Source organism: Anomalospiza imberbis, chromosome 16 (genome assembly GCF_031753505.1).
Source record: "Anomalospiza imberbis isolate Cuckoo-Finch-1a 21T00152 chromosome 16, ASM3175350v1, whole genome shotgun sequence".
Taxonomy (NCBI): Eukaryota; Metazoa; Chordata; class Aves; order Passeriformes; family Viduidae; genus Anomalospiza; species Anomalospiza imberbis.
This window is the reverse complement of record NC_089696.1, coordinates 5,724,789-5,868,967: the sequence shown is the minus strand read 5'-3', so window position 1 is coordinate 5,868,967 and position 144,179 is coordinate 5,724,789. Positions and strand designations below refer to the sequence as shown.

At 43.8% G+C, this 144,179-nt stretch overlaps 1 protein-coding gene and 4 long non-coding RNA genes across 10 annotated transcripts; 1 reads left to right on the top strand and 4 right to left on the bottom strand.

Moving 5' to 3' along the window:
* Positions 1-45,320: 45,320 nt before the first annotated feature.
* Positions 45,321-87,938, bottom strand: LOC137483546 (uncharacterized). 2 transcript variants are annotated; one of them, XR_011004510.1, is made up of 2 exons: positions 87,674-87,938; positions 45,321-48,698 (listed from the first exon to the last, which is right to left on the bottom strand). It is a non-coding gene; the product is annotated as an uncharacterized lncRNA (long non-coding RNA). The 2 variants fall into 2 exon arrangements; XR_011004511.1 differs by lacking the exon at positions 87,674-87,938 and adding an exon at positions 49,341-55,893.
* Positions 59,225-78,296, bottom strand: LOC137483547 (uncharacterized). Its single transcript, XR_011004512.1, has 3 exons — positions 73,613-78,296; positions 72,762-72,813; positions 59,225-61,111 (listed from the first exon to the last, which is right to left on the bottom strand). It is a non-coding gene; the product is annotated as an uncharacterized lncRNA (long non-coding RNA).
* A 10,327-nt stretch (positions 87,939-98,265) lies between the features above and the next one.
* LOC137483544 (uncharacterized) lies at positions 98,266-113,012 on the bottom strand. 4 transcript variants are annotated; one of them, XR_011004506.1, is made up of 4 exons: positions 112,020-112,160; positions 109,866-110,732; positions 109,105-109,473; positions 98,266-107,446 (listed from the first exon to the last, which is right to left on the bottom strand). It is a non-coding gene; the product is annotated as an uncharacterized lncRNA (long non-coding RNA). The 4 variants fall into 4 exon arrangements; XR_011004507.1 differs by lacking the exons at positions 109,866-110,732; positions 112,020-112,160 and adding an exon at positions 112,881-113,012; XR_011004508.1 differs by lacking the exons at positions 109,866-110,732; positions 112,020-112,160 and adding an exon at positions 112,389-112,472.
* On the top strand, positions 107,329-122,148 carry LOC137483545 (uncharacterized). The gene is made up of 3 exons (XR_011004509.1): positions 107,329-107,442; positions 109,343-109,475; positions 112,209-122,148. It is a non-coding gene; the product is annotated as an uncharacterized lncRNA (long non-coding RNA).
* A 317-nt stretch (positions 122,149-122,465) lies between these two features.
* On the bottom strand, positions 122,466-136,185 carry HAPSTR1 (HUWE1 associated protein modifying stress responses). 2 transcript variants are annotated; one of them, XM_068206725.1, is made up of 4 exons: positions 135,705-136,182; positions 134,881-134,961; positions 130,621-130,896; positions 122,466-122,857 (listed from the first exon to the last, which is right to left on the bottom strand). In XM_068206725.1, the coding sequence occupies exons 1-4, from the start codon at positions 135,922-135,924 to the stop codon at positions 122,613-122,615; spliced, it is 822 nt and encodes a 273-aa protein (XP_068062826.1). In that variant the 5' UTR covers positions 135,925-136,182; the 3' UTR covers positions 122,466-122,612. The 2 variants fall into 2 exon arrangements, with proteins under 2 accessions (XP_068062826.1, XP_068062827.1); XM_068206726.1 differs by lacking the exon at positions 134,881-134,961 and having other exon boundaries at positions 135,705-136,185.
* Between the last annotated feature and the right edge of the window lie 7,994 nt (positions 136,186-144,179).

Here is a 144,179-nt window from a genome sequence, read left to right as displayed (position 1 = left end):
GGTATAATCCCTGGGCATGCTCAGGGAAATGTCACTTCTAATGTCACCTCTTCAGCACCGGAGCCACAATGCCTTTCACTGCCCAATAAGTGCCCCAGGTGAATGCAGAGAAGAAAGGGAGCCACAATTCTGTCTTCTCCTTACTCTAAGTGATTTGTTACCTGTGAGTGCAGAACAGAGCAGGCACAGCAGGAATTAAGTGAAGGAAACATGCCCTGAGTCCCCAGAAACACTGTTTTGTTACACTCTATTTTATATTTGTGCAAGCAGCTCTTGGGATTCGGGGTAGATTATTTTACTACAATAAGGGGAAAAGAGGCAAGACATACCCACTCAAAAATAAGCAGGAATCTCATGCAAATGCCCTTGCCTGAGCTACTGCTTCAGTTTCCCTTGCTAAGGTTGAAATGTTCCTTAGGCCAGACACAGTGGGGCACCTCTCCTGGTACCCAGGGCACACATCTGTCAGCAGTGGAGGATCAGCAGTGGCAGACAAGGTCTGGGCTGGCCAAGTAAGAGCTGCCAACTGGTGGCTGCTTTGCAAAGGTTTGCTTTCACTGTTAACAGTTCTGGAAGTTGGGGACAAAAATAATTTTCATAGATTGAAAACTTACTTCTAACCCCTCTTTTTTTTTTCAGTACATACTCTATGAAAAGTTCTCATAAAATTTTTGTCAGTCCCAAAATTAGACATTTAAGCTTCAGAGAAAGTAAGACTTTCTTATTCCAGAGGACATCAGCATTTCAGATAAAGGATATCACAGTGCTCTGTGATGCTCTGGCATCCCTGTGCCAGAGCCTCACTGCCCTCTCATTAAAGATTTTTTTTCTTAATATTTAATCTAAACCTCCTCTCTTTCAGTTGGAAATGTACACAGACTTACTATCTTGGAAAATAATGTGATTGGGTAGTTTCACAAAGGTTTGACAAGGATGGGATTGAGAAAGGAAATGCTGAACTTGGCATAAAAGATCATCAATATCACACCCTTTTAACCTATAATTTTCCTTAAACAGGACTGACCTCCCAAGTCTGTAGAGTATTATCTGACTCAAATACATGTATGCTTGTTTTTCAATCTTCAAACATGACTAAATATTCAACATATACTTGGAAAACATAATTATATAGCTAATGTAAGTCCCATTTATGGTAAAGCCACTGGCATTGAAGCAATAGAGAGAAGCAAATGACATGCAAAATAATGCTGTGGGCAAAGCAAACTTGAACAACTGAAAAGGGATAAAGAAAGAGGTAATTATCTAAATTGAACATAACAGCCATTAGTCAAACATTCACAGCTTGATCTAAGCCCCACTGAAGTTAACAAACAGTTCCCCTTTGACTTCAGCAAGTTTTGAATTAAGATTTTAAACATTAGGGAGAAGAGTGTTTGATGAGATTTGTGTGGGTTTCCTTTTTTTTTAGCATTTCACTCTGCAACTCTGCAATAGAAAGGCCATGAAGTAACAGCTCCTCTTCATTAAGCAGACAATAAAGTAGGTGGCTTCAGAAAGGCAACTGATATTTAGCAGTTATTTCAGACATATCTGACTGTACGTGAGTACCACCTCACTGGCATTGGGTTCCAAGTCCTTGGAAAACTGTCACAGAATAAGTTTTCACTTAAAACCCAAAGTGTGCTCATTTAAGTGATAATTTAGAAGCTTTTCTAGACACATACCAGGAGGGTATACTCTCTGCTTTGGAATGTACAGAAACAGGCTCATTTGCTGGCATTACAATTCCTTTCATACTGGGATGAGTGAATAAAAGTTTGCCATTCTTGACTCTCCTTTGGATGGAATGGGTGCCTGCCGGATGGGTCCGTGTCTCACAAACGGGACGGGTCCCTGACTGGCTGCAGACTTAGGATTCATTATCTGTCTGTATCATACAAGCAAAAAGCAAGAGACACACAGAAACAACTACATCCACGCAAACACAGATCAGAGACAAGATGGCAGCCCATGCAAAGCCTTCTTCTACATATTCTTTGAACCAATAGCATAAAAGAAAAGGTGTAAAGTCATTGTACTCAAAGCAATAAGAAAAGGACCCACGTGGGTTTAACATTAGCAAAAGGACTTCTATGAACCTCAAACAATACACAATAATTCATTCTTTAAGATTGAAACTTTTTCTATCTTTGCAAAGCATAGATCTAGGACTTTTCACATCTTGAGCTATCAATAAATTCTTGTTCTTTCTTGTTCCTTATGATAAATATAAATGTATTCACTTGGTTCTTAACTTCCTAGCTTCCCATGAGAAGATTCTGAAATTTCCCAGCCTTTCTGAGCTTTATGTCTACTTTCTGGGGCCTTTTTGCACTTTCTAAAGTCTTTTACCTTTTTATATTCCTACAGGTGCCCCACAAATGTTCTGAAGATGAAAAGAGGCAGAGCACGGCTCCAGGTGTGTCTCTGCAGGGCTTGTGTGCATTTGCTAAGTCTTGAGAAGAAACAGAAAATATTCAGGGCAGGCCCCTGGAGACTGAATCACCTGGAGTATCCACCAGGTACTCCCAGACTAAGAGCCAGATGGCTGCACTGTATTTTACAGTGAAAATCCATATGTTTTATTTTAGCAACACTTATAGCAGGGACAATTGATCTATAGGGGGAAAAAAAACACTTTAAAAGATTTCTAATTACATGCAGCCCTGTCATGTTGCTAAATGAGGTCCACTGCTGTTTTATGAATAATTTGCAGAATTCATTGTCAGTAAATTATATTAGGAATTGGGAATAGGCTCTGAACAGCACTGCAGCAGGTTTTTCCTTCCCTACTGCCTTCTTGTAATACATTCAGAGTATTTGCTATAACTACAGAACATAATTGCAATTATACTCAAAGACAAGAAACTATAACATACAAACAGCAGAGTTTCATTTCCCCCCAGACTGTGATTTATACTTAAACAATAAAAGTAGCTGAGTAACCAAGAATGGAGACTCTTTCCAATCAATGAACCAAACAAACAGAAGGTGGTAAATGGGAATGTTAAAGTTTCTTTTAAACACTCTTAGGCTGATGCCAGGAAGCTCCCAAGGGCTTATTTTTTCTCCTGAATCCAGTATTTGTAACATATCCTGGGAGAAAAGTCACCCAAAATCCAGCACAACCACAGAAGAGAATTTCTGTAATACCCATGTAAGGAGGAAAACCCAAGAACAGAAGAGCAATAAACAGAGTGAAGGGGAAGGTAGTCTTTGATTAGGGAGATAATACAGTCTAGAGCAAAGACAGCTCTGGAAAACAAAATCTGTCATGGGTTCCTTCCAACTCAGCATATTCTGTGAATTTTTTTATGGAAAGAAAAAGTTCTCAGATACTGAGTTCACTGAAGTTCTGCCCTGCTGCATAAGTCAGAGGATTGCATGCACAATCTTTTTTCTAGAGCCATATCTGCAGAAGCCATTCAAAGCTTCCAGAGACTACAATGAGATAAGTTGAAAGGCTGGATGAAACAGCCACCAAAACTGAAGAAAGCTCTTGCATTTATAGAAAAGTTAGAGAAGAGCTGGAATCTGCTCATGGCATTACCTATTCTTGGCTGCTGCTAACCTTGCAGCTCCAGGTACACCTGGAAAAAGAGAGGCTTTGAACAGACCTGTTCAACATCAACAATTCTAACACAGCTGGAGCCGAGCTCCCTGCTCTGCCCATAACACTGAGCTGAGCCAGCAGCTCTGGGCAGCTGCCCTTGCCCAGAGAGAGGAACTGTGCCTGCAGGCTGTGCACTTCTGTTCTACAAGACCTGTTTGTCATTGAGAAAGGGAGGACCCTGAGGTGACAGAAGGCAACAGCTGCTCTTCACTGATGCAAACATCTTTGCAGCAGCCTGGGAACGGGGTGCAGGACTTGTGTCAATTGGTTCCCCCTTTAAGACACAGATCCAAGAAACACTGCACCTCTTCTTTTTGGTTTGGGTTGGGTTTTTTGGGTTTTGGTTGTGGGTTTTTTGTTTTGTTTTGTTTTGTTGTTTTTTGGGTTTTTTTTTTTTATCTTTTGCAATCTTTTCAGGGATAAGAAGCAGATTTCTACTGACATGACAATGTCTGCTTGACTTCAGAGCCAGTTTGAAAATTTTAGTGGTGTGCCTGTTTAGTGGCTCATCCCATTTCTGCTGAAGAGCCCATTACAGTGCCTGTTCTGTGGTAAATTACCTGGGAATGCTCTGATCACCTGTTGCTGCCTTCCTTCATTGTCAGTACCCTGCTGCTCTAGTCCATCAGCACAGCTCCACTGCACTCTCAAGGCTGTTATTCTCAGAGAGCTGTTTCTCTTCTGTGCAGACTATTCAGATTAAACCAGGCAATTCTTTATGCATAAAATTCTCTGTGAGGATGCATAACAAAAATCATGGCTTTTATATGATTAATAGAGCTGTCAGGACCTGTTTGAGATTTAACTTCCTTATTGTGAAAGTTTAACTTACTAGTTTCAGCATAAAAACCTACATAAATCACAATGTTATGGCAGTTGAAAGCAGGGTGGAAGTCATCTGCATTCATAGAAGCTGAGGCAAAGCATAGCCACAAAGAGTCTTTATTATACTGAAGCATCATGAAAATCACAGTATTTGATATATATAAACCACTGTTTGAATTTTTTAATGCAATCTAAGCAATTTGAATCATTAATTTAGTTATAAAAAATGTGGAGACAATGTGCCTAAATTCTCTGAGTACCACTGAAGTCTCTGCCTTCATGTATATTGATCTGCTTGTAAATTGAGCAAATAATCTGAAATTTTATCAGAGTTCACAATGACTATTTAATATTTAAGCTACAAGCATTATTTCAAGGCAGTATAAATTTATAGGATACTTTGCAAAATATTCTAAACATCTAAAGGGACTTACCAACCTGGTACCAAGCACAATGCCCCACATTATCCAATTAAAAATGGCAAAGAAAATCAAGGCCATTTCCCAGAAACCCTCACTCAGTGCAGACAGTTCAGGCAAGACTTACAGAGATCACTGGATAGAAGGTAAAGGCAGTATCTGAGTGAGATTTGGAAAGGAATTCCCAGTGTAGCCAGAAATCTGAGCGTCACTGGGCCCTACTCAAGGAACAGGAGGCAGCCTGGATTGGTTATTAACTGATGAAGGGAAGCTCAGAGCTAGCCTACTTCTTATGCTTGCTTTCAGTTAGTTATAAAACTAGTTTGAATTTTTCCTGTGAATGTTCTTCTAGGTGCTGGAAACAGCAGTGGTGGTAGTAGGACAGGGATAAAGCCCTTCTCTGACTTGCCACAGCTCTCAGACTGTTTTTCCCTCCTCCTTAAGGCCCTGTTCTTTGGTTTTATCTTGAGATAAGTCAGACAAACTCCCCATCTGGATAGCAGCAATTGTGCCATGAAAGGCAGGGTGGGCTGAGCTAATGGGCTGCCTGGTGCTCAGCCCACACAGCCGGTGTCCAGCAGCCTCTCTGCCCAGGAGAGCTGCACAGGGTGCACACCAAGTGCTCCCAAGCCCCTTCCTGCAGGAGGTGCCTGCCAGTACCATCCTCAGCCTCACCTGCTCTCTCCCTTGTGGGCACCTGCTTTCCCACTAGCAGAGGGTGACAGGTTAGCTAACAAATCCCTGTGCTCCTCTCCTGATCCCTGTCCTGATCCAGCATTTATGTACACTATACCCTAAAACACAGGCACTGGCTCAATGAAAAAAGCCTGCTGTGTGGATGTAAAAAACTACCTGAACTGCCTGTGCTGCCTGCTTCCTCTTCCTAATTGCTGCAGTGTCTGGCCGTGCTAGTTGTGCCGAATACCAATAAGAATTCACCTGATTTAAACCCCAGCCAGTAATTTTTGGATCATTAAAAAACCTATTCAATCTTCTATGTCTTAAGCAGGTTGTTTTGCCCAGAAGTATTCTGTGAGTCATCAGGCTATACAACTCTACCTACATTTCCAGATGCATTCAAAAATACAAAAGCGTGGTAAATCAGCAGTTCTGCCAAGAGTAATTTTTTAAATATTTTCTAATCAGTTCTTCTGGTTTTCTTAATTTTTTAAATTTATTTCTCTATGCAACATTTAGAGTAATTTTCCTGGCATATTTTGGGGGCAGGTCTCCACTACTGGGCTGGAACTAGAAGCTTTCCTCTCTTTCACATAAACCAGATAAATATATAAATTAAACATTTAGCTTTAGCATGCAGTTGTTAGAAGTGTCTGCATAAGCAAGATTCAGATAATTGAAACTGCATAATAACATTCAGCTTAATGAAATGTTGCTGTTATAACTACAGAAAAACACTGCAGAGTACCCATATGACAACATTGAATAATCTCATATTATAGCATTAAAAAACATCCACTTGATTAGAGGCCAGGTTTCCAATTTCCTTGGAAACAAATTCTGTGCTCAAGAGGCTGCTTCTGCTGCTAGTTAATGAAACTGCTGCATGAACAACTGCCCACAGAACAACAAGATGGCACTAAGATTTATATATTTTTGCCCGGCTCATAAGAAGGCAGTGATACCCAGCATAACCCACACTCTGTTCATACACACTGTGTCCTCCAGGGAGGTGGCAGCCCTCACACTGAGCTGTGCCAGCACACCCGACCAGCAGGGTTTGTGCTGTGATTGTTTTGTGCTACAGCTCAACCACAGGCTCAGACTTACTCAAGGCTCCCTCTAAACTACACACTTTGTCCTTGTGGAGCAAGAGGCAATTCTGCCCGAAGTTCACCACCTGAACAGAGGATGAGAGGAGAAGCAGAGGCAGAGATGAAGTAAGTTGCTCTCAGAGCAGCACCCTGGGTTCAGGCCCCCTGTGCTCTGGCCTTTCTGCAGCATCCTGCTGTCCCTGCCACGAACACCGAAACACCGAACACCGGGCACTGTGTCTGCAGGAAGTCACGTTAAAATGGAAATGCCACGCTTCTCCAGCTCGTTTAAATAACAAACGACTTATAAATGTCTTCTTTCTTATCTTCTTCCCTTCATAAATCAAGAAGTTGTCTAAGTTCAGAGTTGTTACTGTTACAAAGCCAATCTCAAAGAACTGTGAAACCACACAGCTACGAACGAAGCAGAAATTATATGCAACCTTTGTCTAGTCATTAATTTACTCCAGCCTTCTGGTCAAACCTCCTGCTAGGATAACAACAGACAATTTGGAGAAGGAATTGACTCCCACACAGCCTGGATGTAGGTAAGATCTCATCAGAGCATTCACAGAGCCCAAAAAAAGTGCAGAAAAAAAATTGAAACAAAGTACTCAAGATGGCTTGTTCCTGCATATTGGCCTTATTAACATGTAGGCACATATTGTCTCAGGCAGGTAGTTTGTACAGAGGTTCATTATCTTTCACAGTGCTCATAACTCCTTCCACTTTAATCTTGGACTCTAAAACTAGCTCTTCAGTGTTGATTCTAAAGCAGACAGAAAAGAGTGTAGTGGGTATTTTTAAAATATTTTCAAAACAGCCACTAGCTTGACTTTCAAAGAGCTGTGTTATCTCCGGAATAAATTCAAGTCTTTTTTGCATGAAAACAACTCTGTGGAAATCAGTGGAATTGCATCCTCTTAAGACATGGGGCGGTGCTGTCCTCAAACCTCAGCTTTGAAATGCAATTGCATCAGGAAAAGAGGACAGCAAAAAAAGTGGTAAGAACCCAATAGCATTTCAGAAAACCTGGGGTAGCCCAGGGTCTGCTTCCTGACAAGTCCTACATTGTAATAGCCAGTCTCATTAAACAGCTGCATGTAGGCAGGCAAAGCCCACGGCGCTGACCAGTGGTGGCAATCTCTCCCACCCAAGCAGTGGCCATCTGTTGCACAACATTTGAGCAGATCTATTGCTATAGCACGTACATCTTAGAACTCAGGGAAATAAATCTTGACACCAGAATGGAGCAGTGTTCTAACGAGATTTGAAATAGGGAAAGGAGAAAAATTATGTAAGATCAGTTTGGCTGAGTTGGTTTTTCCCTTTTGAAAAAGTACTGGAGTCTACACATGAGGTAGGTCTTTTTCAGAAAGGACTTTCAAAACCAAGTCAGACTAGCTTATGGGGGAAATGTGCTTCTGAGCAAAACAAAATACATAAATAGATTGGCTAGATTTGAGAGAGAAAGGCAATAAATCAAGCCCCCATAAATAGCACTCAGAGTCACGTACCATGCAAAGTCACCTAAAGCAGCGCAGAAAGAAAAAACCTTTGGAAAGCATAACACTCAGAAACTAGACAATTCCAAGAGGGCAAAGAGTGCATAATTTATAAGACAGGTGAAACTGCAGTGGTAGCAACAAAGAAGTGAAAAATAGAAAACTAAAGTTTTTCACTTCAAAGTTTTCCCATAAAGTACAGTAATTCTGCTGTCACCAGAGGGTTGGAGGACACAAGCACAGCCCCCTGTTCTCCTGACAGCAGCTTCTGAGGGACCTCACTGATGTAAGCACAACAGTCATGTCCCGTCTAGGAAATGTCTCTCCACCAAAGGTACTTCAGTCACCATTAATCATGACATTAGCAATGTCATATTGCTCTAATCTGATCTATCTCAAGATGTTGTACAGAATTTTGCAAAAACGTGGGCAAAAATCCTGCTGGTTTTGAAAACAGCTGTATGCATCTCCCATTTTAGCTTCAGCTTGTTCCCATTTCCTCACAGCAATACACGTGACAAGTAGAAGGCACAAAAAAAATCCAGTCATTTCCCCTTGGTTTCATTCTTTTCCCTGGACACACATTCCCCTCTCCACACAAATATTGCCTTCCAGTCTAGAGTGCAGTTATTTGAAGCTCCTTGCTCTGGTTGATCTGTAGCTCTCGGCATTTCTTTGTCTGAATGTTTGGCATGGCTTTGAATCAGCAGTGGGACTGGGATGAGAGGCAATCAGCTCAGTCTGACTCCCACAGCCAGGGGGACAACGGGAGCAAACGGAATCAGAAAGTTCATGGCTGGAGAAAAAGACAGGAACATCGCTCGCCAGCTACTGTCCTGGGTGAAACAAACTCTGCTTGGGAAAAATTACTGCTCATTCCCAAATGAATAGGCAAAGGCAGAGCTCCCAGCCCTCAGCCCACCACTGTCCCACTGCTCTGCTGTGGCCTATTTCCAGGACTGGGACAGAAAAAGCAAAATAATTTTTCCATGCAAATAAGCCATGGCACAAATCTATAAAAATCATTATCTTAACATGTACTGGATTTCATGGTTTTTATTGTATACACAGTGCAAGAGAGGCAGAACATTCTTTGGGAGTCCAGAGGAGAAGTTCTGTCCCTCTCCACCTCCATTTAATAAAATTTGGTGTTAGCTTGACACTGAAAATGCCAACTGAATTGTGCACAGCAATTGCACAGTTAACTGTTAGTTTGCTTTAAAGGACACCTCTTCAGCTTATCATCTTGGGGGAAAAAAGAGGTTTTATTCTCATGGGGAAAATGGTGCTGGCTGCTACATAGCAATCACTGCCAGTGGGAAAAATAGTAGGAAGCTAAAGGCTGTATTATCAACAGTGTAGAGGGGGCAGAAAAGTACAGCCATGGCCATGCTTGAACTGCTGTTAGTGTCTCTTTCTGGGAGAAGATGGAGCTCGAGATTCAGCCATGACTTTGTATGATTACCTCAGCTTTTATTAGCTTTTATAACTCAATGCAATTCAGACAGCTTACCATAAGAAGCCCCAAGCTAAGCTTTGTTGCATTTGCAAAAAGAAAATGAAGTCTTTACTGCCAATGCTGCCTTTGGTGCTCCAAGTTTCCCTCTCAGAGTAGGGATTTCCTCCCTGCCCTTCTCCCATGTATGCTTCAGCTCCTTGCAGCATTTTAAGCAGAGAACAAGATTACAGCCTACAAGACTGCAGGAAGAGAGGTTTAGCTCGGTGTCACTGAAAATTCCCATCACAATTACTGCCAGCATGAGAGAGAATAACAAACACCACTCAGCTTTTATGTCCTGTCTCCAGTGACTGTGAGCTTAAGGGGTCTGAATGTGTCATGTACCCTCCACGTGAACACCTTTATCTGACCTCTCAGCATTTTCTATATCAGGACCCTTTCCTTTCTTTCCCCCTCCTATTTCAGACTGTGACAGCTGTATTTTAGGAGACACTATGAAAAGGACAGCTAGTTTTAGTAGCTTTGATTATAAGAGTAATTTCTTCTCCTGGGCAGCGTGGCTCCTCCTGTGAACCTGGCTGAGTCACTCACAGTTTCCAACAGTGATGCATTTGTTCACTTTCCTCCAGAAGAGGGGACACTGAGGAACAAAAAGGACCAGAAGTAATATCTACAGCTAGTGCCCCTCCCTGGATCTTCACCCACTCTGTCCTGCATGCTGAGCCAGCCTCTGCAACAGGAGCCACTGCTGCCAGCCCAGACAGGAGCCAGGGCCCCAGAAGATGCCACTGCAGAGGAGCTGGCTCTGAGCTGACTGTGGAAACAGCCTGCCAGGCTGGCCCTGCTGCCATCAGCCTCCGTCTGAGGACAAGTGGCAGCAGTCTATATAGCAGTCAAGGAAAATTAAGAGGCAAACAACTGCCTGCAAACCTTGTTTCCTGATGTGTCACCCTCAGGCAGCTTGTATTTCTGGGAAGGGCTGCTTGAAACCCAACCAAGGAGGAAGCTGTTGTCACTGGCTTTGGTGTTTTGGCTTAGCTTTGAATTAGAAGTCAAGGAAGTAGGAGCAGAATATTTAAAAAAAGAGCTACTAAATGAGACACTTGTCAAGCTAAGTTAAATTCTAACCTACCCACTTTGACAGCATCTCCTTAATCACAAACAGAACAAGGAGATGATCAGTGCCACTGAATTAACTTCTAATTTTTTCTGAAATATTTAACATACCATTGCATAATTCTGGCTGATAAAATATGACTATGAGCAAGCCTTTTGGAACACTGTGTTTCTATGTTGAGAAGCCCTAGACAAAGTATTTTGCCATGAAATATTTGTGGAAATGCTGCAGGGCTGTGAGGCAGCATTTTTGCTGCTCTGAGAGAGAAAACAAAGAGCAGAGACCAGCACCTTAGTTAAATGCATAAAGCTTAAAAATTCAGAATAATAATAATTTTTTCTGTGTAGGAATCACTACATCACGAGGTGTCTGTGCCTGTGGAGCTCATCCCTGTGAGGGAGGGCTTGGCCTTCTGAGCATGGCCACAGCGCAGAGCACGAGGTGCTGTCAGGCCCCAGTGGTCCTCTGGCTAACACACACCACTTTATCATCAGGGGCCTTGCTGGGAGATGGAAGAAACAACATTATGTCATGTAGGAGGTGTGTGGAACACAGTTGTAAAGCTTTGTATAATCTCTATGTTGTTTACTTTTGTTTCCGGGAACTTGAAATATTATTGAATTGATGAGACCTTAATACCTTTTGTATCTTAATTGCATCCTCACTGAGGAAAAGTACCAAGAAGCAGTAGAAGAGTATGTGAACTGTTCAGGTTTGACAGAGTTTAAGGATTAGTTTGGGGGTACATGTCAGCCCACATATCTTAATTTGATTGCCAAGCTCATGGTAAGAATTTTGATAACTTTTCATAGATTTTATTGCAGGTGTTTTGCTAACTGTTGAAGCTGTCTGACAGCTAGATACTTGGGACAGATCCTGTAAAAACAATACATGGAGCACACCCACAGAGCTGCAGTCTCCCACACTCATTCCAGAACAGCATTTCCTTTTCCCAGATGAGACTCTCCTATCTCTTTTGGTGGAGACCCTGTGCACAGGTAACAGGAGAACCAAACACAGACTACTGCAATTGAGGTACTTTGAAGACTGGATGGATAACCAGGTACAGGGCTGGGATTTGATAAAGGAAGGCTTTGACAGCAAAGAACAACACGAACAGACAAGACAAAAGGGTAGGAAAAGAGAAACGCATAACATCTTTAACAGCAGAGAAAGGAAGTCTGCTGTGTAGCCTCAAGGTTTAAAAACTGCCTGAGAAATCAGTCTCTTTGCTTCAATCCATTAACAGTGTATTTCAAAGGACTGGAATAGCTTCTGACCATCAAAAGCTTTGCCAACCAGCAGTGAAAATCCCATTCTGCCCATTCTACACCATGAAAGAAAATGTGGAGAGAAGGAAAGCTCCCTGCCATCAGCTGTGTGTTGTCAAATCTGAAATACATTTCATCTGTGACTATAAATTTCTCCAACACTTACTTGACAAAATGCCTACCTTGATAATTGACCTTAATTCCTTACACAAAGCTCTTGAACCTTCATTATGCTCACAGATTCATTTGCACAGCTTTAAGTAACTACACAGGGCATGGGGGGAATGTGCTGCAATGAGAGCAGGGAGAACCTGCTTGGGAGCCACCCAGCAGCACTGAAGAGGGGCAGAAGATGATCTGATACAAGGAGGCATTTTAATTCATTCTTTTCTGAAGTATATTCAATAGAACTGTCTATTAATATAAAGACCCTAATGTAATCCTACAAACATTGTGTGTTCTTGATGGCTTTTAAGTATTGTAATAAAAGTGCTAATGACCCTGTGGAGAAGAATAGCAAAAAGAGAGTGTCTAAGAGAAATACCTGGAGAGCAAGTAATGCCACTTTTACAGTGCAATTTGAGATGTCTATAGAGAGTGATTTGGTTCTTTCAGTGTTTCAGGCTGATGATGTCCCTCAGAATGGCATAACTCTGCATTAGCAGGCTGAGGAAAGTCTGTATTCTAGTGGCCAAACCAAGTTCATATATCAAAGACATCCCAGACTAATTTCATATACATAAAAGCAAATATATAAACCTGCAATTACCCTCATCTCTCTGTCACAATGAAAGAGCAAAAATTCCTAAGCAAAGTATCTGTATTTAGGAGCTGCTGCTGATTTCTGCAGCACAAGGTGAGGAACAGAGCAAGCCTCCCCACCTCAGGGCATTCAGAAAGCATCAGGAAATGTCTGTGTCACTACTGAAGCTGCAATCAGGAGCTGAGTTGAGTGAACAGTCCCATGAATCAGAAGCAGAGTCATTCAGAGACAGCACAGACCTGCAGCCTGTGCTCCTCCTGAGGGGCAGTGCCAAGAGACAGAGCCTGCCTGACACTGTCAGGGAAGGAGGGAACTGTCACACCTGGAGGACAGTGGTAACTTCACTGCTTCCAGTTGCTGAGCTCTCTCTGCCTCTCAGGCTGCTTCTGTCCAAAGAAAACTTTGACAGTTTTGTCATATCCCACATTGGTCCCAAAGCCACATTTCTTCTGAACACTTCAAATTAAACAGAACAAGACCTCATGCAACAGATACAGAGGAGCTAAGTAAGATAAGAATAAAACTGGCATGTACATGAAGGTAAAAAGGAGAAAGGGACTGGAAGAGAGGGACTGATGTGCTCCTTTGACTTTTAGGGGCTGCAAGGCACATTAAAAGCAAAACAAACAGGAGTTATTTTCTCTGTTATTGATCTTTTAGTCACAGGGACTCCAAGTATTCTCAGGAAAGAATCTATTGGTATGACTCACAGAAGAAAGGAATCTAAATCAAGAGAGCAAAACCTGAAAATACAGAGCCAAAACAAAGTGTACTTCTGAAGGACAATATCTACTTTCTAATTTTTGCAGCTTGCACCTCTCAAAGGCCTGGCTTGGTTTTCCTTGCTTTCTTTTCTCTTTCCACCACCACTTCCAAAATTGTTTATAAGCTCAGCTCCAGCTCACAGTATAAAAGGGAATACAAATCAAAGAACACTGATCAGCCTTTTTACAGGCAGTTTGTGGAACAGAAATGTCTGAAGCATCCTGGAAGGTTTGTTGGTTTGTTGCAAGTGGGCTTCATTTCCATCAGACACCATCCCAGCTGTGGATACCCACACACCTGAAGGGTACAAACACCATTGTTCTCTAATCAGGCCCATTTGTGATAAGCTATAAAAATTTCATCCAGCAATACTTACATCAAGCCCTAAATCCTATTTAAGCAAAAGTTTATTCTTTACATAAAGGTTGCTGCATCAATACTGACACCATGGAACTCTGCCTGAAGTACTTCTGATTCCCTTTATAAGTTCTACATTTCACATCATGGAGGCAACCATGACAACAAACCCACTGAAAAAGCAAACTATTTTCTGTCACTAAAGAGAGCTATCATTACATCTTACTCTAAGAGCTGATGTAGGACTAATAGCAAGGCATTGTGGAAAACTTACATCAAAGCTGTCCTTCACAATTCTCTTTTTTTCCTACCTTGAGAAAAAATTAAGCTTTAAATTCATAGTAGGTGCTTTTTCAAAGGACATAAAATGAATACACAATTCCAATGATTACCTCGTCTACTTTATACTTTTACAGTTCTTATTAGATTTCATCAATTAAAAACTAGCACTATATTTCTTATGGATTCCTATGGGATTGCAATAAAAATAAATTTGATAATAGACTCATTTAATTTTTTTCCACAGTCAGTGTCATTGATGGGATTATGGCTCTGTCTTTTAAGGGAGTTTCATAACTGTCATTTTAGGCTCTTTCTTCACATCACAAACTGGCCTGTGGTAATGGCACTTTCAAGGTGATACTTCAGGGTTTCCCAATTTCTTAGATGATCTCTTCTTCAGTTACAAGCTAATGGTTTATTTCAGGAATATGACAAACCAGATAATCACAGATTTACAAGAGAAGGCAAGAACATTTTTGGAAGAAAAACAGAGCCTTAGGTATTGGAAAGAGATCAGCAGAGAAAATATCAAATCATTACAGGAAAAAAACAGGGATATGATCACAGCCTTCCAAGACAAGAACAAGGTTGCCTGAGGAGAATGTCACTTTGTGGGGGAAAAAAACCCAAACAATTCCTCTTGGAGAAATGTCAAGACCCTACTAATGGATGAAGTGGAGGTCTAGGAGAGAATCTAGACTGGTGGAAAATTGGGCTGGACCTTTGGAGGGGGGAACTGGACCTTTGGAAAGAAGCACAGGAATTCCCTGGACAGTAAAATCATTCACAAAAGAAAATAGCTGAAACCAAAGATGAGGCACTGACATGCTTACAGTGAATTCCACCTTGTAAAGCTTTGACTGTCCTTGAAATCCTCAGTCCTTTTCTGGGAACACTCTCTGTTTCCTCTGATGTGACTGCACCAACTGCCTGGTCCTACCTCACCAACAGGTGGATAATATTGCTAAATGTTTGTCTCTATCAAGTCTATTAAACATCAAATTTCTACTTCTCTTAATGAAATGCCACCAAATTGTTTTAATGTTAGTAATTGTCTTTCACTAAAATCAGTGAAAGTGGTGAATATATGTAGTCTGTTTTCTTTTACACTGAAATAGAAAGGTAACTCCAAAAACTTTTGGATTTCTGATTGTTGCTTCTCATGAGATGGTCTGGGGCACTCTCTGTACATGAGACATGCACATGTACATAGAAGAGCACAGGGATGAACCCCAGCAAATACTGGGAGACTGAAAAGGAAGAGGACAGTGCTTAGAAATAATCATGATTTCACTACTCAGAGTCCCATAATGCTATTCATTCTCTAGAAGCTATCCAAATACTCACTTATATATTCATTCTGTTCCAAGGAAGTTACAGAAATTAGGTTTATGAATCCACATGCTCCCTACATTTTTACAGTTCCTAGGTCTGACAAAATATTTTAGAATAAATGAAAAGTGGAGATAAACTGCACTGGAAAAAGGATGTAAGTCAGTCTGGTGAACACAAAAATGACAGAAACCATTTTCATGGTGTAGGTAAGCTGACTGCAGAGGCTGCTTTGACCTCTGCAGAGTCTGGATGTTCACAGATTCATTCAATTGCATGGTGTATTCCCCTGAAATCATATATATTCTTTCAAGAAAGGAATGCAGCTGATTTTCCCTTCCTCATACTCCACCTGAGCTCTGATAATGGAGCATTAATACTGAACTTTGCAGAGGAATCATCCCAGATGCACAACAGACCATTTTCTCCCCTGTACTCACTGCGTCTCTCTTTGAGATAATTCCACAAACTGTTGTTCTCAGTGAGGCAGTAAACCCCTGTTTTTTTAGTGTTTGTTCACTGGTATTAGCCTGAGGTGATGCAGAAGTCAAGTCTAATGACATAACCCAAAACATGGTCTGAAACCTCTGTGCTGAGCAGCTGCCAAAGCAGCAACATTGGGATCAGCAGGTCTGTGATGGGCACAAAAATATTCCGCATTAATATGCTGTAGAATATTTTAAAACCAACATAAGAATCATTAAATACTTTAGGCTAAGCCCTTTGGAGGGCATCTGGCCCAACCCCATGCTTAAAGCAGGGCCGACTTCAAAATTAGATTTACACTGGAATTAGAGCCACGATACCACAGGAAGGATTTCAAAGGACTAAAAAGATTCTCCAGATTATCATACACAGTTCATGAGGTTTTGATTATGCTGAAACTCCTACCATGTACGTGCACTGCAAAATATGAGCACACTGGTTTATTTCCTTCAGCCTTTCTCCCTTTGCTTCAGGAAAATAAAAGCGACTTACATTGACTTCAAGACCTTAATGGATTTCTTCAATCTTCTGGGAGAAAGAGAAACTAATTCCTGAATGTTCACCTAGGAAAAATGATGTTTTATCTACTGTTGGTGAGTTGTGAAGGAGAAAAAAATGGAATTAATGAAAGAAGATTGTCCCCAGATATACAGGAGACTATGGACAATGCTGTGGAGACTTAGGTTCTGTGGGAGTGAGATTAAGACATAAAAGATACAAAGAAAAAGATATAAAAATTATATACCCAGATTAGGTCAATAGTGCATAACCATAGAAAATGTTAAGACTTAAGCAGTTTTTAAGAAAGTGAGAACATAAAATACAGGAAAATAATGCATTGAAATGAAAAAAAAAAAAGGTCAGTCTGGTTCACTTCAAAGCCAAAAAGAAAAAGCAGTGAAAAAAAATTCTCATTTAGCCCTGTGGACAATCCAAACATCAAAGGAAAACAGTAAGAAAACCACCAAAATAGCTGAGAACAACCAACATGAGAAATTTTATAATCAGGCCTACATGATCATATATAGTAAGAGCTTTTATTCCTGCTCAACTCAGCTCAAGGAATGTAATTTGGAAAACTTCTTCAGCAAATCAGTACCTGGTGTTGAAACAAAGCCTCCCTTTAGCAAAGAATTCAGCCTTGAACTTTCAGTCATGAAGAACCACACGTTTTGGCTAATACTGAATTATTTTGAGAGTATACCTCTTGTTTTCTGAAGGGGAAATCCTGATAAATATTCATGACATCAACTCAAACAATTACAAATTCCTGAAATCATTCTAAAATACAGCATCTCATAATCAAAATTTCAGCAGAGGTGGGCCCATATAGGAAATTGAATTGCTGTTCACTCAACAATGTGAATTTTCAAAATTAGTCCAAAAGTGACTTAGGGAGAGATTCATTATTGAAGATGTGCCTGTTTCACATATTTCTTGATCATGAGGACATCATTAACATGATTGAAGAAAATCTTTCCCTCCCTCAACTATATTTAGCAGCAAATGTCTCATACTAGTCCCAACACCTACACAGACTGCACTAAGTGAGGACGTGGCTCCAGCCTCCAGCTCATGACTGCAGCTTCAGCAGAGTAGCAACCAAAACCAATGCAAATGATTCTGTTTTCAGATTCTAAGTTATTTACTACATGGACAAGAAGAACGAAGCCCAAAGGAATGGAATAGTGGTGGGTGTTTCATTAATGCTGATCAGGAACAAGGAGAGCAGATGTGATGTCTGACAGGAAGAGATGGCTTGGTGGAGAGGGCTCTGAGCCAGACAAGAAAGAGGAGCCAGAAACAAGGCCAGATGTAAACAAGGCTGCAGGAATTGCCCCATAGAGCAACAATATACCAAAAAAAAAGGAACATTTAGTAAATGATACTCAGGATGTGACTTCTGATTTGACAGGCATTCAGGAAACAAAACTATTTCAATTTTCAGACGTTGTGAGTCAAGCTGAGGACTGTGAACTCATCTGTGTAGGAGAGGAAGCTGAGAGAGGAGCTGGGGGATGAGTGGGATCACTTTGCTTCAGGAACTGCCTTCTGGATATTCCAGGCTGACACATTTTGTTTTGACATGTTCTGTCATTTTTTGTCACTTGTATCATGTTACATTGTCTCCTGGACTGTAATTAAGTTTGACAGAGGAAAACAGACCAGCTGAGACTTAACATGATGTGGCAGTTAATAGATATGCATATTTGTCAATTGTTTTGCTAAATAAACCTCCCTGACAATAGACTCTGGAAAGGACAAAGGGAAAAAAAGATGAGGAGTTCTCTCCTGTGCAGAGAAATAGGATAAGTAACTTAAGTTGCTGGAACTCTCTTGAGTCTCCATGTTTCCATACACAAAGAGAGGCAGAGGCTGCTCTTTGGATTCAGGGCACAAGCTCTTCCTAACTGTACTCCATAGACTTAATTCATTGCTCCCATGGAAGAGAAAAAGGCAAGTAAAGCTGAAGAGCCTTGTTGCCTTCACCCTTCCCAAGCCCATGTCCCTGTCATGCTGCACCAGAGAATCCATCAGCTGTGTGCAAGCACTTCCCAGGAGGGAAATCTCTTCTGGCAATGACTCACTGTGCATTAAGCACTGCCCAGCCAGCTTCATCTGATCCCACTGAGAGGATCCCCTGCCTCAGGAAACGCTCCAGGAGCAGGCAGGACACAGAGGCAGATCTTCTGGATGTTCTGCTGTGGCTGGAAGATGCTGAATGTTCTGAGGTCTAACATCAGTGGGAGTTCTCTAGAGATGGTGGCTGGCCCTGCACACTGGGAAAGCCAGAATCTCAAGTGACAGTATCAGAATTTAATTTCTGCTTTGTAATTAAATTGGTACCGTTTAAGTTGCAAAACAGTTTAAAATGAGCAGCAGTGCATTTTGCTATAGACATTTGTGCTTCAGTACAAATTGCTTCCATTATAAACACTGCACACCAGATTCTCCTCAGTGTAACTCCAGGGGGTACATAGAGTTGCCCTAGAGATAAATTATATTTCACTACCTTTGCATGGTCAAAGAACTCCCATTTACTACCGTGAGCACTGTAAAAATGGTCTAATCTTCATCATTGCTGTTTTGCAGCAAAAAGGAACAGAGTGAATGTGGTATAGGTGAGATGTGGCTACATCAGCAATGCAAAACCCTTGTCCAGGTATCATTCCACCCTGGTAATACAAGGTATGGACTTCAGAGCATCTCCTGATGGACTTCAGACTCTTCTCCTCCTGGACCAAATCTGTCCATGACTGGGAATCTGACACAGAGTAGAGCTTATTTTAAAAGCTGTTTATCTGACACCTAATAGAGCTGTTTGAAATTTGTTATGGGGATGCAATAAAGAAGAATTGTGCTTTATCCCACACTGAGCTGTACTTAGAGATTATGTCTATGTAATTCACCATAAAGTTAGGCCATAAACTGTTTCCCTTGGTTATTTTCTGTTTTTTCACATTGTGTCTACAGGGAGCAGCTCAGCCCAGACCTGTTCTGTTCTGTACATGAACAAATCTTCTGGCTTCATTATTCTCCTTTCCCTGATCTCTGTTGCTGGCATTTCCATATTACTTGACACAGTGTTCTTGGTTTCTAAACACTTCCTTCTCTCCCCCTCTTCACAGATTTTCTGCCTGTGTATTTATTCCTTCACATCTTTTCTTCCTGCACTGGAGCCCCACCTCCCCCTGTGCAGGTTCACCCTGTCCCTCTGACACCCAGCACCTCCTGGACACTTCTGCCTCTCAGGTGGGAGCAGGCTTTACACTCCTCATCTCCCAGGGGCTTGGGCAGGAGGTTTTTTCTTGCAGCTGCTGCCAAATCTCACAAAGAGGCATCTCCATGCAGCTGCTCTGGGACAAGAACAGCTGAACTTTGTCAAGATGTGTGTTCTGAATTAGCAAACTTGGAATTTTGAAACACAACACCACAGTGAAAGCAGCTCCTCTTGTGACACAGCTCTGATATTTCCTTATCCATGATATTTTTCCCCTTGTAATTCCTTACCTACCGTTTGGTTGTGGCGCTATGTGGAAGAAAACTCTTTAATGAAGAGCTGTAACTACAAGTAAAAACTGAAGAAGTCTTACAGATAAAAAGATTTTGTTCTTTCCATGCACGTATTTTAAAGGTGGTAGACTTTTGTTCTGCTCGATTTCTATGAGATGAATATGATGTAGTTGCCAAAGATAAGAAATTGTATTCTGGGAAATGAGATGCTGGAAGGTCAGAGGAAGAGTTCTTGAGCTTTGGCACTTAAAAAATCCATAAAAAAAATAAAAGAGAAGGCAAAGGAAACTTCAAAGGAATAAACTGAGGGGCTGCAAGTGGATGTAGACCAAACCAGAAGTGAGCAGTGAGCTTTATTTTGTCATTCATTTTGTCATTGAGTCATTCCCAATTTGAGATTTGGACAGATGCTTGCTTTCCTGAGGTGCTGCTCATTTCAGAGCTTAACCCAGGAAGGAATTGGCCCTTCCTCCTTCCTAGGCTTTGTGAGCTTTCCCCCATTCCCCAGGGGTTTCTTCCAGCACATGGGGAACACAACCCTCATCACTAGAGAGAGCTGAATAATTCAACAACATTGTTGATTAGTAGTCATTTTCCTGAATTTTTCAAATTGCCAAAGTATCACTTAATGAATTCATAGAGGAGCCAAGGCTTTGGAAGTAATCAGCCTCTTCAAATGAGTTCTCAAAATGATGTTTCTGTCATCATAGCTGTGGAGAGCAGAAAGTACCAAAGTTTGGTTTCAACTTTTCACCTGCATAAAATTTATTCTATATCTGCTCCAGACAGCCCTTGGCCATTCTCATCCCACTTTGAACCAAACAAAAATTTTTCACTCAAGTTTTTTCCCCTTAATTTTGATTTTGGTCAAAACCTGGGGGCAGTACATTTTGAAATGCCTTTTTTCCCTCCATGCTGAAGAACAAACAAAAAAAAAAAAAAAAAAAAAAAAAAAAAGAGGAACACGTTTTGAGGAGAACAGATAGAATAGCTCAGAAAGAGAGGACTAAAATAATTTCCTTGCCTGTGGAAATCTATTCTATTAGAAAACTAAAATCTTAGTCTTATAATAAATGCAGAGTAAGGCATCCCCTCACACTGCAGTGTCCAGCACTTCCAGTCTAAGATCAGACTTGCATCTAGTCTATTAACAAATGAGACTCTTGCATCTCTTAAGTAATAATGAAGCAATTTGGCTCCAGCCCTGACAGATGTCTGGACCCAATTCCACTTAAGTGGAAAGAAGAATGGCTGAAAATCTAGCAGGTTGACCTGAAATACCCAAGAGCTGCCTGAAGGATACACCATGCCTACTAAATCCCTGGGGAAGGCCAGGGGAATCCACCACCACCCTGGAGATGGGCACAGACTTCATGAGAAGAAACTCTGCTGAAACTCCAAGGTCACTGGGCTGGGCTCTGCACAGAACCTCAGCCTGAGTGATCTCTTTAAAACCACTCAGGTGGAGAGATGCACAGAACTCCTCAGCCAGGACCACTCTGGACACTTCACTGGGACCATCTCGCTTTGAATCAGCTCAGACTTTGGCTTGTGCTTTTCCTGCAAAGAGGAAGAGAACCAGATCTTCCAATAAACCTCCCTTTACCAAATTCAGTCCCTGTTTATTTAGATGATCAGTAAGATCAAGTTGCCACTGTTTCCTTCATTGCTTGAATTCAATCCTTGCTGTCTGTGATCTGAAATTCATGGTTCCCCCAGCACTGCCTTGGAGAAACATGGTAGAAATTCCAATAAGGACAACAGGGTTAATATAACACAGGCAACAAAACTCACAGTTGCAGCTTCATGTACATCACAGCCCACAGGTTCTGACCAGAACCAAGCCAGTTAATCAAATACAATGTTATTTTTTATTACAAGTCATATTATCCCTTTGCCATTGACAAAGGACTGTTCTCTGAAAGGATGTTGAAAACAATTTAACTTCTAACTTCTGTTGAAACTGTCTTCTACCGTGAATTTAGAATTGTCCATCTTTTATACTATTCTATTAAAAAGCAAAAATAAAACAAGTTTGTTTTTTTTTCAAAGATTAAATAAATGTCATGTCACTTCTCTTTATTTAATTTGATCAAAATATTTTGAAGCTAAATTTCAGTCAAACTCAGCTTAAACCCTGTCATGTTTATATCATCTTATAACAAGTTTGAGAGCAATGATATGCATATAGTAAAATAAAAATATTTGAGAATTTGCAGTGTAAACATAGAAGCAATAGACCTGAGTGAACCCCTTAGTTGGGAAGAAATCTGGACTTTCTCTCTTTTGCCCAAGAGTTAAGAGAAGTGGAGTGGTATCTTGTTTTCTGCACTCCCAGCAAAGGATGTTTTCACCTCACCTTTACTCGATCATTGCCACATTAAATGAGCCATGAAGGAAGCTGAGCTCAGCTTACACCCAGGCAAGTCTTAGCAACAACTGCATGTATTGACCTAACTGTACAGATTAATTTCTCTTTGGATCTTCAGGCTCTCCTTTCTCTGTCTCTTTGGGACAATTCAGGGCTGGCAGAGACTTCCACCAGTGCCTTGCAACACTGCTGCCTGGAAACAAAGTGAGATCTCCAAATGGACTGGGAATTTGGCAGGAATCAAGAACCTGAGACCAGAATTTCAAAAGAGTTCATTTTAAAGCAAACCCACCATAGACACTAAATTTATTTAAAATTCTGACATTGTTTAATTATGTTTGGCTTTCCATTTTCTTTTGCCAGGACAACCCTGAGAAATGAATACAGGCAAGTCGCTGCTTTTACTGAGGTAAAACAAAATTTGTGCAATCCATCTGTGCAACTGTTGTGCTACAAACACAACAGTTTTGTCTCCCAAGAACAATCATTCCATAAAGATACAAATAAAAATTCTCAATTGCTTTTCTGAAATAAGCACATTTTATTTACTGATGGATGCTTCATCCCTTTGCATCCCTTTCCAGCTGCAAAACTTCTCCAAGACATTGGGACAAGTGTAGCCCTGCCATCCTTCTTTGTGATTCCAAGAGGCTAAATGAGTCCATTATGACCACCATGTGCTCACCAAACTATTCATACTTGTTTAGTAAGGTACACAGTGACTTACTGCATCTCCAGAGAAAATTACCACTTCTTACCTCATGCATCAGATTACAGCTAAATTATTGTTCTCATAGTACAAGGCTCATGTTTTATTCAAATTCTAACCAGTGCATTAACTCTGCCACTCAGCCAAGATTACAGCTAAAAATAGAGAGCACATGTCCTACTTCAGAATATGTTTAACGTTACTACCACCAGCATCTCAGATTTCACATGTGCTCAGATTCCATGGCTTTGACCTTCAAGAGAATTTGAAGAGTGAAAGTCAGTAATTGCCCTAAGAGTAAAAGAAAGCCTGTAGCCCTTGGCCACGTGGTCCCAGCTGGCATGTGCAGTTCTGCACGATATAATGTGCACTTCTTCAGTGGAAGACATAGTTAGGTTTATTTGGATTGTTTAACTTCTTAGGAATAATGGAGCACATAGGCAGGAATAAGCATATTCCACAAGCAGCCAGGTCAAAAATAGAGCATGTATATTCAAAATTTCTACGAATTCACAGTAAAAAATTGCACTTGAGCTGTATCCATCCTCACCCTTGATCTGCCAGAAAATTAATGCTTCAGGTACTGCAAATGTGCACAGAAAGAACTAAGGGAATATGAACCTTTCTCTCTCTTGGATACAGTCAGTGGTGCTTCAATCACCAAAACTTGGCCATGTACTGGCCTTCCCCCTCACTTGTTTCCTTCTGTTCTCTTCACTCAAATCAGCACTGAAGCCTTTGGAGCAGGAGAATTCCAGCCCTGTTCTCAGCTGGTCCTTATCTGATTTACACCATTCCTGATGGAAGAGCTCCCCTGTGCTACGGATGCCTGCCCATCCAGTACAAAGCCAGTTCCACTCATATTCCAGCCTAAATTCTGAGCATTCAAATAGGGCTTAGACCAGGGTATGAGCAGAGACAGGCAAAGAATATTTTGTTATTTGCATATTTTATTATTCTCTTTATTATTTATATTCTTCTCAACCACTTCTAAAAGGAGGAAAAAATTTCTTAAGTCTGTTTTTAATATCATCATCCTTCAAATCACAACTCAGTTCTTGGCCCACATACAATTCCATTTTAACACTGAGTGCACATCAGAAATACAGTCATTTATGATTTAAAATATAGCTCTTTTTATTCTCTATTGAAATACTTTTTTCTTAGGCTTTCTGTGGTGTAAAGACTTGGACATAAATGGCCCACAAAGTGTCCTAAATTGGCTTTACATAAATAAGAATTAAGCCTGAAGCATTTGAAATAAATTCTCATCTAGAAATGGTTCTACATTCATTAATCAACCTCTTCAGCTCCCAGTTTAGACACATTAGAGGTGCTCTTCTGAAGATGAAATTGGCCTGTAATCTGTTTATAATCCTTTTTAAGTTTCTTTTGTGCTCATTTTATGTTTTCATTCTACTTCCTTGGTATTCTGAAAATTAAGGGGCTAGAATTAATGAGGCCTGTCCCACAGTGCTTCAAAATATTCCAAAGCCAACACCTCCTGCCAAGGTTAAAGATGAAAAGTGAAAACAACTTCATTGTATTTTCACCTTCAGAGCCTCTTCCTGCCTGCCTGGGCTGCTGTAGTTCCCCACTGTATAACAAGGCACTTGCTGTATTTTTATTACAAAACTCAAGCTTTGTCATCGGTAATTCTATACTTTTTTATTCACAGTTTAGGTAATAGATAAATAAAAGAGAATAAGTACATATAATATTAATGTTGCCCTCTCTAGCAGTTGTTTAAATGAAAAACAGTTAATTGAGCACCTTTTAATATTATATAAGGCACCTGGACTGGAAGGCTGTGTTCCCACTGGTTCTGAAATGTGCCTGCATTTTCCTTCTGCAACACGGAGCACACACATGCCTCTTGGGAGGAAGGGTTTATTCTGGTCATTCCAGCTCATACAGTATGTATTCTGCACACTTGATGATGAATAAATTAAGAAGGTCACTTCCTGAGCCAGGACTTATGGCCAAGAGCAAATCCTTGCTTGTGACAGATAAAGAAGGGGGTTATTATAATTTATTGCAAATGACAAATGCAGAGCTTCCAACAGGAAAACCTCTTCAAATTTTCATGATGCCACAGAGGGGCAGCCTTTTTCCTCCTCTTTGGCAGTTCCTTTCCTAGAATCTTATTCCATTTCTGGCGGAGGTTTTCTCCAGCTTCCAGAAATGCGTAGTAGTAAAGCAAAAGCCTGATATAAATTAGGGTTTATTGAATAATAAAAGTGATTTCCTAACTTCTAATATTGTCAAAGAGCTAAAGAAAGAATTAAAAGCTACAGCTGACATTTATTTCTGTGTATAAAGCCTCACACACCAGTTCCTAAAGATGTGAACTGCAAACTATGCAGGAATATGTTCTGCTCAAAGGATGTTAAAAAAAGGTTAAGATGCACACAGTGCTCAGCTCATCCAAGATGTGTTTGAGTGGATGGTGTTTACTGTTTTGTTCTGATTTGGTCTGAGCAAAAAAACTGGCAAAAAAAATCTTTCAAAAATCAAGGTTACCTCTAGATGGACAAAGGGTTTTTTTTAAAGTGATTACCCTGAGGGAAGTAGGACTCATTATCAAAATTGCAACAATTCTTCTAAAAAGAACAGGATGTTTTTAATATCCATGCTCAATACTGGTACTGCAGCTATGAAACTCCACATTTCATTTACTCTGAAACCAGGGCAACTTAGTGGGGTTCTGGGGCTTCTTAATGCAAATCAACCACTTCTCACTGAATTCAGTGCAGCTATCCTGACTAAAGCTTCTCAAGTAACGCCACCAAAGCAATAAAAGTGCTAACCATGACTTATGGTATCTGGAACCTCCATAGTCCAGAAATCTGCCCTAGAAAATCCATTCTTTGATTGAGTTGTCGATCTATAAATAAAAAAGCAGATTTTTTTTCATAAATATCTCTTACATTAAATGTTCCACCACCTTAAAAGGCTAAAGTGTCACAAAGAAATTAGCAAGACGCAGCTGTTCATGCACCAGTAATAAAGAGGGGAGCTCTCAGCAGCAGTTTCCACTTTTCAGGACAGACAAGCAAACAAACTGATAAATACATTATAGATGAATGGTATAATTCATCATGTAGGAAGCAGGGCCTTCAAAGCAGGACCGTGCACAGGTGAGGGTAGGGTGTTTAGCAGACCTGCAAATGGCACTAATGATTGCCAAGGGGCAGGGAGGGCTCCCTTGTAGGTGAACAACAGCCTGAAGACCCATTTTCATCTGCTGCCCATTTTATTGGCATCCCTGCTCTGAAATTTCATGGCATGTGTTATCTGCTCTGAAAGGTGCCCAGGAATGAACTTCAGACCTCTAAGAATGAATGTGGTGTAGGAAATAGAGCTCAGTATAAACAAGTAACTGTCCTTCTATCCTGAGCCACATGAAACTCGGCTTTGGAACCAACCAGACCTCATGGCTACAAAAATAAATGAATAAAGCATTATATTCACTACTGCAGAACTGCTCACAGGAGTAAAGTTCACTGTCTTTAAAGTGTCATAGCATTTGTACTCCCAGTAGAAGTGCATTTGTCTTCAACATACATGTATATTGATAACTTTGAGGTATCTAGTAGGATTATACTATGGGATTAATTTCAGAGTTTCTCACCTAATTTTCTACTAAATATCTTTATGGGCAATTGAGCAAAACTGCTGCATTTCCAGCACTGTCTGATCTGTGTCAAATGCCTACCTAAGGGAAAGGACAGCACCCCAGAACTGCCTACTTCTTCCTCAGTTACAAAGAGAATCCTGCTTAGAGGAAATCAGCTGAGACAAATCCTTTTCCAGCTGACTGAGAGCACAGGATTCAGCAGAAGTCAATGGACTATGCTCTCACTCATTAATCTTTTTTTTAATAGGCAGCAGGAAAAAAGTATCATTGCTATAGCAAGCAAATATATAGATATTTTATTATGAAGGTTAAGAATTATGCATGCTTTAAATATTTATCAAAATTAATTAAACTAAATATTTACATGAGAAAGTAGAGATTAGTCCCCAGCAGTACTATTAAATCTTCCATTTACAGGAAGAGATAGCTGTGCACCTGTGAGCCTGGCTGCCTGTTCCCAGCAGGACAAGAGTCACATTTATTTGTGAGCATTGTTCTCTGAGCAAGCAGGATGCCTCCAAGATGAAAGCTGCTCTACAGGTACAAGGTGACATTATTGCAACATTCATCTTCTGCTGAAATTTGAGCCCTAATTATCCTTTAAATTACACAGCATCTAGAGGCACAACCACAGCTAGCATGAGTTATTTGCAGGGTTGGGTTGTGACTATATATTACAAGGCATCATCCAAGCTGCAGACCAACGGGATGAGAATGAAGAAATCCTCTATCAGCTTGCCATACACTAATTTGTTAACCTGAGAGATAGATCTGTGCCCCATTGTCCCGGGAAGTGGACAGGACATAAATCCTCAGGCACTACTAAGCACATTTCAGAGCAGATCTTTATGTGATTATGAACTAAATGTGAAATTCTCCACTTGGGGAGGAGTCACACTCCCTTGCGCTACAGCCATGCTGCAAATCAGCTCTAACAGACTCCAGCTGCTGGGAAAGCCTCCCCAGAGCAGGTCTGTGGCCAGAGCTGGGCTGGGAGCTGCCCAGTCCTCCCCTGCTTCGCACAGCACAGCTCTGAGCTCTCCTTGCCCATCCTCAACCCCCGAGGGGACTCAGGTTCTGGGGAAGGGTTCACAGCTGAAAAGAGATGCTGGGACCAGCAGCATCTCTGTGAAGTGTGCAGACCAGCAGCAGCTGTCTTGTCAGGAGATACGACCTAGGGCCAGACTTTGAGCGCCATCGAGGGGTCTGGCACCCAGGAGCAGACAGTCTGCAGGCGGTAGGATGTGTTTGCTCTGCTCTGAGTCACGGGCTGAAGTCAGTGTCATGGCCAAGCTTCAGACAAAAGGAGCTTTGTCTCACCCCATGGCAACCTCCTCTCTCTGATAAGTAGACATCATCAAGGCCAGGAATGAGCTCTGACTTTGAAGATTGTATTTTTCTACTTGCAACAACAGCAGGTTCATTTTGTGGTGAGAGTGTAACTCCTTATTCACAGCCACACAGTGTCTACTATAACTGCCTTTGTCACATAAAAAAGTGTAAATGCTAACACTGCTGCAGCCCTGATTTTCATAATTCAGTACAAGATTTACAAGTCCAAGACCAGCAGCCATGAAAAAATATCCTGCACAAAATCTGTCCCTCTTCAATTCTATCTCTATGACCTAACATAAATATTGCTGATTTTATCACACCATTAAATTAGTAGCACAAAAATTTTATAGCTGGTTCCAGTGACATTTAAAAAGATTTTTTAGTAGTATGGTAAATAACTGAAAGCTGTGCTTATTATATGGCTTTTTACAGTCTTTATCATTGCAGTGATTTACCATTTAAAGCTTTATAGCAACAATATATGGAGCAGTGTAAGTCCCATGGTGCTCACAATATTCACTCCCCAGCTGAGCCACTGGTTCAGCTGGATTGCAGAGTTTAAACTGGAAGGAAAGGATTTGTAAAGAACAGGAACCCCAGGTACAGAGGGGTCCATTTTATATCCTGCGATTAAATAAAAATTGCTGTGCTGTGTTTTTCCACAGTTTATGCACTTCTATAATCTGTGCTCCCTATTCCTCAAACTTCAGCACTGCTTCTCCACAGACTTGAAGACACTTCTGCAAACTTTGGCTTATTTGAGGTTCAAATTCACTTTGTGTTGCACATATCCCTTCCAGAACATATTAGTGCACTCAACCTGCAAAGCACTTGTAACCTCAGCATCTCTGTGCTGCGTCCCACCAACTGCTGGGCACAATTTGCTGACACTCAGCCAGCTTTCCTGGCTCTGCCTTCCACAGCACAGAAAAAAATTCCAAAAATTAACTCCTTATTTTGGCAAACATCTACAGTCCCACTTCTGAACAATCACTTTGCAAAAGCTGGAACTGGAGGAGAGAGGCAGCTTCCTTTCCCATCCCTGGAGGCTGTCCCAGTGCCTCTGACTGCCCTGCAGCCAGGAGAGGCAGCCCCTCACCTGCTGTGCTCTCACACTGGCAGCAGACAGAAAAGGAAGCCATAACACAGCAAATATCCACAGCCACTCTCCACTTTTAACAGTTTTACCCACCAAGTTTGTAATGGGCTCTCTGCAGCCTTCCATACCCCCAAACAGCAGAAGGAAAATGTTGAGTGCTGTCCTGATGGCTGCTCTTGTGGCTCCAGCAGTGGGTGCACACAGCAATGGGTCCCAGCCTGCAGCACCCACCAGCACACTAGGACCTGTCATTGCCACTGTCCTTCCCTGCAACACCCCTGCATGGCTTTTTCTCTCTCCACAACACCATTTGTGGAGAAACTTTCTATTCTTAATGCTCATACAGCCGTGCTGTGCCAGGCTGCCAACCCTGCCCCTGGATCCTCAACAGCAGAAGTGGAACAGGGAACACAAGGGAACCCAAACATCCAGCATCCTCCCAGCTGGAGCCAACAGTGACTCCCCACAGGTATTTCAGGGTTACTTTAAAACCCTTCACCCATTTTGTGTGAGCCTCTGCTGAGGGACTGTGGCAATCTGGGTCCTTGTGCCAGGTTCCACACATGCTGGTTTTTGGCTTCTTTTTTCTACCTCTGTTGAGGTTGGGATTGAAGGCACTTCCGACAATAGTTCACCTTCAGGCTTAGATGTTTATTTTTTCTTATCTATGTTACAGTCTCACAGCAGTGAGTTCTGCAGCATTTCACTAACAAGGCACAAAATGCCTATCTTTTGTTACAAGGTCTTTTAAGGCTAAATTATCCAATTAAGAAATGACACCTAAATTATTTTTACTTTTAACTCAAAAACTAATCCCTCGAAGTCCACAATACGGACTTTTCTGTCCAATTACAAAACGTCACCCAAACCCATGAAGAAGAAGAAAGGAGAGGTGAAGAAGAAGGACCAGCCTCGACCCTAAAACCTCCATCTTGCTCTTTCACCATGTGATATCACACACTTATAATCAACTACACACCTGTAATCCCAGTGCTACCAATCAGTTTTGGAAGCCTTTTCCATGGCCTCAGGTCAAATGCAGTGCTCTCCTGGGAGTCAGTCTGTCAGCACAGAAAGTCTAAAATTCTCAGCATCCAGAACTCCGACACACACACAGCCTCCAGAGCCCCACTGAGAGGTCACTCAGTGCCAAGGGCACACACAGACTCAGGGCTGGGTTTGATCCACCCCCCTGCATGGGGCACAGGGTCAAACCCAGCCTCTCACTGCAGCACTGACGCACGGGCTGCTTCATTTCCTCACTGCGTCGAGAATTCCTGAGTTCCCAATTTAAAAAACCTGTCATCATCCTGACCCTCTACATCTCCTAAATTGAGTAAATTGAGATTTACTATTATGCATTGTTCACAGGGAAAAATATTTCAAATATATAAAATATTAAATACTTTTTTTCCTTAAAGTCAAAATCCAGGGCCAACAAAAGTTCATGGCGACTTTTAAGTCTTTCTTGAAAGCAGTAAACAACTCAAAGTGTTTTATGTTTACTTTCTGAAGAGGAAAAATTCTTTCCCTCAGCATCTCTAAGAGGAATTAAAACTATTTACTAAAGAGCACCGAGATCACCATCACAGAGCCCAGCACAGTGTAAACAGGATCATTTATAAAGCACTAACATGATCGTACTGAGATCCATGCTAGAAAAATCAGGGGGAGGTGTGCAGGGTCAGCTCGTGGCTGTTGTGCTGCCAGCCTGGCCACAAGATCACACGAGGTGGCCACTGAGCTCCTGAGCACAGCAGCCCTGGGGTCATCACTGCTGAACCCTCTGGGCTCTGCTGGGAACGGGCCCTGGGTCCTCCATTGAGAACCAATCCCCTCCTAGCATGGCAATAAAAGACAGATGTTTTATTTTTTTCTGCTGAAACCATCCAGGTTTATTATTTAAAGATGACTGACTTCTCATAACCCCTCGTGTGCACAAAGATCAAAGCACTGTCCCCGCAGCTGCTTCATGCAGACGGGCAGCACGTACTTCTTGGGCAGCTCCAATAAATGACCTGTGACTGCCTTTGTGTGCCTTAACGTGAGGAGATTAAACATGCAACAGCTTTTCTGAGGAAGCAAAACATGACGGACCAGGCTGTGTTCAAAGCAGGCATTAATTTGTGTATAAAACCAAGATTAAATTTGCTCAAAAGTGCATTAGGACTAATCTTCACACCTTGGCTAATACAGAGAGCTGGGCAAGTTTTTTGCACAGGAAATAGCTGCAGAAGGAAAGATAATAAGGCTACCAGATACAAATTCACCCATCTCTATGTTGCCATATGATTTCATTTGATTTGAAATTTAGGCAGGCAGAAGCTAGCTAGGACAGCTGGCAGTGCAAATAACCTTTTCTTTCCCCCTTTTTAAAGGGAATAATTTTTTCATCTCCCTGAAGAGACTGGATTCTGTCTGCTGGAAAATGCATATATTCATTTTGTATGAAGCACTATATAACTGGGTTACCTTTGGAGTGGCCTAGTGATGTTCACTTCTTATTTCTTTGTACTCAAATTGCCTTGTCTTCACAAAACTGGGGCCACTCTTCCTTTCAAAAGGCACTGGCTGTATTTGTGATATAAAACAAATAAAAGCAGTCTGGATTTATTAAGACATGCCCTTTCTTCTCCCTGCCTGATAAGCTGAGCTGATCCAATGAGGTGCTGAATTTCCAGTTATAACATGTATCTCTGGGAATTAGGACCACAAATATTTTGTAGGTGTATCTCCCTGACAAAGTCTACACTCCAAAGAATATAGGATGCCCTAACTGGCAATAAAAAGCTAAGGTAAAGGAAATTTTAAGATATTGAGATTTACAAGATTACATTTTTGTAACATTGAGAGCTGCAGTGCATTGAGCCCAGGAATGTCCTGCTGCTGCCAGCGTTGCAGTGTGATAGGAGAGAGGACAGTAGGAGGTAATGCCATTTTCAAAGCAAAATAAACAAAGCAATCAAACACTCCATTCTTACGACAAAACTATCTGCTAGCACAGGCGAATCCCCACATTGCACAGGACGCCCAAGCAGTTCAGATAAAGGGTGGGTTTATCATTATCATTTCCCCAAGCAGCAGCTTCATGGGCACTGAAAGGAGTTTCACATGAGAGCAAATATCCCCGTGTTCCTTGGGGGTGAGGTAAATCACATCACTGGGAACACAGTCTCTTAATTTTCATCTTGTATTGGAGCCTGTTTTTTCAGCATTTTAAGCCACTGAAAGACACAGATGGGCACTCATAAAGGGCAGATAAAGACAAAACATCCACTCCATCTGTGTGAAGAGAAGTGCACAGGAAGATTCCTTTGAACTCCTTTGCAACATGCAGTCATGCAAGGCTGCCTCTTGGTCTGGCACAAATTGGGAGGTTTGGAGCTCCTGGGCTTAATATGAAGACAAGTGGCAAAAATAACAAAGAAAAAAACCCTGTCTTTTGGTTTCTATATATCTACCTCTCATGAACTCAAGTTTCTGTCAAGTTGTTTTGACTAATAAAACTTGCAGTGAGTGGATTTCCCAGCAGTGGCACCACTGACTGCTGCTCACTGTTACAGCCTCTCTGCTGCTGCTCTAGCTACAGTCTGTGCAGTCCTCTGGCCAAGAGGAAAATACCACCACAGAGCAGAAATGTGTCTCCCAAGAGACTCAGCTCTACAAAACTTCCCTGCTCCTATTCTTCCTTCACATTTCAGTGGGTAAGAGTCCCAAAGTACTGAGCATTTTTGCCTGTGATTACTCCCATCAGTCCTTTTCTTAACTGCCTTTGGGTGGAAAAGGTGCACAGAATTCTGCTGTACTTGATTATTAGTGCATGGATAATCTGTTCTAGCTCTGCCAAATATCTTGCAAATTTTGTCTTTCTTTTTCAATCTAAATTTGATTTCTCATGGGATTAAGGGCGTCTCACCTTATGTTTTTATTTATACCTTGCTTTCTAAAGCTTTCCTTGGGATAGGACTTGCAGAGAATGGCTAAAACAAAAAGTGGGGATGTGTGGAAAGCATTCTCAAGTGCTGTTAAAAATTAGATTTATCTGAAGAAGTTTGCTACTACATTCTATTACATTACAATGCCAGATAGAAAATAGCCATATTCCATATGGTTCACTGTTGTGTGTTTGTTTGCAGGTTTACTTTGGATTTGAGAAGCAACTGGAGCACAAACCCAGCTGAATATCTACACCTACAGACACTGACGTGTGATGTGTGCAGGAATTACAGCTGCTGCTGTAGCTCCACAAGTTAGCAAGGAAACATCCACTGAAATGCTGGCTGGTAACTGCAGCAGGTCAGGGAACAGAAAAGGTTAGATCATAAACTAACAGAACTCCCTGAAAAATAAAAATTGCATTCGTCTTCTCCTGACCTTAAGATGTGAGATGCTTGAGAATGTGAAACTCCAATCTCTTGGAGTAGATAAAATGTTCTGATGAGCAGTATGTGCTCAGCCTCCTGCCAGATGGGATTACTTTTTCCTCCCCTGTTTAAACTCTATGTGCAACCTCTGCAGCCTCACTGTTTGCAGAGGGATTTTAAAAACTACTTTATTGTAAAAAAGCTGTATCTGTTTCAGATGAGTTCTTGAAATTCAAATATAACTACACCACCAGATCTTCAGCTGATGTAAAGTAACTCCCTGAAAATTCACTCTCTGTTTTTTAGCAAATGAGAATGTCACTTGATCAAGGAAATTATTCCTTCTGAAAAACCAGAACTTTGGAATAATTTCTCTTCTTTTTGTCCCATTCTGTTATGCATAAGTCATCATACCTTCATCTGGGAGTGTCACAGTACATAATTAAATCTTAAAATTGTGTGGCAAATGCAGTGGCTGTGAAAGTTTGGACCAATGAACACCACCAGATTTCAATACTACTCGATCCCCATTTCCTTGTAAACCCTGCACAGAAACCTGGAACAGTGACAGTGTCTCTGTGGATTTTAGCAATGACACTGTTCTGGGGATCAGCCACCACACTGTGGGCCTGAGAAGTGACCCCCTTCAGTCCTGGAAGAGGACAGTGCCCTTCCATCAGCAATTTAAAGCTTGTGTCTTCTGCAGCATATTGAGATCTTTACATCAAGCAGCTTCTTAGCAGTGAAATCCTTTCACCAGCAATGTCTCAACTGGAAAGGTCAATAAACACGGGGAGTTACAGCTTCAGTGGGCCCAAAGCAGTAATGTAGGAGATTCCTGATGTGCTTGATATATTGCATCCCACTGGTAGTGGAGCTATTCAACTGGAGAGTCATAAAATAACATCAAATAAAGCACTGGAGCAGAAATTATTCAGTCATTAACACCACAGATTCTCAGCCATTAAATCTCCCCCACCAAACACACAGCAGAGCCAGCACAGCCAGACCTCTCCATGTGTGTGGAGCCCTGACAGCCCCATGGGTTCTGTCTGGGGGCCTTGGTACATGTGCCAATGGTATTTCCATAAATCACAGGGATTTGCCACAATTTGTCACCTAGGATGTGATATTGCATTGTTATTTTGCTGCCAGCACCCCTGGCTGCTTTGTTTTAGGAAACCTCTATGCCCTAGGTGTAGGTTCCAGGAAAGGCACTTACAGTATTTTTATACTAAAAAATAAATTCAGATTCACCTTAGCATCTTGATAAGAGCTCCTCTGGAACCAGAGCTATAACACACCTGAGCTTGTGCAAAGCACAGAACCCTTCTCCAGTGCAATCACTTCACCCAGCATCCCTCAACCACTGCTGCTGGCTGATCCAGAACGTGGAAGAGAGCAATGAAGGAATTCATTGCCAGGGAGAAATGTCAGTTTACCAAGATGAGAACCAGGGCTCTGAAGAAAAAAAACCACAACAATTTATCATCTCCTTGCAGTCACTTCACTCTTTTGTTCTAATGCAGAGGTTTCCAAAATACTAAATAAATCAGAATGAGAAATCATTGCTGTGAAGATGATGCAAGGACAATGACGAATGGAGCCCGAGCCTGAGGGGGAGAGACTTAAGGAAAGCTATGAAGCACTGAAGCAATGAGGAAAATTGGAGGAGTAGAGAGCCCATGTAGGAGCCACAGGAATAAAGGAGGTTTTATAGCAGGAGAGACAGACCTCTGAGCCTCTCGCAATCCTTCATTTCATACAGCTTTGTTTATTACAGCATCTTTCTTTCCTAAAGCTGGAGCTTCAGACTTTGATCCATATTTCAGAGCTGATTTTTTTTTTCTGACCTTGAAACACAGGAAAAAAAAAAAAAAAGAAAGTATTTTTCAAAACAACTGCAGGGAAGCTGTAATGTAGCCCTTGCTTACCTCCTCCAGGGCTGGAGGCATTTCAGGCTCCAAAGGCAGCACAAACATGAGATGTTCCAGGCCCTGTCACTCTGCTTGGTGTGAGACACTGCTCTTTGCTGGACCTTGAGCAAAGTATCGGCACAGTATCAAAAAACCTACACAGGGTTAGCACAGGAATTCAAAACTGCCTGTGCAGGCACCAAAAATTACAAGGGAAGTTATCATATTTAGGCAACCTGACTTATTTCTCCCCTCAAACTAATCACAAGGCTTGTGCTGATTGTTGAAGATGGGGCTATTAAAAGAAAGGGTCTGAACTGAGGGTTGCAAGCACATGAGAGACTTCCCAACCACTTCCTTCCAAATGCTGAATCAAACCCGTGGGCAAAAGGACACGAGGAAGCCTGGAACATCCATCCCCACGGCAAACCCACTCTGCAGGGACCACATCAACAGAATCTTCAATGCTTTAAAAACATGGATGGGTTAAATGGGCAACTGCTGGGAAGCAGCACCAGGCTGGTGCCACCAGTGTGAGTATCTCACACCACAGTTTCACATCCATCCCACCAAACTTCAGGGACATAAAGAGCACAATCAGTGAAGGGAGATAATCAGTGAGCAGAGACATCTCTAGAGGGCAATTCAGCCCATGCTAGAAGCAATCACCCTGTTATTTGTAGGGGAGCACAGGTGTGCTCCAAGTTCCAGTGCCTCAGTGAAGTGTCTGAAGCTCAATGGAACAAATCTCATCTAAGAGGCTTTCAAAGACCCTTAATTTCAGCCAGTATGGGTTAGGATTTAACTTCATCCTATTTTGGTAATAAAGTCAAATGCAGCCTTAAGCATTTAAGAGGAAAAAAAAGTCACAACTGAGGATTTTTTTCTGAGATTGCTATCTCTCAGTTTATCAGAGTGAAAACTTGTGATAATCCCTGTTAGATCCTTTAGTGCTGTTTTCAGAATTCTCCCTTCTCCCTCTTAATACAAATCTAAGATCTGGAGACCAACTTTAAAAAACAATAGTCTGCCAAAAGATAAATTAAATGGTAGTTTTAATTTTTGGCAGGAGAACCAGTACTTTTTCTTCCCCCCCCAAGTATAATGTCAATGAAAGAGATGAAATCACATTCCCTCTCATAAACAATCAAACATGATTTCTTTTGCTTTTATGCCTTTTGTCAGCAGTGCCAACTTTTTTGAGTTACTGTTAAACGCAGTCATTGTAAACAGAACTAAAACCTGTCTACTCTTATTATCTCAGTGCACCATAAATTGCCTTGATAGTGAAATAACAGCAACAAGACTGCAGAGTTCTTGCTAACAATGCCTGCTATGACTGAAGTGGGGAGGTCATGTACACAAAGCCAAAAGCAGGCTTTGGCCACAGCAAAGTGTTAAGGGATATATCAGTGAAAGCTGCCATTTATGCAGCATCAGACACAGAGCTGCAGTTAATTATCTGTATTACTGCAGCACCCAAAAACCTTAGACCCAAACCCAAATTCCACCCTCCAAAGTGACAAATAAGGAGAGAACATAAAAAGAGCTCAGTGAGACAAGGACTAAAGCCTGCTGTGGAATAGACAGGGCCCACAACCCCAGCAGAGAGGAGATGCTGGTGTGCAGGTCCATGGGGCAGGGAACCCCCAGCTCACTGCCTGCCCACCCACTGCCAAATGCCACAGGAACACTTTTGTAAGGGGAGAAGAGTCTGGGAGGAGAGTTTGGATATAGAGAGCTCCTGCTGAGTGCAGGAAAACCTCCAAGATACATCTCTCAGCATTTAGCAGCTGCACTTTTAAGGGTTTTAGCAGGGCCCAGGTGAGAGCTGGTAACTCAAGAGTAATAAAAAGGATCATGGGGAGGAGGAGAAGGGAGCAGCAGCCAGGAGCAGTGCTGCAAATGGGAATAGCTCACTTACTCCTGACCTGACTGGGAAGGGAGAAGCAGTGAAGGAATACAAAGAGTCATTGACATGGTCAGGGGCACAGACTGGAGGAAATCACCTTTCCAGAGGCTTCCCAACATCTATGAGGAAGGCAGACCACAGTCACCAAGGAGAGAAAAACAATTCCTCCACTAACTGAAATAGAACAGTATTTCAGGCCCTGTTTGTATATATGAATACGGGGGGGTGGGGGGAAGTATTTTGCATCAGGAATCAGCAGGATTTAGACATTGGCTAAATAAAAGCATCCAATGAAAGCCTTGGTCAGGGACAAGGCTTCAACCCCACAGACAGCATTTTGTCCATGCTGGTCTAGTAAAGCAGCAAGGTGGGAATACAGATTAACCTGCAGCTCCATGAAGCTGGACCTGGCAGCCCCGGAGCTTTGAAAAGGTGTCAGAAATACTTAGATATTCTCTTGAATGTGGGTCAGGTAGTGGGAAACACAGCAGAGAGATGGAGCTGGATTTATGCCTGCAGATGGTGTTGCAAGACACAGGGTCTGGGTCACAGAGAGGGGAGGGAAAGAGAGGTGAGGAAAGGGCCTGGAGAAACCTCTCATCACAGTGGGAGGAGGCTGAGAGGGGTCTGGCTGACCCAGCACTCCAGACAGCAGGAGAGAGCTCTGTGGCTTCCCCTGGCCTGGATGCATTCAGTCCTATGGACAGCATAGCCTTTGGGACCTATTTTGGGTGTAGGTAGGTTTTACAGACACACAGACATACTCTCTGTGAGTATAGGTATCTCACTGCTTCTTGCGAGTGCAAACAGCTTTCCTGACAGCACTCCAGACTGCTGTACTCCCTCATACAGCTTTTAATAACCAGGCAGAAACCAGAGTACAAAGTAGTCATAACCAGTGTTTCTCTCTCCAAAATCCCTGCGTTGCAAAGAAAGGAATCTGTCAGAAGCTGAACTCCTATGCATCATTCATTTCCAGTTGTACCAATACATGCTTCTGCAGGTCGGGAATTGCTTCTTGCCCTGCAGAGCAGTGAAAAGCAGGCCAATAATGCCACCCACAGGCGCCCGGGTTCATTGCTGCCATGGATTTCCAGACGGGTTCTGTGATCCTGCAGTTAACTGGAATGTTGGTTCTACCCCCATAGTGACACAGGTGCCTGTAAATTCACCTGCACTAACAACTGCACTGCCTGTGCTGGGTCAGGGAACTCACAGGTTACTGGGCAGATGGCTTGTTTTCATTGCAAAGAATTTGTGCAGGGAGAAACAAAACCTACACAGGTTACAAAATAGAAATTAAAAATCCCTCCCATCTCAGTACTCAGAGATATGGAGATCTGGTGAGAGCATTTCAAGCAATCAAATCCACTTTTTTAATTAAAAACATACAACAGGTATGTTCCCACGATGTGCAGTTCATTTTATTTTGCCATTCCTATCTCAGAGATCCTTCGATTGTCATGATAAGGACTGTGATGATTTAAGAATTCTCCTTTACAGAATAAGACAATTAAGAGCTCAGTCCTAGGTATGGCTGAAACAGGGAGAGTTCTGCTCACAGGTACTGTACTCATTCTCCTATTTCTGTTTTATTAAGAACCTTAATGTTGGAAACAACATTTTCAGTAAGTGTTACCTGAACATTAATGTAGGAGATTATGTTTAAGGTAAAAGGGATTAAAGGGTATTTATTAGTTTATTCTCCCTTTCTTACAGAGGTAAATTACAGTGTCACAGAGAGGCTTGGGATCAGACCACTCTGCAGGGGAGGAGGGAACATTTTCTTACACATGCAGTGAAGGTGGGCCATCAGGGGAGATAAAACCTGGCACTCTGCACAGACCTATTGCATCTCCCAGCTGGAATCATTTACATCCCCAGCCAGATTGACAACAGTCAGCTCTGAGTTCTGTGGGACGTGTGATGGCTCTGAATGACATAAACCCTTCTCATATTGTGTTGTGTCTCAGCCCCTCGCAAGATGTCAACTCATCTTGAATTCTCCAGGGTTTCCTATCAGTACTGGCTGAGGCTGAAGACATTGGTGTACATATAGAAAATCTTGGAGGAGTCAAAAATGCAAAGATAATGAGTAAATACAGGATTTCATATTGCAAGTGTCTTGCTGAAAAAGGGACTAGTACTAGCAGTGTATTCACTGCATGAAATATGATTTGGGCAAGTGAGATTATCTTGGGTGTCTGCATCTACTGAATAATTTAAGAAAATCAGTTAGGGAAAATTTTCTCTATTGAAAAATAAATTTGAGAACTGACTTGTGTGAAATATGTTTAATATGAGAACCCAGGGATAAGCTCCTGCCTTTGATCTTGTGTTAGGCATCTTATGTTACATTTTTCTTAGATACAGTTGTAGATATGGCAGCTACATTCCAAGCCAGCATTATCTCAGTATTAATATCATCCTAGTTTACATATAGCAGTAAGTCTTTGTGTATTAATTGCATAATCATTATTTGAACTTATTTATTGCACAGAACACAATCAGCTGAGGGCAGATTCAAAGTAAATTAGAGACAAGGAATGAAAAACATGAAACTGCTCTAACCTTAGCTCTTACTAAACACACACTTTATTGATAAAGTTCATCAATACTTTTATTTAAAGACCTGGTGCTCTGGAGGAACCACTGCCATGCTATCACTGCTGGAACCAGAGGTAAGAAATTATTTCTGAAACTTAAGTGCTCTCCAAAGGCCCCCCAAGTTATCCAGTCTCAAAGTCAAAGGCATCATCTACTGTTCTGAAATATTTGAAGGAAAAAAACACCACCTAAGGTATTTAAGTAAATTGATATTTTTCTCATTAAAATCAATATTTAAATATTTACAGCCTTATCTTAATTACATAAAAGATGACACACCTACCTCTCACCACCCCAGCCCCACAGGACAAAGCCCATTTAATGTGATGTGGGGAGGTGACAGCAGGTCCTGTCTCTGGAGCAGGGCTGGGCTGCCAGCAGCAGCCCCAGATAGGTCCCACAGGGCACCCACAGGCAGGAATTAAGCAGAACAGGGAGCTGAATCTGGCTTTCCCACTAAAAATATTTATGGAAGAGCAATAAATGCTAACGATTTTGAGCAGCTACAACAGAGCAGAGCCCTAATTTTGATCTGTGCCCATTGCAGAGGCTCTGCTGTAACAGCAGCTCCAGGTGTTTGGAGCAATTGCACAATGCTTGTGACACAGAGGCACTCAAGGAGTCCAGGTCAACCAAATTGAGCTGTCCTCCAAAATAAACATGTTTGTCTACATTTCTTTTTATGCAGTCATTAAACAAAAAAACAATACAAACAAAAAAAACCCAAGAAACAGCCCTCAAGCCTGATTCAGTTTAAAGATTCAGTGACAACACAAAACCATTCAGCTTTCCATCAGAAGTGCAGCATTTGTTGTCATACTGGTGCCACAAAGGATTTCACCAAGCAGGCAATAACACATCTCATGATAAATAAGACCAAAACACCCTCCAGGCAAATTTATGGAAATCATCACTCACAGGCAAGTGTGATAAAAAAGCATCAAGCTAACTTCAGAAACAGTGAGAGAACTGCTCCTCAGTGAAGTCCCTCCCGAGGCTGTCTGGGTGATCTCGAGGACACATTACCTGCCAGCAGGGCTGGACTGTGCTGCTGTGAGCCCCTGCACGTGTGCTGGCTCTGCTTGGCTGCTCTGTCACGGAGCAAGTGTCAGCTCCCACCGGCTGCTCCACCTTTGCCTCCATCCATCACAACAGCACCATTTGCTGACTGGCCACAGAAAATGCCTTTCCTGGGGAAAACACCCAGGAACGTGTGCTGGTGCTGATCCTTTGGTGGTCTGGGTGCTGGTGGAGCCTGTCAAGGTGAGTTTGTGACTGGGGAGACGGGAAAAGCTGGTGCATCTGTAAATACAGCCAGACTCCTGAATCTGGACAGCAATTCTGCAGGGGGTGATGTTCTCCCCACGGGAGACAACAGCACAGGAACAATAGCTCCCTCCCCTGAAAGCCCTTCTGGATGTGGCCCTTGACAGAGGTAAGGGGCTGCTATAAAAGGCCCGGTTATTGAACATCCCAGAGCTCACTGGAAGCAGTGTTACACAGAGCTCTCTCACCTACTCACAGATTTCCTGTCTTCTGGACAGTCTGCACCCAAACACCAAGCCAACGTGGCTTGGGACTTCATTACTCTTTCATTAGAGAGGGGCAACACCAGACAGAAGTTTGAAGCAGTTAAATGGAGTGGTTATGGGTTAAATCTTCAAAGATTTTCAGAAAATCAATTGCAACTATGCCTGGAACTGGGCATTCTGAAATTATGCTTTCACAAATATATCCTATACCCATATTTACAGCTAAAATCCTCATAAATCTAGAAGAAACACTACACTGCAGTGTAGGAACACCAGCCCCTCAGTGTGCCACATTTCACTGCAGGCTCTGAGACAAATCATGGCAAGTAGCAAGGGCTGTGCCACAGGAGAAAGCTCACAACACGGGACCAGAGCTTCCCAACAATGCTGGCAGAGGAGAGCTACTCAGAAAAGCAATAATTGATTCCTTCTAGAAATCTGCTTATTGATACCATTTCCTTTGGATTCGGTGGAAACAGCACAAGAAAAAGAGATACATATTGAAATGCATATTAAAGTACACCAAAGGTTTGCTCAGGAGAGGTGGTGAGGCCCTCCCCTGGGGTGCTGATGGCACCCACTCGTGCCCAGACTGTGATTCAGAGGAAGAGCAGGGCAGGGCCTCACTGGAGGAAGGCCAGCCAGCTACACCAGGGCAAGCCACAGGAGACAGGGCTGCCAGGCTTCCAGCCAGCCCGGGGCCTCCACTTGCTCCCTCTCCATTACATGCCAATTGCCCACACTCTCCAAAGGTTGACAAGCAGAGTTTTAAAAAAAGCCTCCTTGGTCTTCCATGTATTACAGCTAAACCCACTTCAGTTAAGCTACAGTTTTCCATGTTTTCCTCCCTGCAGCCTTGCTTTGACACAGCTCCTCCCTCCACAGGTTTTGGGCTGGCTCTTCAGGTGGGAGCCAAGCTGAGCCAGGCCACAGGGTGAAGACAGGCAGGCCAAAGTGACCCCTACTTTTGGCCACTTATTGTTCAGTCAGATGAACTCAGCTCACACGCACAGGAGCACTCCGTGACCTGCCCCAGCCTTCAAAGCAGAACCTTGCCAAAATCACCTTCCAGCAGAGAGCCAGCAGGACCCCACAAATGCACAACACAAAGATTTACAGCGAGGCTGTTTAAAAGCACACAGAGATCCCATCCCACACCAGCTCCCCAGGGAATCAGGCACTTTGCACCAGCCAGGAAAACCTGCAGAACTGCATTGCTGATACACTTTGCTGCATTGAAGGAGAACTGCAAATGTTGTTATTTGCTCCACTGGAATATCAAAGAGGAAACACAGCCAGAGCTCCAGTAAGAAACAGATCCATACCTTGGCCGTCATCCAGCAGGTGCGCAGCTTGGATTCATTCACAGGGAGGCAACAACGGAAAAGTTCAAGCACAAATTCTTTTTCCAGTTATTCATAAACCATTTAAGTGATATTCAGGAAAAAAAAATTCTTCTGCAAACACAGTTCCCTCTGGCATGGTTGGCACCACATAACCCATAAAGGGTGAATCTTGAGTCTGCCTCCTCTGCCAAGCCCACACAGCAGCTCCCAGAAGCACGAAGAGAGTAATTGGCAGCAAACAATGAGAACATGAAGGCAACAGGTCAGAAACAAACGCTCTAGAGCAGATCTAGGGGCTGGTTTTCTTCCCCCAGCCCTGCCAGCCAGCCTAGGGGAGTGCTCACACCTGAGCACATGGTAATGAGCCAAGCTGCCATCCACCATCCTTCCTTAAATACACTACAGACCCTTAAGCAATAACAGCTTCTAGCACCTGTTAGGAGGAACTCAGACTTCTGAGTCCACTCCAACAGCTGCTGCCCTGATTGCCTTCGTTAAAAGCCCCACATGAGCCCAGTCCTGCTCATGCAGCCCCTCCCTGTCCTTCAGGGGCTGGCCCCCACCTCACCTGGGACACATCACCACAGCCAGGGGCTGCTTGAGAAATTCATGGCTCTAGAGGGTAATTTTGACCTCCTTGATCATAAAGTGATGGCACCTGAGCTGATGATCAAACCTGAAGTGCTCTTAGTGAAGGAAATACTTGTGTATTGCTGGTCTAGTTTAGGGGTTGGGAATAATGATGTAGGGTAACAAGAAAAGAAAAAAATCTACAGGCAACTACAAATGGTGGTGGGCTCAATGAAAACCTAAAAATCTGGGGGATAGATTTGTCCCTAGTATGAGTAAGAAGGGAGCAAATAGCCTGTCCTATCCAGCATCCTTGATGTCTGTATACTAATGCAAGAGTTAATAACCACAGTTCTGATTACAGCAGGCAAACGGAGGGTGCTGATTCAAATGGGAAAGGTGAATGCTCACATGTGTGTTTGAGCCCTGTTAACAGAAAGGCTGAAGAAACATCAGGATCATCAGTGATTTCTTTGGAGCAGGAAGATGAACCAGATGGCCTCTCCCCTGCCCTGTCTGTGAACTGGGTGGGTTTGTGTGGGGCCTGGACTTGTCAGTGCTCAGCCATCTGAGAAAAAAATAGTACAAAAAGCTTTGGGGCATTTTGGGTCTTTATGGCATTTGCACACAGAGAGGTTTGTTTCAGCATTTCTTTCTATTTGGGAACATTTGCACTCCAGACTTGCAGATGTTCAGTGCCACATTTGTCCCTTCTGTCTTGTCTTGCTAATCATAGAATAGTGTCAAATCTTGTAAAATTTCCCTTCCCTTTTATGAGTTTGAACTTGCCATTTTAATAACAAATATCTGTCCACCCTTGTATAAAACCACAATTAGAGATTTCTGAGATGCTTAGATAAAGCAGTCATTATTTTTATCATGACCCCTCCTTTCCCAAACAAGCATGGCTAATCTTTTCAAAGCAAGCATGCCTAATCTTTCCAGTTTCTCTTCAAGGCACTGCATTATCATGACCCAATTATTCCTGAAAAAGATAGCTGGGAAATTTCTATCAGGATGATTTGCTCACAGAAAATGCAGTTACCACAAATGCAGGGATGCCTTCATATCAGTTAGAATGGGTTTCTATGGAGAAAATTCAGATCAAATATTTCCTGGTCTATCAGCTTGATGAGATCTTGTTTGTTGCCCCATTCTTTCCTAATTGGATAAGCACAGAGCTGCATTAACCCGAGGTGTGCTGGTGATGGCTGGGAATTGCAGGTCATGTATTTAATTTCAACAGGGCAGAACACTGTTTTACTTTTCATTCTCTGACTTTCACTTTGAATTCCCCAGATAAACAAAAGTAAATTTCATTTAATTTCTTCAAGATGACTGAAGAGAAAAAGAATAAAAGTGGTCTGTGCCACTCATTTCTGCACTTCTGCACCATTCTGAATGCTCTCAGCAGAGGCTGGGATCCCCTCTCACTGGTCTGTCCCAGGAAAACAAGGTCTTACCCATTGACAGGACAGGATTTACAAGAGCTCAGCAGGGCTTTGAGAGATTCTGGCTGCTTGGAGGTGTCTGAAAGATTTTCAAATTGCAGTGAGTATATTTGGGATTATTTCTGTTTCTCAGTGTTCTGATTTTAAACTAGGCATATTACAAAGAATTTAATAAAAGCCACAAACAAACAGACACTTCGGAAGTCGTGTCACCCCTATCAGATTGCTGTGACATCAATGAAACTGCCTTCTGGAGAGACTAGGAAGTTTGACATAAACCTGTCCAACTTCAAAACAACATCAGGGTGTGTTAAAGGTAATTTTTTCAATTTTAAAGGCAGCAGAACAGCCTTCTCCCAGAGACCCAGCTCCACGACTCAGCCCCAGGGACTGCAGTGGTCACTGTCCCTGACAAAGGAATGTACATTTTATCCTGAGCACTGAATGACCATTGACTTTGCTGAAATGTTATTTCTTTTTATAACAGCTTAAAGGGAGGAAAAAAGGAGAAGGAACCCAATGCTGCCACTTTGGAAAGCTTTTATTGTAATCAACCTTACAACGCTTTTTGTTGTACAATACAAAGCACATTTAATCTCTCCTGGCTGGCACATTCCCTCCAGGGTTTTGCTGCTGACAATAGGAGCTTTCACTTTGACCATGGCAAAAATTGTGTCAAACCCACTGCAAGGCACTGCTGTTACTCTGGACACAATTGGGAAATTCTAAAGAATCAATGACTTCATGACATGAGGGAAAAAATAGGGGGTACAGTTGGAGAGACTTCATATATTTCCTATAAGTTTATTTCCCATGAATACCACCATCCCTAAAATGTGTTTAACTTTGGTGTTGCAAATGCATGCATAGTTTGTTTTAACTGTTTCATTACTTTAAAGAAAAAAAAAAATCAAATTATGAGATAAGATTTCCATAGCACTTGTTCTTCCTAAATTTCCCAAATATCTCTGAATGTGTGGTCTCAAGTCACTCCACATAGAAAGGGAAGAGGCAACAGAGGTCATGGAGTGGAGCCACTGAGCTAGTGCTGAACTCTTTGTAGAACTGAAGTGTCAGCATTTCATTCTCTTTCTCATGTTGGTTTAAAGGAAAGTGAAACAGTTTGCACATAGTAAGTTTTTGCCTGGATATTTTCTAAAGCTCAGGCCAAATTCAATCTCTCAGTTTTGGAAAAGGTTGTTAGAAAGTTGGAATTCAAGAAATTCCTCTGTACTCCCAAATTTGTGCCAAGCTTTTAGATTGCTGGATGGAAGCTCCCCAATAGAATTTGTTTTTTTTTCACAGAGAGCCAAACAAGTGATTTCCATCTGGATGACTTGTTTGCAGCTGGGAGAAGCTAACAACAAATGTAGGTGTGCATTGAAGCCAGCTCAGAGTGAAGACACAGGTAGTGAGCAATGTGCATGTCCAGCCCCAGGAGCCACAAACACCTTTTCTGTCTAGGGGAGCCCCTTGAAACACCACAAACTCACTCAGCTGGTTACATAATCTCCTCTACTCACAGCATCTGTGTTTTCCACACTAAAGGACATTTCAGATCAGCATCCAGATTGAATCTGCAAAACCAGCCAAAGCCAAACGAAGCTAAGCTTGTATTTTCACTCTCTGTCAGAGTGGCATAAAAAAGAATATTAGAGATAGAAGAGTAAATTTGTTGAGATGTGTGTGAAGCTCCTGGTGAGGCTCATGGAGAGGGTCCCATCAGGTGCTAGGGCTGTCACCTTCCCAACACTGTCCTGCAGGTCAGAGAGAGACTGTGCCACTTGTCTGCCTTGTGTGGGGCAGTCCTGCACTGGAACAGCAAACAGCCAGAGCGAACACAGCGTTAGGCAGCCCAGGGACTGAGAGGCTCTGGCACAAACTGGTCAGGAAACATTTCTGCATGTGGCACACACGGCCTGTCAAAACCAAGCATGCAACTTCTAGCAGTGTACAAATAAAAGAAAGGTCACAAAATAGATTAAAAAAAAATCCCTTCTGCTGGCCAGTATCTCGTTCAGTGTTTTGATGAACCCTGATTGGGATCCTTATGGAATAAAGAAGACAGAATAAGTAGATGTAGGAGAAACTGTGTTGGATAAGCTCTCATTGCTCTGAGAGGTGCTAGATAGTAAATAATCCATCTTGGAGAAGCTTTGAGAGACTGGAGAGTTTTCCCATCTGCTAGAGATATTTCTTAGTCTTGACTTGGATATAAATGTAGAAGGCAGGTCACACTTAAGCTGCTGGTCTGTAACCTTCTAGATGATAGGTAATTACTCATAAATGTGTCCTACAGATGCTCCAGGGATCTATCTGCACATGCCTGCCTGAGAGCTGATGGTTCTGGTTGAGTTCAGAAGAGACCAGAGCTGTGTGAGGAGTGGTAGATTTAGGAGATGCTCAGTTATTCAGTTTTGCAGGCTCTGAATGGAAAATAATAAAGCAATGATAAGGCAGCTAATAATATTACATTAAATAAAATATATTAGGAAAATTACATTTATTTTTGGAAACCAAAGAATTGTACAGCTGTGGAAAAGCAGGTAGCTTGCCAAGTGGGCACAGCCAGCCCAGCCTCCAGCTCCAAGACTTATGGCCACCATGGGGCTGAGACATGCTTAGCCATCCTATAAAGAATTCCACCACCCCTTAAGGACATATCCCTGGGCTTCAGAACATCTTTGAGTGGAAAGTGCATTTTTGTGGCCATCCATCCTCAGTCTGCTTTGGTACAAAGCATTGTTTGCCCAGCCCCTGGCACTGGTGACCAGCCTGGTTGCTGCGGAAACTCTGCTGGTCCCTGCTGAGGGCTGCAGCCACCTCAGCAGATGGGCACAGCCCGCAGGGACCAGGGTGGGTGAGATGCAGGAGGTGTGTGGAGGTGGGAGCACAGAGCATACAATCATCTATTTTGACTGACTGGAGACAACCAGGGACATGAACGAGCTCCCAAATCACCCAGGATAAGTTAGGACACTACAGCTTTCCCTGAAATTAGTAGAGAGGCTTGCAATTAATTCAACACAAAGAGACTTGTGCACTGACCATCATTTCTCTGCTGCTGGAGAGAGCTGCTTGGCAGCTTTCTGGAGAAGGAAAACTCTGTAGCTGAGACAAAGCAAATAGGTGGGCAGGCAGTTGTGATAAAACCACAGGGAACAGGGAAAATGAGAACCATCTCATGCAGGACTTAGAAATTGAATAAACAGGTTATTTTTACAAGATGGAAATGAATATATAACTCCAGGGATGAGGAAAAATACAGCAAGTACCAGCATTTGCAGTTCAGCATATTCCATTGCTATTAAAAATAAAGGGGGGGAAAAAGGCAATGAAAGGAGAAGTATTTTGAGAAGCAGACAGGACTGTGGTATCTGTAGTTATGTACTCTGCCTTCTGCATGCCCCACAGTAATGAGAGTTGTGACCCTGTAATGTGCTGCAGAATTGCTGGTCATTTTCTACTGCCATTAAGATGCAGAATGGGAGCTGCTCTTGCTCTCACGTGGACACAGGGGATTTTTCTTCCTTTGCAGTTTCAGCCAATCCACATTAACAGCCCATTGGACTGGCATTTTCTGTGCTCCTCAGGATGGAAAACCAGAATTGATTCCTCTGAGAAGGAAGGCAGCAGGTATTCATTATCATAAGGTGAATTTGTAAAGTTCTGGTTGGTTCAGCTCTTCCCCTTCATTTTTTCAGCTCACTCCAAGTCATTGAATCTCTTGCATCTTATCCCATTGGATGGAACAGCAAATGATTCAGCATTATTAACTATGTCCACGATGATTCTTAATATTGAAAACTAGCAGCAAAAAGTGGACAACCACCTGGGAAAGCATTTCTCCACTTGAGCTTGATGACCTGCAACAGAAAGTTTTGCAGTGAACAACAGCTCTGTCATTTGGAATAGTTCTAATACTGCTGCTGTACTTTTCCACCACAGTGAAATCAGTGGTACTAACCTCGAGGCACCCAAAGAGCTCAGGTCAGAGGACCAGACCTCCTGCACTAGTAAAGCACAGTAACTACACCCATTTTAACACCCCCAGGGCACTGATCTGTTCCCAGAGTCAGGCTTGTAGGAATAACTTCCCCAAAATGTGTACGTTTCTGCTGCTGGATAATGAGTGGCCAGAGTGCTGGAGATGGCATTTGGTGCTGGCACAGGGCTCTAAATTAGAAACTTAGAGAACCAGTTGGCTTTTCTCATCCCCATTTCTTTTGTTTTTCAGCACACGGGAGAAGTTCAGACCCAACTTCTTGGGTCTGAGGAGACCCAAGGCTTTCTGCACAGAGCAGTTCTGAGGTCAGAAGTAGAGCAGCAAGCACGGGGCTAGCTGGAGCTGCTCTGAGCCTCTGGAATTCTTCTCTCCTGATAAGCAGAGGCTGCATGGCTGTACCCTATTCCAGCCATACTCAAGTGTTGGCAACTGAAAATGACTATCCCAAAAATAAGATAAGGTGTCGTTAAGTCTCATATGCACGTTCTTTTCAGATTCCTACCATCAATTATTCCACTTGTCTGTAATGGCTTCAGACTCTTTTATCTTCCTCTCAGTGGATTTCTCTGCTGCTTTGCATTTAAATTCACCTTGTCTTCCTAAATGCACAGAGAAACTGTAAGCAATAAATGAGCCAGGCAAAAACAAACATGCTGTTGTTTTCTTGGCTTTCTCTGCCATCCTGAGCAAAGGATGTTTCTATATCCCTTTCAGAAAGCCATCCAATGATGAGTAACTATTTGAAAACAAATGGGTAGGATTGTACCAGCCACCTACTTCTCAGCCTTAGAAAGAGTAGGAAAATCCACCCATCCATAAATATTTTTTAGGATGACAGTTCTGAAAATAAAGTAGGCTGGAACATTCCCTATCAGGCCAGGCTGCAGCATTCAGCTTATATCAATTACTGTCTATTTGACATGCTTCATGCGCTCTTCATTAAGAGGATGAAAGGTTTTATAGGATAATAGCCCAGTTCCAGTGAGCAAATGTATTTGTGAGACCAAAGGCTGAGTCCTTTGTCCTTGCAGAAGGAGCCTTGAGACTGCAGCAATTGGCAATGGTCTAGGATGGATAAATCACAGGAGCAAAACTTCTGTCCCACAGAACACTGTCCCATCCATGAATCACTGAGGACAAAGGATCCTCACTGCAGGAAAGCTGGGGAAGCAGAGATCATCTTGGTGAGGCTGCTGCTACAGGAGGGAAAGAGAAGAGCCATTGGCCTCAGTCAGATATTGAAGATGCTGTAATTGGAGTTACTGTCATGTTAAATGGTCCCTCATGGTTTCCTCATCTCAATCAAGGTTTGATTGAAAACCTGTGACCTGAATTTGTGGTCATTACCTTACCAGAACTTATTGGTTTTCTCACTCTTCAGGCAGTAGGCAGATGGTAATTGTTTCCTAAAACATTTCTCAGCTGAACAGCAGTGACAAATACTCTTCTCACCTCAGAAAATCCCAAAGCACATTACAAACCGCCTGGACAAAGAGGACAGATGTGTTTTCCCTGGATCTGGCAGGAGCCATGCTATAGCCATTCTCATCAGGGAAGAAGTGTGCTTGGCTAATGGAAAATAATCATACCTGGCTTTCCACCCCAGCTGTCCCACACTGTTAATCTCATTGTGCCTGCACTCAAATTATCAGTAGGCATCCTCTTCTCCTTCTGCATCAACTAATTACATGGAAAATCTCCTGTCCCAACACAACCAGAGCAGACTGTGAGTAAGAGTGGAGGAGGGTGTGCGCTAAGGGATTGCTAACAAGAGGCAAACACTCTTTAATGTTCTCCAAATTCTCCATTCCTCCACTGGGGCTAGCTGAGTTAGGATCCAATGTGTGCTCCCTCTTGCAGCCTGACTTTGCTGGGTGCAAAGAGAACAATTTTCCCCTTGGCTGTGGTTTCTGGCTGTGTGGAACAGGACTGCATGTCAGGTTCTTGCTGCTAGGCTCTATTTCAGTTCATACAACCCATGCACCATAAAAAGAACAAAAACATCCACACAGATAAAATATTATCACACAGTGGCATCAACATATCTCATTGTACAGTCCTAATCTATGTTCTGTATAAAAATGTGATATTCAAAACCCCACCATGTGAGATATAACCTGAGAGGAATCACAGTATGGACTTAAGAAGGGTCTGTACTCATGGCAGACAAAATCAAATTAGTAGTACAGAAATTATTTGTTTTAAGCTCAGACCATGGACTGAATTTAGAGCTCTAAATCAGTGTTTACCTTGTTGAATGATGGCTTCTTGCAGGAGAGCATTTACTACAAAAACAAACCTTTTTATCCAAATCAGTGAATGTCAGAGTTTGAATTATGGCTGTAAGAGAAAGTCTTTTGTTTCTGTCACCTCCTTAGTCAATGCTAATTTGACCAAGGTGTGAATGAGTTAGTGTTGCTCCCAAAAATTCTGTGAAGTGCAAAGAGCTACCTTCTGCCCAGCACACAGAGCCTTTGGAGCTCCTTTTAGACATCCTCAGAGAGTCTAGATGAAAAATCTGCCTTCAGATGATGGAAGACAGGTTAGTAACTTGCAGGATATTTATTTCAAGAACAAAGTCATAGCTACAACAAAAGAACTGAAGAAAGGAGAGATGCACAGTGGACACATGCTGAAAGTTTCTACTAATCTGCTCCAAGGTGAGACTGAAGGGCAACAACCATGCCCAGCACAGCAGAGGAACAGCGTATCGGGAGATAGGAGCAGCCTGTGGAGTTCAGCTGCAGCAGATTTGGGAGACACAAGGTCACTCTGTACAGGGGTGGTGTGAATTGCAGAGCCACCTCAGGTGGGGTGAATATTAGCTCACTGCAGCATTTGCTCCATAAAGCATTATTTACTAAAATACATATTTTTTCAGTTTTCTGGTCTGCCTTTCTTTTGTGCAGACCTCACAGTCTCACTGGAAGCTTCTACTTGAAAAGTCTCCTTTAGCATCTCTCAGAACTGGGAGAAATGCTAAACTGGCATGGCAAAAAATAAAACCAATCATTTGGGAGCAATTTATATCCTGCTGTTATAGACTCGCAAACACTCATTTCCATACCACCTACAGTTATGTGTGCATCTCTTTGTTCTGATATTGAGAAAACCCCATTTGTATTCTTTCAATACAAGCAATCCTTGGCTTGAATTTTTAGTTGGTCAAATAATGCTAAAGAAGGAAATATTGGAATTTCTGCCTGTGCCATGGGACTATTCAGGCAGGCAAACTCTATTACAGCCATGGTCTTATCAAAGGAAAGCTAAATCTCCTCATTAAATCTTGGTTGTTGTTATTTTCAAGAAGAGAGCCTCTCTACTGCAGGCAAAATGATGGAGAATGTGAAAACCAGTGGTGGCAGCCTGCAGAGGGAGGCTGTGTGTGGAGCCATCCCAGGGGGAAGGGGACAGCCACCACTGCAGCGTGGCACTGCTCAGCATCCAGATGTGGGACAGCCACATCTGCTGGGCCCCAGCTCCCACCAGCATTGCCTCTGGATTCTTGTGATGAGACACCAAACCCCGTATTTGGCACGTGTACACAATCTGGCATCCCTCTGTCTCACCTGCACAGAAACCAATCAAGCAAAAAGCCACACACGTGCTTTTGCCTCCTGCCTGCGACTGACCTCTGGACATCAGAAATTCAGTCAGGAAGGCTTCCTTTGACAAGGACACATGCCAAAGGTCACCTTTCCAGAAGGATGTCCAAATTCTGAACCAATAAGTTAAAAGTAAAGCAATTAAGAGCACACTCCAGTGGAAGTGGCATTGAACCTGATTTTGTGTATTCATTTTTAATTATTCTTTGCATCCTTGGGCAAAATGCTTTAGTCTGAATGCAGCAGAATATCCAGCCACCTAAGTCCTACAAGATTTGAGGTGCAATGCTAAAACAGAGCCCCCACAGCATCTCCACTAGATTTTACCAGTCTGTCATCTGTTAAAATGGATATAAAATTAGCCTTGCTTTCCCACTGTCTTACCTGTTTGGGGAGAAGGGGAAAAGCAGAAAATATGGAGAGAGGATGAGGTACAAAAGCTTGTGACATAAGGATAATTCTGCTTGTTTAAAAAAGAAAAGCAGAATATTATCTTGTGAGGGATGCAGTTTGAAAGCAGTCTAAGAGGTTTTCAGCAATTATGGCTAATGTATCTAGAAATAATCTAAATGGTTAGTAAAATGTTTATATTTATGTGATATGACTCTAGATATTAAAATTGCTTTTTTGACACTTCAAATGCAGGAATCTGTCTAGTCCTTTCACTAGCACTCTAAAGAAATGTTAATAAGACTTTTTCCTGCTATATTTTAAATGGCAAAGGTGGTGTAAACAAACCTGCAGATGGCTTTCTTTGCTCTGCTGGGGTATCCAGCTATCCTTCAACCCATCAGACAGACTTTTGTTTACATATTCTGCATAAACTTGTTCAGCAACATTTAACTCATGCCAGGATCCAAAACTCTGTGCATCCAGTGGACAAAGAGCACATTCCCTGACACCTACTCCCCCTGCTCTAAGCCAGCTGGGGGACATTAATCCAATTATAAGTGAATGTAGGATTTAGGAGTCTAGGAAGTCATACTGAGATATTTTTTTTTTTTTTTTAACTTTGTTGGCAATACCAGAGGCTAGGTTTTTATGCCAATCCAGTTCGAATGAACCTAACTTAAACTCCCTTCACTGGAGGCACTAACCTCTGCCTTGGGACCTGTGATCGCTGCTTGGCCAGGCTGGGAGGGGCAAACCTGCTGCTCCACAAACCTTGGGGCAACAGGCCTGCCTTTAGCTTTTGATACTCTGCTAAGCAAGGGAAACCTGGAATCAGTCAGGCCTTACTGAAAGCTCTTGTCAAAGTAAGCTTTCCATTTATTCTGAACGATTTTAAATACCCCACCCCCACAAAACAGCTGAAGTCCCCATTGTACCTAAAGACACTCAATTGCCAGAATATTTAATTACGTGTATTACAGAAGACACAACCTTCACTATGCATTTAATTCTGAAAATAACCTACTAAAAAAACATCTAAGTCTTTGCAAAGTAAGTTGGATTGCTTTCCTTTTGCTGTTGTTCCTGTTTGGTTGTTTTTTTCTGGGAGCAGACTGGATTTACTACAAAAGAGGAAGACACTTTAAAAGTACAATCTATAAAAAACTAGTGTTCCAAGGAGCAAGGACTTGCACCTAAGAAATCTTTGTTGATTGCTGCTAATATCTATGATAATTAAGCTAAAAATACCCACACACCAATAGAATTTGCAGAGATAAGTCTATTGTCTTAAGCAAATAATGAAGCCAGGAACAGTTAAATTGATCTCATGACTCTCATTTCAATAATAAAGCAGCAACAACTGTTAATCTATAGCACTCAGTTTAAATTACAAACCCAGAGCTGAATGGGCAATTTCATTAGAGAGAACACAGCTAAGAGAGAAACAGCTGGCAGGCAAAAAGAGCCATTCCCATTGAAATCCAACCTTCCTGAGAGTTTCTTGTTGCTCTGTACCCAGACTCATCATCAGGGAACAGTTCTCACAAATACCAGGTGCATCTCTTGGAAGCTTTTGGTGCCCAAGCAATTCCCTTTTATTTCACCCCCAAGGGTACCAGGACCCAGGGGGCTGAAGCAGCTGCTCCAGGCTCCACGGGTGGGCACTGCTCCAGGATGGACACAGGGACCAGCAGGAAGGGCAGGGAGAGGGAGGGGAGCAGGTCACCCCTCCATGTGCCTGGAGCCACCCCACAGCGCTGTCAGAGAGGCTCCAGGACACAAAACCTGTGTCCCCAGGGACAGGAGCAGCTCAGTGAACAGATGAGGACTGGCTTTTTCCTCCTTTTATTCTTGTGCCCGAAATTAACACATGGTCTGCAAGCCAATCAAACTCACCCACGGATACTAGCACTGCCTAGGAGAGACAGTCATCTTTTTAGAGTAGATCCTTTCAAACACTTAGACAGATCCTTGGATATTGCAGGGGCTGTGGAACTGAAACCAATGAACAACCGCAGTAGGTGAGGGGAGGAAAGGCTTCCACCATCTCTCCTGGCAGCTGTACAGAGCTTATGGGAGGAAACGTCCTGTTCTCACTGAAGGGAGCAGGCAGGACTATAAATATCCACGTGGAACATATTAACTGAAGGATGGAGTGCCATACTAACAACCATTTTTTCATGGTAGGACCAAATTTCATAGGTATTAGCAGCTTCCTGAAATAAAGTCAGAGAATCAGAGGATAACTGAGGTGAGAAGGGACCTATGAAAGCTTCCAGTTCAGCCTCCTGTTTAAAGCTGGGACTGCTTCTATGCTAAGGGAGGTTGTTGAGGGCCTTTCCAGTTCTCTTCTGATAAATCTCAAGGATGGAGAGTCCCCAGCCTCCTCAAGGAATATGGTTCCTGTGCTGCATAACCCTTATTCTGAGGACTTTTCCCATACACAAACAGAAGGAATTTCCCTTGCTGCAATGCATGATCACTGCCTTGTCTTTGTGCAGCATGCTGTGGCAGAGGCTGAATCCATCATCCATCCTTCTCTTTCCGTTATGGAGACAGTGATTAGATACCCCCTTATCTATCTCCTCCAGGATAAATAAACCCAGCCTTCAGAGCCTCTCCTGAAATACCGTGTGCTGCACTCTCCTGAGCACACATTGACTTTCTGCTGGACTTGCTCCCCCGTGCTGACCTCTCTGTGGCCCAGGGACACACCAAACCCACAGTGCTCACCTGGGAGCTGCAGCCTCAGGTGCTGAGTGGAGGGAAGTGTCTGGCCTGTGGCCACACCTGAACAACACAGGCAGGTGTCACCACCTTAAATACACCTGCAGTGCCCCAGGTCCTCTCTGCAGAGCTCCCCGAGCTGTCAGTCCCCAGCCCATGGAGCAGATGTGTCCCCAGGGCAAGACTGGCTGTGTTTTACCTCACTGAATGTCATGAGGTTCTTCTTATCCTGCTCCTCAAGATTTCCAAGGTTTTTGCCTATCATTGAAAATGGACCTAGAAGGTTTGGTGACATATTCTGTGTGCCTTGATGAAAAAGAGGAACGGCTGTCTCCTAAGGTTTCTGTGCATTTAGCCTGTCTCCCTCATGCTGTGGTGGTTTACACCAACATCACACCCTTAAACCCCAAATTCCAACTGACATCACCAAGAGTGTTTAGAGACTACAATGACCTTGAGAACCCTCCTGCACAGCAGCAGGATCAGGATGTCAGCATCAGTGCTGGAATGGGGTTGTTTTAACAGGACTTTGCTGAAAAGGAAGGAAGATTTAGTTGCTGCTCAAGCGGAGGTGGGGGCTGGTGTTGAAATCTGTAACCAGTAACCCTGTTTAGGATTCTGTTAGCAAAATTTATGACACACATTGAAGCCTCATTTTCCACCTAGTAAGAATATTTCTTTCAGCTATTTATTTTGCATTTCATGAGACCTTCTGCAGATGTAGTGAGCTATATCATTTTATTTTGCTCATATAGCATCCTGAGATCTAGATGTTTCAAAACCTGGGTGTATTGTAATGACTGTATAGAATATCTCAATGAAATTCTACATCTGCATCCTTGATAATTCATTTGATTTCAAGTGGAAATATTCATTGCAGCTTTTGCAAATGCTAATGTAAGCCATGGAGTGGATGTTCACAAAATTCAACCTCCTATGCCCAGACTCTTCATAGAGTTCATCCTATACATGGGAATCTCCTTTTCCACAGGAGTTGTGTAAAACATTGCCTCTCCCTAATGAAATTTCTATTTTTCCCCTCTCTTGCTGCAGTTACAAATGCATTGTACAAGTACACCATGGTTGTCCTTCTTTAATTTTGTTATAACACCCAGGGAATAATTAGTTCTGTATCATCTAATAACAAACAAATATATTCATTCAAAAATGAAATATTTACTTGCCAAAGAGCCATCACAAGTTGTCGTGAGTGCTTGTCTTCATTATGTGTAGGAAATTAAATGGACTTTGTACCATAATTCTGCTGGTATAATAAAGGATTATGCACAACAAGGGAGAAGTGACCCCATTTGGTTGGAAAGCAACACCCCCTTCTCATTATACTTTACTTCATATTGCAACAAGCTCAGGTCTTATCAAATATAACAAGTTCAGACTGCTTTACTGTGCTGAGACACCCTGTCTGCTGAGGAGGTACAGGGCTAACCTAGTTTAGATTTGGAGAAAACCTTGGGTAGGACCAAACACCCAGTGTTAGGTGAAACACGTGCAGCCAGAAGAATTCTCATTCTGCCATCTGCCAACATATCATTGATGAAGTGGGAAAGCTCCAAAAAAAAAAGAAAAAAAAAAAAAACAAAAACAAAAAAAAAAAAAACCAAACCCCCCCCATTTTTTTTTAGAAGTCCCAGAATCGACTTATCAAAAGCTAAAGGTAGACAGGTTGCCCAAATGTCTGCACTCAACTGCTGGTGGAGATAGATCAGAAATATCAAAGATCCTGCTTTGGGTCTTGTTTTAACAGATCATAATTGTGCACAACCCATTGTCTACAGCTGAAAACATCATTGGGACTGTTTTTGTAACAGAGATGCATTAGGTAAACACATTTCCTTAGCAGTTACTGGACCCAAAACCTAGAAGTCCCCTAATTTGTCTTTCTTGGACACATCAGTTGTAAGTAAAACCCTCTGCCCTGTAGCTGGGGCACACAGTTTACACTCCTACACAGCACATTTGTTGTCCTCTGTGTTTGTTTGCTGAGGAATCTGATTTTTCCCCATTTTCTTTGGAACATCATAATGCTTGAAGTTTTGAATTTTGACCCTTGCCTTTGGGCTATTAAAAACTTGTTGCAGTCCTTTTAGATTAGATATCCCAACTTCTAACTGGCTTTAGGAGGTTAAAGCACATAGAGAAGACCTTTAGCTTTTTACATCAACTAATCTATTGCTAAATCAGCAGCAGTCTCCCTCTCTCTGCAGATATGCTAACCTCCTGTCACTACATGAAAGGGTTTAACAGTTTCTAGGGCACAGAATACACTCAAGCACAGAATTTTGAACTGCTTTTCACCATGGATTTCATGTACGATTCGAGGCTTGCAAGGCATTACCCAAATGAGACACGACAGGTCTGCTTTTCCAACAAAAGTAGCAATAACCACAAACACGTGACCTGGTGACAGTGCTCAAGTCCCAGCAAACCCCTGCATGGTCAGATAAATCAGGTAAACCCCAGTGCCATACAAGTGCCAGGGCTTCCTGCTTTCTGCCCACACCTGGGGCTCTGCATGGGCACACCTCAACTCAAGGGCACAGGCACAGCTCCCTGTGGGCACAAGCCCCTACCCAAGAGCTCTGTGTCCCTCCACTTCCCTGCACAGCTCTGCAGCCTCTCAAACCTCTTCCACACCTTCCAGTGAAGATGTTATGCCAAGCTGTATAGTAAAGTCAGGCGGGACCTCGACTCAGGGAAGAAATGCTGATGTCTGCCTCCAGATCAGAAGGCTGAAGGATAGCTTTATTAAAACTATACTATATTACATTAATATACTATTTAAAGAGCTACTGTACTATTCTACATACTTACTTCTTACTTACTTACCTAACTCAAACTCGTGACTCTGCTGAGTCTGAGCCACAGCTGGATCCCATTGGTCACTGACCCCAAACAGCCTTCACCAGGATCCAACCCAGCCATCACTGCAGGTGAACAATCTCCACACCACATTCCACATGGGGAGAACAAAGGAGCAGAGATAAAGATTGTTTTCTCTTCCTCTCTCTGTGCTTCTCCTGAGAGACAGAATTATGTCTCTCTGTCCAGAGAATGTGAATGTCAAAAAGCTGGAGAGCAGGGGCAGGCCCAGCAAGTGTCCCATGCTGCCTGCAGCCACCCAGCTGTGACTGGTGACTGGGCACAGCCTGGGCCAGGTCACTGCCCAGGGCATTGCCAGCACGTGAAAAAACTGCCTAAGCCACTTTTAACCATGTTTAGGATAGAGGTTTATGCCAAGGCTTTAGACAAAAAAAAATGTGTTGTGTGTTTCTAGGCATGTTCACAATCCTGAAACACAGGGAATCTCACCTTGGTAGTACACGGCCAGTTAAAGAGTTATGACTGCATGGTGGCTCTGTGCTGGACACACAGGGAACTTTTCCAGGAGCAGGAAACAGCCACACTGGCAGATTTTGCTCCTTGGGAAGACACCTGGGAAAACTTTTCCAGCACTGGATCAACTGCCTCAGTCTTCCAGAGTTGCCTCTTCTTCTCCTCACCTCTCCCTGCTGAGCTCTGGATTCAGTAATGCTTAAAAGCGAACACATGTAAAGGTTCTTTGATCTCAGCTGTTACACAGATAACTAGAAGCTAGGCCCTCCTCAAATGCAGTGATTTTCTGGAAAAACAGGCAAAATTTTGAAAGTGAGACTTGAGACAAAGAGCTGGAAAGCAGTTATTTCACTAAAGAACTGCCTGTGCTCAGACAACTCATAAAAACAAACCTGACAGAGTTTGTGCTTTTGTCACTTTGGCCCTGGACAGATACAAACCTGCAAACACAGGCAGTGTGGAACAGTCATCCCCTCTCTTCCACAATGAATAAGAAAAAACTGGGTTTTGCTGATGTGCTGAATACTGAGCAGTAGATACTCTCAAAGAGCTTTCCTGGCCAGGACCCTTCAGCAGGGAGTTTAAATCTGCCTCTTGGTCCTGCAGAGGAAATCTGTCATGAAGGAACAGAGCTGCTCACTCACCTTCTCATATGCAATCTCCAGCAGCACTCTGACTGTCCAGAACATTTCTATTATCCACCTGTCAGTGCTAAAATGGAGAAAAGGAAAAATATGGTGTGTTCTGTAGACTACATTTTACTGAAAGGGTAAGGAATGCTTTCAATAGTGTGTTGAAAACCATGGTACATTTTCTATATCAGAATTTTTTTTAATCTCAGGGCTTTTAATTTATTGAATATTTTAATTAAATATTTGATTATGTTCAATATACAGTATCTTTTGATTTGCTAGTAGCCAAATGCTGCTACAACCAACACACTGATGATGACTAGTCTATCTACCACAGCAGTATCACCCTCCTCTTAGATGCACTACAACCACACTTAAATTCCTTCTCAGCAGATGGACACATTTTTACACATCCTCATCACCTCCATGCACTGTCTCAAGACTGCAGACTACACTCCAGGGTGGGCTGTGCTCCAAAGGGATGTATCAACACCCCCTTGGACAACAGCACCCACTGGGCTGGTCCATGCAGCCCTACACATGCACATGTGAATTATCTGAGGTCCTGAACTGGTCTGAAAAGAAGTTCAAATTAATTAGAATTATCATTAGCAGGCAGCTGCTTGCAATGCCTTGTAGTGAGCTAGAGCCTGGGCTGCCACCCAGCAGGGATGACAGCCTCCTTTCAAACAGCCCTACCCCAAAAATACCTTCACATCTCAGCATCTGGCCCTTGAAGCCCATAATAACTGTGGATTTTCCACATCTGCAGAGGGATTTAAGCAGCTTGCAGGGGAGCAGACTCTCCTGAAACATTGCATCTCAATGCTGACATCCCCTGGGGGGAGAATAAGTAGGAGTTGGGACTTAACCTTTTGGGATGACAGTATGTGGCATATGCTTGAGATAATCAGTGGAATTGCTGAGTGAAAAGCTGTATTATCTTGAAATAAATATGGTTCACCCAGAAAGGTATTAAAATCAGCTTCGTGCAATATGAACAATTGTTCATCCTGGAGCATGCAGCCCTGAGCAGTTACTACAACAAAAAAGGATTAAGTGCCTCTAATTATTATTACTGTTATCCAAACATTTTGCTATCAGTGAACCTGTAATAAATAACCACGACATCTCATGGGTACAGCTATCAAATTTACTGTCAGTAGCTGAGCTGTTCTGATTAAGAGACAGAGTTTTTCCAGTAAATACACAGATCTCTCTCTAAGGACTGAAGAATAAATGAGAACTGAAAATCTAAGGGGAGGAAAGAAAGGGCTACCACATGAGCCTCATCCTTTGCTCAGAATGTCATGTTGCTGTAAATATAAAAGACAGTGGTAACAGAGTCCCTACCCCACTCACAGGGACTCCTCTCTTGTGTTTCACAGGGACTCCTCTCTTGTGTTACCCATCAGTTATTCCACAGGCTGGAAGCAGCAGAGTGCTGTAGTGTTCATGGCACATCCCTACACTAGCACAGGAGAGAGACACTGTGTCCTGTCCTGGAGACCTTCAGCAACAGAAGCAATCCTCCTGCTCTTTTCCAGGCTGCTTTAAAGCACCTGTAAAATAAGCTGAGTTAAAGCTGCCCTGATGCTTAAACTTACAGCTGAGCTTTCCAAAATAGATTTTATGACCCTTCAGAGACAGACAATTAACACAGTTACTTTATGTTTACTCAGCTTCCTCCATTTTTATTTTGATTCACCAGCAATTTCTGATGAAGTTTCCAGCCTAAGTCTGCAAACATTTAATCTTTGGTAGTGAGCAGGACTAGAGCCAATCAAGGAAGAGCCACCCCAAGTTTTGTACATTCTAGACATTCAAGATGCAAGTAGGTGAAATAGATCAGTTTTTTCGTCTGATAGTTTTTGTTTTCATGTTTTTTAGACAATAAATGCTTTTCCAAGTTCCTCTGAGGATTTCGGCATTGCTTTACCCTCTGTTTTTTTCCTGAGAAATGTGATGAAACAGAAAAAGTACTCCCATTCTCTTCTGACATCTCCTGCTGGGACATAAACATCCTGCTCCACCTCAGAGCCTGCCTTGAGTCACCTTCCCTTGGACCCCACCATAAGTGCTCTTCTCTACCAATGTTAAATGTTCCATTGCCATATTCCAGTGCTTCTCTCACTGCTGCCCTCACTCCTGTTCAAAGTCTCCCTTCTTGCTGGTGAGCTGGCATCTCTTTCCCATCCATTACCTCCATGGGGCTTCTGCACTGGCCAGTGAAGCCTCATGGCAAGCTGGACTGATTTCATCTGGACACCATGCAGTCTTTGGAAACTTACATAACTAGAACACAGAGTAGCCCTGTCATCCATATCTGGAGCTCTACAAAATTCCCTCAGGTCTGGGAAGGTACAAACTTCAGTGGGAGCTTTCTCTCTGCCTGGGGCACTCACAAAATCCAGCTGGACCCTCCAGCATCAAGTGAGACCTGGCTTTATGGCATCTTCTCCTCACCTCAGGGTGAGGGGATTCCACTGTCCTTCCATCGCTGTGAATCTGACAGGAACCCCATCTGTAAGCCACCATCCCTCTATCAAACTGGTGAAACTGTCTGACAATGCCAGAAGCTTTTAGGAGGGATGGACAGACACACAGAGTCTGGAGAAGCAAAATCCAAATCTGTACTTTGAACCTGAACTCATGGAAGTGCACTCTGCCTGGGGTACAGAGAGAGGTCTCAGGGGTTTCACCTCTTCTCTAGGACTCAGCAGTCCTGAGATGTTTGCAAAGGTGTTGCTTACTGTTTGCTCCTCCAAATAAACTTTTGCTTCCTTGCTATACTGTCGTAACCTCCCCTCAGCAGATAAAGTGGCTCCTGCTAATCTCTCCACAGGGCCATTGTTTGTTGCTGCATCAATCAGAGGAGCAGCAGGAGGGGTTTAAACAGCACACACAGATCAGAGATGGGAGGAGAGAAGGAGATAGCAGAGGGAGAGGTAAAGGAGAGCACAGAGAAAAAAGGAAGGGGAAAAAGAAGATGAAAACGCTTGTTTCTCCTCAAGATCCACAGTTTCCCAGGAAGGATAGAAACATTATCCCAGCTGCCCCTGCTAAACACAGCACAGGACAGACACAGGGACACCTGACTCCTTTCCTGCTCCAGGCAGCTGAGCAATAGTAGCTGCTTCCTGAAGAGCCATAGGAACTTATGGGGTTGTTCCCCCTAATAGCTGAAAAGGACTCTCACAGATCAGAAAGTGTTTCAAGTCCCATCTCACTGACTTTCCAGGAAGATCTCTGAACATCCACCAGCAGTAGCCAGAAACTCATTCCTTGGAGCCAGAGCAGAACAAAGAGAACACAGAAAGGCAGGAGAAAGTCAAGGGGAAGGAAGGCTTGGCAGAAAGTAAAGTAGATTCTTTTCTTGCTGGAGTTCTCTATCCTGTAATGTACCTACAGCAGAACTGTGCAAATTTGCAATAATGGCTGGGAGACCCATTGTGAGCTACTGAACCTTATGAATTACAAAGTAATTGGAAAAACACAAAGAAAACAATGTTTTGCTCCATAAAGCATTCCTAGTTCCTTTACTGGGATGGCTACAGGTCTTGTAATTTAAAAGCACTTTGCAGTATGCTGCCATACTTAACAGGGGATGCTTAGCAAACAAACAAATGCTGAAGTCCTAATAAAGAGAGATTTCACTGTGAGCAAGCAGATCAAAACAATTGCAACAGTAAAAATTAGGTCTAGGAAGAAATATCCAGAACCAAATGAGCTGTACTGGATTTTACAAGAGTGCAGGCTGATCAATTTACATTTGGGGCTGTTGTGCAAACCCTCACTCAGTCTTCTCTGTTTTAGGGAAGCCCCCTTGTCCATGTGCAGGTGGCACAAGGCAGAGCTCAAATCCCTGTGGTGTGAGCAAGCACCCTCCTCTGCAGCCTCTCCTCTCCTCCTGCAATCCTTGGAGCACTCTGGGACCAACTGTGCTTCTGGGAGCTGGCTGCTGCTGGGGATGCATCATACCAAGTCATGCAGAGAGGACAAAATCCTCTGCCATAATACTGGCAGACCTCAAAATGAGTCTGGGAATGGGCAGCAACAGGTAGAGTTCACCCCACGAGCTCTAGCTGGAGCACTGAGGGGCTGCACGGGTCAGGCTGCACCTTCAGGTCCATCCTGAGCCCCTCAGAACGTGGCAAAATGAGGAAAATGTTGCTCTCTGCTTTGTCATTTCTCTCTGCTTCCAGCTGTAATACTGATACTCACCCCTCATGTGCACAGTAATAAATTAGGAACATGTACAAGATGATAAAGATGGTTGTTTTCCTCCCTTTTCTTTTTTTGCTTTCTCTGGATTTGCTACAGATGTGCTAGGTAGTGACGAATGAGTTTAATCCTTGCTCTTTTTATTTGTTGATTATTTTCTGTTATTTGATTGTATCTACAAAAGGGAATTTTCTAATATGTAATGTCTGTGTTAATGGGATTTGGGGCATGTATAAACCATCTGACCCTGATACCCATTGTTGAATAAGTATTTCTGAGATGGATAACTGCCCACAGCCCCCTTCAAAATCCACTATGGTGCTTTTTGACCCTCTTATTTTTTTGAAGCCTCTATGAGGAACCTCCCTTCTCCCGCTAAAAAACCTGTGAATGTTTTCAGAATTTGAAGAAACCAAATCCTTCTAATGGTTTTGCTAATGTTTGGCTTAGGGTTGTAGTTCAGCTTCCTGAATTTTAAATCTTGATGTTATTTGCATTTGTATTACATTAATCAGAACAACAGGCTGGCCTTACCCCCACAGATGTCTGATTCCCACAAGGGTGGGGTTTGCTTTGAAATTGTTAAAAATTCCCATAAGTCTCTATCATTGAATATGTGCCTAATTTTCCTACTAAATGTCCCTTTTTTAATAAAGTCATAAACATAAGAGGTTCAATATTTGCAGTGTTAGGATACACCTCCCCCAGCCTTTTTCAGTCAGCATCATCAGTACTTGGCCACAAGCCTGGTCCACATAAATCATGTGAAGCAGTGCTGTCATACAAATATAGCAGGCTGCCCTTTAAAATAACACTGCAGTGATCCCATTTTGCATTTCCAGAGATGTGTTTATCCTAAAGGGATCCCACTCCAGCACAAGATGCACCGACTGCTGCTGGGAATCTGGGATCTCCAGTGCCAGGCTAACAGGCACACAACCTGCACAGCTCAGAGAGAAGCAAGATTTGGGGCATGGAAACCAGCACAACCCAGATACCTGTGAGTCTCTGATTCAGTCTGACCAGAATCAAATCCTCAAAGTTTCCCTGGGTAGCTCCAAGTAAACTCAGCTCTGTCGAGCACAGAGGGATGAAGGAAACTAGGTGAAAGCCAGAGTTGGGCACAAGAGGAAAACAAAGGCAGTTCATCAAGTTGAGGTAGGAAAGGAAGAGGGAAGGTAAGTCTTTGAGATAAGTCTTAAGAATGGGTGCAAGGAGAGAAGAGAAATCAGCTTGGCAGGTAGACACAGTCGTACAAGTTACACTGTCCCCTGAGAAACATGTGTGCACCCAAAGGTTTGCCTATTCTTTCTAAATGTGACAATTAGAGATATTCCCTCTTCCCACACATCTTACTCCAAATAGAAATTAACTGAAATTGAGTGACAGGGGATTTAGTTCTCTTACAACATCAGGTTTTCTATCTGACTCATGAAATGGCAATACATCTTGGATAAAAGCTTGGGAAGGACCAGTTTCTGCCAGATGGAGAAAGTTCCGGCTCAGGAGTCTGTGATGTTTCTGTAAAAGCCCTTTTAGCAAATAATTAATGTTTAAGTAAATTTTGAGTGAGGATGACCTTGGAAATTAGAAGAGATTTCTTCTCAGTTTTAGCTAAGTTTTGCTGCCTTCTCAAAAAGTCCCCTGAACATGCAGACTCCTCATTTACCCAGAGAAGACACTGCCCTTCAGGCAGAGGCACAATGAATGCTGTGAGGGTAAGAAAACATTGCCAGGCACCACAGGGAGAGTTGACTCAAGACGCCCACACTCCAGAAAGCAAATGCAGGGTTCCCATGTTTATATGGATGGTGCACCTGAGGGAAAGCACAGGAAAACACTGTGATGGGGACAGGCTGGGCTGGCTCGCGGCCGTGGGGCAGCGCCGCTACAATACACACCTCCTCAGGAAGCCCCTGCAGCGTGGGCTTGTACAGAGCTCTAACAGAATTAGCCTTCCTTAAAACACAAATATCAAACAAACAAACAAACAAACAAACCACGAGTGGCAGCACTTTCTCCTTCACCACTGACATTTTGATCCATGAGACTGTAAGCACCATCCCATCAAACTCACTTTGTGAATTTTTAATATGTGTGTTTTGAGTGCTCCAGATGTTCCCAAAGTTCCTTCCAAACCTCTTTATGTCTCCTCATGAGCCAGGTTTGGTCCTACCACAGCAGTGCAAAATGCAGCTGACAGCACAATCACATAGATGAAGTTCTTAGAATTTATCCAAGCTGTAGAAAAGAAATAGCATAAGTAGTGCTGCTTGCTGTGTGCTGTTTGGATGGAATACATATCAGCATCAAGCACAGAAAAAATTGATTTTGTCTGACTGGAAAACATAGCATTCAGAATGGAAGATTAGAAGAAAAAAACATGACAAAGCAGCAGATATTTTGAAACATCTCCCAGGTATTAAAAACTGTTTGAGGGTTGTTATTTCCACAGATCTGAACTCTAACATAAAACACAATGGTTTTTTGCCCCGAGAGGGCAGGGTGGCTGGATGATACAGCTACACCCTTTTCAATAGAATATCACAGGTGGGAATGCACTGGTTTTTCACCAGAGTAACACTGGTAGCACACATCTTCATTACCCAATGAATATAAGGAGAAAATAAACATTATTAAAGGGTTTCAGTCCATGCTGCAAACATTACTGGTCTTGAAAGTGTTTTGAATGTTTGTACATGGAGCTTTGTTCATATAAACAGGCAGCAGAACTGTGGTAGTCAGTACCTGTATATAAACACACATACAGAAAGCTTTGCAAGGTCTGGGTCTGTTCCTCCCAGCTCTTATCAATTCATGTTAATAGAAGGCAAAGGGTATTTCTGACCCAACAGCAAGAAAATGTTTCTTAACTTTGACTGAACCAAGCACATACACTTTTGGTGAGAAACAAGTTTCATTGGTAGCAGAACCACTTGTAATTTTTTCACTTCTGTTGTCCTTTCATGAAACTTCAGCTAAAACTTCATCTTTTATGCTGAATTGCCACAGAAGACGCTAAAATTACAATAACTCCTGTTTGTTAAGTTCACAACTGCTTTCAAGATGCACAAGTGAACAAAATGAAAGCTGCCTTCCTTTACCACCCAAGATGCTGCTGCATTACAAAGGGGTGATAGCCAAATGCATTCAGATGATAAGAACAAACTGTTCAAGGAATGATTCTCAGCAATGACTAATATTTGATAATAACAGCCATGAAATGAAAGCAGCATTAAGTCTTATGAAATGATTTTCCACTGCCTCCACACTGAAGCATTAGCCTGTGCTGCAGAGAGCTCAACTAAATTAACAGTTGAAAAAGAAGTGTCAGGAGCTATTACAAAACGTATTCCCAGTGATGAAATTCAAAGTCCATGGGAGCAGTTGTTTTATGGATGTGGAAGGGGGAAAGAAAGACAATCCTTGTCAGTAGCCCATGAGAAACGAAGTATCAAACTCCCCCACTTCACCCTCCTCTGCAGTCCCACATTCATACTTCCTGTGCTGAGAATGAGCACAGGACAAACTGGGGGCTGAAAGGCCAGGAGGATCCAGTCTACGTCCCACTGCCATCAAACCAGAATCCTTCCAGTCCTCATTCCCACAGAGGTGCAAGTGCTTATTGCTTATTCTGCAGGTGTGGCCTCAGCAGGGGCAGACCTTGCAGTTGAAAGCTGCTTCCCCACCCAGATTGTAGCCTAAGGGCATGTATTTCACAGCCAAATGGACTCACTGCAGATGTGAAGGGACCCCTGGTGTCCCCGTGGTACAGGGGTGTTGCCGGTCAACTCCAACAATAGAGTGTGCCACCAGCATGTGTTGTGGCCTTGGTTCTCAGCTCAGCTCACAGAGACACCCGAGACTCCAGCCCCCCTTTCCAAACAATTATGGAAGTGTTCCCAAAGCACTTGCTCTAGGTAGAATACCTTAAGGTTTGGCCTGCCCAGATGACATCACCCATAGACAGATGTTTAGCCATCCTGCCACATCCCTGGAAGTGTCCAAGGCCAGGTTGGACAGGGCTTGGAGCAGCCTGGGACAGTGGAAGCTGTCCCTGCCCATGGCAGGGCTGGAATGAGATGAGCTTTAAGGTCCCTTCCAACCCAAACCATTCCATGATCCTCTGTCCCTGCTGGATACAGCCTTGTAGTGAGGTGAGTGTATCACCCACGAGGAACCCAGCAGAGTTACAAGGACTGCAAACAGTTTAGAGCTCCCTCAGTTCAGACAAATAAATAAAATAAATTAACATGGTGCAAACAGAGTGACCCAACTCCTCCTGCTCCACTGTTGGGCCAGTGCTGGTACCTCTGACGTGCTCTAACTCCCACTGTTTATTCATCTCAGAGTTAATTATACATCTATTCCTAAGTTTCTTCTATCCATTATTTTTACAAGTAACTGAAAGAGTTAAGTCTAGAAAGATATTCAAAGGAAGACACCTTGTTCATGAACTATAATTATCAGCCTAGAGAAGAGATATCTGTGACTAGAAAATTTCAGGGGGAAAAGAAAGAAAATTGAAACCAAGATGCCATGCCTGAAAAATGGTCAGCTACATTCACACTGAAAATCAAATCTAACCTTCATGCAAGTAAACACTGGGTAGACCACTCACAGGTATTGAGGATTTATCAGCAATTGAGCATCTAAATTAGAAAGCACAGTGTTCAACCACAGGTTTTCAGACTCCATGTAGGAAACACTGGATGGAACTTGTGGTCTATTAATGAGAAGGTCACACAAACTCCTAATCTTAGTACTTTTAAACTGTTAACAGCATTCCCCAGTCAATGCTGCCATCCTTACTGAAACTTCAGTAGTTGGCCAGATGAAAAAAACAATCCTTGCATGATAAAAAGTGAATTTTCTACCCAAAAAGATCAATTACAAAGGCTGGTAAGTCAGAGACACTACAAAAGATACACAATTTAAAATACAGGCACCCATTACTAAAATATGAAAAGCCAATTACTTTTTTTTAGCTGTTCAGTTTAGTCATTAATACCTGCTCCGGGATCACTTTATGCCGCAGCAAATAAAGAAAAGATGACAAGGGAGCTCCAGTCACTGTGGCTGTAGGAAATGACAGGCTTTGCATCACCAGCTTTCTTGCTCTTCCTACTCTCTGCCTCCAGGGATGTGAACTCTCAAGTCTCATTCTGATTAAACTCCATGTGTAAACTCCGTCAGAAATATCAGTTTACTAATATTTTCTTGGGGAAAGAAGGGAAAACAAACCAAGATGTGTGTGTACATAACAGCAAAAGCCTAGTTCATGTGAGGTTTCTGCTGTGGCACATCTGATGAGACAGAGAACTCCCAGATCTGAACATATCTGCCCAGCTCCCATGGCTGGACACACAGCCCCAGGTGACTCCCTGGGCTCCCAGCACAAAGGATGGATCATTCTGCTGCCTCACCCCTCTGTCTTCCATGCTTGCCTTGTCTGAGCTTTCATCTGAGCCATAACTCCGCTTCATAAAGTTATGGGGCAAATAGTCTCTGCAGTGCTGCCCACAGAGCCTGCACAGTCACTGGTGACAGAGAGAAAGCATTAACCAGCCTTGGTGCCAACAAAGAAGGCAGCAGCTGCCCAAGTGTGTTTCTGTAACAGGCCTAGGGATGCCTCCATGGTGTTAAGAACATTTGTAAAGCTTCTTCATGACTATTAATTACTTGGAAATACAGGAACCTAATCAGCTTACAGAGCCAGTCTGCCTTGGCCTATTTACACAACACGTTGTTTTGCTGCCAGTTGCTGTGCCTGAGCTGTCACAGCACATTTCCTTCCCCATCCAAGTCTGGATGTGCAGTGACAGGCATGTTTGTGCTGGAGCATTACTTATGCAGGCCAGAAGGTCTCCATGCCCCCTCCACTTCTTCAAGGGCATCTTCCAGTTATAGCTGTCTGTGCTATAAATACTCCAACCTGGCCTCTCTTTGCAGCCCAGGCACACTGGCTGTCAGGGTACAGTAAGAACACACAAAGGTATGGAATGCACTCAGACTAGAACAGACCCACCAGCTCCCAGAATGGCCACAGACCACTTGAAAAATTGTTTCATGATATTAAAACATTGCATCTCATTCCCTTCAGCTCCAAAGCATCACAGCTTTTTTCCCAGCACTGTATAGCTGGTACCACCCTGTTCCAAACACCACCACCACCTGACCTGAACTGAACACAGATCAAGTGTGATCAACTGACCAACTGATCAAGTGTGCAGTCCTGCTGGGTGATAACTCTGGACTAGACCCCTCCTGATACTCACTACCTCCTTTTAGCTCCAAATCCAAAATACAAACAAGAAATCCAAGCTAAGAAAAGATTCAAGATCAAAATCTATTAATAAGGACCTGCAATGTCGGTTATGCTCAGCACTAAGAAATCTACAGCTTGGAGATTTAAGCGTGGTCTTGGATTAAAGCTGGTCCTAGTTTGATTCTTGAGATTCACTAGAGATAAACTGAGAAAGAAGTGACATAAACAAGATGGCTTGGCTTTAGGTGGAGGACACCTCCAAGATTTAGATGAACTCTACTGAAATAATGGGACTCTGGCTTTTTCTTTTCTCTGGCAACTCTCCCGTCTGTTTTTCTTGCCCTCTGATGGTGTTGCTATTTTCAGTAGTTCCTTGGAGGGGTACAGAGGTCTCTAACAAAGGTACATTAGACTTTTTCAAGCACCTAGGTGAGCCAAAACATTGCCAAAATAATGTACTCTGATTTGCCTTTCCTGTCATTTCCCAAGCAGCTACATTCCTTCTTTGAGCACCTAGAAGGATTGCAGTGCCTAAATTAAAGATGAAAGCACAAAATTCTTCCTATCCCCCTCCATGCCTGGAAACGGTGAAGGTTAAATATGGATCAGCATCTCTCAGCAGAACTGCATTCTTATTTCCACCAAGCCTGTTTTTCCTTTCGAGGAAAGATGCATTGACAAAATTATAACCACACAGACCCATTCATGAGAATCCACAAGGAGGCATTTCCTCCCTTTGCCTTGGTGTCCTTGCTCCTTCCAGGGGAGTAACACACATGCCCAGACAGACTGCATGGTCACTTCCCTCACACACTCAGTTCAGCAGCCACCAGATTTTCCCCCAGTGCTGCCTTCAGGTTTGCTGTCTCTTCATTTTATGACTCTCCCTCTTTTCTTGGCTTCTTTGTGCCTTATGAAAACCATATGCAAATTTCTTCAAATCTATGTCCCAATTCTATCTAAACTCATCAGCAGGCTTTATTCTGTTAGTTTGTTTTTCCCTCTTGGAGAATGGCCTCATCATACCTCTCATTCTTGAAACAGATCTCCTCTCCAGTCCCAGAATATCTTTACAAACAGCAACACATCCTGTCTCCCTGCAGAGCTCAAACATCAGGAGCTTTCTCAGGGAGGTTTAGAGTGGAGCTGCCCATCTCACCCCACTCCTGCTGTGCTCTTGAGCCCTCACACTGTTCTGAACTGTGCCTGTGCACATGCTGAGCCACTTATGTGTGAGGGAGGTGTTTGGTGGCATGAGTGTAAACTGGTTTCCGGGTAGCTTTTACAGGCAGAAAACATCACCACTGAGAAAGGGGGAAATGAATGAAAGGCTGACACAGCTAAAGCAGTTCCCAAAGTGGTCTGGAGAATCTGTGAGTTACATAAATGTACTGACCTGATCATTTGGCAGCTAGACAGCCGTGGACTCAAACTTCTCTGAAAACCAGTAATAGCAGATGTTAGTTCTCATAAGAACCTTGAAACCACTACCTAAACCCAATGTAAATCTTGTGAACTGAAGAAGTGATGGAATATTTTGAAACATTTGGATATCTTGTGCATCTTGTAACTCTTCTATCCTGTATCTATCAGAGTGCAGCTGATACCCCATCTACTCTCAACAGGCAAATGTCTGCAGCACTTTTTAGTTGACTTCTACAAGAAGAGATGGCAATCTGAGCCTGTCTACGTCCTTCAGTTGCTCTGACCAACTGCATCTTTCCACATTGCACCTTCAAGAAAAGTTCCCCAAAAAGTAAATTCAGCACATCTGAGAGATTAAAAGACCATCACATCTAACTGCTGCTGGAGGTTAGTACAACCTGTGGCTGGGAGATGTTCCATGAGTTCAAATATCCACTCCCAGCTTTCAGATCCTCATAACCTTGAGTAAATAATTTTGCTTTGCTTTTTCTGCTCTCCAGGTTTGTGTTTCAGGTGAGAGATCCCTTGGGAATGGCTGTGTCTCACACAGTGTGCTGAGATAGCAGAGCCTTAAGATGTAGGACTGCAGACTTGATTGGGCAGTACACCTGATTACCAAAGGAAATAGCTGCAAGGAATGTTTTGTATCAGGACTTACTTATCAATTAAAGTTTTATTACACATACTTTTTGCATAAGAATTGTCTTTTTCACTTGAAACTATACATAAGAAAAAATGTCCTGAAGCTCAAGAGGTTTGGATTGATTTGTCATTAACATCCACAGGGGCATATTGCAAGGTCTGGTTCCTGTGCTGCCTATCATCTTCTGGCTGCTGTCCATTTACAACAGATGGGCTGGACTCCCTTGAGACTCACAGCTACCTGTCAGGCCTTGATATAGCTGTGGAAATTGTTCTTGATCCTCTAGCATAGCTCTGTCTCTTGTTTTCTAATGCCTTCTGAGAGAACATCATCCCCGCATGTCCCCTTTCTGCAGTGATCTGACACTTCAGAGTAGCAGTCCAAGTCCTACCTCCTCTTTGCAGAGACTTTGCTCCGAGGTCAATGTTCTGTCTGGCAATTTGCTCCCATCAATACTTTTTTGTTTACTGCCTAGGAAAATGTCTCTGGCAAACCCATGGTATTTCACAAAAATCCAGGGAGCATTAGTCAGAAAAGGGCACAGTCGTTAAGCATAATTATTGGAAGTATGTTCATCTCTCCTAAATGCACTGCAATATTTTCTTACTGTGACTTACACATTGCAACACTGGCTCATGGAACAGGTTCACACATATTTTAAGGCATATCCTCTTCTAGGTCACTGTAGGTGACTTCTAAAGCTCCTAAGAGAGAAAGAAATTAGATTTCAAGGACACTTTTTGAAGGTACCCTGAGTGATCTAAAAGGCCTCCTGTGGATTACCATCCTGACACCAGAAACTGCAGGTTCATGGCATCGTGCTCTCTATGAAGACAAATTAGTTGCAGCCTGACCAGAAACAAGCAAAACTCTACAGTTCAATAGAGCATAGGAACATGCTCTATTGAACATGAAACAAGTAGTTCAATGCATAGGAACAACCAACATCCAAGAATGAAACTCTTGTTCAAACAAGATCATTCATTTCCTAGATAGGGCAAAGTGCAGGTGCTTTAAAGGAGTTTCCATTGTATTTCACCTCCAGGAGCCCAGGTGGTGACCAGCTTCCAGTACAGCCCCAGCAGTGACTTTGAAGGTGACTGCTCTTTCTTCCTTTTTCTTTCTATGAGGATCCCAACAACCTTTAGAATTTTAGTATAAAAATTAGATCTTTGTCCAAGATGTAACCTTTAATAGCTTTTGTCTACTCATAAGGGACACTTATACAAAACAAAAATAATTAGCAAGCACATCACTGTGACTTAATAAAACCATCAGCATTAACCACAAACACATACACAAACTCTAGAGCTCGCCTGCAGAAGCAGATGTTGTTATCTCACTGAGCCAGTCCCTTAGAGATATCCACATATATCCCCAAACCTATACTGCACTTCAGCAAGGGGAGAGCAATAACCATTTTTGGTTATGTGCTTTGGTTATTTTTATTATTGTATTATCTCTGAGGTGTGTGGAACAAAAGCAGCTACATTAAGCAATTACCTGTATGTGGGCCAGTAGAGCAGCAGCTTTGATGAAATCCTGAATTCATGATGTAGAATCACACCTCTGAAAAAGACTCTTTGATCATACACAAGCCAAGGAATAACCATTTCAGGTTCTTTCCTGCAGCTGGTAAATGAGGAAAACCCATGCTTACATCCTTGGGGACCTTCTTAACTAAAAATAGAAAAGCTGCAACAGCAGCATCACTGTATGGTGTGTGTAATCTGCTTAAGCACTGAACAGGGGGTGTCTCTGATTCCAAAAAATACTCTTGACATAACCTACAGGTACTTTAAAGACCAGTGGCAATGTTCTTGAAAGGATTATAAACCATTGCTGCTACAGCCCTGCATTTACCCCAGCCACATGGGAAATCTTTCTAACTGTCTGCAGATCAGGAAAGAAGCAAGAGCAACTCAGCTGACACATCCAAAGGTAGTGCAAACTGGAGCCGAGTGAATCCAGGACAGCAAGGAGAGCCCCCAGCAGGGTTCTGAGGCACTCACTGCTGTGCTCTCAGTGCACCCACACTCCAGCAGCTCCCTTCAGAGTGACCCTGGACATGTTGCAGTGGCTTCTTGTCATGATCCGCTCGTGCGGGGTGTCGTGATGGTTCGTTAGTCGATCCCAAAAGTGCAAAAAGGCAAACAGCAGGGGACCATCAGTTTAATCACAACAAATGCACCCTTATTGTGGTACCAACAGCAAATGTGATTGAGGGGACAGAAAAGGGAAATAAAGAGTAGAGAGAAAAGAGGGGAAGGGGAAGATAGCTACCACCACTGAGACAAGGTCCTCAATGGTCCAGCCACATGGACCAAAGTCTTCCCAAAAAGTTTCAGTTTATACAGTCCTTAGCCAAAGCAAGTGGCACCTGGCCAGAAGGTGGGTGAGATTGATGGGCCATTGTGAAGAGCCCCTTGGTCTGTGGAGCAGGTGCTGGCACGCAGGGACGAGCCACCGCTGGTCACAGCCTGCTGGAATGCAGCGCTCTGTAGCAGCACAGTGAGCACAGCTGCTGACAGTCACTGGGCAAGCATTTACCTCGGCCAGGCCAGAGCTCCTGTCAGGGTCTGCAGGGCCCTTGCGACGGCCGGGAGGCAGATGAAGGAAACTTCGGGCCCTCTCTCACACTTCTGAGTCCAGTTTAGTTCTGTCTCACCCCACCTGTCTGGGGCCAGCTCCCTGAGCCAGTTTCAGCCATGCCCATGGCACACACAGATCCATCAGCTCAGCAAGCAGGCAAACGCCCAGGCCTGGCTCACCATAGCCCTTGTTAGGAGATAAAAATGTGCACAAGGGACTAGGAGATACTTCACCACCCAAATCCCCTCAGAACACATCTTCTGCCATCTAACATCAAAAGCAGCCCAGCTGATGGCAGCTGAAGTTATCCTGCAAGAGCTCTTCCCTTTGTCTAACTGGAAGGCTGCATTTTCCCAGCACCTTGGAACAAGTCAAAAACCATTACCTCAGTACCAATTGCACCTGCATGAAATGAGAGCTGGAGGAGCTGAGAGCAAAGTGGTTCTATTCCAGAGAGCAACCTTCAGCAGCTTCTCCACACAGGGATTTTCTGCACAGAAAATTGCCCGGTGGCCACAGAGACTGGAAACTCTATTTCTACCTTACTGCATGGAAGAGATGAATATCCTAAGTTTGAACTATTAATATAAGCAAAGCCCTATATTGTTCAATTAACATGAAGCAGTCAAGGTGAGAGTTCTCTGGAAAAAGTACTGAGGCACAGCTTGAGTTCATAGAAAGGGTATGCTGGAGTGAAGGTGTGTGACCCATTTGAGGGGAAAACTAAGCATGGAGTGACTTCCCAGAGTGTGTAAATGACATTTTCCTCAGGTTCCAGAGCTAAATACGATATGTAAGATTGGTTAGTTCAGTCTTTAACAACACTTCTGGATAGATAAGGCCTTAGTACCTACATTCTTGGGGAAAAAAGGTTTTGCTACAGCCTAGATGTTAAAAATTATTCAACTTCAGATTCTTAAAATTCCACTTGAATTTCAGACATTTGGAAAGATGTGTAAAATTATATTGGTGCACTTTCAGGTTGAGAACAAAGGCTCAGTTACAAAGAGAAATGCTGCAGCAAAATTGACTTGATGTCTTTTCTTGTAAAGCTACTTTTAATGTAATGAACAGTAGCATCATTAATGCATTTTACAACACTGAGAACCATAGAGATAAACTGTGCTGGGGTGATACAAAATCTCAGATTTCTGCAAAGGCAAAGCAATAAATATCATCACTTATTCTACAGAAATACACAAGAATTCCAAATGTGAGAGCAATGAATACCTGTAAACAAACAGTTTCCTTACTCTTTTCTGCTTTTTAAGATAAAACAACAATGAGAGAAGGTTCTTTACTTGCAGCATCCCCAAAATGTGCATCCACATTTCTCCAAAGAAGGTGGATGGGGATGGAAAGAAGACAAGGAGATGAAGATGGCAAAGTGTTCCCACTGTTGTTCTTTACAGCTTTCTTGAGCTGCTCGTGCCTGAGACACAAATAGCAGGTCTGGCTGCTGCCCAAACACTCACCTGAGCCCAGGTACAGCCTCACAAGGTGTTCCAGCAAAGCAGACCCTGAGTTTTACCTATTCCCAAACCCAATTCCCCTTCCCACTGCTCCAGCCAGCAACAATACCTCAGTCACAGAACACTTCTTCCTTACACACCCAGCTGCCTCCAGAAAGCAGGCGCAGATCATTCACCTACACACCCAGACTTCAAAAAAGGGATAGAAATTTCCATTTTAGCCCTAAAGACACATTTTCTTTGAACTACTGAATGCTTCAGTGGCTTCACTTGAAATCCTGAGCATTCAGCAGCATTCCTCTTCCCAGGGTCACGCAAAGTTTATCTTTCTAAATCACTCAGTGCATCTGTAATCAAGCTGTATCTTGGCTGTAGTCCTTAGGTTTGCATCTTACTGTCTGTCACTTCCTTCACAGGTTCACAGGAGGTCAGAGCCCCCTGTCCTTCACATCTTCTCTCACTGAAAACATAGCTAGTTAAAGCCAAAAGACAACTGATGGAGCTTCTCACGCATGACTAGAAGATTTAAGATATTTTCCAGAGTGGAATGTTTTCCATGGTGTTTTTTTTTCAGCTGCCAAGTGGTTACTCATGCAAATTAGCTGTCTCATAAGTGAAAGAACTTCAAGGGATGCTCTCAATACCCCTCCAGATCATTATATATAAAGTTGTTATGATATTTCTGATTTACTTCAGTCCTTACTGTGAAAGATACTAGGTTAATCAAAATATGAGGGAGCCCACCATCTATTTTTAATTACAAGCTATTGTGTAATCAGTAAGATTTCATCAAGGTTAAAATGAAGTGCTCATCCCACAATCCATGAACACAATTTTCAGCTGAGGATCATGCAACCATGCCAGAAAATGAAGAATAGAATTCCAAGCACAAATGTGACTGTCCCTGCAGCACTGTAATAAGGTGGCCTTGAGCTCACACAAAAGCTTTCAAACAGTAAGGTTGCACTTTTTCAGAAAATATTTTGAAGTGTGTTTAAAATTCAGCACATCTTTCAGTCCATTAATAAAAGGAATGTCTTTTAAACATATCCATAAATCTAAATACAGACATCAATTTTTCCCTGACTAGATTATTTAATTAAACATTTCTTTTTCTGAGCACTCAGGAAAGCAGCAGCACAGGCAGCAGCACCCAGAGCAGCACCCAGAGCCACCCACTGCTCTTTGGCCAAAGGTCCAGGCAAACCTTTGCATAATCCTGGAAATGCCTCCTCAGAATCTTGTTTTGCTTACATCAGCCTCCTCACCAGCCTGAAGAGCGCTGCTGCTTTCTGTAAAGTGAATAAAAAATCTGTAGGCTGGAGACTGATGTTTATATTGCCTTCAGTGACTGACAGGAACAATTAAACATTCTGTCTTACAATGGCTTCATCTCTTTGACTCCCAGTGTCAAGACAGGGCTCCGCACCAGCCCTTCACTGCAGGTACTCCTCACGTGCAAGGGTGGCTCTGGAGAGGTCTGAAGTGACTGCATTTCTTTAAAGACAACTCCTAGTTAAGGAAAAGCTTGTAATTACTCGTGCTGGAAGTCTGAGACTATGATCTGCACACAGGGAGCAGGACAACAAGCACGATGGTCTGCAGGACAGTCAGTTTTGCTGAATAAATGGATCTTGTTGTGACTCCAGTTTAGATAATCAAAATACTTGTTCAATACAAGAACTGGAGCCCTGGCACCCATAATGTGACAAAGCAGCCTCCTGGTGCATCCTCACAGCACTGGCTGGTTGGGCTGTACAGCTCCCTGGGCCCAGCAGAGCAAGTTCTCCACCACAGAATGTGCTACTCTAAGAACCAGCCTCAAAATAAGAAACTTGCATAGAACTCCCAGTCACTACAAAAGATGTTCACACATCCCAAGTACATTTATGAGTTGTGCTGAAGAAGAGAAAAATTCTTACATTTAAAAAAATTTAAAAAATTTAAAACTGAGTTTGAAAAAATTAAATTGTTTTTTAAAGCAAATGAGGTTCTGGGTCTTGATATTGAAGGATATTTAAAAATTAAAGACAACAGATAAATATTGCAATTGATTTCAGTCGTGGACTAAAATCTCTCTGATGTCTGGGGGAACTTAAAACTCACCAAGTCCTTTGAAATAAATGCTGATATTTTTCCCCATGTTCAAAGAAATTGGAGAGTGATACCAATTCTGTATTCAAATCAGCCCATGAGGATTAGGCAAAGGTAGCTATTATCTCTGCAAAGCATGTGCATAACAATGAACATTTAAAGAGAAGAATCTTCCATTTCAGTAAAATTGTATGAGAACACGAAAAATGGTAAAACCTTTATCTCAGACACCTTATGCAACATCCTCCTCCTAGGAGCAGTTTTCTCTCTGATGGGTTTTACAATATTCTTATTCAAGAAACCATTCTTTCAAAAAAAGCTTAATTTGCAGAGATACATTCTCATTTTGCTGTGTTTTAAAAAAGAATAATTCTGTTTGAGAGACATCAATGCTTTTTGATACTTGAAGTATAGATAAGGTAAGATTCAGCATGTTTTATTGGCTCAGTTTTAAAAGTCTTGAAAATCAACAATTCTCACTGATTTCAGCTTGGTTTGGGAAAATGTGATTTTTATTTAAGGCAATAGCTAATTCTCCAGCTACTTTGCAGTGTAACGTTGGGATTTAGCTCTGACAGTGACCGTGGGTCTTTATTATTAGGAAGTTATTTGGACAATATGGATTATTCTTAAGCTAAATCCAAACAAGTGCCAAGAACAAATCCAATTAATTTGTAAATATAAACAAACCCATACTGCAACAGCTTCCAGGAGCTCCCAGGACAGTGTCATGCATTGCTTCCATGTCTCAGCACTGGGAAAATATTCTGTCACCTGTGACTGCAAAGATAACCTTGAAAATGCCTCATATTAGAGCAATAAGTTGGTTTAAACACAGAAAACAGCTTTTATTTCTATATTTGATTTTTTTCAATCAGTTCCATAATTCCAGTGCTTCACTTAGAACAGATCAAAGGTTTTAAAGCAAAAGTTTCTTTCCAAACAGAACAACTTAAAAAAAGCCTGGATGTGGCACTCAGTGCCAGGGTTTAGTTGATGGGGAGGTGTTAGGTCATAGGTTGGACTTGATGATCTCAAAGGTCTTTCCCAACCTAGTTCATTGTGTGATTCTGTGATTCTGTTGCAATAAGAGTTCTTGCATCACACTTGACATTTTCCATATTCCAATTCTGATAAAACCATAGCATCAATTCAGAAAAAAAATTACTGAAATACAATCAAATTTTCTTTAATTTAAAACAAAGTGGGAATTTTCCAAATCCAAAACTTCCAAAGAGTTTCCCTGTGGCACAAAGTGAGGTTTACACTTCTTAGCTCATCCCCCAGTAACACCAGCACACCAGTATCTCCCCTCCAGCCCTGCAGACCAGATCTGCAGAGTCCCCTCATGCTCACCTGCCCTTACCAGCTCCTCTGATGCTGACAGAATGGACAGCCCTGCACACCTCTGGGAAAAACAGCATCAAATTATGGGCACATGAGAAAAGCTTTGTTTTTTTACTGTTAAGACTTAACCTGTTCCTTCTTTTACATTGATTTTTCCATTCTCCCTAGGTAAAGTGATCAATCTTGGCTGTCCGACAGCATGCAGAGCAAATAAAAACCCCTTTGATCTACTCTGCTCTGGATCTGCTTGTTAGAGTACCTTTGGAGAATGTTTATTTCTCTGGAAATAGAAACATTCTTGAGAATATGTTTTTCTGCAGAACTTTCTGCTGAAAGGTCAAAATCCTTCAATTTCTTCATTTCCTGGATTCTCTATCACATACCCAAGAGTGCAGATGGCCATTGGTACTTCCTGGTGTTGGCATTCAGAGGCGTGGGATGGCTCTGAGTGGGTTTGATTGCTCTAAAACAGATTTCCCTAGCAGCTATTGAATTCAGGATTCAAATTTTTAATCCTCTCTGGGAAATTGCCTTTTTTGGGTTCTGCTTTCCTAAAGCAAAAGAGAATATTCCTAAACTGTCATTCCCTTTCCTACAGCAGGGGACTGCTCCTTTTTTGAGGAATTTGGTCTTAAGTTCAAAGGAAAATTGTCATGGGAATGGTACCTGCAGGAGCTTGCTCTGAGCTGGACCCTGCCAGCTCCAGAGATTCCCCACAGGATTTACTGAAGGATGATGAATGTCAGCTCTCTCCAGACAGGATACAGAAGTTCTGAAAGGAAACTGTGGAAATTGATTTCCCCTTTACAAAAAAGGTTAATTACAGAGCCTTGGGAACATGCTTGTTATTTACTACAAGCAGTAAAGAGACACCTTTGCCTTGGGTAGCAGCTTAGCCCAGAGATTAAGCTTCCTACTATTCCAATTTTGCAGCTGAATAAACTTAGATGTGGAGAGGGGACAGGGCCATCCCACCTGCCCCCAGTGACCTGCTTGAGGAAGGTGGTGTTCCCAACACCCATCCTGCCCACCATTCCTGATAAATGCACACAAGGGGATGCAGCCAGCCCAAGGGATGAAGCCAGCTGATGGCACAGCCCACTGTGACCTGGAAATCAGTGGCAATGAGCACAGCTTGTCCCTGGATGAGCCACTTGGGCACAAGGATCATTCCTGGGTGCCAACCCAAGGATCAGCCTTGGGTTTTGCCAGAGCTTGTAGGGCTAGCTTGGCAGCACTGCAGCATTCCCAAAGGTAGCCAGAGCCCTCTGGCATCATGCTGCAGACTTCAGGGACCAAGTTTTGGGCCAGCTGAGCAGGCTGGCAGGAGGCACTTGAACCATTCAGCCAACTGGTTTGACCAAACACCACCCTTCTCTTTCTCCCTACTTTGTGCTCACATCTCTTCTCAGCCTGGCTGAGTTTCATGGGGAGGAGATTTGATTTGTTTGGCTTTGTTTTTTCTCACAACAATCTTTAGGAGCTGTTGAATACAACACTTTCCTTTGTGGCTGTGCTGACAGCCATGGACAAGAACCTTGAGGGCAGATGGGCTGCGGAGGACCTCACAGCCTGATGCTCTGGGGAGGGAAGGGTGAGAAGCCCTGCCTCCACTCCTGCAGCTGTGGGCAGCTGATGTTTCTATCCTTGGAAAGGTCAAATGCCTCCTAACAGGAGCGTTAGGAAGTGGGCAGCACTCTGCAGAGCCCAGCCCAGCTCTGTGCCAACAAAGCCCCACTGCCCTGGGGAACCACTGCACAGCTTTGGTCCTTCCACTGCAAGGGTGAAACCCCACACCGACAAATCAATTCATTCCTTTGATCAGGGCAATAACCAGAAGAGAAAAATGGGAGAAAAACAAACCTGACCTTATGACATTTGTGACACTCTGACAAGAACACAAAATGGCAAGAGGTCCTATTTTTAAAGGCCATCCTCCTGCTGCTGTCGGACCATGGCAGAAAGCTGCCTCCACAACATGCCCTCAGAAATAAAAGCTGGGCTACCACCTAAAACTGCTGCAATGTGCCTCTGGTTTAAGGTCTCTCTCAGGGAAACTGAAGTCTGTGGGGGGAAAAAAGCCATCCAGTATTTATTTTATATCTGTGTGCTTAAATTTAGCCATGACTGATTCTGCAGAGGAGCTCTGGATTTGTCCAGAAGAGAAACAGAAGGCAGAACCAAGATGCCAATAAACAGCCAAGGTGTAAATAGGATTTACACACTCACAAAAACGTAGAAAGACTAAAAAAAAAATAGATTCATGGTCTTACTTTGCAAATGAACAGTTATAAGGAAACTAGTGGGTTTTTAGGCTCTCCAGGTTAATATATTTTTAAGCCTTCAGATTAATGAGATCTAGTGCACTCACTTAAAGCAGGAAAAATTCTTCTTTAATTACTCAAAAGAAAAACCCAATAATTAATTGCTACTAGAAATAATAAATCAGCCAGGGTAATCTCATTTTCATTACGCTTATTAGCTCAAGAGATTGGTCGAATCAAACCCAATTTCATTCATCCAGAAATAAATACACTATTATTTTTAGCTCATTTCCCAGGACTGTGCAGTCACTGTGCTTGGGCTGCCTGCCTGTTTGTCCACTCTGATAAGTTTGGAGCCTGCTGGCCAAGTTCAACTTGAATTAATGACAACATAGTAGTCTAAGAGATCTTATTGTCAGACCTGTTTTGTGACCAATCTCTGGCCAGGAAGGAATCAAACAAATGGCCCTGCTTTGGCAGGCAGAAGCAACGTGGTGTGATTGCACAGGAATGGGTGAGCAGAGGGAGAGAGAGGGAATGCAGAACCACACGTGAGGATACAGACAGGTCATACAGGCACTGTATGGAAAGCCCACACAGTCACCAAGTAGCCAGTAAATACATCTGGGATTTCAAACAGAATCACTTATTATCGTACCATATTTATTTATCCTCCAAAAAATCAGATCATTTTAATACTAAAAATATTCCATTGCCTGTATGACAAAAAATATGTTAGAAAATTTCCTGACATTGACCCAAAATTCCCACAAACTGGGGGGGATAATCCTTAGCAAGCTGATGAGCAGGTTATGCTCTATGAAGGACATTCCTAAGCTGTTGCTTACAACCTATTTCATGTTATTACTAACATATTTACTGAATGGATATGATGCAATATCTCCTTCTCTTTGCAAAATTCTCCTAAGGCCAAAAACAGGTTATGATTTAAAAATAACATGCACCACATTGGAAATCAATTACACTCTGACCAAGATCCAATAACCAAGTCATGAGCTGTCTCACTTCTATTTTTAGGAATGGATTCTGTTTTTCCCTGGGCATTGGCAATGACTGCTTTCCTTATGCATCAGTTCTGTAACGTGACCGACCATTTACTAACTGAGATGTTTGATACACAACCTTGTGACAGTGTTTATGGCAAATGCTGCAAAGTAAACAACCAGCATTACCCAGAGCTTGGGCTGCAACTCCAAGGTGTGCCTTAGGAAAACACCAAATTTCTCCCAGGTGCCTCTTCAGCTGAAGTGAAGCAGCAAAAGGGGGTGACAAAGTGGATCACAGCCACAGGAGCCAGCTGCTCCTACAGTCTCATCCACGCTCTCCCTGGTCAGAGCACTTGGGGATGAGAGTGCTGGACTTGTACCAGGAGAGAAAAGTCTTTGATCAGCAGGAAGGAATGAGCAAAACCCACAGAACATCTCAAACTCCAGCATTTAGGACAAAGACAGCACCCACCTTGAGTGTTGCATACACTCCAAAGAAACAAATGGGGAACAGGAGCAGTAGAGCAGCCCAAACCAACTCAACAGCAGAGTAGCTTGGCTCTTACCAATTAGCAGTTGAACAGAACTGGCAGTGAAAGGGTATAAAAGGCCCTAACCACCAGGAAAACTTAATCCCAGCATCAAGGAGATTCCCAGTCTGCCTGGCAGGAATGGTCAGGGGAGGGACCATGCTGGGGACAGTGGCTGGCTGGATTTCCTCTGCCTTGGCTTGCCACCAGGAATCAGAAAGCCACTGTGAAGATGGAGTAAGAAACTGCAAGAAGAAAGAAGGAAATCAGTATTTACAAACTCACTGTGAAATTTTTCATGAGGATCTGTTATATTTCTGCTCAAAGCCTGCTGCACTTTATGTTTGCTTTTTTTTTCCTTCATTAATTCTGATGTTGACCATTATCACATCCTCCTTTCTGTAGTAATTACAGCAGACAAGAGAGATGAGCCTGAAACATCAGTGGATGCAAGTAACACTTGACTTTATGGTGTTCCAAATCAATTCTCCATAGTGTGGGCTTATCTTGAGCAAAACAAAAGAAATCCGTGAGAAACTAAGTGCAGCAGAGAGGGAAACACAGGTTGGTAAGCACTGCAGATGAGGTCCCTGGTAGTCTTTTGAAGAGGATGTGACACATTAAGGTGCAGATACCTGAACTCTTGCTGAGTGCACTGCACAGTGTAAGCTCAGTGTGGTTCTCAGCCCAGACCCAGCATGAGTAATCCCACAACAGCTTAAATATATGCTAAAGGGATTACCTGGCCAATGTGACATTTCATGTGGTGCCAGCTCACCTTCAAACACGTGGCAAAATGTGGGCAATAAATTCCAGGATGCTGGCACAATATCCTGAATGTCACCAAGCACTGAGCAGCTCTAGTTCTGTCAGTGTCACATGCTGTGACAAATTCAGACTCACCTCTTTTTCCCTTAAGGAGCAGCTGACAATTTAGCAGCAACCTGCTGAGATGCTCTAAAGCATCCTAGCCAGGACTAAGATGGTGTGTGACTGGAAAGTCCCCCTCACTCCAGGTTTTGGGATTTCTCATAGACCTTTATCAGTTCTGTTATCAGAGACTTGCACACGTGTGGCAAAGCTGGGGACCAGAAGCTCAGCAGTGTGGCACTGTGCTGAGGGAAGTGTTCATGGCTCTTGGTTCTCCTCTTGAGCACCTGAATCTACAACTTGCAGTTCAAAGCTCAAATGTAATGATTTCACTAGTCACTCACCAGCAAACAAGCATTTTATACACTCTTTACTCCAGCAGGATATATACTTTTCAAAAAGTAAAAACCTGTCTTTCTTTGACACAAGGGAGTTATACAATCACTTAAAAGAAAGTAGATAAACTCTAAAATAATGCCTTTTTTGCATTTGCTGTGCTGGTTACTCTAGGCTGATGCCTTTACCAGCTGATTGCAAGTAAGATCTTGTCTAAAGGGAGAAGAAGAAGCACGAGCATTTGTCAGAAAAGATGCTTTTTGATTTACCTTAAAACTCTCATTTATCAATACTTTAGTCCATGTTTAGCCTTATTCCACATAATCTTCATTAACTTTTGCCACTAACATTTCATTAAGGTTTACTATCATTATTGCTCACCGAAGTCTAAAGCAAAAGATGAACCTAGTAATGGAAAACACTTAATTTATCCCTTATGCAGCATGCATAAAAGCAGTGTGGTTTCTGTTTCTCTGCCTCCCTGGGGGATTCACTGCTCCAAAGAACCCCACCACCTGGTGAAAACACCTTATTCCTTACCTTTCTTATTTGCCTGTAACTCTGAGAATAAAAGCAACACACTTTTGCAGGACAGCCAAACTTCAAACTGACCTGGTGAAGGGGGAAAACTCCTCTGCAGCACTTCTGCTCCCCATGGGAGAGATTTTGACTGCATCCTCACCAGCAAAACCTTGGAACGATTTCAGTGTAGCAGAGCTGTTATAAATTCATGAGAGCACAGCAGAGCTCAGCGTGGGGCCTGTCTCAAAGGGCAGTTTCACACAGTATTGCTTCCTAAGGGGCCATCTCCTGAAGTCTGTGAACAAGAGCACGCTGCCACTGCCCCCGCAGAGGCAGATGATCCCTTCTGCCTCATGCCATTCCCCAGAAATGCAGGAATTCCACGGACCAGAGACAGCAGCTCTACCTGGCAAAGGGAGAGTACAAATTAAACTCAGCAGCTCTGGGACTGCTTCAGCATCTACTTGCAGCAAGTCCTACAAGGATATTTGTAAATGGTTTGGAATTATTGTAGTAGGAATGATTTAATAGTCAAATTGGTTTTGCACAGATCATTGTTATAATGGGTAGCATGAAAAGGAGGGAGAATTATACTTCCTCCTGAGCCTCCTGTATTGAAGTTAATTTCATCAGGATAATCATTGCCTGGGAGTACCCAGCCCTGTGAAGACCTTTCTTTTCATGCATTAGTGAATTATGTTTTAATTCCTCATTATCAGTGATGGAAATACTATGCAGAAAACCCATCACACAGAGATAATTTGGGACCATGCACCCATCTTTGCCAGCTGCCTCCGAGGAAGAGCTGCTGTGCTCCACATTGTCCTCACACAACTCAGCAGCACCTCAATTAATAATTCTGTGTATCATTACCTGGACTGAAGTTATTCTTGATCTTTGACTCCTTAATATAGAAAAATGCAATGATAAAGTGCCAGCCAAAGGGCTGGCTTTCTACAGATCATTCAGAATGTTTTTCTATTCTAAATTTGAAGCCTTTAAATACACTCCTACGCCACTGCTTAGTTAGTCCTGTGGATGTTTCTTATCTCATCTGCTTCTCCTTGTCTCATTCTGTTAGAGACCCTCCCTGTTGGATAAAGTCATCAGGTTTTTGAATAAGGAGAAACAATTTCTTTCACTTGATTAACTGCATGACTTAATGCTAACAGCCCCATCAGGGGACAGGAGCATGAGACAGGCTATCAGGGAATCAAAGTCAGTCACAGCAACTCAAATCTCTGCAGCAGCAGCATGAGGCTTGAATAATCAATTGCACATTCCCAGGGAGTTTGCATCCAATAATAAAAATATTTCTTGCAGCTTTCAAAGGCATTGTGCTGCACAGGAGATTGACAGTAAAAGCAAAATTCCTACGGCATCACTTCTTAGGTTATTTGCAGAGCTTGACATGGGTAAGGGGCAAATTTGGGGCAATTCAGATATGAGAATATGACATTATGATAGAGATATTTGTAAGTAACTACACTTATTAGAACGAGATAGATTAACTTTGGCTCTATCCAGGTGCTACTGGTCAGGAGAGCAGCTATGGCAGAGTGAACTCCCAGCTGCCTGAAGGCTGAGAGAATCCTGCCCAGGTTTTCATTAACTAATACCTCAGTGCTTCTTGGTAAGTGTGGGGCCTAAGGCAGTGCTGACCTGCTCAGTGGTTGTTGAGCATTTGAGAGAGAGCTGCCCACTGCAGCAGGTGAGTGTTCTCAAACCCACAGTTCTGCCAATGGAGGCACTACAGCTCCTGTTGGACATGGCCCACAAACCCTGAGCTTTCCTGGAGCCCAAGGACAGCCAGTGCAGCCCCAGTGCAGCCCCAGTGCAGCTCCAGTGCAGCCCCAGTCCCTCCTGCCTTAGCCATGAGTTCCTGTGCCTCCAGCCCATGGACTGCAGGGCTGCAGGGAGGGTTGGAAGTTTTGCTGGAAAGGAGACAAAGTGCATCATGCTGGCCAAGTCAGATAAGGCTTTTGCTTTTAAACCAAGCAGTTTGGTTCAATTGCTGATACACACAAGCTATTTTTGTCTGATGGGATTCATCAGTCAATTCTGGTACATCAGTATCCACATCAAAACTGTCACATGTGGTAGATGTCTCAGGAAAAGGAACTAGGACTGACAAAGTCTCATAAGGCCAACCAGGACTCCAGAGAAACTCTGGAAATTTGGAGCCTAGGCCAAGAACCCAACTTGGTAAGTTCCTGTCTGAAATTAAAACCTTTGTACCACCTCAGTCCCAGAAGCTTCCCAGAATAAACATCACTACAGCTACCAAGAACATGGAGTGAACTGCAAAATAATTACACTCATCATGTGCCAAGGGAAACCTGACTGATTGCTGCAATGCTGATTAGTTGCCCCCCCTACTCTGGAGAGCATTAGCATGAGAGCAGAAGACACCTTTGCTAGGCACTGAAATATCAAGGTTATCTCTTTGGCAGTGTGGCTGAGACTATAGTCCCAGGAAAGGCTTGTTTCATCTCATTATCACAACCTCTTCCCCCCCTGCTGCCCATACCTCTGGGAGGGTGAGGCATGACCACCCCAAGCAAGAAACCAGTCCAGTCTTGGGCACCTCCAGGCAACCACGATTCTTCCTGCTGAGGACACTGCTCTCACACAGCTCGATGGTACAGTAACTTGCTCCACTCTGCAGCAGCTGCTTGCCAGAGATTAGGGCTTCCAGCACTTTTTTTTACTAAAAGAATTTATATCTTCAATTCCCAGTCAATTCTCAGCCCTGCCTGCAGTTCAGCCATCTGACAGGAGCACACCAAACCTCATGTTTGGGAAATTTGTGTGTGTGTGTATATATATATATATATATATATATATATATATATGTAGGATATTAATATATCCTACTTGGGAACTTATATATATATATATATATATATAAAAGTTCCCAAGTAGGATATATTAATTATCTGAAGCCCAGCCTCCAGGCCTTTTTCAAAGCTGCTCAGCTCCAGCCCTCACATGGTGCAGGAGGAAGCAATAGGTCTCATACCCAAGAAGATTAACTCTCCAGAGCTTTTCTAATTAGAGACACCAGCTCCTTGCCAAGGAGATGTGCTTGCTGCAGCTTATTTTAGCTCTGCAATTCTGACAAACCAGACACTTTTCTTCTTATGATCTTGTGTAATTGGAAGACAAACTTTTTCTGAATAATGAATGCTCAGAGACACCACTGTTCATGAAGCAGCATACTCTCATGAGTATGACAGATCTACAAAATGATAGTTTAACTGTAACAGAGAATTTGCCCCTGTAAATCCCAGAAGCAGTGAACAGTTGAGGTTGGCAGGAATCCCCACTCCAGCCCCTGCTCATGCTGGAGGCAGCCTCACCCTCAGCTCAGGCTGCTCTGGGCTGTGCCCAGTGAAGCTCTGAGTGTCTCCAAGCACTGAGGTCTCCCTGCCTCTCTGGGTCCCCATGGCAATGCCTGACCACACTCACAGACAGAACAATTTTCCTACCTAACAATTCCACTTGCTGCCAACAGCTCATCATTGCCCTTTGCTACACTGCTCAGAAGGGAGTCCATCTCTAGTCTCTGCAATTTCTCACGAGATTACATTATATTTATTATTTGAATTAATGCTTGGTGCTCTCCACATTCTAAGCTTTTAAAAAATGAGTGACTCCGGAGTGTGAGGTCCCTTCTGCGGGGAAACAAGGTGAACTAGGACCACAGCCCCAGCAAAAATTCCTGCTAGGCAAATGTACATTTTCCAACTTACCTTTCCTTTCTGCTATACTCTGAGGGGTGTTTGATAGAGCTCTCCAAGAGCAGAAGCACAGCTCCTGTCACCACAGAGCACCAGAAATTCAGTGTCTCATCCGGACAGAGATGAGGATTAACATGCTTTCCTAACTCCTTTTGAGCTTTTTCCTTGTACTGGGACAGAATTCACAGAAATTTCTAGTCCTTTGTTCTTCCCCATAACAAAGGGGGAGAGAAAAACCAGGTAAAAAATGTTTTTTTCTTCCTCTTCCATCAGCTGTGAGCAGCTCGAGGCTCCCTGATGTGCAGCATGAGCTAATAGCACCTTCAATGGAGGGCTGAGGAGCCAGCAGGTGGAGGTCAGGGGTGTACTGGCTTATCAAAAGAGCAGTCCAAGAGCAGGACAAAGCCAACACCTAGGTGTTGTGGAGAATCCCACCACAGAAACAAGATTTCCATTTGCCCTGATGGTTTCGCTCCATGTGTTATCTGTGTGCCTCAAACCTCTGAACTGAAATCAAGAACAGGACCTGCAGTGCCCACCCTTCCCCACAGCTGATGTGTGTCACATCACAGAAACCAGGAAAAGATGGGAGCAAACCAAAGGTCAATGCAATATAGAGGTTTTAATGGAGTTTTCTGTGCCTTTTCCCTTGGACAACACTGAGGGCTCAGCCCTTTGTCTTAACACAGCACTACAGGCTTTGCAGGTATGTAATAGAGAAAGTACCACAGGGACATTTTATTTGTTTCCTTTTCTGCTTCTCTCCTTCGCCCCATTGTCTTGGGAAAAAGTAGGTAGAGGAGTTTCAGCCATTGCCAACTGCTCTATTAAAACAACAGAATTTTGGGAAGCCCCAAAGCATTATTTGTAGCCACGAATAAGCACAGTTTATAACTAAGCCTTTCACATCAGCAGGTCACAGCAGGGCACTGAAGAAGTGACTGTGTACCTAAGCATGTTTGTATCCCCCCTAAATATCAAGCATTAATTTAAAGTGTTAAATGCCCACAGCCCACACACAGCACCCTTCAAACTGCAGAGGGAGAAACAGCTGAGGTGAGCTGAATAACCACCCAGATGTTACCTTGGTCTCTGCTTCCTGCAAAATGAGCCCACAGGGAATGCTGTCCCATCCCATGGAATAAATGTCAAACCTCAGGTGAGATGAGCCCAAATCCCCTTCCCAACAGCCACTACTGCCACCCACAGCTCCCCAAGAGTCAGACACTGAGGCTCTTCGTCATTATGCATTATTTAAAAATTCAGCTGTTGACTCTAGCAGTCTGTCACATCATGGCATATTGTTCCTCTCTCTTTAGAACAGAGAGTGTGGGGTGTGTAAAATAACAGACACCCCCTTTTCTCCTCTATTCAAGCTTTAACTCCACAGAAGAAATACTTGTTCCCCAAACCTCTGCATGCTGCTCCTACATGCAAGGTACAGGCTAACACGCTGACCCTGAACGAGCTCCTTGTAGCACAAATTCAGCAGCAGCACCAAACCACACGGCAGCTCTTGTAATTGCTTTCCACTAATTTACATTATACATTAATCTAACATTGTTCATCAATCAATAGGTGAGAAGATTTCACTGCTCAGTGGTTTTGAGAAACCGATTAAAGGTGTGATAAAGAAGATTAATTTATTACAGGATCTGCTAGGCGGCTAAATGCTTGCAGGAGGAAAGGAAATATTGACTTAGATTTTCCAGAGGAATAAGTCCCATTCATATATGTGTACATATATATATAGAATAAGATGCAGGAATATATGCACCAAACAGCTTTGGCACGTGCTGTCGAGTGGGTTTGCTGGGCACAGACTGGAGATGAAGGATGGAGAGAAGTAGCATGGAGCTTCCTTCTCTTGCAACCCTCTGCACTGCTGGAAAAGCACTGCTGTGATTCTCTGAATGCAAAGACTTAAAAGCCTTTAAGTGGTAAAAGGTGATAAAAACCCCACCAATGAGCCTCTGTGAGCTGTGTAGCCATCAATCCCACGGGCTCAGCAGGGGCATGGGAAGGGACCGGACAGAGTGGCCCTGGGTGGGTGGGTGGCAGCAGGCAGGTCAGCACAGCACCACACAGGACACAGCCCAGCCTGACCAAGCAGCAGAACCCCATCCAGCAGCTGCACAGCTGGTTTTACCACCTCCAACATCCAAGGTGGCTCTTCAGTGTGCTGGGACATAGATGTGCCCCAACAGCACCTGCATCACTTCTGCTCACAATGCCAAACCTCCAGGACGCACTTCTGCATCTACCAGGCCATGGTGGGCCTGCCCCTAATTTTATCTACCTAAAAAAAAAGACCACTTTTCCACGGGGATTTAACTGCAGCCTCACAAAACCCTGACACACATGTGGTACCAGTGCCACTCATCACTGGGAGTTTGACCACACCAGCACAAGGAGGGACACTGACCCTGTGGGTCGGGGTGGTGGTAGCAGCCCCATTTAATGGTGGCTGCAGTCCTCCTGAGTGGCAGAGAATATTCACACATAAAGGCAGTGGCTGGGGGCCCAGTGGGCAGTGACTCACCTGTGGCTGTGTGTCCCTGTGTGCCAGGCTGTGTGCCCTGTGTCCCCGTGGCTGTGTGTCCCTATGTGCCAGGCTGTGTGCCGTGTCCCTGTGTGCCTGTGGCTGTGTGCCAGGCTGTGTCCCTGTGTCCCTGTGTGCCAGGCTGTGTCCCTGTGTGCCTGTGGCTGTGTGCCAGGCTGTGTCCCTGTGTGCCAGCCTGTGTCCCTGTGTCCCTGTGTGCCAGGCTGTGTCCCTGTGTGCCTGGCTGTGCAGTGCCTGCAGATTGTGCACAGTGTTTGTGGCACAGCTGGGACAGAGCGAGAGCCGCCGAGTGTGAAAGGATTGGCATCTGCCCAGCGGGCTCTGCTTAATGGACTGCTTTAGATACACACATTTGGACAAGGAGAAATCGATACTGCACAGGACAGTGCAGCACATGCATTGTCTGCAGCCAATTATGCTGCTCTCTCTGCTGTACAATATTCATTTTAATGTTACCCTGAAGGGAGGGAGCATGGCAGGTCAGCCAGGGAAAGTGGCAGTGCTGCTGTACAACCCAGCCCTCATTTCTTTGAAAACTCATGTCAATCCAGTGCAAATCCTGTCAACCAGGCCCTTACAGAGCATGGTTCGAGGAAATCCATTTAGCCTCTACCCTGTTCACCGTCGCTGCCGTTTTGTCTTGCCAGTGCCACACGTGCCTTTTGGGCTCTGCTCCACACCCAGCCCAGCATCTCCCTTCCCACCAGCAACAGCTCCCCAGGGAAAAGCAGGACAGAGTCCCAGGGACTCAGGTCACCCTCCCTTCCTGACCAAGCACAGGTTGTTTAGAGCTACATAAATGCCCAAATTGAGCCTGTATACCTGGAGACCTTAGCCTGTGCCTTGGTATCTAACTATTGATTCACCCAGAACAGGGCAGCACCATAAGGAGAGTTGTATTATGGGATCAAGGATGCTGCTCTGAGCCAAAGAACCTATCCACAACACAGCACTGCAGTCTGTTGTGTCACAGCATCCTTCATCTCTTTGCACGTCAAGTCAAAATCAGTGAAATGCCACAACAATCCCTTTCTCCCAACCTTCATCTGAGTCTTCTTCAAGACTGAATCTCCCCTTACAGTATCTTCAGTGCTTGGAGCTGAGTCTCATACTAACTGGTTGTTGTGCTTACCACAACTGGCCTCTGTTTTAAAGCCTCAAAGTGACAAAAGAAAAAAAAGACCAACACCTGGAAAAGCAATTTTCATTATTCATTCTAGGTGCAAAAAGACTCTCAATTGTTTGAAGCCCTTGACTCAAAGGAATGGCTGTTATAGGCAGCTGACCAGCACAGCACACACTGCTGCCATGCCCTCTGCAGCACCCGGAGGTGTTTCTCTATCCCAAATTACAGGAAATTAACATTTTCAAAAGCTTTTGAGTGTTCCCAGGCAGGAAGCATTACAGGAAGCAGCAGAATCAGTATTATTTATATAGATCCCATTATTACAAACTAGAACTCCACACTGCCACTGTACTAAAGCATTACCCAGGAGGCCACTGAAAAACCAGAATAAAATCCTGTAACACAGGATGAAATAAGAACAAAAAGGAGGCAGCCTTTCAGATGTCTTGATGTTATCCCCTTAAAGAGAGCTGCCCTGACATATGCTGTGCATCACAGGGGACTGGCACGTCAGCACGAAAGCCACAGGGCTCGAAAATCCACCTTTCCCTTCCCACCTGTATTTTTGGGTTTAATTCTTCCTGTTTTGTTTTTCTACTGATGTGAATATGTCTCTTCTGTTGGGGGATTTGGCAGTAAGAAATCCCAGGGGATAGCCCTGGCAGGTACTGCCTGATTTGAAGGCAATACTGAACAATCTTCATAAATAAGATCCCTAACAGGGACAGACTGAGGCAAATTCCTCCTGAAAAAACAGGCTACTGCTCTGTAGAGCCCCAGAAGCTATGATGTGCCCTCTCTTTTCAAGCAACCAGCTACAGAAATGACAGCAGCAGCACGTGCTGCAGAAACAAAGCCAAGTATTGCCTGGCTCTGGACCCTGCCCAAAGGATGAGCAGTTCCCACCTGTGCAGCAGCCAGGGTTTGCACTGTGCCTCCAATGTACCAGTGCTGCTGACTTGGGCAAGGCTGCAGGCTTGGCTGGGGATGGGTTTACACCCATGGACCAGGTGGCTCTTTATTTTTGGGCACAGGCTTCTCAATTGTGGTGCTCCAGGAGGCAGAGACCCCCTCCCTCAGCTCCAAGTGAGCCTTGCAGCACCTCTGCAACAGGCGAGGCACACCCAAGGGACAGGGAAAGCCAATATTACTGGTGCTCTCACTGAGGGAGCTGCAGAGAGAAGCTTGTTAGTATTGATACAGAAACCCAAAACCAGGACACTCTGCCCCTCCTATTTGTGGAAGCAATAATTCTCTTGAGGTGCTTAAAGAATACAGAACAAATCACACACAAAGTAACCTCATTTCAGATCTGGATCCATTCCAGGACAGTTGTGGACAATTATCAACATCTGATGATTTGCAGCAGAACTTTCAGTCAGCATCTCCATCATGCCCATGTGAGACCCTGAGGAGCAGTGGGCTGGCACAGCGAAAGGCTGAGCTGGAACTCTGCAGCACCGACACAGCCCCAGGCCGTGACTGGCTGGGCAGTGCCAGCCCAGCCCTGAGCAGGGCAGCTGAGCGGGGTCTGCCAGCACTGCCCTCCTGCCTGTCAGACAGGCTGGGGACACAGCCAGCTGGGACAGGCACAGGCCGGCCAAGCCAGCCAAATTAAACCCAGCCAGAAGCACCCACCCAGTTGGGGCCAGCTAAAACTGCTCGTTGCCACCAACAAGGTTCCTGTATTTTAACTCTCAGTGTGTTTCACAGCACTGCTGGGACCTGCACCTCTGGCCAGAACCCCTTCTCTTATGACAAAGTCTCATTAAACAAACTCCTAAACAAGCAGATTTGTATGACTTCCCAGCATGCATGTAGAGACAAGGTGAAGGAGACCCCTGAGCATACAAAAAAATATAGCAAGATCCACCTGAGGACTGTGGATAAAGCTCAGTATAAGCCAATACCTATACATAAATGGAGTATTGGGGAAAGATCAGCTAAAGATCAGCTAATCTGCATGTCATCAACCATGGAAAATAAAATGTCAAGTAAACCAGGTGTTTGGGTTGCATCAGTACCTTGACAGACCTAAGCTTAAAGCAGACTTCCAGGTGCAGCAGCTTTTCAGTCTGAAAGTATTTATAAAAGAAAAAAAGGCACTCAAATTATTTTAAAATTAGTTAACCAATAGGTACTACATGATAAACAGACACGTAGCCAAATGGTTTGTGTCCTTGATCCAAGCCTATTCAGTCCATTACTCAATTATGTGGGGAACTCACAAAGCCATTGCTGATGCAGCGTGTGCACGGCAGTACTGGGTGCCAGGAACAGCATTAATGATGGCAACAGATCTGGAAAGCTGGGCAATATCCGTTTATTTGAGCAAAGTGCTCTCAATAGCTGCAAATGGCACAGTGCCTGTCTAAGGACTGAGTAAAGGGTCATGCTAATCATATAGATAACAGCAATTACGGGAAGGAAATGAGGAGGTTTGTACAGAACCAGCCGTACATGAGCTCCTCATGTGATGCTGTTACTGAGGGGAAAAGCAATCCAGGGCTACATAAAGTGGAGATTAACCAGCAAGCACAGGGAAAGGGTGTTATTTCAGCATCCAGTATCCAAGACACCACTGCTAAATTCTGTGAGCAGCTCTGGTGACCATATTGCAAGGATAGGCCTGGAAATATATGAAGGATTCAGACAAGATTCTGAAGTCATATTGGCTGTGGAAAAGTTGCCTCCTAGTAAGAGGCTTTTGTGGCTCAGGCTATGCAGCTTTCCCAAGAGGTGGCAGGGATAATTCAGCCTCAGTCTGTAATTACCTCTGAGAGGAAGAAAATCTGATAGCAGGTAACTCCTGGCCCAGCCAAAATGGACATACTGCAGAAGCAGTAAATGCAGCAAACATCTTAAAGCAGAACCCTGGGCTGTGATCAGCTCCACTCCACTCGGTGAGAAGCGTGAGCGACATGTGAACAAAATGCCAGGCTGAAGTCAGGAGCCCAAAGCAGAAGGTGCGGGTGGAGTTTGAATGTGCAAAGCAGCACCTCCTAGTTTGGACACACAAGTGAGAAGGGTGTGGGGGTCCCGCAGGTGACAAACCCCTCCCAGTTAATGGCCCTCCCCAGCTGCCCCATCTCTGACCCATGTGTGACACATCCCTTAACAGTATCAAATTGAGGTTAATGGCAGTGGGAAAATTAAAGATGCTCCATGGAGCATACCTGAGGAGCTCAAACTGCCTGCCAGGGCCATTTGCAGCACAGGACACTGAAATCTTTGGGGTTTATTCCTCATATTGACACATGAACAACCTGAGGATGGTTTGAGGCTGTGTTACTGTACCTTTCCACTGAGACCATTGCAGGATTCAATGAATTTTAAAAATGACAGATCATACCCAGGACAGTGCCCCCAGCTGCCTCAGCAGAGCTGCCCAGCAGCCTCACAGCCTCCCCCCAGGTCCACATAGTTTGCCCAACACCCACAAAGCCTCAGCAAAGTCACCAGGAGGCAGGAGCAGGACAATCCCCTCCCCACTGGCCACCTCACATCTGCAGAACTACAGATTCTGATGCCAGCCTGAAGACAGGAATACTCATTTCTGCTCACTGAAGAGTGCACTGGGGTCAGGTTATCGTGCACAAGAGGAGCACAGGAGGGCTCATCAAGCCTTTATGCCCAGTTATACATAAATGAAGCACCCTCTGCAGTCACACATCTACTGTGCTTACCAAACCACCACAAGCACTCCCACCCAAACCTGTGCATGGATTAGCACATTATCCAATTAAAAGGAGGGGGAAAAACATGACAAAGCTCCAGAGTGATTAGGCAACATTTCACGTGTCAGAACAGCAGATTTAATTCAAGTCTGGAATTTGTTAGAATGCTGCAACTAAAAGGAAATACAGACTGGTATTATGAAAGAATATATTGTAATGGAATCTGCAGCATCAGATCTTTTCCAGGCAAAAACTACTTGTTACAATAAATGATATAAAAAAATCAGTATTCATATAAGAATCTGTGTGCATCCACAAAACAGGAGTTGCAAATACATTAGGTTTAAAACAATCTCAAAAAAAACTCATTTTCAGTTGAGTTCCCCCATATCCTGCCCTCTCAAATGACTGCAAAGAGCATCCATACAATCTCAGAAATCCCATTATCTCCCTGTTCTCATCATAAATTCAGTAGTGTTTCTGTAGTGTTTCTTTGATGAATTACATTCCTTTCTATCATATTATTTTAGTAAAAAGTACACATCAGAGCTCTTAATTAAAGCCCACACCTGTAAATTAGATTTTTTATATATATAATTGGAATATATACAAGTGTAAAATATAAATATAGTACATGCATGTAGAGATGGGATCAGGATGTTCCATTACCAAAACAGCACTATCATTTCTACAGCTCTAAAAGAGCCTATTGTGATCTGTGATTTATGTGTTTGTGGGAGCTGTGCTTGTCACCCAGAGCTCCATGCCTCCTTTATTCCTCTGGCTAAAATAGATTAGTTTTTTTAGTTTGTCTATGTGATAAGCTATTCTGGAAGAGTTATTCTTGGGTGGATGCCCTCAGTCTGAAATGAAATACTTTATCATTTTGATTTAGCTTTATCCATATGCTCAAAATTCCCCTATTCCACACGAGGAAACCAAAGAATAAACTGAGCAGTAAGTCTACTTCCAGTCCAAATGTCCTAACATTTGTGTTGGGCTGGAAAAGCTCATCAGTAACAAAGTGCCCTCACACACTGGCTGTACCTGTGCACCCTCCCAGGGCAGGGACTGCTCCAGCCAAGAGGAGAGAGGTGCAAGGGAAGAGAGAAGTCTGCACAAACACCATCAGGGGATACAAGATACACCATCCCTGCTCTTGTGCTCATCACATCTGTGAGGTGCACTTGCACCTTTTGCAGGGCGGCAGCTGAGGCGTGTGTGGGAACACAGAGAATTCCTGTATCCAAGGGATTTGGGTGCTCTCATCACAGACTTCCATCAAAGCCCACAGTGGTTACAGTGACTTGCCCAGTGCGGGAATGGAGCCTGTGGCAGGGCAGGAAATGAACCCAAAAGTGGCCTAAGTCCAGCTTTGGAAATGGCCTTTGCAATGCTCGCACTTAACACAAAGCTGGCTTCTTTAGGAAACGTGTCCCTACAAGACTTTCAGTTTATATGACTTCATCTAAAGGTATCTTATGCCAGGCATGTAGGAAACAAGAAATTAAGGAAAAGCACAGAAAGACCAGCCATGCAGTTTAGGTTTGTTTGGCAGTAGGTGATGGGAGGGCGATCCCTGAGCCCGCAAAGCAGTGTGGCTGCAGCTCCCCCACTGAGCACACCCCGAGGTGTGGGCTGGCACACGGTGCCTGCCGCTCCCCCTCCCCATGCCAGCGGCCAGGGCAAAGACTGGCACAGACCCCACAAACTGCCAGCGAGGCACAGATTGACCTCTTCTGCGTTAACAGCGGCTCTGGCCAGGCTCGGTGCCAGGCTGGGGCAGCAGCACGGGAAGCAAAACAAACCCAGCGGCCCCAGGACAGAGCGGCACAGGTGACAGGGCTTTGTAGGGACTGGATCCAGCTCCGGAGGCCGCAGGAGCTGCCCCGGTGAGCCACGGCCATAGGCAGGTCAGGCTGCAGCCCAGCAGCCCCTAAAGCATCCCCGCGGGAGACAGGCAGCCCGTTCACCTCTCTTTTCCCAGCCGGCAGGAATAAAAAACCCAGCCAGGAGCTTCACAGCCTCTTTATTTAAAAGATAAAATGGAAATAAACTTTCGAATGACGTTAACTAAAACTTTCTAAAATAAAACTTCCATTAAAAGGGGAGGCTGAAAGCAGATATTTCTGAAGCTGCCGCATCCTCCACAGCGCTCGCACTTCGCGCATCCCGAACCCCCGCCCCCGGAGGAGCCGCTGCCTCCCACTGCTCCAGCCTCGCGTTCCCTGCTCCAGTTAAAATAAAAGGGAAGGAACCCTGCCTGCAAACACAGGCTTGCCCGGAGCCCAGGCTCCCAGCGATCAAGTGGCTCTGTCAGGTTAATTAGCACATAAATTAAGAAATGCTTTGCTCGCAGTAGTACCAGACACAGAAGGAAAGCTGTGGGCATGGAAATGAATGAAGCACCAGGGAGCCAGGACACAATTTTTTGTCATATCTATGGCCCATGGTGCAGAGTCTCTCAATAACCAAAGCAAATTTAAAAATCACCCTGTTTCTATCATAGTGGCTATTTCTTCCTTGGTTACATTTCAACTTTTCAGCTTTAAAAGTTAGGACATATTTTCCAAATATTTCCAAAATGGGCATCTAAACTATAATTCAACCACACTCTTTCTGGAGCCAGACCATAGCTGGGAATCATCCTGAAGCTCCACTACCAGGTGAACCTCTCCATCTCAACCTCTGCCACCACACCAGAAGAAATCGGTACATCTACAACCACCTTCCATCCCACATTACCCCCTTCACACCCAGGCAAGATCTTTGGACAATGACGATATCTTATAAATACTTTTTTAAAAATAATTACTATTATTTTTTATGAAGAACCATGAATTATATACATCAGTCAAAAGAAACCTAGAAAGCAAGGAGGTCAAAATGTCAGTGTTCACAATAGTGAGCAATTCCACTCAGCTGCCCAAAATTTTGACCTCAGCTGAGGTTCCTTCTTACCTGAGGATGGCACAGTCACAGAAAAGACTTGAAGAAACTTATTCTTCTGAATGGAGAAAAATGAAAAAAAAAAAAAAAAACCCAAAAAAAAAAAAAAAAACAACCTTACCAGTATTACTGAGCCAGCCTGCCAGAAGAAAATGGAAGACAAAAAATGTGATTAATGATGCCTTAATCTTTTAATGCAATAATTTCTGCCTTCAAGGGACTTCTGGTAAATAGCACAAAAAGTCTCACCAAGAAATTCCCAGACACATTAATCTTGCCACTGGGCCCTGGCAGGTTCTCTGTGCAGTCAGAGGCTCCTCAGCGCAGCAAAGATGTTTCTGGGCCAGCAGACAGACATGAAAACCTATTTCTGCTCTAAAAGCAGCACAGGTTCAAAGCCTGCTCCAGCTCGTACCATGGGGAACCCCATCTGGAGCTCTGCCACCCCCTTACACACTGTCAGAATGTTGAAGTCCTGCTGTCTCCATGTCAGCAGCTCCTCCATGGAGCCTGAGGTTATTGCTGGTGCTCCACCATGGCATGCTCAGGCCACCTCTGACTCACTACCCCTGTTTGCTCCATGTCAGGACAGCACAGTTCCCTCAAGTGACTCACATCCTGCGTGACCAAGCCTGTGGTCCATCCTGTCACACCTCCCAGCCACCATGACAAGTGACAACCCACCAGGAGTGTTTCCATCACTCTCCTGCCTTCATCCCGTGGGACAAGTAGGCCTGGGGGTAGCAGACAGAACAGTATTTAAAGCTGTCCAAAGCAGGGTCAAGCAGGTCTGAAGAAAGAGTGGGTTCATGTGAACACACCATGAATTGTGCTTTTCAGAGCACTTGTTAATTTTAGGAGGAGCATCAAGTGATGCAGCTGAGGGCTGGAGCTGCAGGTCAAAGTGTCACACAAAACACAATGCTTTGTGGAAGGGACCCTGGCCAGGGAAGGGAAGGACAGGGATGGAGAGAGGATGGGTACATGCAAGTAGATAGGTAGGCTTTCTTTTGACACATCTTTGGTTAATAGACACCATTAGATTATGTAACTTAATGTACTTAAATCTCCTGAGTTGCACACATTTCATCCTCTTCTGCCTTGCTCCAGATAGCAGGCCTTGAGGGCATGGATTTGAAGGACTGGGCAGCAGCTTTTCAAAACCATTTCCCAGAGATCCTTAGCCCCAAACAGGCAACAGCCATCAGGTGAACACTGAACAACAAATGAGGCACACCTGAGTCTGGCAAACTGCACTCACTCACATTGGCAAGAGTCAGCTGTACAAGAGCTGCCCGTGCTAGAGGGGCAGAGATTAAAGGGTAGAGCTTTAGGAAGTGCTTCCAGGCATGCAGGTAATCATCCAGCCATGAGTAGCAGCAGGGGCAGGAAGCAGTGGGAGCTGGTACAGGAGCATGTGAGCTGTGCTTCTACCATCACCGCAGGCAGCACACGTGGGCTCCCAGGGCGTAGCCACACCCTGGTGACAATGGGCACGGGATTGGCAAACCCTGCTCTGAGAGCTGCCACCCAGCAAAGAGCTGCTCCTGGAAAACATCTAAGCAATGTGTGCTGGGGATTTGTACTGGCACAAGACCGTGGCCAAATGCCCCAGCATGGGGAAAGGAGGGTCCCTGCAGCAGCTTGGGATGCTCCCCAAGCATCCCATTTAAGCCAATAAACTCCACAATTTTACAATAAATTATATAGGGAGTTGCATACATGCCTTGCATATGTACCCTGGGCATCCCCAGATATCTGCAAAGATTAAGGAACTTGACTGTCTCACAGTCTGAAATCCATACCATGAACTCAGATCATTGGAAAAATGGCACCATTGGCATTCTGCTTCTACTGAGGATGCTGCCATTTCAGTGCAGTTTAAAAATGCATGTTGCTGTTCCCACCTCCTCCATCTCTTTTCATACTTCCTCACTGCACTTCCCCCAGTCATTTCAGCACATCCCCATTCATCATCCTCCCCAAGCTGCCTTTATTGGATCCTGCTTTGTATTTGGTGCCCCCAGACATTTCTCTTCATGTCCAAGAAGAACCAGAAAAATAACCCTGTAGAAGAACATAAAATTGCCTTTAAAAATAAAAACATATAACTTTGAGACAGCTCAGCAGTATGTCAGTATATAACTAATGAGCATCCTTATTTTCTAACCCCTTTGCTTTATTTGCAAGCCTTTGAAAGCCAGGCTGTGTGACCCAGGTGACAGAAAGGGTGAACAAGCTCAGATGAACCAAATATCCAGTACCAGAAAGACTCAGAAGTACCTTCAAGGACAAGAAATATGCAGGTGAGAGGTAGAAGTTGTTAAGGAGAATATTCAGCATGTATTATCAGGTGAACATTACGGCACCAGCACCTGCTCCAGAAGAAAAGACTGTTCTAAGTTCCCAGAGCCCATAAACTCTAAAAGGTTGCATGGATGTAATTTTTCTCCCCTCTCTCCCCTCCCTCTCCTTTCCCTTCCTGCCCATTCGCAGAACCAGAGTTTGACTAAAGTTCCAGGCTCCCGGCTGTGACAGCTGAGACCTCCCCTCCGTGCTCGTTTGCACAAGGCTTTAGCAGACTGCAGAGTGCCATCTAGATGGAGGAAGGAGGATGTGCTGCGAGCCAGCCAGCTGGAGGTAATAAATCCTTCAGGGGTGCATCACAGAATGCCTACAAGATGCTTTGCAGAACAGCTCTTTGCACACTGCAGATGTTTTGTGGCAGTTTTTTTAAAGTACTAAAATTCTCCGGTGGCTGAATGAGCAATGGTCTCAAATGGCTTGTGGGATGAGATGCGAGCCTTTTAGTTTAGCATTTGAATATTTATGCATTCTCATAGAGAAACATTTTAGCTCCTTATTTTTTCCAGGCTATTTAAGGTTCAGATGACCACTGAATCAGGACAGTCTTTAATGCTGGGCTTCCAGACAGAGCCTCGTTAAAGGACATGTGGACCTGAATGGGGCGTTGCATGCAAATTCATGAATTTTTTATGTATGTGCAAATATTTGCCTATGGAAAGGCATTGGAAGGCATTGACTCCATGAGCTGTGGATTTTTAGCAGGGTAGAAATCTTGCCTGTATCATAAGTGGAAAAATATTAATCTGAGATGACAACAGAGATGTGGTGGGCAGCAGCTGCTGCAGGACCTGCTCCAAGGGACAGTGTTCCCACAAACCTGCAGTAAGATACCAAACCACATCAACACCAAATTTCTGCTCTCCTGTCTCAAGAAAACAGCATTCACATTTCTGTAATAGTATGAAAAGTGCAGCAAAGTCTCTCCTAAGCTCATACATTTCCCTTATACCCAGCTGTGCACAATCACTGCCAATCCCAACCACCCCACAGAACACCAGCAGCTCCATAGCCCTTCACAAACAATGCTGAAATGCAGAGACCTCCTAAAATGCTTGTGCAGGACTGAAATGTGCCTTTGCTGCCCAGGACAGCCCTTCTGGTTTAGATGAGCCTGAGGATAAGCCAGTGCTTGTGCAGGTCATCAAGGAGGATGAAGTACCCACTGACCTGCTTGGGCAGGAAAGCAGGTCCTGCTGCCCCATCACCTTTGTTAAATCCAGCATGGCAATCACTCCACTGCACCTTGCTGCCTGCCCTTGTCCAAGCTCCCAAGATAACCTCAGGAAAAATTCAGCAGAAGGCTGAGCTGGGGACACAGCAAGCAGAATAAACATGTTCACCTTTCTCCTGTCAAAACCTGACCTGACAAATTCACCGTTTAAACTAAGCAGCACTGAAACAGACCCGTGAAATGGTTTGGGTTAGAGGGAACCTTAAAGATCATCTTGTTTCAACCCCCCTGCTATGGGCAGGGACACCTACCAGCATCCCAGGTTGCACCAAGCCCCTTCTAACCTGGCCTGGGACACTTCCAGGGATCCAGGGGCAGCCACAGCTTCTCTGAGCACCCCATGCCAGGCCCTCCCCACCCTCACAGCAACAGCAGCCAAAGAATGCCTCGTATCAAGAGTCCATATTTAAGTCCATATTTAAGAGACAGCAGCACAAAGCTGCCCTCGGAAGCATGATAATTTCTTTCTTTATAAAACCAGGCATTAGCACAGCAATGTAATAAATAATAGAACATGGTGAATAATGCAAATAAAACATTTTCTCTTCCTATTTTTCATGTTTCTAAATATATTTCCTTCCATTGCTGTCAGGCCTATTCTGCTTTGCCTTTCACAAACCTTCATGTAGAGCAGAAAAAAATTGCAAAGGACTTCGGAGAGAAGCAAAAGGGCTGCTGTCACCCCTGCCTTGTTCCCCCTTCCTCTGCCTTGTTCTCCCTTCCTCTGGCACACTCTGTCAGGACCAGGAAGCTGGGGGCTGGATTTAGATTCAGCAGGAAAGCTCTCCCAGCCTGTAATTATGCTGACAGCTCCATGAAAGCTTTACTTTGGGTCTAATTAAGACTTATTAGATTTGAAAACAAACAGAACTTGGCTCTTTCCAGTATGATAGACCCTTTACATGTGCAAAGCAAAAAGGTAAAAACAAAAAAAAGGATGGAAATTCAAGGAGGAGAAGAAAACAAAAAAAAGAAAAAAGGAGGTCTGTGTCCAGCATTTTGAGTCAGGGAGGGCATGTAGTTCTTCATGGAGTTCTTCATGAGCATCACCATTGGAGATGGTGGGATAGTGGCCAGAGGGACAGAGCCTGACTCAGAGCTCCTCACCCAGTGATTAGGAGCCACTTACACATTGCTCCCCAGTATACTGTGGTTAATGCTGTGAAGCAGGAGGGAAATTCAGCCTTTCAGAGTGTCTGATGGCTGAGAGATGGGGCAGGAGGGGAGGCAGCACACACAGGTTCTTGGGGTGAAGGGCTGCACTTCCACAGCTGCAGGAGAGAATGCACAACCTGAGCTTGCCTCAGTCAGCATGAATGTCAACTTAGTTTGTGTACTGAATACCTAATGTCAGTGCAGAAAAAGGACACTAAAGCAGAGGTTTTTAAAAAAGACATTCACAGGAGCTGCACCAGACACCAGCGAGTTCAAAGGAAAGGGGTAGGTTCCCACAAGGCGCAAGGGGATTTCCCTGTCCCCAGACATACACAGACAATAAATGCAGTTCGTTCACTCTTTTCATAGACTTTTCTCACGTTAAGAGCAGAAGATGATGAGAGTGTGTGTGCTGAGCTGCAGTAAAGAGCCGTCCTTCGGCAGCGTCCGGGTGCTGAGCCCAGCACAGCTGCTGGAGTGCCAGTGCCCTCTCCTGTTCAGTGTGCACCAGCTTCCCTGCTCATTCTACGGCATGTCTGCCGCCTTCAGAGGCCGGGGACACATTCCCAGCCTGACATCCTGCTAACAGCCCATTAAAAATGGTGTTTATAAGGTTAAGGGAAATGTGGAAATGCTGCAGAACTTCTGTGGACGCTGTGTCCTCTTTGCTGCAGTCCAGAAGAGTTATTGCTTGCATTGGGCCATTTAGGAAGAAACAATCCTCAAACTATCCCATGTCATTATATACAGCAGGTTTGCATCTTCTTTCCAGAGCACATCTTCAATGACAGCCACTTTTACTCTATGTGGCTGTAACTTAACTCCAGCCACTGCCAAATGTATTCACAAAATCACAGAGGAGGAAAGCGAAGCCAAAGGGAGTCATCAGGGACTGACATTGGGGTTTATCCTCCCACCCTACCTGGACAGTTTTCCAGACTTTTTACACTGCCATGTACTTACAACAGCACAGATTTTTACTCATTTTACCACAGTATTAAAAGCAGTTGTGCTGCTACAAAGTGTTTCCAAAGAGCTGTCTTTTCAGCCCAAGGATTTCTGAAGGGCAGCTGTGATGAAGTTTTCTGGTCTGATTTTATTAAGCATCCTAAAGCAACTGAAGGAATTAAAAGAATGAGTAGCAAACCTTTTCACTATTGGAAAGTGGGAATATTCCCAGGGACACTGTCCCCAGATGCCTTTAGAATTGTTATTGGTGTGCCAACAGAGGGAACATTTTTTCCTCCTTCTGAATCACCACTGCCTGGAGCCATGCTGTAATGTGGGAATTCCAGCACCAGGCTACTACAATGAATGAAGGTCTCCAACTCCCATCCTTGAGAGAGTTGTCATTTAATGACACATGGCAACACAACCCTTAATGGCTTAAAGCTAAGACAAAAAGAACCCAAGGCTCCTCAAACAAGCTCAGCTGAGCAAGGTTTCTGGCAAGGGCACTGCAAGCTGAGCAGTGAAGACCCCCATTCAAACAGGATTTCCTAGCTCCTGACCTGTCCTTGTAACCCCTGCAATGACCTTTCCTCCTGCCTCCCCTCACAGAGCTCACACAACCTCATATCCCCAGGGGCCAGGGCCACCCAACAGCTGAGGAAGGAGAGGGGTGACACACAAACTGCTGAGACCATCTCAGCCCTACCCAGGCTGACAGAGACAAGCCTCACCAGCTGATGGAGAGCAAAAACCACCCAAGTTAAGCAGAGCAGAAACACATTTAGCACATCCCAGCTTTAGGAAGCTTACAAGCACCGTTGAGCAAGAAGGAGGAGCCCCTTGAGACCCTGCTGGGCAGGGCACAGCTTTGGTGGCACTGCTGTCACCAGCACCAAGAGAAATTCCCCGACAGGGAGCCATGGGTGGACAATGCCTCCCGGCAGAGTCAGGCTCTCCTCCGGCAGATGCTGGGCAATCTGAAGCTAAATTGTTCTATCTGGAGCAATACCAGTTTGCCCAAATGAAAACCAGGGCTCAGGTGAACTGGCAGAAACAGCTCACCTGTAAAGTGGCTCTCCTGCCCCTCTCACTGTCTCAGTTATTCTCACCAGCACCAACCAGCAAGAGCAGGGTCTCTGTGATCACAGATGGGCAACCTGACATGATGTGTTATTTCTTATATTTCCTCTATGTTTTTCTCCAAGTAAAATTAATAAGATCAGACAACATTTCATACTAACATATTGCCTAGGATGTTGGTGGCACTATATTAATACAGCATCTCTCACCTTAAAAGATGTATTAACCTGTACAGTAGCTTACATTAACTCTGCTTTGTGTTCTGGTAGCCAGAAACAACAAATACAGCTGCTCTGCTATCAGCTGCCAGGTCTCCTGCCACTACCCTTGTATAAACCTATTTGCTGGCAGCTCCTGCTGGCAGCAGAGACCTGGTGTGGTGCTCACAGGGGTCACAGAGGAGTAAGGCCACACTGCAGCCACTGGGTGTTAGCAGGGTGACACCAGAGCACCTGTGCAATGGCCTCAGTGGTCACACCCAGGGGGTACCCACAGCTCCTCACAAGCACATTTGGACATCTCTAACTTCTTTTTTCTGCAACTTAGATCTGTGTAAGAAACTAATCTGTCACAGTTTGGATGCTCACACAAAACCCATCAGTATACCAGGGTTTTTCCAAGGATGATTTTGGCTTTTATCTGTTCTTTCCATAACATATGCTCACACTGCAATAATTAGGACCAGATCTGGAACTTGCTGAAAGCCAGCTGGGAAATGGGGATTCATCCAAGAACAAGTTTTGGGACTCTTACAAAACAAGGGAGATGTTGCAGCAGAGTAAACTGAAGTTCAGAAGACACTAAAGTTGTTTCCACACCACAAACTGTATTGGTTGGAGTCTAAAATGAGTTCTATGCAATGACTTGTGGCTGTTACTCCAAACTCCCAGTTTATAGGAGCCGTACTAGAGCACTTTGAGGAAAAGCCCATTTAGGCACTTCCACGTTCACCACCTGTGGATGCCAGACAGACATGCAAGCAGGAAGCAATGCCCCATACTTCTGAGCAAATCAGTCCTGAAATAAAATCTGAAGGGAAAGCCATACATCCAGGAGCCTACCTTTATTGAAATGCACCTTCATCAGGCCAACAATGGCCAGTTTCAGGCCAATTTCATCAGTGAAATCATCTTTTTTATGTCAAAACCATCAGGTTTGGGGTCTTCTGACCTGAAGCAGCAGCAGCTAAGCTGGAGCTTCCCAGAGCTGGTTCATGTGCTGTAGGTGTGGTTATCCCCTCCTATGCAGGGCACCAGCCAGGTTAGCCCTGGGGAGGATGGAGCCATCCTTCCGGAGGTGACACACACCATGACACTCCAGGTGGGCACGTCCTCTGCAGCTGAGGCTCCTGCTGTGGCTCCACATCTGACAGTGCAGATGCAGCACAGGCTCTGTGGCAAATCCACCCCACAACCCTGCTCCTAGTTCTCCATGGCTGCTAAGGGAAGCTGCTGAAGGTTTCTTTTCGGTGGGACACAAACATTAGTTAGTCAATGACTTTAAAGCCATTATGGCACTAGAGATCTCTCCTGAAATTCCTAGTTATTGCTGATGTCTGTACCTAGCAAGCTGCTTTTCTCTCTGCTGATATTCAGTCTTGCTGAGGTACAGTGTCACCACTGCAGGGACACCACCATCCCTCACAGTCCCATCCAGAAAGCCTCCCCAGTGAAGCACCCAGACTGGCTCTCTTGTTTTGTGGCCCAAAAGCATCACTTCAGGGTATGATATCACTCTATAAATGAAGATACCATGTATAATACTTGTGATAACCAAATTGCTTTCATAACAATTTGCTAGCAGCCTCTGAAATCTCTAAACACCCGAAAGTAGAAAGCATTTAATTGCACTCTGAGTCACTGATGGATTTCAGTCCATCTGTAACACTTAAACTGAGCAGCTACCTCCAATAGCTACATCCATATTAACAAATAAGAAAAAAGTCGAGTCCCAAGCACACTGAAATCAATAGAGCTTTAAATGTACTAATTTGAGATGAATCTAAAACCCTCACACATTAAAAAATGCCAGCTCAACATTTTTCGAGGAACTGAATCACCTTCCCACCAGCCCACAGGACTCCAAAGAGTGTTTCAGAGAGGGAGAAAATGTCCAAGAAGTCTTAAAAAATGGGGAAAAAACTCAGGGTGGCAACAATGAGTAATTTCTGCCATGTACTTCCAAAGGTGAGGGAAAAACAGGGGCTACCCAAAAGAAAATTCAGGGAACTACCCACTGAAGTGCTCTGTGCAGTATTCTGCTTTCTTTCAAAGGGAAGAATATTTTCTTTCAACTTCACATAATTCAAGACATGAAAAAATAAATTAAAAAAAAAAAAAAAAAACCAAAACAAAACAGTGCAGCAACTCAGCTAAGTAAATACTGGCATTAACTAATATTTATTGATGATAAGTAAATAGTGACTCCCAAAGCCTTGGTGTAAAACCAAGTAGCTCTAAATCTGCCCCACTGCAAGCCACAGACACGTTCACCCCAGTATTATTTTACATGTTTTAAGTCATGTCTCCACTCCTGAGCACACTCTAAGGTTTGATCAATCCTACACTTACATCAAAAGAGCAAAAAGTTGTAGTAGCTGTGTAAATAATCGATTTGTAAGAAATGGAGGAGGGAAAGTTACCTGTATGGGCTAATAACTTTATAAGGCTTCCCAAAAGAACATGTCAAAGCATTTCAAACTATAGATCTTCTAATATCTGATCCATAGTTCATTCTGCAGCCACAGCACATGAAAAATATGTCAGAATCTGTGCTCTAAGTTGCTGAAATTCATCAGAATCAATAGGAAACCTGGAACAAAGCACAGCTCCCACTGAGATGAAAACACCAAATTCCTGTGGACTTTGTCTCACAACTGTACACTAGGGACTATACAGATAATTTTAACACAGACTTATTTAAAACAATGAAAAATGAGAGGATGTGAGGAAAGGGAAGAATGACAGAAAAGGTGAGGTATTGCTGAGTGAAAGCAGAGTAAGGAGGTACCACAGGGGGGCACAAGGGGGAAACGATTTGCCAGAATAAGATGCAGATCCACAGCTTTGGTTCTACTTATAGAAATGGTTAAAAATAAAAAAACAGTTTAAGAAATGTACTTGCTTGTTTGTGGCAGCCGTGTCTCCCGTTCTGAAGTCCACAGGCATCTCAAGGGCCATTCCTCCAGTCAGGAGGGTCACAGTAATACAGCAGTGCTATTGATCTGCACTACTCACTGCCTGCTTCAGCCATACCAAGGGTGGCAAGCAGCCCTGGCAGCCCCTCACCTGGCTCCAGGACAGATGGGAGGGGTTTCACACCGTATGTAAATTTATTTCACCAGGCATTTGAGCTCAGAGCTTTACCTCACCAAGGTAAGCTTAGGGAAAATCCACGTGGCGTCAGCACACTCAGCCAGGCTCCAGTTTGCTGCAGAAAAGTGAGTCCTGCTTCCTGGGCTTCACAAATATGGAGTCTGTGGAAATAGTCTGTAAAATGGGATTTCAGTAACACCTGAGCTGGAACTATTCAAGAAAATTCTTTTTGCTTTCAAGTCCTGACGCAGGGCCAGAGCCATTAGTGCAGATTCAAGCTCAGGAATGATTTTGGTTTGGAGTGAACATCTGTTCCCTCCCTATGCCCCTCAGGCTGGGCAGGAGCCAGCCTGGCTTTGGCTCACATTCTCTCTAAGAGTGTGTGAAAACTTCTTGGGTTGGCAGACCAGACCTGTTTGACACAAAAACAAAGGTGGCAGTACAGCCCAGGTGGAACACAAGTCTTCTTCAGAAGGGCTTCAGCTCAGAAACACCGCGGCCCTCTCTGACCCCTTCACGCACCCTGACAGACTGCACAGGGACCTTTAAACAACAACCAAGCCAACCTGCCCAGCCAGGGGCAAGACCTGGCATGAGCCCAGGGCTCCTCGCCAGCCCCAGCAGTGTCGCTGCACCTGCAGCACCTGCAACACCTGGGAGCTCATGGCAACAGCAGAAACCAAACCCCGTGTCCCCACACCACAGTGACACCTCAGAACAATGCTCCTCTGCAGTCTTTGTTTGGGCAGTAAGGTGGCATGACCATGTTTAACCCCAAACGTGGCTCAGCCCTGGCAGCTGCGGTGGGCCCTGGCCTGGCTGCCATGAACCCTTCAGAGCAAACCCTGCAGGGCAGGCTATGGACAGTGTGATCAGGCTGTGGACAGCGTGATCAGGCCATGGACAGTGTGATCAGGCCATGGCACTGTGTGATAAGGCTGTGGACAGCGTGATCAGGCCATGGACAGCGTGATCAGGCTGTGGACAGTGTGATCAGGCCATGGACAGTGTGATCAGGCTGTGGACAGTGTGACCAGGCCATGGCACTGTGTGATCAGGCCGTGGACAGTGTGATCAGGCCGTGGACAGTGTGATCAGGCCGTGGACAGCGTGATCAGGCCATGACACTGTGTGATCAGGCCATGGCACTGTGTGATCAGGCCGTGGACAGTGTGATCAGGCCATGGACAGTGTGATCAGGCCATGGACAGCGTGATCAGGCCATGGCACTGTGTGATCAGGCCATGGACAGTGTGACCAGGCCGTGGACAGCGTGATCAGGCCGTGGACAGTGTGATCAGGCCATGGACAGTGTGATCAGGCCATGGACAGTGTGATCAGGCCATGGCACTGTGTGATCAGGCCGTGGCACTGTGTGATCAGGCCATGGCACTGTGTGATCAGGCCATGGACAGTGTGATAAGGCCGTGGCACTGTGTGATCAGGCCATGGACAGTGTGATCAGGCCGTGGCACTGTGTGATCAGGCTGTGGACAGTGTGATAAGGCCGTGGACAGCGTGATCAGGCTGTGGACAGTGTGATCAGGCCGTGGACAGTGTGACCAGGCCATGGACAGTGTGACCAGGCCATGGACAGTGTGATCAGGCCGTGGCACTGTGTGATCAGGCTGTGGACAGTGTGATAAGGCCGTGGACAGCGTGATCAGGCCATGGACAGTGTGATCAGGCCGTGGACAGTGTGATCAGGCCGTGGACAGTGTGACCAGGCCATGGACAGTGTGACCAGGCCATGGACAGTGTGATCAGGCCATGGCACTGTGTGATCAGGCTATGGACAGTGTGATCAGGCTGTGGACAGCGTGATCAGGCCATGGACAGTGTGATCAGGCCATGGACAGTGTGATCAGGCTGTGGACAGTGTGATCAGGCCATGGCACTGTGTGATCAGGCCATGGACAGCGTGATCAGGCCATGGCACTGTGTGATCAGGCCATGGACAGTGTGATCAGGCCATGGACAGTGTGATCAGGCTGTGGACAGTGTGACCAGGCCGTGGACAGCGTGATCAGGCCATGGACAGTGTGATCAGGCCGTGGACAGCGTGATCAGGCCATGGACAGTGTGATCAGGCCGTGGACAGCGTGATCAGGCCATGGACAGTGTGATCAGGCCGTGGACAGCGTGATCAGGCCATGGACAGTGTGATCAGGCCATGGCACTGTGTGATCAGGCTGTGGCACTGTGTGATCAGGCCATGGCACTGTGTGATAAGGCTGTGGCACTGTGTGATCAGGCCATGGCACTGTGTGATCAGGCCATGGCACTGTGTGATCAGGCCATGGCACTGTGTGATCAGGCCGTGGCACTGTGTGATCAGGCCATGGCACTGTGTGATCAGGCCATGGCACTGTGTGATCAGGCCATGGCACTGTGTGATAAGGCTGTGGCACTGTGTGATCAGGCCATGGACAGCGTGATCAGGCCATGGCACTGTGTGATCAGGCCATGGACAGTGTGATCAGGCCGTGGACAGTGTGATCAGGCCGTGGACAGTGTGATCAGGCCATGGCACTGTGTGATCAGGCTGTGGCACTGTGTGATCCGGCCATGGCACTGTGTGATCAGGCCGTGGACAGCGTGACAAGGCCGTGGCACTGTGTGATCAGGCCATGGCACTGTGTGATAAGGCCGTGGCACTGTGTGATCTGGCCATGGCACTGTGTGATCAGGCCGTGGCACTGTGTGATAAGGCTGTGGACAGTGCGATAAGGCCGTGGCTGCCCCTGGCCAGCACCGAGGCTCTGCTGGCTCACACCCTAGATGGCAGCAGCATCCAAGGAATGGGCTGGGAAACCCAAATCTGCCCATGCCTGATGGGGTTTCACGTTCACATAAATCCCATCTGAAGGCTTCCATCTAAAAAGAAACTCCTCTGGAAACCTGAACAGAAGGAGGACGAGGACGGTGTGAACACAGAGCGTTTCTGGAGGCTGGGAACTGAGGTGTCCGGTCCCCTCATGACAGCACAGCAAGGACAGAGCCAACTCTGCCAGGCAGCCTGCAAAGATCGCACAGTCTGCTCTTTTCTGTCACCCACACTCTTTTCTGGCACGGTAATGGCAACAAACCTGCTGTGAAGGGGTAACTGGGAGGGCTGGACCACCAGGGAGGGACGACACCCTCAGCATGGGGAAAGCTTGGCCTATTTCTCTGTGCAATCCTTGCTAAGTCATATGCACACCTTACAATAATTGTACTCGTTTGTGCTGGTGCATGCGTTCCCAGCTCCCTGATGGTTTCTCACTACCCAGACAAGGGGACAGCCCCCGTGCAGGAGCACAGCCCTGGCACTGGCACACAGGGGGACACGGCTGCGTGGGATGGTGCTGGGCAGCAGAGGCTGCAGGGCCGTTCCCGCTGCATCCACCCAGGAACAGTGGATGCACACCCTGCCAGGATTTTTCCAGGAGCACGGGGTAGAAGGCAATGCTGGGTACCATTCCCACGCTGACACACAGGACAGGCACTGCACAGCACCCACTTCACTCTGCTAGGTGTCAGAGAGTGCACAAAAGTCAGCTCACACCAGACCCTGCTTTCCCTGCCCATGCTGGCCCTACCTCTGCTCTCCAATGCTCTTGCAAACTCTGCAGTGCTGCAGTCAGGGCTGCAGTGAACTCCTGGGAGTTCACTCTATTCCATCCCTCATTCTGAAGAAATATTAATATTTTAGCATCAATGACTATTGATTTTCTTTTTCCATCTTGCATTTCTTGAGCACATCCTGTATAGAAACAAACTTGAAAGAGAAGAAAAGAGAGCAAATAATGTTGTTTAATTTGCAATGTATTACCAGCTTCATGAAGTGAAATGCTAAGCCTTGACTTTTCCACATGGATTAAGTGTCACTGTGGCAGATAATGGACACAGTAAGTCTACAAATGAAAACCAGAGTGAGATACAAGTAGCAGAAGTGGGAAAGCACCACTCCATCCACTGCCTCATGCATCTCCCTGCAGCAACCAAGGCACCAGCCTGAGCCTCACCCTGCTGGGCTGGGCAGTGCCACAGCTTTTACCACATCTCCTGAAAAGCATCTTGGCCATCTTGTCACCCATGTCGCTGCTGTCTGAGAGGAGTTAACTTCGGGCTAGATATTCAAGAGTTACTCTTGTATGATAAAGTCATGATTATGAGATTACACCAGCTCTACTGATATATTTGAACGTTTAAACACAAGAAACACACAGGATTAACAAAAAGTGACAGTTTCAGCTCCAAGGGCCTGCAAAGTTGCCTTTAGCCATGGAGAAAGTAGGCAAAGCAGGCTGTCAGCATGGATTTTGATCTTTATAAAGGCAAGATGACAGCACACTGTGCTTCTAAGGATACAAATAACAGCTAGTAAATTCGAGATTTTCTGTTGCACAGTTCTGTTCATCTAATAATCTTAGGAGTTCTTCAGCTAAAAAAGAATTGATTCTCCACCAGTCACAGGAGCAGGCAAAGGCACAGGGAAGCAAACCCACGGGGGAGGGATGCAGCCCTGCCATCACACAGGGCAGAGCATCTCTTGGCACAACGTGCTGGATGCCACATTCCAGAAGAAGATCTGGGCTAATAAAAAAGAAGCAGAACTCTGGACCCTGGGAGAGCCAGGACTCCTTCCCTACACCTCAGGCTGCCCATACCACCTTGACTTTTCTCTGCCTGCTAATATGGGGACAAATGCTGCTTTTCAAAAATATTTACACAGCAGCTGGTCACTGCCACATTATGGGCATGCTCCAGAGTGAGAGTCCCAAAAAACCAGGGGCTCCACCACCACATGGGACTTGCGGGACATGAGATCTCTGTAATCTTGGAGAAGATTCTCACCTCCTCCTCTCCACCTGCACCCTGCAAAGATCAGTGAGCTGCAGCACAGCCACCGCTGGCAGGTTCACCCCTCTTCTTTCCTGTGAGGTTCCAGCATGGGAAGAAGCTCCTCCAGTTCATTCCCAAGCAGTGGAAATTGGCATGGCTCTGTAAAGCAGCTGAAGATCTGGCTCCACTTGATAGTTTTATCTGAGATCATGATGAGCTTGACTAGAGGGTGCCAGCTGGATTGTTCTGGGGAACCCTATTTATAGAGAACACTTGAAAGGGCAAGTTCAAGGTGATGGCCCCTGGTGGGCCGTTTTTGTATTCCTTCAGGAGATCCTTATTCACACCTATCCAAGTGCTTGCCAGGCAGGTTGGAAAGGCAGCAGATGAGAGCTCCTGATGCTTTGTGCTTTTTCCAGCTTCCTGGCAGGAGCTCTGCTGCCATCTTGCCTGGCACCACAGACCCTGGACTGCTGACACATAGCTGCACATTCTTCAGACCAAAACTTCATTTTTGTGGTCAGAGCAGTTTGGGGATTTTTTCTCAGAGCAATGAGATTCTCTCTGAGATTTTCTCAGAGTAATGAGATGCTCTGCAACAGCAGATCACCACTTTTTAGAGCCATCACCTGCTTGCCTGTGAGCACAGCACTTGTTACTTGACTCCTGGCATTTTGTTTCACAAAGTACATTGCAAAATCACTGGCAAGAATCACCTGAGGAAATATTTTTGTTTGTTGAAGGACTGGTTTTCAAAGGGATAAAGGGACTAGGCATAGCATCTAAATAATCCCAAGGGCTCTATGTGTTGCTTTAGAAAACTTGGGAGATATTTTAAAGCACCAGCATCACTCCCATGAAATCCCCTGTGACACAGAGATGCCTCCACTGAGCCTGAACCATGAAGCAAAGCCATAGACTTAAAAAAGGAGAGAGGATTCCCCTCCATACCCTCCATACCATTGCATCAGGGCTTTATTTGGGAACTCAGGCCACTTGGCTTGGCATAGCTCTAAGTAATACTGCACGTGGAGCACTGTAAAAATGACTTTTTGAAGTCACCTAAGCCATCCATTGGCAACTACAGCCAATGCTGAATCAGGGCCAGCAGGAACACAAACCTACTCCAGCCTAAGCCCAGAGCTACTGCAGCTGAGGGAAATGAGAGCCCACAGGAAAATTCCCTTCACCTTCCAAGGCTCCTGTACCACCTCTTACACATCACATTATACCTTCTGTTTTTCAGCATCTCCTGCTGATCATCTCTGCATAGTCTGGGCTCACTCAGGCATTGGAACAACTTCAAAAAATCTGAATTTCTGGTGATTTTAGGCTGAAACAGAATAACTAATCTGGGGTCTACTTTTCAGGCAATATCCCGGGTTTATGTAAAATAATTTCAAGAAGCCAACAGCTCACTTGGTGCTTTTCTGAGACACTGTCCAGTAAGTAGAAAGTTGTAACAGGTGTAAGTTCAGGGTTAGGGTCTCTCAATAAGTCATAGAAGAAACTGATATAACACTTAGAGCCTTAACTGACTGTGTATCTAATCCTCAGTGTTCTGCCCTTTCCCCCATATCAAATCACATCAGAATGCACATTAACAGAATCCAACATATACAACGTTTCACTCCCCAGTTCACTGGCTTGGCCTTAATTCAGAACCACTCAGAAACTTTTAATTGGAATTTCAACCCTTACAAAATGGTATTTTTATGCCTTTATCAAAACCAGGGTCTGGCAGATGTTCTCCTTCCTTTGCAGGCAATGGTTCCATCAGACAACACGAACTCAGCACACACCTGCACCTTCACAATCCAGCCCAAACCCACCCAGTTCCTTCAAAGCTCATGAAATGTGCAATATGGAGACAAGAAATCCACGTAAACACATTTGGGATTGGTTTCTGCTTTGAAGGGCTACCTGTACTTTAGTTGCAGTTTTGATGACAACCTTTAAGTTTCCAGAGGAGCATGTGCTTCATAGGAAAGGAAAATTCATCTGTTCTTGCCAGTGGTCAGTGTTTTGAGCAGCAGATATGGCTTGGCAGCAAGGACAGCAGTGCCCTTTACCCCCTCACAGATAAAACTGTGTTGAGAAGGTCAGGAGAGAGAAAATCTTAGACTAATCCAGGTGGAAAGCAAGCCTGGGAGGTTACCTGCTCCAATCTCTGCCCAAAGCAGGTCCAAGAACAGGATGGAGTCTGCAGTATCTTCAGGGGTGGAAGCCCCACAACCTGCAGGCAATCCAAGATTATGTTAACTTGGAAAAACCACCACAAATTATGTAAAAGCACTTACCAGAAACACCTGGCCCTTCAGACAGGCTGTGTTCAGCACAGGGAGAAGCTTCTTGGGTAGGGTCACACATGGGAGAAAGAAAACCAGATGCAGACATGGCTTGTGGGTCAGTCAGGAAAGATCAAGTCAACCTGGAGACTTACTCTGAGGGAACTCTTAGGTCTTGTGTTGAAGGTATTAAAGACCCAATTGCTGGAATTTATATATAGTGAATCCATTTTTCTGGAAAATTTCTACACAGGACAGATTAACTGTTCATATTTTGGGATATGCATCTAGGCCTAAGGCATTCTGAATTCTGGCAAGACTACATCAGAAGCTGTTATAGAGCAAGGATTGCAGACAAATCAGGTTTTAATTAATAATCTCAGCCTCCAAATGAGCTACATCCCTGCACTGTCATCTGGAAGCACACAAGCCTCTGCAGCTACAACATTCAGCATATCTTCAGCAGATTCCTGCTCTGAAAACCGCAATCACTCAAATGAAAGACTTTAAAATTCCTTTTAGCAGCAAGACACGCATCTTCAGTGATTCACATTAAGGACAACAGTTTCTCCAGGGAGAGGAAAAAAGCCTGCCTACCCCATGGGAGATCACAGATGCTCTTTCACAGGAAGTAATTTAAATGTAGCCAGGAAAAAAACAGGTTTCACTGAGTGAGCTATTTCAGCAGAAAAGCTTAGAGATGAAAGCAAAAATACAAATTATAGTTCCTCCAGTAGAAAAAACAGTAGAATTACTGGCAGGGCATTCAATGAAAGTCTCTAGAAGATGGTCCCCCTCAGCTGACAAGTTCACTCACCTCTAAGCATAAACCATGTATTTCTTTTTGCTGGGGCTTTCAGAGAGAATAGGAAAACAGGTGTTAGAACACTTTTGTTGAAGATGGCATTAGCTATCTTCAGCTGTACTCTATGAAATAGATATAGCAACATCACTCTTGCAAACTCATGGCAAAGCTCTCTCCCCAGAGCTTTGAAATTTGAAATATCAAAAAAGCACAGCAGGTATTTTTACAAACAGCCACAAGACTGGCCTAAAGCATACCAAAGATGCACATATTTTTGTGGTTTGAAAGTGATGTAGAGACCATAATCTTGCAGAGAGGTAACACTAGAGACTATAAGTTATTAATTATACGAGATCAAGTAATTACTCACTTAAACAGCAGAACTTGGTATTTTCTCCCCATCTTGATCTCGCATACCCCATTATAGATGGTACTCAAGGAATTCATTTCAAAACAAGAAAGCTAAGTTTAAACAGCAATATAAAAATGGAAATGCCCAGAAAAGCAACAAACTAACCTCTGGACTGGGCAGCACTGGCCTGTTGTGTGAGCACAGGTACACAGGGCTGCATGGGCAGGAGCTGGACTTGGCTCTCTCAGAACTCCAGCAGAAACAGAACAAGGTTCTGAGCACAACTACTTTAAATGCAAACATTTTGTATCCTCTGCTTTGATGTTTTTAAAAAAACACACCAGGTGTTCAAAGTACCCAAAAAAATTCCTGTGGCTTGAGTTTCAGAGCTGGAAAAGCATTGTGAGTTTTTGTAAGATGCAATGTTGTTACTCCATGACAACACCAACAGGGACCCCAGGATTCCCCTTCATGCCCAGCTTGCTGTTCTCTAGTACCCGGAGACAACTTCACCTTAAAATAAATCTGATAGAAGAACAATGAGGTGTTACAAAGCGTGATTAAGATAAGATGCTGTTTTAACCAGCTGATTGATGCATTCAATATTGAATTTTAAGGTTTTCTACAAGGCAGTGTTTGCCCAAAGGGCTCACAGCAGATTCCAAGAAGATCCTGGTACCTTCTGCACTCCCCCCTCACATCCCACTGTGGCCAATGAACAGTCCTGGTGTTCCACAGCCCCTGGTAACTGCTGGGACAGCAGCACCGCCAGCCAAAGGCACACGGGAAATGCTGCAATCTCACCAGCCACCAAGGAACATCTGGCTTCCATCTCTTTTACAAAAACCCCCAGAGCCAGGTGATGCTTGCCTCCTACACAGAAGGGACCCCGGGTGGTTTATTCACCACAGCCCGTGTGCGTTATCCTTTTGGGACAGTCTGAGAGGGCCCAGTGGGAGCAGGGCAGCAGAAAGCACCAGTGTGGACTCAGGGCTCTGAGGGAATTGCCCAGGCTCCATCTCTTCCCAGGAGCCCCAGGCTCAGACAAGGAGTGCCAGGGCCCTCCCCCTGACCTTGGACACCAGAGGCTCTGGAACGAGCAGCCACAGGGCCCTGTGGCCACCCCACACAACCACATCAGCCCCACCTGGTGCAGAGCACCCCACAGAACACACCAGGCGCGCATTCCTCATCTCTGCCAAAGGATTACTTAGCTCTAGGCTCATAACTGAAAGATGCTGGGTTTTAGAAGCCATTTAAGAATCTTTCTAAATTCCTGCTGGAACATTTTGGTGGCTAAGTAAGTGAAAAAATATTAACATTAATTAAAAAGATACTTTTTAAACTTGAAAGCCCCTATGAAATAAAGCTTTCTTTCATAATGGAATTCTAAAACCTGCTGATAAAGCAAGTGGAAAATAGTTTGCAGGTTTATGGACACCCACATGAAGCAGAAAATGCTGCTAATTAAAGCACCTGATTTCACTTAAGTCCAAAGAGTCTGTTGCAAAAGACTGGAAAGCTCTACTGTTGAAGTCAACACCACTTAACTTCCTAAACTATGCCACTTAAATCTCTTTAAGATGCTTCTTTTAAGTATTAGTGATGTTGAAGTCTGCAGAACATCTTGTACAAATGTAGTACACCCCAATTTTCTGAACCATCATTAGTCCAAAGGAGACAAAACTAAACCCTGTTTGGTGTAAGCCACACCAAACAGCTACCACCAAAGTGCATTCAAGGAAAGTCCTGATCTGCACAACCAAGGCAGCCTGTCAGCTCACACTAATCACATCTTGTCTGGGATTATTGGACTGTATTATCCAGAAACTTAAAAGAACTACGAAGCAGCCTGATTAGTTGTATTTTTTTATTAGGTTTATTATGACTTAGAGTTTCTATTACTCCAGCTGGGTAAACCACATTTGAAAGTAAGTTTAACTGCAGGACTTCAATTTCAACCAAAATCATTTTTGCATGACTTTATTGTAATATAGATTTAAATTGAACATTTAAAACTTACTTCATTAATAAGCAAGCCAAGCTCAGTAGCTTCAGTGCAGGATGTACTTTATGTAACTGCCGCACATTCAGGTTAGAGTGGATGTACACGGAGAAGAGACCGGGCAACTGCACGACTCAGAGGAGAAAGCAAAAATAAGCACCATTTTTACCAAACTAAACAGTTCTCCAGTCAGTGTTCCTTACTGAAAATCAACTCACTTCTGGCTCCAGGAGCTACAGTTTGGATATAGCCGAAAGCTATTTCCAGAACATCAGTTTTCTACACTGGCACAAGAAATAGTCTTCAAAGCAACAGGTACTGGACTTTTTTTTTTTTTTTTTTTTTTTTTAGAGACAACCTGTTCTCCTGTGTTTATCAGGTGAATACATGCATTTTTGATCACTCTGGCAGAGGTCAAAGAGCAAACAACAGTTGGGGCTAAATGAAAAACAATCAGAAGTTGCCAAATATTTAAGATACAAGCAAAAAAAAATAATTAATGCAACCAGTTTAATATCAAAGTCTGCTTTCTTTCAAAGAAAAATGGCACAAATTAAATAAGAAGCCAGACAAATTTAGTTTTAGATGGTAACAGACTGAATTAATGCTTCAGAGCATGAACAAGATTTATTTATTTCACTGCAAGAAAGGGGAGAAGTAATTTGAACAGGCTCTGTATTTGGGCTAGACCAGCAGCACTGCTACAGTTCAGTCCCTGCGTGCAGGACTGATACCAGTACGATGTCACCTTTACCACACTAAGAATGAAGTGTGTTAGAAGTTGCAGAGCATAAGCATCTTACTTGTACAAGCCAGTTAAAAAATAAACAGAAGAGCTGAAGAATGGTTCTCGCACCTGTCCTTTCTTTCAGGACTCCACCTTTATTTTAGAACAGAAAAATCCCTCTGCCAATAGTCTAATAAATACTAAAGTATATTCAATACCATCTTCAAAATCTTTGCTGAAAATGCAGTCTCCAAAAGAAACTAGCTTTATGCAGTATTAACATCTTACATAAACTAAACCTTATGAACTGTAGTTAATAGCAGTAACTGAAATTAACGTATACTGAGTCTTCAAGTGATGTGCAAGTTCAGCTATGTAACACACAGGTGGGGGTTGGAGCAGTTCTTAGCACTTTTCTTTGGACAGTCCTGACAGCTGTCCATGAACTACAGAGCCTCTCACTACAGTATTGTGCAACTACTGCCATCTTCAAGGGCTCTTCAGTGTAAAGAAATGTGATGGAAGCACCACAAGGCAAGGAAATGAGGCTCAAGTAGAGAGCCTTGAGTATCTCACACAGCACTGCTGTCTTGCCTTGACTACAGACATCCATGAGAGGGTAAAAAGGGCAAACCTACCGTGAAGTCTGCTTCAAACAGCAAAGATAATACAAAAGAGATCTGACTCCACAAGCACGTAAGCAAAAGTCTTGAAGAGCTGTGTATTAACATGGAGCTCGAGGTGCCTTAACTTCACCAGAAACCACAATTTTTAGTACTGGGAATCTAGCATAACTACATTTAATCCCAGGATCAGCCTATGCTTCCAGTTAAAGCATGCACACCACCTCTCTAAATACCCCTTTCTCAACGTACAGGGTTGGAGCTCTTAATTTTCTTATTCTTCCTGTGTATCCCTTCCCAAGGCAGAGATTTAGAGGCCCTGAAGCCAGAGTTCTCCACCAAACACTTCCTCCCTCTACATATAAAAATAGCCAGGACACTCTGAGACTGACATCTGTCCTTCCCCATTCTGAAACAGATTTGCAGCAGATCAGTCTTGATCTCTAATTCAGTTTTAGACTATGCTTAAGTTACGGCAGCCAGAGTTCAATCCTATGAATGTAAGCTAAACACAAAAAGAAAGCCATTTATCCTTTTTAATTCACGCTTACAGCATGTTTATCCAGAGTTTTATGATCAACTTCCAGTTTTAAATTATTTTCTTAGCACTTCACAGAACCTGCATGTCACTCCCTCCTGAAGGGGATGGCATCACAGAATCTTGTTTAAGTTAGTCCAAGTTTTCACATGTGACCAGAAGTCTTACTTGTTAGAACACACCCCCTTTCCAACTATTCCCCACATTCCCTCTCCTCCCACCCCTCCCCAGCAATGGGCAATTACTTCACAAGAAATGTAAAATAGGATATGGGTGTACACAAAACCTACCCTTCACTAATACTGAACAGAAAAGCCTATTTTCCAATTACAGGACATTTTTCTCTAAATTTAGGTCAGCACTGGTGCAGTCTGCACTGTGTATGATTACCACAAGGATAATACCAATAAGTACATATATTTTCTCAAACTGATTTAAAAGCCTATGAAGTTAATTGGGGAAAAGTTTAATATTGCTACTTCAGAGCACTAGAACACACAAAGTGAATCCAATAAAGATCCTTGTATTGATTCAATATTAAGTATTAATTGCATGACCATCATAGCACCTCTTTACATTATCACACAATCACCAGAATTATCAACTGCTTTTAAAACTAAAAAGGGTACAGTCCAATATTTATAACTTGCACACTGTTACTATACAGAAACTAGGTGCATGGTACAGTGCTGCAAAAATGGAAGCCTGCAGTTTTGACAAAGATGCCAAGTCATGTTGTAGACAATTTCAGTCAAACTGGCAATACTGTTTAAGCAAATACTCAAAGCAGGAAATAAAGGACAAAAAAAAAAAAAAAGAATTCTATAGCCAAATAAACATCTGAAATTTCCTTTCCCTTTAATAATACAAGTAAGGTCACTTTTAGCCTTGGAACAAATACATGTTCGCCTATGATGATCTTGCTAACTACTACACAATATCTGATGTCCTCTGCTAAGAATATAGTTTAAGAAAGCCGCAGTTACAAGAGGCATCTAATGTAATATCTAAAACTTCCTTTATGGCATTTATTGAATTCTTTGTCTTAAACAGTGAATATGGAAAGATGGCCTCATGTTTCCTTTTCAATAGTACTCTGAGGATCAAGTGGCTTTCAAGCAGCATGGTGGGTTTGAAATTTTTGCAGTTTAGATCATTCTGTTGCGTTTATGAGTTGGTGAGTCTGTAATGACATCGCCACACTGGGCTGAGGTACGCTTTCTAGTTCCACCATTGTCCAAGTGGAGTGCCATTTCTTCTGATATGAAAGTGTTCAAATCAACATCATGGAGTCCATTTCTCCTTCGACTAGCATTGGAGCCACTGCTCACGTGAGTAGGCGAGCCTGGGGTACTCGAGCGAACACTTATACTAGCCATTGCACCACTAAGACCTGGGGAGAGAGAGAAAAAGGGCTTCAGTCAGACAGCACAGAAAGTTCAGTTCCCACGTGTGCCACACAGGATCGCACTCAGCCGAATTCCACTGAGATCTTAAAGACACTTCATCCTGCTATTTGTACCACTCCAGTCCAGAGCACACCTTCTCAGCTTTCAGACCTTGTAATCCAGTAATTACCAGAACTGCTTTTTATGACATTAAAAGTGAGCCTATACACCAGGATGTAACAGCACACTCTGGCAGACAATAACTCCATAGGCATGACATGCTATTCAAAACAGGGACATACTCGAGAGCAGATAATTCAATTTATAAGCTTCACACTGAACCAGAGTTACACAGCCCTGCAAAGGACTTTCGAGTTGAACTGACCTGGTCTTGCGTCAATACCATCACCATGCTCCCTTTCACTCCCTGAAGGAAACTGCAGTATGGCAGCAGGTCTCAGACAGGTGTACACCACAGACAGTTTATAAATACAAACTTTTATTTCATGGCTAACACTAACAGCCAACACATCAGTATTATTAAATTCAGAATTGCACTTGGAAGAAAAAGCAAAGAAAACCATAAGACAATCACCCAAAATTTGTTATCAACAGATCTGATACAAATCACTGTCACAGGTACCCTGCAAGTACTTTGGTTTGTATTCAGAATAGTGTTCGATTCAAAATGAAGTTTATTTCTTGTAGAAACAAGGCCATAAAAAGACAACCATGAACTTTCATACTTATTTAACCTCTGCCTTCTGTAGCATTACGATTTTACAAAAGTGGGACATTCTAAAACATAAATTTATTGAGGACTAATACAGCAAAGTCTAACTACTCTTCTCAATTTCCAATTCAGGCTGTATTTGGAAAGAAACAGGAGGTCAGAGATAAGACACACATCTTTGCTATCATAACCTTTTCAAGCCTCAGTATTAGTAGAAGAGTACAGAAACATCTGCTGGCCCTAGGAAAGATAAAGATAGACCTGCATTTTTTCTAACAGTAAGAACAAGGAAATGTTGAACCGTCCAGGAAGATTCCACTCTCAGTAACCTTCAAAATCTTAAAGAGTTCTCTTCTCCAGTCTCAAATATTCTATAGCTCTGTCCAGCCATCACAAATCTTGTGTGTGCATTAATTCACATCTCCATGAACTGTCAACTGAGTAGCCAAAAATCACTGACTGACAAGTCAAGCCTAACAAAACCCAATCCATCAGCTGCTGGCAGGCCAAATAGGCAGCTTCAGAGGCTCTGGGAAGAGAGGACTGCTAGAACTACAACATCAGTCACCAGAAACCTCAGAAGCTGAAGTCTAAAAGCCATCTGCAGCAATAGCAGGTTGACACAAAAGACAGGATGGAGCAGCCCAACCAACTTCACTCTATTGAACATTACTGAATGAACATTTAAAGCTTCCAACTTGTAACAGCACAGGAAATACTTTACACAGATCTGGCATTCCACAACAACCAGGAGACACAGCCACTAATCACAGATTCTTTCTTAGGGCTCTTGCTTACAGCTCCAAGTGGTGTTCAAACAGGGCCCAGAAGCATGGTCTGAACTCCATGAAGCACCCTGAAGATTTTATTAATAGCAAAACCATTGTTCATTCACAATGGCAGAAAGTATTTAAACAGAAGAAGCTGTTTTAGTGTAAAGGTAACTCAGAAATAAGGTTTGTGACAGCATTCCCAGGATTAAGGGCAAGCTTAAATTCAAAACCATTAGGAAAATAATTTCCCATGCATCTACCAAATAAAGTAATGCAGCTAAACTTGATGACAAATGTATGATAAAAATCCAATTCAGATACCATATCTTGGATAAACTACTAACATACACAATTTGGGCAGGTAACAAATCACAATACAAAGACATCAGTAGTTTAATTTCAACTGGCATGACATACATTAGGAAAAACATTAATTCATCCTGTACATTTAAATTGGAAAAAAATCTGACAGCATAGAGGTGACCTTTCTTCAAATCCAAACTGATTGTAGAGATTTCCCGCCACATCCCTATTCCAAGCAAAACTGCTGTGACCGCACAAGTTCAGTCATTACTTACATTGAAGAGTCAACAATTTACATCACTTATCAGTCATTTACTGTTATACAACTCATACCAAAGCAGCAACATAGTAATTCAGTTTTAGCATGACATCTTTTTACTACATCTAGTGCTCAAGTAAGGGAAGAAAAGTTATTCTAAATAAACCCCAAAACTGACCTGTGAGGTCAAAAAACATTTTTGGCACCACTCAACAACTGTGTTTTTAAGTGGAGCATTTTCAAGTAACAAGAATTCTTTAAAATAGTTGATACAGTTAAAAGATGCATCTGTAACACGCTGCAGCATATTCTAAACCAGACTGCCAAAGTTCACAAGCAATGCCTAAAGCAGTCACTGACTTCCCAGTATTCAGGTAATGCTGAATCACTGTACATTTAAATACACAAACAACCTTCAGAAGATAATTAGAAGTTAAAATCCTCAAGCCAACTTAGTGTCTAAGGCAGGAGAGTAGCTTTGAATTGATTTCTACAGATCAGAATACAAGGATATTGCATCACAGCATGGGCTTTGAGCTACAGGTTCATTTTGCATCTCACACAGGTATTTAGTACCAGTAAGAGTCATGGCTGGATACACTGACTGAGTGACAGCCCCAGCTCCTGGCAGTTAACCACATGACACAGCACTGCCCATCCATCCAGAAGAGCAAAACTGCCAAATGAAACACTCAGATCACAGTTTGGATTGGCACATTAGGATTGGCTAATAGAGCTAACATGGAAAAGTCAAAGCAAACTCAAGGCATACATTCAAATATCAAGATGCCACTTCACAGAACCAACATCTCTGAGAACAATCTGCAATGGCCAAAAAAAATCTACTTTTGGTCAACAGGGAAAAGAGTTAAGTTTTTCCTTGAGAAGCTGTGGTAAGGCAGAAGAAATCTCAGAAAAACCATTTACTGTGAAATACTCTGAGTTCAAGCTTTCAGCAGACTCGGAGCTCTTCCCAAAGCATTTAAAGCAATAACTGACACTAGGAAGTGGTAAGATGACATGACTGTCAGCAAATACCACTTCCCAACCTCAAATTTCTATATTGTGATTAATATGGCCTAACCACAGGCACACCAGTTTTGTCCATACAACAGGACAGAGAACCAAAGAGCTGCTAAAGTGGCTTCACTTTTCCCACAATCTCATATCCACCTCTGAAGTTTCCCACTCCTTTCTACCAGGGACATCTCCCTTATTCTTAGAGGCCTTTAACAAGGCCCACATGGCTCTTACCCCTTTTTGAATTTGAAAGGTTTGAAGTGGAAGGCATATCTCAAAGATTTTGCAGTACCTAGTACATTCTCTTTGCTGTCACATCTTTCATCAACAAAATGACATTTCATAGACAATGATTTTACAAAGAGTTATATTCTGAAGGTCTTACAGTACTATTAGAAAGAGCTGTGACCAATACTAGCCAATTTATAACTAAGTACATTCCAAAATTATCAAGATATTAGAATGCTTGACTGAAGTATGTTTCATGCATTACAAAATACTTAAAACTGTCAACTCAAAATTAGCAAATTTATCACCACTGGCCTAGCAAACTGTAAATTCTGTTTCATCTGCACTACAATCATGCCCATGTATTCAGGTCATTATCACAGCATAATATACTGGGTAGCTACTGTTCCACATAGTAATGGTACTAACTATTGTTTCTAGAAGTTTCAATCAGGAAGTATCAAAAGGAACATTCATGCTTAGGTAGTGTGACTAAAGCAGGAATTAGTTAATAAGCCCAGATACATACAAAATGGCATGCAGAGAGATCCTTGTCACTCTTCTGTCATATTCACCCTTTCATAATACTGGCTCAAAGAGCAAGTTTTAGCAGCACATACCAATACACAATTGCATCCCAGCTATATATATATACACAGCCTTTAAATTAAACTGTGTCAGACCAATCTGAACTCTGTTCTCCCATCCCCTCTTTCACCAATTGCTGCTCCTCCACTCTGCTAAGTGCTCCCATTTTAAACTGTACTTCAATATTCTGAGAAGCAAATATGAAGGCCTAGTGGAAATTCAGACTCTTAAGGGGGCAGGTCACACACTTCTATGTGCAAGTGCTCTCCCTACCCCACAGAGACCAAATCACATGAATTATACAAACCAACATTAAACCTAAGGAGAAAAAGAACTGATGTCCTCTCACCATACTGCTGCCCTATTTTTTCCTAAATTCACCTAATTTTTGATTAAGAATGCTTAAGTCAGATGCATTTCAACATTACCCTTCCAAGCTTGCTTCTTGCCCCTCCTCAAATCACAGCATTTTCTCCCATTATGCTGGGAGGACAGTGTGTGAAACATGGAGCACATCCCACAGTGAAGGACACAGGCTGTGCACCAGACTTGGTACTGCACTACAGCCAGGCACAACGTGGCCGAGCACGTGGCAGTGTTTGGGAATCTTGCACTGTTAGCTCAGATTGATGTAATTGTGCCATTTGAAACTCCTCTCTTACAGAACTGAAAATGTCAATACACATCCAGAGAGTAGGTGAAGATACACCCATACTTTCCCTAGCTGCAATGACATTTCAGGGACTAATGGAAGTTAAAAACCCAACTCTGTAATTGAGATGCTGGACAATAAAGGTCTTATTTTCTACTACCACACCTCAAAACACCAAGCATCAGATCAGACTGAGGTTTCATAAAGTTTCAGAAAACTGCACTGGCATTTCAGAGTAAAACCTCATGTATTATCTTGAAATAACTACTCAGCTTTTCTAAAAGGCTTGAACTTCTTTTCAAATATTCACAGTTCAAGTCACCAGCCGTGCTTTATTTCAAAGGTTACCCATCAGCATGCTAACAGCAAAGAGCTGATAATAAGGGAAAAGATGTTTTTTAGCAAAGTTTACTCTCTCAAGACTAAGGTTCCAAAGTCTCATTCTCACTAAGTAACACTAAGGATTTTAGTAACAACTGCAGAGCATAGCTGCCATGGATTTAAAAGAAAAGGGAGATCACATCTTAAACATTCTCATGCCTAATTTTTTGTCATGATAATTTTGCTTTTAGCTACTGTAACAGGTTCTTCTCTGCTCTTCTGCTCTCAAATTTTCTTGTAGTAGAAAGACTTGATAATCAGTATCACAAGACTAAATTCTGGGGTCAATATCCTGTCCAAAAAACTTGTCAACCATCTTGCAGAGATAAAATACAGATCAGAGGGATGGAGACAAAAATCCAGTTTTAAGATATTTCTTTTCAGATGAAGCACACAGTTTAAAGATTGTACTGATGCCTAAATCTCTAATGTTTTAGTCTAGGGCATACACCTAGAATTGTGTTTGATGTTCCAGGAAATACTGAATTATTAGCTATTTTGTTACTACTGCTTCTGTCAACGTTTTCAGATGTGCTTATGATGCATTTAGTGGTTACATGAGGTATTTTCCACCATCAATGGGGATAATCAGCAAGCTATAATGCCATGCTCTTTAGACACATATTAGTACCTATTTCTGAGAAGTCAATACACCAGCTCTGCTTCCACTGAGCTTTACTTGGTGCCATAGGCTATTCATACCTATCCCTGCTTTACTATAAGAGGTCTTGCTGCAAGCAGCAAAGTTTTAGCATTACCCTTCAAATCTAATTCAATCCATCCACATGGCCAATAAAGAAATACTCTATTCTCACCAGGAAGCCAACCCAAAAACAGCCTCCCACCTTTATATGCCAATTGGAAATGCCTCTCAAAAACTCTGTGCCTGCTCCTCACTATGATCAGGTCTCATGTTTCCTCACGATACTCAGAAGCAGCACTTTCAAACAATGTGCCAAAAATTACGATAAGCACAAGCCTAATGAGGACAATTTACACACACCTGAAGATCCTTGGAAGGTTTCAAAATCAAAACACAGTTTTGAGAAGCCCTACAATAAATAGGAAATGAGTTCATGAGATTGCTTAATCACAACTTCCTTAAAGAAACAAAAAAGGGGGAGAAGCTGGAGTAATGCAGACATTGTAGGCAATAACCTAAAAACAGTTATAAGGTCCAATACAAGCCTAGTCACTAAAGGATTAGCACAACAGCATTTGTGTCAAGGACCAGATTGAAACTGATATGAGGAGAACCTAATCCAGAAGGTGACTGACATGTAATCTTGTCAACCAGCTGATGAAGGGAAAAAGTACATTTTGAGCCCCTGCAGTGCCACTTCAGAGGACAGAACTTCCTCACGACCCTGCATTACATTATGAAATGTGGAAAACTTTATACATCATTGTTCAGATCCTCATCCTATAGAGAAGTTACTTCCATAAACCACCTCTGTACAAAGCAGATGCTAGGAAACGATACACAGACACAAAAAGAGCCATATTATCAATAAAAATGCCTCTGAGTTTACTTAGAGCTCACTGCTGAAGTGAGCCTACCTAAGCTTCCTCTCACCTGAGACTGAGCCTTTACAGTTAAATCCAGCTCCACAGATTCAACTATATTTCCAGAAAAGCATTTTTATGAGGGTGCTTACCACAGTGAGAGCCAGCTTCTGCAGCTGTTCTCATGAAATTAATTTTATCTACACTGAGTAAGCAACAGTGGTGCACAGAATTCCCTAGCCCCCTTCCAGTATTAGACAGGAAACTGCCAAAACCAACACAACTGAGTGGGGAAGCATGTTTGGTTTAAATGGCTGTCACCTAGACAGTAACAGTGTCTGGGCTAGGCATCTTTAAAAACCACCACAGCACAGCAGAAGCCAAGACTGCATTTGCAGGAATTCACGCTTCTAATTAACCCATCAATTCTACCCCTGCACTGAGACTAACCAGATAGTAAAAATTTCATTTAGGTTGCACTTCTAGATAGCTTAATTTTCATTTTTAGAATGGTCTAGGGTTTGTACCTCAAGGTATCTGCTACCCTTTTGAATTTTAGAAGGCATAAAACCCAGAGGTGAACTACCTCATCTCACCTCAAGAGCAATTTAAAGCACATCTGTCTATCACATAATCCAATATAGAATAAGCTACTGAGTATTCATGTCTGAAAAGAGATACACCCAGCATTGCTGGTGATGGCAAGGAAGGCAATTCAGTATGACATGTAAATCTGAAAGTGACCTAGAACAAAAGTTCTGAACAGGACTCAGTTATTTTAAAAATGTGTAACTACAACACCCTTTCCAGAGTGTTTCCACATTTTTCAGAAGAATGCTGAACTGCATTATCCAGTGCCTAACAAAGGTACTAGAGAGCTAGAGACAGAGCCTCAGACATCTAATTCCCTCCCCCAAAGCCCTCAAAAATTTGCTAGTAGTCAAATCTTAATATTTAACTAGTTGCTAGCATAGCATTGCCATTTTCCAAGAATTCTGTTTACTTTAGCATTGGTATGAATGCCAAGTCTCTTCATGCTTCAAAAACACTACCAAGACTTGATACTTAACTGCTGAGTTCACAGCTGTGCAATATTACAGACCCAAACTTCATTTTTATTCAGTACCTTTTCTTCATTCAAAATACTCAACTATACAAATTTTTAGCAGCCAACACATGCCTTATATTTGCAAAAGCTCCCTTAAAGAATGAAGGGGATACCTTCAGCTGGAACACCAGGTACATGACACATTATGACATGCCAAACATGCTTTAAGAACCCCCACCCAATTTTAACCAAGTAATATTGAAAAAGTGACTGTTACCATGCAGAGCTATGGCTTCACGGAAGGGTTGCAAATCAGTCTCTACAGATGAGCTAGTTTCTGTTGAAGTAGCTCGGTTAGGGGATACTACAGTCAGTCTTGGGGGAGCTCTAGAATTTCTTGGAGGAGGGACTTTTCCACAAAGGAAGCTGATTAAGTCTTCTCTTCGAATAGTTCTTCTGCGTTTTTTAACCCAGGCTAACACATCCTTATTCCGACGCTGATAGCCAATCTGAATTCCTAAATCAAAGCTTCGCTGGTGGGCATCCACACTCTCTGCAAGAAGACAGAAAAAAGTTCTCTTAGTGTTACACAGCAATGTACAGCATGGCACAGCACTGATGTGGCCTCCTGCCAACCACAGGAAAGAAGTATCTACATCTTCTACAGGTTACACCATAAGGCGGCTGCAGCAGCACAGAAGAGTTCCATTAAACCTGAAGTGAGTATTAGCCAAAACATTCCATCTTCTTTACAAGTCAGGTAGTCAACAGCAACTCCAGCACCACTTAAACAGCATTTACTATACCTCAGGTCAACACCACAGCACTGTTTATTTACATTAAAAACACACTTAGAGCTTGTCAGACTGAGGAAGATACTTAAAACAATGGACAACAGAACTAGGCACACAAAGTGCATCAATACAGCCAGGAAGCCCCAACATAAGATAGGAGTAACTGCTTTTCATCATTCTGACAAGTAAGGAACTGCCAGAAAACTCAAGATTTTTTCAAATCCTTCTATTTTCAGCTGGATTTCAATTGCAGAGGCAATTCACAGGCCACAGTTTTGGAAACTAGTTAGAACACAGGTGTCCCCAATGTCTTTCAATTAGCCAACATACCATTTACAAAGGTTAAGAGTTTCCTTCTCCATTTAGGATCCCATGGCAATTCTGATATACAAAAGTTTTAAACACGCTATTTACAATAAATCCTACTACAAAATGCAATTTCCCTCTCTGTTAAAGTAACTAGTCACCTGTGTACATCAGTTATAACTGTGTCTCCAGTGTATTAAGTTGCTTTCAAACTTTGGGAAGTGTATTTCTGGCTACCAGTTTGAGTAAGTTTCAAACCACAGTAACAGGTGGGACAAATCCTGTTCACTACACAATTATGCTCATCTTGTTCATCATAAGTTTGCTATCAGAGCTTTGACAACACCTATTTCAGTTTCATGTTAAGTACTGTTATGTTGCTCTTGCCCCTTAAAAGACATGAACATATCCACTCCAATTTTATTTACTTGAATTCCATAGATTTTTTTCAATGTGGCAAAGCTGATTTAAACAGCATTTTATATTCTTGTTTTATTAATGAAGCCCAAGGTGAAAGCCAGAAGATAAAGGTATTTATTTAAGAACCGCTATCCCAAAATATTGGTTTACAAACAATGATGTACACGTCTAATGTAGCTTTGTCACACTCCAGAACCCAGAAAGTACTACTATTAAATGTTATTCTTAGACTTGTATTCTAGGCACCACTGCACAGACCATGAAAGACAGCACTGAGATCTACACTGCCAAAGAGCAGCACTTCAAACCTGACACAAAAGACTAAAACCACCTCAAACTGAGCTGAGTTAAATCTTGGAGCTTTTGGAGTATAAACTAAAGAAGTAAATAAAGTACACTTAACCTGTTATTTCTATCCATTCCGTACTACTTTGTAATCTGAAGGCTACATTTACAAATGCTAATTCCTCTGAAAGCAATGGCAACATGACAGATTATTCCTCCTGCCATTTTATACTCCACAGCAGCCCAGACTTCAATGCACTGGCAGTAAGAGCTGCCCAAACACTCTGGAGCCAACTTGGAAACTGAAAATACTCCTTTAATCACTTCCTGAAATACCAGAAGTGTCCTTCTGAGGCTTGCAGGTCAGCTTTACGTCAATACCCTGCTTTCTTTGTGTATGAGAATGCTTTCTAAAGTGCTAACTGTGAACTAGGTATGAGGTCAAACACTGACTGCTGATGCAGCCCAGGGAAGTTTCAAGCATCATTACCCCGGGTAGATTAGATTTTTATGGTAAAAGCCACAACTACTTTGTTTACAAAGTTAAGCTGGCAAAACCTTAGCAGCCAAGTTGCATATATTCTCAAATTACTAAATCAAAGTCAACATTAGAAAATATTCAGTTTTTTTTTATAAAAACAAGGTAAGTTGTAGGTTCAGAAGTCTTATTCTAACATATACCTAGAACTTTCCACAGTGGCCTTAAGTTCTAAATCCTACATCACAAAGCCATGCCTTCACTTTTTTCATGCAATCAAGATAATGAAGTGCCTATCACCAGCACCAGAAATTCAGGACGTAAGGCCATCCGTGTTGTGTGATATTAAACTTCTAATCTATATTCAGAAGAAATGCTGACATTCAAGACATCATGGCATTCTCATTATGCACCATTCCTCGGGTTGCTCTCGTTAAAAATATGATGCCTCAAAAATCCAAGTATTTATCAGATCAGAAAGCAGCTGACAATGCAAGAGGCAGTTTGTGGTATTCAGTTCACCACACCAAGTATTCCTCCAGTATTTTGACAGAGTCCTCCAAAACAAACAGTACTGAGAATGTGAAAAACAGGAGTGTTTTTTAAGAGCCATGTTCACCACTAGGGAAAGCAAGCTCACAGTAAGAGACTCCAACTTGTCAGATATGACAGTATTCAGCTGGTTCTACCATGTTATCACCAAATTTCTACTGACTTGCAGGTTAACTGAAAACAAAGACAACATTCCTAAGTTAACTCAGGTACTTTAGGACCTGTTTGAAGAAAACATTTGTTTCAGGTGCTGGGTTTTGGTTTTTCTGACCAAAGTCAGGTTCCAAGTTAAAGTCTAGTTTCCCTGATCACCTACTCATCGGTTAATCACATCACTGCCAAGAAAAAGGTTCATTTTGCCTAGAGCACAAGTAATCTAACATTTTAACCAGAAATAAACAGCCAAAGTATTCATACTAAATATGCTGTAAGGGAGAGCCATGCCACTTGTAAAGACAGACCATAATTATTCCAGACAATTTATTAACATTACCTGCTGCTACTCTAGCACCATTCTCAAATGACTATTGTTCCCAGACATGTTCTAGTGACCCACTCCCTGAGGCCAGCACCTTCCTGCTCTGAGGTGCTGCCCCTTCACATGACCTGACACATGCACACAGCATTCAAATGCACCTTCTGCAGGAGGCAAGACTCTGGCAGTGAGGGTTGTGCACCTACACTTCCTCCTTGCTCTGTCCACATCTGCCAGAAACCTGATCACCCATCACACAAACATCAAGTTCAACTGCTTAAAGCAAATCCAAAATGACAAAACTGGAGGCAAATGAAGGAGCATAGAGTTAGAACTACAAATAATGGTGTATAGACCAAGGGAGGGGGTGGGGAAATCAAGATATAAGCCAGAAAAACAAACATCTGGAATTTCAAAGCACTTCCCCTTCCTTGGAATGGAAGGCAGTGACAATGGGAATCACAATGTGCCAACTTCAGCCTTCACTGATATGTATCATTTTAGCACAACCTTTTAAACAAAGTAAAAACCACTGAATGATCCGTCTGCAGACAAGAATTCCTGGGACAACCCAAAGAACTACAAAATTCAGAAACACCCAGGAAACCAGCACTAAAGCCCAGCCACATGCAGAGCACACTCCTATAAAAGTTCTGGTTAACACTGCCTTCTTACAGCCATGCCTAACAGAGACATAATGACATTCTAGTGCTTAAAATAAACTGTGAGGCTTACTTAAGAAGCCTCAGTGCCACAAGAAGATAAAACTTTCTGTCACATAACAGCTATGCAGAATTTTATGAACACTAAACCCAACTTCACTTTACCACGAAAGAAAAGGCATTATACTGACACCCCAACATCTAATGCACCATGAAATGTAAGCAATGCAGGGAATTTCAGTAGTTTAATAAGCCATTGTATGCTTCTCTTGAATTCACAAGAAACAGACACATGTTAAAATACCTTTTTTCAAGGGTCTCAAAGTGAATCAGATTTTAAGTTTATGAGTAATTGACATGAGGCAACAGAAAAGATTAAGCTACCGTCAGCTAAAGTGGACCAGGGAAAACCTGCAAGATTCAGGAAGCAGTCTCGGGTTAGATTTTATCAGGGTGAATAAGAGACATTAACAGGCCCTACTTATGAGTAAGCCGGGGCAAGAGGCAGAGTGGGGCCCGGCTCGACGCAGAGGGCTGCCGGGGCAGCGGGGGGGTAGCCCCTTACCTTTGTAGAGGTTGGTGACCGCAGTGGCGGCGTTCTGGAAGGGGACCCAGAGGGAGAGCCCCGGCTGCTGGCACACGCGGTCTGCAGGGAGGGAAGGACACACGCTGTTTATTTTGGAGTCACCCGCTCCGAACGGCCATGTTAGGTTTCGCCATTTTGTTCCACCTTCCGGAGGCAGCTCCGGATCGGGGCCGAGCGGGGCGGGCGGGCAGCGGCCCGGCCGGGGCAGCGGGCGCGGTGCCCCCAGCGCGGCGGGGAGCGCCCGGCCGCCCCCGCCCCGGCCCCGCCGCACAATGAGCCCGGCCCCGCTTCGCCATTTTGTTGGGAGTCTCTTCCCGGGGCTGGGCGTCGGGAGCCGCCGGCAGGGCCGGGCTTCCCGGCCCCCCCCCCCCCCCCCCCCCCGCCTCCCCGGCACTCGGGGCTCGCCCCCGCCGCCCGGACCCTCCCGGCGCGGCCCCCGCCGGAGCGCCCCGACACCCCGCGGCCGCGCTCCGAGCGCTCCGGCAGCCGGGGGAGCGGGTGCGGCCGGGCCGGTGCAGGAGCCGCCCCAGAGGCCGCGCCGGGCGCTGTCCGGGCCACGACCGCGGCTCCCCCTCCCTCTCGCCATTTTGTTTTCCCGTCCGTCTCTGAGGGCGGCCGCGGGCCGGCAGCCGCTCCTCCCGCCGCCTCGGCCCCTTTGTACCGCTGCGGGCACCTCCCCACCCGGCGGCTCGGCGCCCCCACCCCCCACTCCCGGGGCCCGAGCCCACCGCGCTCGGGCTTCGCCGGCCTCTTGGCCGCAGCCGCCCCAGCTGCGCCCTCCCCAAGCCCCCGACCGTGCTCACCCTTGTAGAGCTGCGCCACGGCGGTGGTCGAATTCTGAAAGAGGTGCCAGAGCTTCTGCTGCTTGTGCTCGGGCTGCGCCGCCGCATCGTCCTGCAGCTCCGGCGCCAGCGCCTCCTCCTGCTCGGCCTCAGCCAGGCACTGCCGCTCCCACTTGCTGAACCAGTGCTCGGGCCCGTGCTCCTGGATCTCCGCCTCGCCCTCCTCCTTCTTGTCCTCCATCCTCCGCCCGGCTCCGCGTCCCACCGCCGCGTACACCCGGTCCCGACAGCCGGCCGTGCTCGTTCCGTGCGCCGGGCCGGCCCTACCTCACCCCCATGCCGGGCCCGCCCGTCGCCCCACTGGCCCCAAACACTCCGAGCGCCGGCACCGCCCCGAGCGCACTGAGAGCCCGGCCGAGGCGCCTGGGAACGCGCAGCCGGCCCGCCCCGCCCACAGCGCCCGATTGGCCACCGGCGCCCCGGCACCGCCGGTCCGTGCGGGATTCCCAACGCTCATTGGCCCGCTCACGTGTCCGTCAGGCGGGACACCCCCGGGAGGCGGGGCTAACGCAGGTTTGGTCACGCCGTCACAGCCCCGTGCCGGGGGCGTCGGCGCGGTGCGCGTGCGCAGTGCTCTGCCTCGCGCGGCCCCGGCCCCGCCCCTGGCGTGAGGCGGCCCCGCCCGCGCCCCCCGGCAGCGCCCCGGGGCCGCCCCGAGCGGGCGAGGCGCTCCCGGCCTCGGGCGGGCCCGGCAGGCGCCGTCCGCGGCCGCACCGGGAGGTGGCAGCGGCCGCCGCGGCTCCGCCGAGGGGCACGGCCCGCCCGGGAGGCACTTCCCTTCCCGGCCCCGGGGGAAGATGGCGGCCGCACAGGGCCCGAGGGCCGAGCCCTGTGACACGGCCGGGCCCGGGTCCAGCGTCCGGCGGAAACGGCTGAGGGGTTTGTCCCGAGAGTTCAGACCCACCGCACCACTTTCCTGCTTGTTTTACACATTATTTACCGTTTCTGGATTCTGCGCTGTAGCAGGCACAGTCCCAACGAGCCGACTGAAGTCACAGCTGCTTTGCTCACGTTTAAGAGCGCTCGTCACTTCGCTGCTGTGGAAATGCACCTCCCAGCTCCTCCAGCCGCGCTTCCAGTCACAGCAAACGTCCCCCGCTGCGGAGCGAGGCCCGGCACACCTCCCTCCACACCGGGGCTTGCACCCGCGGTCCCCAGGCTGCGCTGCCAGCGCTGCCCGCGGTCAGCCGGGTCCAGATGTGCCGCCACATCGCTAAACCGAGCGTACGCACACCGGCCCTGCTGTGCCCATCCCACCCCATGGGAGAAGCACTCACCACTTTATGGGCTGTTCCCTTTTCCGACAGGCTGTATTATCCAGTCCATGTTTGTTCCCTTTTTCAACTTGGATGTTCATACAACTTCGTAATACATCCAGGAATTCAAGCCTAAGTCATAGATAGTGGGGAAATAAGTGGTATGAGGGTATAATTGGAACTGTTGGGTTGGGGGTTTTTTATCTCTGAGGACAACTGAAGACTAAAGCTGCAGCTACTGTATTTCCCAAACCATTGAGACTAATTACTAAGGACCTCCTACTTGTGGGTTATGCCTGGGCACTCCATGGGAGTAGAAGGGGTAAGAGCAGCCATAACTTTGTGCATGTCTCCTGAAACTGAAATTGTGGCACTGGCTTGTAATATAAGTATCTCAGATATATGACACTAATGCGCAAACACAAAACGTGGATATTCCCTTCCTTTCTAGGTAAGGCTCTGTCCAATTGTTTACGATTATGAACTTCAGCCAAATTGATTTTGTAAATCATCCGTTGCTCAGAAGGGCTGTAAGTACATATTGTGGTGCAACATGAATTTTTCTCCTGTGCAACTGGTTTTAAAAAAAATCCTTATTGAATAGGATTTCTTATAGAGTACCTACAACTTGGAAACACTCATTCCTTATACTCTTAAATTGTTGAAATATGGTAAAGCATCACACAAGAATGTGTGATGGGATTGTGTTCTAGTATTTTCCAATAAATCAAGAACTGAAATTCATCTCCCTCATCAGAAACAGAGCAGAATTTCCTGTCAGCTTTCATGGGTTTTGCAGACGCTCTCTGAGATCAAAAGTTAGGGCAGGGAGCTTGATGGAAGAGGAGGAGACATGGCTTTTTGTACTTTGTGTACCACACATCTGTTTTTCTGACTGTTTCTAAAGAGTTGCATAACGTTGGCAACTGTGAAATAAACAGTTCATTCCTGCAATACAATGTAGTGTCAGTCGTGATTTATCAGGCAGACTGTCCTGAAATTTGGCTATGCCTGATGCCCATTCAGTGCAAATCAAACAGGGAGTGGTAATGCATCTCTGAACAATCCTGGGTAAAAGCTTAGCACCTGAATTTCCTGCTTTAATTTAGACAAAGCTGGCTACACACTGTTCTCAGGAGTAGCTAAGGCTGATAGAAACTGCTGGGATTCTGAGCGTTGCTTTCCTTTTACACGTTACACCAGGTGGGGTGGATAATGTTGGAGTTGTTGTATGAATTGTTTTCATAGTTTTGTGAAATGGCCATTGGTGATTTCCGGGATAGTAATGGAGAGAGGCTTAGCTGAGAACAGAGGGATACTGAATTTTGAAATTAAAAAAAACATCATTTTTTTGGTAGAATAAAGAAATTTAACTTGGTCTACAGACTTCTTTATACTACCTGAAGGTAAAAGGGTGTTAGGGCCTTGGGAAAGGAGCCAAGCACTTTCTGGGACTAGAAGAATAATGTACTAAATGAGTCCTGCTGGTAGAGAAGGAGAATTAAATGGAGAATGAAGACAATATTGATTGACTTTTTGAGGTTATTTGTGGAGGAGGCAGCAAAGGAGAGAAGAAAAAGGAGCAAAAGCACTGTGCGAAAACCCCATAACATACCCAAACACTCTTCTTTCTTCCCTACACCTCCTAAGCAGCTCTGAGCAACACTGAGTCACTAAAGAATCTTTTCTCCCCAGAAATAAAGAACAAGTTTTGTGCTTTTGACCCGCTGTCAGTGGCCTGGCACAAACACAAATGTGCTGGTTTTGGTTGCCGGTAAGGGATTTGTTGGCCAGAGTCAGGTGCACAAAGACCGTGAGGGCACTGATGTGCACATGGCAAATGTGGAATCTGAGTAATCCTAGTGTTTTGCCTCTTAATTTCCCCCATGGGAATGCTGTAGTGATGAGAGCAGTGTGGCATCCCAACTAAAGTATCAAGGGAGATAATTACTGGAGCATGATGAGAATATGCTAATTGTAGAAGGCTCTGAAGACTTGTCTTATTCCCTTATGCAGACTCTTACTGGGAGTTGAATTTAATGATAAATAAGGGATTTTTTTTTAATATGAAAATATGGAATGGGGGAAGAGAATGTTTTTTTGATAATACAACCTATCCAAAGTGAACACTAAAATTTTAAATTATCTAAAGGTGTAGATGGCTGAATATAAACATGGGAATGTTTTCACAGTGCAGCAGCCAAACTTTCCTGATATTTTAAGAGGAGGAACTGAAGGGAGTAGGTATTAATTTATTTCACCAAGGGAAAAAAACATCTGAGTGACAATATTTTCATTTCTCTTCACCATTTGTCCTTTGGGATCAGACTCTCAGTATGCTGTCGTCCAGAAAAGCGGGTCAGCAGGGAAGGCAGATACTCAGCTGCAAATTGTAATGTTTCTCAGACAAAATTTTTCATCCCAGGGAAGTCCAACATAGTGTGGCTGAGCAAGCAAGCAGTAGGTATTTATAAGAAGTCTGGCTCACAGAGAACAGCCGTGCACTGACTGTTGTATATCACATAATCAAGGCAGTTTAAGCTGCTCCTGATGTGCTCAGATGAGTTTTTATGTCTGCTGGCTGTTACTGATGTTCCCAACTGAAAAATGTGACGATAGAGTACCCTTAGTGCAAACACTCCATCAGTCTGACACAGAATCCAATTGACAAAGGTTGAGATCATCAAGGTATGAGGGTTCCTTATGGTTGCAAGAGCCTCATATTCTCCTGGTTTTGAGTCATGGACCTAGAAAAGTAAGGAAATAGGATTAAAGGATTTCTTTTCTAATATGTGCTCGTAGGTAATGGTTTGCTCTGAAAAAAAATTAAACTAGGTTACTAGGTAAGCGCTGCAAAAAGGTTAGTTGTATGCTGTTTTGGATTTTTAAATGTTGATAACTTTAAATAATCGATGTATCAACAGCATCTGCATAATTCCTGCAATTTCCTGGGAGCACTTTAGTAACAGCACTTCTAAGACTATGATCAAAATGGTGTCAAATAAAAGCAACTTGAGTAACACTTGGTCAATTTGGTTTTGCCTAAATCCAAAGACTTTGCCCAAAAGCTGTTCTCAGTTTGAGAAGGAAAGCAGTTTGACTCTGCAAGAACAAGATTCTCCAAACCTCATGTCAGGACTATGATATCAAAATCATTAAACAATCCAGACAAGGAGCAAGACTCTCCTTTTGTGGGAAAGACCACATAACCCCTATGAGATACAGATCATTTATGTGTGAATTCAAACTCTACCAAAAAGAGTAGGAGACACAGTTTTCAGTTTTGCTGGGTAGTACCTCACTACATATTTGGTTCCACTGAAATTAAAGGTATTTCTTATATAACAGGGTGAAACACGAGGTGAATGTGCAGTTGTGCTCCTGCTCAGTACTTCAGAGCAGCCTAATCTTTCTTCATGCCTTAAGAACTGCTCTGAAAGGAGAACTTTACTTGTCTATAACATTTCTCTAAACTGTTTGTTTGTTTTTTCTCGAAATTCAAATCTCTAGTACATCATCAAAAATAAAATCAGTTCCTACATAGCACACCAATCAAGATTTGCCAACAAGGTCCTGTTGCTGAGGGCTGTATACAAATGAAAGAGATGGTCTTTGCTGTGAAGGACCAGCAAATAACATTTTCATGCTGCACAATGAATCAGCAGATGACTTCTAATAACACCACCCTATTTGTCTGTGCACAAGCTGGCAGTCCTTAGTGTTGTCAGCACTAAGACTGGTCTCCAAGCTGAATTCAGTTTGGGATCTTGTTCTATGGTTATGGTTAGTAGAACTGCTGGCCCAACATGTAAATTTTTACCCAAAATTGAATCCCAAAATTGAATCCCAAAGCCATGTCCAAGGCTGCAGGAGAAACAATATCCCGTAATCTCCAACTGCTTCATATCACATTCTAACTGTAAAACTTTCTTAATTGCTTACTGCCAATACATGACTGTGTTAAAAAAAAAGTCAGTCTTGGGAAAAAAAACCAATGTGGAGCTCATCTAAGTGTTTCCTTTGCTAGTAGAGTAGATTGTTTGTATAATATAGTACAGTACCTTTGTGAGACAGGAAACCTTAATGAAAGCAGAATTTCTCCATGCGAGCTTGTGGTGGGATGTTGGGATATTTGTCACTGTGCAAATTACTGCAGCTGGCAGGTGTTTCAGCACTTTCTGTCATGTGTTAGTTGGAGGAGGAGCAGGATGCCAGAGGTCTCCAGCAGGTTGCCTGCATGCTCCCAAAGGCAGTTCTGAGTCACTGCAACATTTAGTTGCTCTCTTTTTATAGAGTATCACAGACTGAAATGAAATAAAGCATCGTTTGCTGTATATTTTGCAGAATGTTTTGGAATTGCAGATTGCAAGAGTGTCTCTAAAGCGAACCCTGTGCTGAGGTGGGTTTGTTTGTTTGTTTCTAGGCAGGAAGTCTCCATCCAATGGCTTTTTCTCTGAGCTGTCAGCAAACCTCCACACAGCCAGTAATGTCACATAACCCACCACTTCTGAAACCAAGAAATGGGGTCATAGGCAGAGCACAAGTTTATTACGTGCTTTGGTTGGTGCAGTCATGCAAACACTCATTTTGTGCTGCTGGAGTTGGCTTTGGAGAGCAGCATCTTCTCACAGCTGATATTGTTGCAAATGAGAACAAACTCCCTTTCTGTGGTACCCACACCAGTGCTAGAGCAGAGCCTGCCTCAGCCTGCCTGACTAACTCACACTGGCCTGTCATAGTTGAGATGGTCATGGTTGAGACGGAGACAATACAAAGCAGCGCACTCCATTTTCAGAAGGCTTCAAAACCTGTTTTTATTTTAGCATGCATGCTTTTTATACATTCTTACAAAGCTCATAAGTTTACACTTTACTCATTGATCAGAAGAGGCAAAAAAGTGCTTATTGGAATAGACAGTTGCAGGTTTCTCTTATTTATCCTTCTCTCTTTCTTGGTTTCTATTTCAATGACCTTGGTAGGAAATTCTTTCAGGGGTAAACATGGATCATCTTATCAAACTTCTCTCTAGCTCAGAGAAGTCGCTGTGAAACCTCTTCCACACTGGCCTAGACACACACCAACAGGAGTGCTGCAGGCGGATTCACTTGTACCCCTGGAGCTCTGTAGGGAGTGATTTTAGCAGGATTAGATGGCTGAGTAAGCTGTGACAGCCAGCTCCCTGATCAAGCCTCTAAGGCTCAGCAGAACCCCCACTGAAGCTACCAAACTTTTTGCTTGCTCAAGGACAAATGAATATGAAGGTTTTCTTTCAAAGAGTGAAATGAATATGAAGGTTTTCTTTCAAAGAGTGAGTGGATATATTGTGCATAGTTGTGGGCAGACTATGAACAGAGGTTAGACATTGGGTTTTGGATGCCAACTTCCATGTCCTTTCAGTTCTTCACCAAATTATTTATTTCAAAAAGTGCATCTCTCCCCACACTCTTCTAATTAATTGAGTAGGAAAAATCCAAACCACATACTCCCACGTTGTTATGTATGTAATGACTGACTGCTCAAGTTTAAATAATTTCAAGTGCTAAATATATTATTTGCAGTCCTGCAGCTCAGCTATTGGAGGATTCAAGAGCAGTTGGAATACCAGTAATCTCTTGGGACCCTGGCCAGGGAAGACTTCATTTAGTTTGTGTGGGAGTAGGATGCATAAAACTTCCCAAAATAGGTCCTCTAGCTTCTCTGCTCAGTTCTCCACCTATATAGAGGAGATAATACACTTCTATGTCATCAAAATAATGAAATATTACCTGCACTTCAGGGATCCCCATAGTGTCAGTTCTTTAAAATCTTCTTAACAATTTGTCCTTAGCAAGCAGAACGTGAGCTGGGGAAGGTAGTGGAATCATTCAGTCTCACTGGATAATGTATGTGATTTCTCTTCTGCAGTGACTGGTTTTCTAGCTGAGGGAAGGAGAGGGTGATGTCCTACTGACTTCAGAAGTGCTTAATGAAATACCTTGTCTCACCAGGCAGACTGCATAAGATTTTTGCCATGAGGTGTTAATAAAATGTTTCAAATTAAACAGAATGAAAATACTGAAGAACACAAAGTTTAATAGACAAATTCTGGTTTGTAGATGTAATGTGACAATATCACCTCTAGCTGCCTGGCTGGCGTTTGCCAGAAGCCTCAGCCAGGACAGCAGGGGTGGCAGGGCTGTGGCAGGGGTGGCAGGAGGTGGCAGGAACCCCAGCACCAACTCCCCCAGAGCAGTCTAAAATCACTTCCCCCAGGGCTCAGGCCATGATCTGAGCACCCTTCTTCATAGTGGGGGAGTGGTAGGCTGGTAGAGGGCAATGTTGGGAGGAACCCAACCAAAACTTCAGCTCAGGTCATTAAACCTCTCCAATACTCTATAAAGAGCAAGTGCTGGGCCCCAAAAGGTTGCTGTGTATTGAAGAAATTGAAAATACTCTTTCCCAGGTTTGACCCCATTTTTCAATAGCTCTCTGCAGCATGAGAGAGCTGCCACTCCTGTTCCCAGTGGCTGCTGTTGGATGGAGTGCAGGAGACTTTAAGTGCCACTGGAGCTGGGGCTCAGGCTTCAAGTGCTACTTCAAGTCCTGAATGCATCAGGCTCCTTTGAGAGGCAGGGGCAGGGAGAGATGGGTGTTGCAGAGTGCAAGCCTTCTGTGATGGGGCAGTTTTCTGTGTTGCCATGGTGAGAGCAACCACCATGCTGTGCTCTGTTGTAACAGCCTCAGAAATACAATGGCCAGAGTCTATTCCAGTGCAGATTTATGAGGATGCTGAAGCACTTACTCCAAAGCACATTTTTCTCCCCCCATTGCTATAGTCAGTTGTTGTCAACAAATGTTCTGTAACTCTTCCTGTATTTTACTCCTGGGAACAGACAGAAACAAACCCTAAAATCTAACAAACATGGAAATGGGGTATGCTTTCCTTAAAAACCATTTTTTTCCCTATATTCTCTTTGCCTTTTACTCCAGATCTGAAGTTCTTGTTCTGGCCTTGCAGATCAAAGCATTTTGGGTTGTCTCTGCCTACCTTTGCTACTCCAGCTCACCCCATGTCACTGTGGGCAATGTCAGCCAAACAGGGACAAAGTACAGGCACTCACCAAAAGGTCCTCAGCCAGAAGTTTCCCTCCGTTTCTTTTATGTCAGCATTCCCAGTTGTCCGTCACATGCCAAAACAGAT

What these genes read in the sequence shown, in the direction of transcription:
- HAPSTR1 (XM_068206725.1), bottom strand. Translation starts at nt 135,924, where the DNA reads ATGGAGGACAAGAAGGAGGAGGGCGAGGCGGAGATCCAGGAGCACGGG. An exon ending in CGTGGCGCAGCTCTACAAGG is followed by an intron (nt 134,962 to 135,704) that starts GTGAGCACGGTC and finishes CCCTCCCTGCAG; the next exon opens with ACCGCGTGTGCCAGCAGCCG. An exon ending in GGTCACCAACCTCTACAAAG is followed by an intron (nt 130,897 to 134,880) that starts GTAAGGGGCTAC and finishes GTCTTCTTGCAG; the next exon opens with AGAGTGTGGATGCCCACCAG.